Source organism: Notolepis coatsorum (genome assembly GCF_963971535.1).
Source record: "Notolepis coatsorum genome assembly, chromosome: 2".
Classification (NCBI taxonomy): domain Eukaryota; kingdom Metazoa; phylum Chordata; class Actinopteri; order Aulopiformes; family Paralepididae; genus Notolepis; species Notolepis coatsorum.
In genome coordinates, this window is record NC_140166.1 from 20955877 (window position 1) to 21100055 (window position 144179).

General features: G+C 45.8%; 1 protein-coding gene across 1 annotated transcript; it reads left to right on the plus strand.

Annotated features, from left to right (window-relative positions):
* Window positions 1-8933: 8933 nt before the first annotated feature.
* Window positions 8934-118018, plus strand: LOC311222677 (integrin alpha-2-like). The gene is made up of 27 exons (XM_084307276.1): window positions 8934-9026; window positions 9382-9496; window positions 10537-10664; window positions 21010-21158; window positions 31970-32120; window positions 34904-35069; window positions 37102-37178; window positions 37359-37497; window positions 37608-37753; window positions 56861-57004; window positions 59916-60119; window positions 60877-61007; window positions 70811-70974; window positions 72635-72786; window positions 74529-74639; window positions 76008-76093; window positions 81530-81665; window positions 82211-82303; window positions 82399-82475; window positions 83841-83924; window positions 92739-92841; window positions 94088-94198; window positions 94556-94666; window positions 98645-98758; window positions 109743-109832; window positions 111798-111914; window positions 115711-118018. Exons 1-27 carry the CDS (start codon window positions 8976-8978, stop codon window positions 115819-115821), a joined length of 3261 nt encoding a protein of 1086 aa, XP_084163402.1. The 5' UTR covers window positions 8934-8975; the 3' UTR covers window positions 115822-118018.
* Window positions 118019-144179: the final 26161 nt, after the last annotated feature.

The window sequence follows — 144179 nt, forward strand, 5'->3', positions numbered from 1 at the left end:
CAGTACTTGGGGCCCAGACTGTGGCGGAAGAAGTCCTAATGACAGTCCTCACGGAGATTGAGGGAGTATTGAACTCAAAGCCCCTCGGTTATGTCTCCAGTGATGTAGCAGATGTCGACCCAGTCACCCCCAACACCCTCCTGATGGGGCGGCTAGATCCCGCGTTACCCCAGACAATGTACCGGCCTGAAGAAGCGAACGGCCGACGAATGTGGAGGTACAGCCAAGTATTAGCCGACAAGTTTTGGAGCAGTTTCCTACTGCACTACCTACCGTCTCTACAGACCCGCCAGAAGTGGGTAAAAGAGAGAGACAATTTGACGGAAGGAACAGTCGTCATGATTATTGACCAGTCACTACCCAGAGCTATGTGGCCGGCTGGCCGCGTAAGCAAAGTGATCACCGGTGCCGATGGCAAGGTCCGAGCAGCTGAAGTACTCGTCCAGGGGCGCATTTACACCCGTCCTGTGGCGAGGCTCATAGAACTGCCCCGACTCCCAGACACAATCGATGATGACCATGACCCTATGACTTTGTGAGTTGACTGACCCTTACAGCGAACCCTTGAGTGGTAGACAGTGCGGTTAATCTGTCTCTGCTTAACTAATTAGGTTGGGACCAATTAGGGGGCGGCTGTTCTGAAGGATCAGATTAAACCGAATATATATATTTATTTATATATATTTAATTGTATTTGTATATCCCCTGATATCCCCTGTATATTCCTTGTACAATATGCATTGAATATCCCTTCTAGTCTACTGAACATCCCATAATAGTCTCCATTCTACCATTGGACGAGACCTTGGTGCCAGGTCGCCATACCCCTCAGACCAGGTTCAATCGTACCGCTCAACATGTATGGACAAGTCCTAGTTCCGCGTAGGAATATGTCTACCGCACCACTAATGGTACTATTTGTTCATAGTGCGTATATATACTGCGCTATTAAAGTAGAGCTTTCTTTTAGTCCAGGTCATTACCCTCCAACAGAGTGACAGACGCAAAAGTCTCCCCGCGAACCACGTGTGGGCAGTAAGGCCAATTCGGCCCAGTATCGGCATTGAGACATCGTGTATATTAATATTTGAATAGTCATATTTGGCACTATATCGTCGAGTTGGACGTATTCTATTAAGCTAATAATAGTCTATTCATATATAGTGCCTCGTGCGGTAAGAGTTCTATAGTAATCAGCACCCCCATCGTTTCGGGCATCAGCTGGGCGCTTATCCAGGGTGGTTGACCCCACGTGAAGCTGCACCCGAGGAGCTCCAGGCCAAAGAGCGAGTGGACCTGTATATTGGATTATTCTACCGACGACGGCTAGCCTTCCCCGGCTTGGATTATGCTTTGAGTACTTTGATTATTCTATGGATAAAGGCCAACACTGCGGTGTGTTGGAAATACCCCCCCCGGAGAGGACGACAGGTGAGACGGCGCTCTGCACAGTGAGGTCGCCTCACGTCTCTCCGTCGTGGACCGGAGGACGCCGGCCACAGAGGGTCCAACTGCATTCATCTGTGGATCGAGGATCGTTGGGCACCGTGTCGCACAACTGTGGACTCTCCCAAGATACCCTCGGCCAGACGGGATCCAGCCAGTGACTCTCTAACCCCCCCCCCCCCTCCAGCTGTCCTACAAGCAGTCGGAACCTTCCCCTAGTGTATCCAGCTATATAATCATTCAAGTATCATTGCTATTGTTCCCTAAATATTCCAGGTTGTATATTTGCTTCCTGCGCAATCAGAGATTGGACATTCGATATTGATCTACCTACGAATACTCATTTGCCATAAAAGTGCATACTATTTCAAATCATAAATGTAATTAAGTGATCGTTGTACATACCCTTTGCTATGTATTAAAACTCAAACTTTCGATTTGGTACATTTGTGTTGGATCCGTTTATCAGGTGGGAGTGTTCAACATATTCATACCTAGTACTGGGTGGCCAGAGTCTAAAGTACAAGAGGTAGTGGTAGTAAGTATCATATCTAACCATACAGTCAGGGAATTGTACCCCTCAGTTACAACGCCCATAGCCAGAGCCCGACCGCTGCCCGGTGCAGACGGGGGGAGCGCACTCCTCCCTGTCTGACAATATACAACGCTGACGTCGTGTTGTCCGTCCTGACCAAAACATGCTTGCCCGCCACAAGGTGGTCGAGCCGTTTGAGGACCAGAAGGACTGCCTTCAATTCCAACACATTGAATGTAGCGCAGACCGGGCAGCATGGTCTTGCCAGCTGCCCCCTACTGCGTTGGCCCGACACGTCCCCCCCCCATCCCATGAGGGAGGCGTCGGTGAAGACTGTGACGTGTGACAGCCTGCTGCCCACGGGGACCCCGCAGGTGAGGGCACCAGACCCTCCCCAGAAGACGAGGTCCCCCAGTACTGACATGGGAACCTTCAGCCGCTTCCACATGTCTCACACCGGGTCCATTTCCATACTGGAAAAAACACCTCTGTATCCTCCTCATGAAGAGGAGGCCAAGAGGGACCACAGCAGCAGGCGCATCACGGACAGCGCCGTAACCGTCCTAGGACGGAACCTCCCGGGCGCGCCGCCAAACCACTCGCCGCCGCTCCGAGAGGGATGCCCAAATAGACCTTGAGCTTAGAAAAAGCCCAAGTACTCCACCCGTTGACTGGGAAGAGGAGAACTCTACTTCCAGTCTACAGCAAAACCCAGGCTGGTGAGACACCACCTGCCTGGTATGAGACCTGGCGATCTGACCGGCCAAGGACCAGAACGTCGCCCAGGGCAGAATACAATTCGTAACCCCCGACGACGCAGAGGCCCCAGCGCGGTCTCCACGCACTTGGTGAAGATGCGGGGAGCCAGAGAGTAGCCGAACGGCAGCCTCTGATACCCGTACGCTAAGCCCTGCAAAGGAAGCGTAGGTAAGCCCTAGGATGGAAGATCGGGATGCGAATATGGAGGTGAACCAGTTCCCCACCTGACAGCGTCTAACAGGTGGGAGACTGTCAATATTCTGAACCTCCCATGGGACAGGTCCAGTATGGGTCTGACACCCCCCCCCCCCCCCCCCCCCCCCCCCCGATTTCTCGGGCACCAGAGAATACCGGCAGGAAACGCCACGCATCGCGTCCTCCTTTGGGACCACGACGATGGCTTGCTTCGCCAACAGAGATTGGATCTCGTTGGCCAGAGCTGTCACTGCTGTTGACCCTGACAATAGGGTCTGTACCAAACCTGAAAACGGAGGGTGGGGTTGTGCAAACTGCAGCACAAGTCCACGCCTCAGCGTTCTCTCCATCCACCTCGACATATGGTACTGCTGTAGCCATATGTGATGATAATCCCAAGCGCACCCGCCGCCACTTGGCGCTGGTCCGCCAGGAACCGTAGATAGGCGGCCCGGTCCCACCCGCTGTGCATTGCCAACCCTGGACTCGCCAACCGCGCAAGCAGGGCGTCCCGTGGAGCTGGGATATCGCACCCTGACACTACCAACGAGGCAATCGCACCCATGGGGGGTTCCTGACAGAAAGGGCCGGTTTGATACAGGGGAAGCTGACATCACACTGGGTGACAAAAGCTCCCCCACTGAACACCTCCCCGGCATGGATTGCTGAGGAACTGTTCCAACACTGGACATGCAAGGTGTGAGGTCCCCACACTGCACGATAGGGTGGGTTCCTACACACGTAGCCCTGCAGTGATATTACTACCACCCAAATCACACGCGCCTGACTGACCACCGCTAGTCTTCCGGCCGTGGGAGGCACTAACGTGATACCCGGCCTGGCGAAGGCGGGCTGGGGCAACTCGCGCTGTGACCCCCTGGGCCTCGAGTTCCCCCACTGACAACCTTCGTCGTTGACAGACACAACACCAGGCTCACCAAACACAGACGCAGAACGTGTGGCGTGGGAGCCGCTTGACAGCACAGCATTCTCACGGACAGACCCAGGCCTAGCCAGCAACTGGGTGTCAGCCCCTGTCCCCATGAGAAGCGAAACGTGGGGCCGCTCGTGCTTTACTGAAGGCACGCGGCCCGCAGCCAAAGCGAACAAATCAGAGCCCGTATCCCACTGGTGTTGGGGGGGGGGGAGTGACCGGAGAGTGAGCTAGACACAGCTAGACGGCAACAGTTTTTTAGGGCGTGCTCATCTAATGTAGCCGATCCCTCGGCCGCCAAGGCTGTCGGCCTTGTGATCACCTGTTGTCTTTGTGTCCAGGGTACCTCAGGCAGGGGAAACATGGCCGCTGGTTGGAGGCCTCGCCACAGCCGCTGGCGAGGCCGCGCCCTCACCTCTGGCTGCGCGGCGTGAGGTGGTGTGGGGCCTAAGTCAAATACCGCCCGCGCTCCTGCGGAAAGACCAAAGTCCCTCTGCGGAGAGGGGAGCCCTGAGGAGGGAAAAACCTTCTCTCCTCCTCAAGGAGAGACTGATCCAACCAAAGATGCCTGTGAACAAGGGTTGACAGCATCCTAGCCCTCCCTGGGGTTATAGCTTGCGGCTAGGTCAAAGTGAATAACCTCAAAACCTTGCGTGATGTTCTGACGTCGGCTGGCCCACCACCGACACCATTTTTGACAGAAAAAACAGCAATTCGAACAATGTTGCCAGACGCTGCTAATTCTATACCGTGGCAGTATAGGCTTTAACAGCCCACCAGCCACCTGCCGGGCCGACTCGCCTCATGGCGTCAGCCGGGCGGGACACCGTTCCACCATGTCAGAGGCAAAGGACTGATGCCACCTGCTTCACAAGCACGGAGCACCAGTGGTAGCTGCAGACAAAAGACTACTACTAGTGAAGCACTGCCTCACTAGTAGGTATGCAGCAACCTCCACTGTGGTGTGCACCCATGAAGGGGTAAATGAATAAATGAATGAAAACTCCACTAACACACTGCAGAATGGGCTAGCCCATACACACAATTGTTAAGGGGATGCAGACCAGAGAAAAACACCAGTCCCGCACACAATTCATAGATTCACAAAAAGCGCACCAGCCCTGAGCCTCAGTCCATCCACCCCTGAAATGGTAAACAAGCCCCCGTCAAAACCCCCAACATTAGACACAGATTGACCGTCAGCATGAATGGTTAAGAGGAGGGAAGACCTTTTAGTAAAGACAGCCCTCGGCGGGGTACAAAGAACAGAGACCCAGCATTGTAGCATTAGCATTAGCCGCACGCACTAGGATAGTTGGGAAAACACCCAAAACAGAGTCATGACGACCATGTTTCCCCAAATATCCTGCCCCTCGCGCCAATACTTCACACGGCTGTCTCACGGGACAACAAGCAGTATTACTCATGCTAGTATCAATGCCTGATAGCGCAGGCCCTACCTGTGCGCGACGTAGCTCGACTGCTACCGTCGCGCGACGTCCCTCGATCCGCTGTCATGAGATGACGAAACCCCAGGACAGGCCCGATGCGCTGTTAGGATGTGCCAAGAAGATTCCAGGGGCTGGTGAACCTCCGGCGAAAAACCCAACATTGTGTAATTTCTCCCTGCGTTTCATAACAACTAGTTCACGGAGTGCACTGCAACGTCCATGTTGGAAACAAAAAAAGAGGAAGGTAGAGTGTGACCATGTCCGGCGTCTTATAGCAGGACACAGGGGCATGGCCTGGTCACGTGCATGAGTGCAAATTGTTTGTTCATGAGCACAGTAGGTGCTAGGAGATAAGAGTTATCTCATAATGGCAAAGAGCTAGACGCGATGACCAGTATGATAATATAACTGCTCTCTGTGGTTTGTCCATCCGCGGCTTCGGCGCCAGTGTCCTGTGTGCTCTTTGAATCCCTGTCTTGTCGAGTTCTGTCATCTTCAATTCTCTTCGAATTAGGCTGTCTACATATTTGATCATAGAGTCTCCTTCCATCCCTTCTTTCAGTCCCCATATTCGTATGTTGTTTCTCCTCGACCTCCCCTCCAAGTCCATTAACTTTTCTCTCAATATGTTCTGTTGTTCGAGCGTCTCCTTTAGAATATCTTGTATATCTGTAGTCCATTCCTCGGTTTCAGCCGTCTTTATGTCTTTCTCTTGTTCCTGCAGTTTTCCATCCATTGCCTCGAGTCCCTTATTCATTTCCTCTCTGAGCTCGTCCTGTCCTTTCTTCAACTCTTCCCTGAGTCCATCGATGTTCGCCTGGATAGCTTGTATGCTAGTTTGTAGCTCTTGGTTAGCTGTTGCGTTAGCCTGTTGGCTAGTCAACGCGCTATCTTGCATGTCCTCCGTGTTAGCTTGCACGCTAGTTTGTATGCTAGTTTGTATAGCTTGGATATCCTTTGCGTTAGCTTGCATGTTAGCGTGTAGCTCTTGGATAGCCTCTTGGTTACTCACCGCATTAGCTTGCATGCTATCTTGTCTAGCTCCTGTACGCTAGCTCGTAGCTCTTGGTTAGCCGCTTGTGCGCTAGTTTGTATGCTCGCTTGTATGCTCGCTTGTATGTTAGCTTGTAGCTCTTGTTTAGCCTCTTGGTTACTCACCGCGCTAGCTTGTATGGCCGCTTGCATCTTCGCTATCCAGGCAGGTTCCACAGGCTCCACTTCTCTGTCTCCCTGCATCATGCTCGCCTGATCTACCTCCTCCGCCATTTCCTCATGCCGAGATCTTTCCTCCGTTGTTTGTACTTCTTCTGGGGTCCTTTTTTTCTCGCTCTTTCTTGTGTTCATCCTTCCTTTTCTCTTATATCCTTGAATTGTAACTTTTTCTTTTGTTTTTGTTAGTTTTACTTCCTTTTTTCGATGTTTTTTGACCGGGAGCTCTGACACTTGTCAACTACCCTAGGGTGACCAAACATCCTCTTTTGCCCGGACATGTCCTCTTTTCACGCCCTGTCCGGGCCGTCCGGGGGGGGTTTATAAATTCATGATAATGTCCGGCTTTCACGGACCGTTTGCATATACTTAAATTGACTGGCGCATTGCACAGAATACTACGGTAATCTGTTGCGTGTGTGACGTAATCCCTGAGAAGCTTTGTGGGCGGCTCTACAACTACGCTCACAAACAGAGGAAGAGAAAGGATACACGCAGAGGGGACAGAGCGCACCGCAGCTCACGTTCACAATGCCAAAGAATGTACTGGAAAACAGAGGATGCTGTAAAGTAAATGCAGCGGAGGGAGGCGGTGTGTTTGCATTTCATACTCTGAAACATCACAATCTATGGATTGCACAAGTGCCTTGCTAAAAAAGGCATTTCCAGACTCTGACACTGCCAAAAAGTTCAGTAGTGCGCGCACTAAATCCGAAGCCAATTGTTATAGCGCCCCACTCGACTCGATTGATGTCGCACATGAAGCACTCAAATCAAACCACGGAGCAGTGAAAATATTCCCAATCATAATACAGTACTTTGACTGGAAGAGGGGTGGGCATGCAAACAAAATGAATCGAGGTTAAATACATCAAATGAGACAGCAGAAACCATTGCACAATATCTCATTGAAACATGGCAAGAAAAAAACGATTTGTCTGAAAAATATATTTGTTAACTGGATTTTCTATTTTCTATTATTTCATATATTTTGTTATTTATTTTTGTCCAGTAAGACTTGAAAAGAGAGCTATTATTTTGTTACAGGTTGATTTTTAAGTTATTATTGTGCCATTGAGATTTGTCTAGGCATAATCAAGCATGCTGATTGTTGAGTAACTTTGGTTTGGTGTGTCTTTGGTTATAGAGAGATATTGTTGTGTTATATACAGTAAAATAATACTTGTATATCCATAGAGAGGAGGCATACTTTAAATATATTAAAACAATAATGCATCTTTGAGTAAACGTTGAGTATCATCAGGCATGCGTTGCTCATGGGACGGGGGTTGCACACCGTGCAACCAGTCTGTGAGCAGAAGCATGCACATGCACGGATGTGCACACGCGTGCACACAGGAATGTGCTGCACTCGACTGATGAGCCAACTCGCTAAGTACTACTTTGCATAACAATATGGCCGGTCGTCAGGTGTGTTCAAATACGTTCTCAGATACATTCACACAAAACTTGTGAATGAAATGTGTTACATTCCATTCGTAGAGGCAATTAGGCACTGTCTTTAGTCTGTGCTATGCGAGGGAACATCTATGAGCATGCACGGGAGCGTGCGCACGCGGCATCATTAAAACATAGTGCAACCAGTCGTCCCATGAGCAACGCATGCCTGAGTATCATTAAGTATCTCGAGGCTGGGGGGACATGTCCTCTTTTTTGGAAATCAAAATATGGTCACCCTAAACTACCCACACATCTCAAGTCCCGATATTACTGTTCTACTGTGACTTGTTTATACAATCATGATATTACTGTTCTACTGTGACTTGTTTATAAGATCATGATATCACTGTTCTATTGTGACTTGTTTATAATATCATGATATTACTGTTCTATTGTGACTTGTTTATACGATCATGATATTCCTGTTCCAATGTGACTTGTTTATAAGATCTTGATATTACTGTTCCAATGTGACTTGTTTATAAGATCATGATATTACTGTTCTATTGTGACTTGTTTATAAGATCATGCTATTACTGTTCCATTGTGACTTGTTTATAAGATCCTGATAGTACTGTTCCACTGTGACTTGTTTATAATATAATTATATTACTGTTCCACTGTGACTTGTTTATAATATAATTATATTACTGTTCCACTGTGACTTGTTTATATGATCATAGTATAACTGTTCCTCTGTGACTTGTTTATAAGATCATGCTATTACTGTTCTATTGTGACTTGTTTATAATACCATGATATTACTGTTCCTCTGTAATTTGTTTATAAGATCATGGTTTTACTGTTCCACTGTGACTTGTTTATAAGATCATGATATCACTGTTCCACTGTGACTTGTTTATAAGATCATGATATCACTTTTCTACTGTGACTTGTTTGTGAAGCTACCGCTAACTGAACACCTTTTATTAATGTCCTGACAGACTCCATCACAATCCCAAATGTGAATAATATCAACACGTACATGAGTCTAGGTTTGACTCTTGCACGGATACCCTCAACTAGTTCTTTAATGGTAAGTGTGTGTGCGTGTGTGCGTGTGTGCATGTGTGTGTGTGTGTGTGTGTGTGTGTGTGTGTGTGTGTGTGTGTGTGTGCATGTCTGTTTGTGTGTTTGGTTGTGAAAGGCAATTAAAACATTTTCTAAGCTATGGAAAAGAGGTGCTTTCTCTCTGTATGTGTGTGTGTGTCTGTGTGTGTGTGTCTCTGTGTGTGTGTCTGTCTGTCTGTCTGTCTGTCTGTCTGTCTGTCTGTCTGTCTGTCTGTCTGTCTGTCTGTCTGTCTGTCTGTCTGTCTGTCTGTCTGTCTGTCTCTCTCCGTCTCTCAGAACTGAGCATCTTAAAGTCTCTTCACTCTTCTTCTGTGGTGCAGACATGTGGTCCTCTGTGGGGACAGCTGTGTGGCAGTCAGGACTACTACCCCGGGGTGTGTACATCTATCAGCTCCCTCTTCCGACCAGCGCCTGCCTTCTCCCCTGCTCTCCAGAGTATGTTTTTTGGGACGCTCAAGTTAGCGGTAACCATTCTGGCTACAGTTCATTCCCAACATTCTCACACGTAACCCTTTCACTGCCACACTACCGAACGGTTAACCCTTTCACTGTGACAACACAGAAGGTTAACCCTTTCACTGCCACATGACAGCAGATTAACCCTTTCACTACCACACTACAGAAGGTTAACCCTTAACTATCACACTACAGATGGTTAAAGGGTTAACATTCCATCGAGGGGCATTGCTGCCAGCAACAGTACTTGAATTATAAATGTAATAAACGTAGTACTGTCTTCTGAATTTATTTTATGAAAGATGAAGCTACTGAAATTCTAGTTTAACCAATTTTGCCGCTGTGTAGAATCTCACCGCTGGGATTGAGAAGTGTCCACGTTTTACGTCATTATATCTATCATCTCATCAACATTCACCTGTAAGTTTGACCTCATTATATCTATCATCTCGTCAACATTCACCTGTAAGTTTGACCTCATTATATCTATCATCTCGTCAACATTCACCTGTAAGTTTTACCTCATTATATCTATCATCTCATCAACATTCACCTGTAAGTTTGACCTCATTATATCTATCATCTCATCTACATTCACCTCTATGTTTTACCTCATTATATACATAATCTCATCTACATTCACCTGTAAGTTTGACCTCATTATATACATCATCTCATCTACATTCACCTGTAAGTTTGACCTCATTATATCTATCATCTCGTCAACATTCACCTGTAAGTTTTACCTCATTATATCTATCATCTCATCTACATTCACCTCTATGTTTTACCTCATTATATACATCATCTCATCTACATTCACCTGTAAGTTTGACCTCATTATATACATCATCTCATCTACATTCACCTGTAAGTTTTACCTCATTATATCCATCATCTCATCTACATTCACCTGTAGGTTTGACCTCATTATATACATCAGCTCATCTCATCTACATTCACATGTATGTTTTACCTCATGCATCTCACCTGTATGTTTTACCTCATTATATCCATAGCTTGTGGCGGCCCTATGGATATTGCGATTGTTTTGGACGGCTCCAACAGCATTTATCCTTGGACTCCAATGAATGAGTTCCTCAAGAAGCTCATCCCAGCGCTGGACATTGGGCCACAAAACACCCAGGTACGTCCAGAGGCTACAGCCCACACGCTGCCTGGACAGGACCTTTCATTTTCACAGCAATTTGAATAGAGGTGGGGCATAAACTTGAGACTGTTACGATGCAGGTATGCAATTCGAGTTCCAATAGTAGAGGAAGGAAATGAGACGGAGATGTGGTTTGCTCTTTCCTCAGTAGGGTGTCTTTTAATAGCAAGAACACTGAGCAATGCAAGGAAAGCATTTGAAAGACGCCGGGCGTCAACTGAGAGTAAAGACCAAAGGTAAAGATAATTGTTAACAGCAACGAGAAGGTAGAACGTAAGGTTATGTATATAACCAAGTTCTGTGAGTTATGGTGCGCTCAGCACCAGTTGCACTGTACTTCACTTCGTGCACATGCACTGAATAAAAAATTCCACCATGTACCTTTACATCCCAACATTCGTCTGACCACACCCCCATCCACTTACCTTCATAAGCAGGTGTGTGGTCACCTACTCGCCTCCTTCCCAAACTTTCACCACAAGGCGAGATCAAGGGCCGCAGCGGCGTCCTGGTGCTGAGCGCACCATAACTCACAGAACTTGGTTATATACATAACCTTACGTTCTGTTTCGTTATGGCTTCGCTCAGCACCAGTTGCACAACAGGAGCTGAGCGGGAGCCATAGCCGGACAAATGTACCCCGCTGAGGCCCCCCACAACCATCAGACCGGGGAGGACCGAGCCCCCCGACCCTCCCTAATGGAGGATACCCCCCCTATTGGAGGCTTACGGGAGGGAGACGGATCCGACCGGGCGAAGAAGAACTCAAGTAACTCAACGCACAGGGTGAGCAGACCGTGGCTTGACCCCACGACTACACACACGCACAACCCGCATGCCACCAGGGAACGAACGGAAGGAACAAACCTCGTTACTGCCCCCCAAAATCACAGGGTCAAGAGCAACCCCAACCCCATGGCAAGGCCGTAGCAGTGGAGCGCGAAGGAAGACCCAGTCCCACTGAAGGGACTGGATCCCCTGGAAAAAGGGGGCCTGGAGAGGTCAATGACACCAGGCATCAAGACCCCACCAGGTGGTCACTTAGTGACACCGCCCCCCACATCGCCAGTGTATTCGGATAAGGCCCCTCCAAGAGCGGGCCCTTTCCCCCCAATAGCACACCGCCTGGCACACTGACCCTGCAGAACAGGCAGTCAGCATGGCCGTAAGCACTTAAAAGGTTAACCAATGGAAGCAGGCAGCGCACCGGGGAAACCAGGCAGCAGGCTGTAACCTGAGCCTGGAGCACTGCGGACGAGACAGGCGCCAAAGGAGTCAGCTGAAAACAGCCCCTCCGGCGGAAGGGGCGTATGTTGGCGTTGTTGATCACCATGACAAAGCCTCCATTAAAAAAAAAACCACCCAGAGGGGTCGAGGCAGAGAAGGCTGACATGATTGGCAGACGTCATGAACGTGCAGGGGCACACTCAACCGGGTAACCCGGGAGTTGACTCTGCTCCAACACACCAGGGAATCAACCACCCCCTTGGTACCATATGCGGTGGTTGTTCCTATAACCCCTCAAGAAAAAGGGTTATCCCAGGTCTACGGTATCAACGAAACTTTACTTCGGACCGGGCCCGGCGGCTCGCGAAGCACACAGGGTTACCAGAGGAGGTCCAGAAGACCACCCCAACAGCCCTCTCTCCGCCATGCGTGAGAGAGGAGCGAAGAAAAGAGAACCAGCCCCTTATGATTGTGCCAGGTACAAAAGAGTACCCAACAAGGGTCTCCATAACGCCTAACCTTGTGACACCCCGGGCCGACCCGGCATTTTCCCCCCGAAAAAAGCCCAAGTCCCTCAGGGTACCAGAACAGCAGATCTGCATCCCCGGCGGACAAACGGGTTAACTGACCTGGACCAGCGTGACCAGAACCAGTCCCGTGCCCTAACCACGCCGACATGCCTACTCCGGGAGAAGGGGCAGATATGCGTGTCGATCAAAAAACATGAAAAGAGGGCGCCACCCAGACGGGGCGGTGTGAACCGTGCTCGGTGGCCCACCCCAAGGGCGTGAGACCCCTCTACCTATGTTCTGATCTATTCCGTTAACATCCCCCAGATATGAACGAGAATCCATCGAGAACCAGTAACAGGTTCTTGGAAGAGGACAAAACCTCCATCCCAGTTGCTTTATAAAAACGCTGTTTTAACAACAAGCAACCAAGGCGTACTAGCTACCCGCATGATTCTTATCAGAAACACCCCGAGCTAGCACCATGCATGCGTCGGGACACAACCACATCAATGAACAGGCTAATTTAGACCCTTTATTGAATCCTCAAGGCGCCTGGGAGAACGACAAGAAGGGTGTGGTGCTTCCTATACACTCTTTTATTAAAAAGAAAAGAAGCACCGACTGACATGAATCCCATTTGACACAGCTGAGGACAAAAACTGTTCACATTTTTATATCCAGTCACCCCCACCACAGATGATTAGATGGAACTCCCCAGAGAGACTTCCCACGTGAGTCATAGAGTGAAAAAGCCATGGCAATCTTGAGTCATGTGACCAACCGACTCAAGTTACACATATATCGAGCGTAGTGGAACCCACGCTCTATCCCGACACTTTGACAACAACAGACCGCACATACAGGTCTAACTCACGGAAGCCATCGTCAATAGCAACGTGCGTAGTGACGTGTGCTATGACGGGGGGAAACCCAACACTCAACGCCTGTTTAATAGGAGCAGAGTCAGGGAAACCCTTCCCCCCCCTCCCCCCCCTCCCTGCCAAGTCGCCTAACGGCTTGGCCCTGACTGGACTGACAAGAGATGAATAAACCCCCTGACCAATCAGAAGAGGGAAGGAGGGGTTTATCCGGTACCCCCTCACAGGCCCTTCCCTTGCACACAACAACTTTAGCACACGATACCTTTAGTAGCAATGCTAATGAATAGCGCAAGCTAATACAATGCATGCTAACCACAGACAACTGTGAACAGGGTTTACAACAAAACCAAGTTGCGTGTGTGTGTGAATCCTACACCCGCATCCATGTTGAACATAGAAAAACACTGATAGAGAGAGCGAGAACGGCTGAGGCGTGGTACGTGTTCATACGAGCATTACTGCAACCAACACAACAGTGTTGTAGCTCAACATTACTTGTGTAAGCAACAGAACATACAAGTAACCTCTACCTTTATGTGGAGACTCAGGCCGAGGTAGAAAAAACCCTTTTTCAACCGAGTGCAGGCTGCAGACCTTGCTTAAGCTCTTAACATGAACGTAACCCTCCTATCAACCCATACTAGTGAAGATTCACACTTTGCAACCCCATCATATGTTTGGTGAAGAAACACACAGTTTGTTAACAAAAAATACAGTCCCCCTTTAGAGGGGACTTTTTATTTCTGAACAAATCATATGGTAAGGCCGGGAAGGGAAAACAGAGGGGACCACAGGGGAAAAAAGTCACTGGGTCTAGCGGCGCCTGCCGCCTCGAGCCGCTCGGGATTTGCCACCCCGGGGAGCACCGGAGGGACGGTAAGCAATCGGCGGCTGGTCTCGACGGTCCCTACCGTCACCTCCGGGCGTAGATGGGCCGGCTGTAGCGGAGTTGCCAGGGCGCGCACTTTCCCAGCGGCTATGGCCTGCAGCTGAGTCAGATGCAGGATAGCTCCTGCCGCCTGGAAGAGCTGGTCATGTTGTACATCACTCTGCTCCATGCCGCCCGTCAATATCCCGGACATGAATCTTGCCAGCTGCGCGATGTTAGACACGGCAGCTAGAGATTGTGTTCCGGAGATAAATGACTGGTCGCTCCAGTATGCCAACCGCCTAGTCGATTTCCCTTGAGGAACCGGCTTCTGTAACGGCTCCCACACCACCTCCGGACAGAGGAGCGCGGCCATCGGCCTATCAAGCTGTGGCATGCCCTCCCTCATACCGTCGACCAAACCCGCCACCCGCGTAACTTAGGCGGGTACGTAGGCGGGGGCGAGGCCTATGATGTGGGACACCACCTGGCCCTGACAAACATAGGCCCCCATTGAGGGGAAAAATGGGTAGACAATGTCCACCCCTCTCACCGGGCGACGCTGCCATAAATGACCTATAAGATCATCAGGGACAGGAACAGGCAGTGGCTGCGGCAGCGGCACGCCGTTTGCGACTGCCGCCACCGCCATGAGCTCGGGAAACAAAGCCTGCAGTTCCCCCTGCAGACTTTCCTCCACCGAGCCCGCATCCCTCACATACAGCAGGCTTCCACTGGTCAAGGAGCCACACTCCGATGTGGCTGATAGCAGGGCATCCCGCCGACGAGTCAGAGGTTCTTCTCCAACGTCTTCAAACGAGGCGCCCCAAGGAGACATCTCACCCCCCTCCAGTGTTACCTGGACGGGCGGGATACCTGTCTCCACCGGGCCTTCAAATAAGAACTTGTCCGCCTCTACCATGTAATCCTCTGTTTCCATCGGGCATGTAGAGACCGACGCATCCTCACTGGGCTCCAGCAAGTCACCAAACCCGGGCCGTTCGCGTCTGCAAGCCACCATCTTGCGACGGGAGCGAGCCGACGCAAAAAGTTTGCGTCTCAAATCCCCTGGAACCAAAGGAACCGGCCGCCCAACAGCGGACGATTCCTCGGAAACAGAGGAACCAGAGCCAGAACCAGGCCATCGCATAGGCGACGGCACCGGTGCACCAGCTCCTTGGAGAGGCAAACTACCCATCGGACGCCTACCGGGCGTGGCTGTCAACCACGAGAGAGGCAACAGCCCCGCTCCAGGACGTACGACGGAGGCGGAAATGGAGAACCGCTGGTGGAGAGTGGCGCTGCGAACACGACTCTCCGGAGTAGACATTATTCTATCGAATATATGAGAGAAGAAAAAAATAAGCACAATGTAAACACGTCTCAACTTTCTTCAGCTAACAACCTCGTCAAGTGGGGATCTGACCGAAGGCACTTCCTTGTGGTGAAAGTGAAGAAGGAGGCGAGTAGGTGACCACACACCTGCTTATGAAGGTAAGCGGATGGGGGTGTGGTCAGACGAATGTTGGGATGTAAAGGTACATGGTGGAATTTTTTATTCAGTGCATGTGCACAAAGTGAAGTACAGTGCAACTGGTGCTGAGCGAAGCCATAACGAAACAGAACAGGTCCTTTCTCCGTCTGCACGCAGGACAATCTGAAGACTCGACAAGGAGAGAAGGAAACAGTAGGTCAATATAAAGCCACATTCCTGACATTCCAATGAATCAATTAGTGACGGCAAGATGACAGCCAGTGACAGCAACCAGTGGTGACAGTTCAATCAGTGTAATGACAGCGAACCAGAAGTGACCAACAATGAGTGCAAATACCAACCACCAGGTGAAGAACTCCAGAAAGACAGTAGGGTTCCTAAGCCTAGAAACCCAGAACGTTACAGAGACAATTCACCTACACAAGGCAAGATAAGACACGGTAAGATATGATCAAATAAGATAAGATATTCCTGTCTTGATCTCCTTGGGGAAAATTTGGGCATCATAGCAGCATGGGGGAGGGAGGATGGGGGGTATGGGCATGGTAATAGAAGAAAGAAACTAAATATAGGCAATACAATTCAATCTGAATATAAAAATATGAGAAAGTGATGGGGGTCTGTATGCCCAATCGGTAATTCCAGATGGGATATTGGGTCAAACTGCAGTGTGTAAAGAGCTTGATGAGATGAGAAGTCACATAAAGGACAACTTTGGTATTTTTCCATCATGTGGGTCTAAATGAATAACAGGGACAAACATGTTTGTAACTGGTCCAGTATTGAGGGAGATCGCTTCAGCCGGCAGCCGCCAAACAGGCTGCGATGTGATCACACAGGGCAGAGTACGTCCACTAAAAGAGCTTATTATTGCCACTGATATGCTCGGATTGTCATTATATGTATCTGACAACATTATGTAAAAGACCCCTACAAAGATAGACCTTTGTGTTTAGGCTTCTTCCAGGCTCTGTTTATCCATTTCACTATTTTCTGATGTTTACAAAAGAAGTCGCAAAGGGGAAATAAATAAAATAGATATTTCATAATCATTCATGACTCTACTGGCTTATTACAGTAAGTGATTATAGTGATTGTTTTTGCCATTAACCTGTCAAGCTTTTGTGTGTACTGATGCCAGATCAACACAATAACTTTAGCTGACATTACCTCCACTCTGTCTGCAGAAGGTCTCTCCGCTCGAACAGCATCTTTCTTTAGGAAGAGGTGCTTTGGTGTAGGATTTCTCCTCTTGGACTGGCAGTAGTCATCGGGGTAAAGTGTACAGACTGCAGTATACAATCCGTTTGTAGATCTTTATCTTTTCTTTTTTCCCCAACATTTTCTTGGTAGATCTGCGCTCAAACACAAACCATTGTTTTATATCTTTTAGATAACGCAATGCTTTCTGTGCTCCCAACAGTCTCATAATCTTACTCACCAACTCACTGAAGCTTCCACTGTAATGTTACTCTTCCTCACTGAGGCTTCCACTGTAATGTTACTCTTCCTCACCAACTAAAGCTTCCACTGTAATTGTTAACAGAATTCGGCTATAGGGCGACAATAATGTGGTCAAGAGGCATGGTTTCTATCTTGAGCCTGAACTGGCGTGGTTTCTTTTTATTCACATGGAAAGAGCAGCAGTAACATACATGGTCTTCTCTCACTGAGAGACATTGGGGGAGAGAACGAAATGGGAGTATACCTATGCTTTTATACTCGCCACAAGGTGGAGTACCTGGGTGGCTCCGCCTAGAGCACCCTCTAGTGGGAACAGATATATATGCAACTAAACAGTCACTGGTGGAGACAATTATATATGCAGGTAAACAGTTACTAGTGTAAACAGCCATATGTACAGTTAGACAGTTACTAACAATCCTACACAGAGCCTCTGATCTCAACAGTAATGTTACTCTTCTTCACCAACTAAAGCTTCCACTGTAATGTTAATCTTCTTCACCAACTCACTGAAGCTTCCACTGTAATGTTACTCCTCCTCACTGAGGCTTCCACTGTAATGTTACTCTTCTTCACCAACTAAAGCTTCCACTGTAATGTTACTCTTCCTCACCAACTCACTGAGGCTTCCACTGTAATGTTACTCTTCCTCACTGAGGCTTCCACTGTAATGTTACTCTTCCTCACTGAAGCTTCCACTGTAATGTTACTCTTCCTCACTGAAGCTTCCACTGTAATGTTACTCTTCCTCACTGAAGCTTCCACTGTAATGTTACTCTTCCTCACTGAAGCTTCCACTGTAATGTTACTCTTCCTCACTGAAGCTTCCACTGTAATGTTACTCTTCCTCACTGAAGCTTCCACTGTAATGTTACTCTTCTTCACCAACTCACTGAGGCTTCCACTGTAATGTTATTATTCCAGCAACAACTCACGTCTCACAGGATTTCAGAGTCAGTTTGAGCCAGACTGTAGTAAAAGAAGAGTCATCAGTTTACAGTTGCAGTACTGTAAACAAACTACTGTACAGTAAAGTAAAAATAGAAGAAAGGACAAAAAAAAGAAAAGCTTTATGGTGCTTTATGGCCAAATAATTTCATCGATGTCACATCTGTTGTATTTGTTTGCAAGAAAACATCTTTTGGAGTGCCTTATCCACCCCTGACACTGCTGGCCTGAAGGAGTGTTGCCTGCTCCTATGGACGGCAATCATGCACCTTCCGTTCTTTTTTTTTAATCCACTTTTTCTCCTCATTTTTGTAGTATCCAATTCTTCCCTCCCCTGTCTTGAATGTTGCTAGACTATGCCTCCCACTGGTCGGCTGTAGTGAGGACAGAAGCCTTGCATCACGTGTCCCCTCCGGTACACGAGGAGGCAGCCTGTCGCATATTTTCACCGCAGCAGTTCGAACTCTCAGTGGCGAGGAGTAACGCGTCGGAGGCTCACGCTGCCCCCGCTACTTCCTGCTTCCGCCGCACTGGCGTCACCAAACCGACCTGTAGGAGTCGCTGTCCACAACGTCCAATCCCCACCCACCGGCTTTCCCACCCTCTAACACTTGCCAATTGTGTTAGTGTGAATGACCGGCCAGCCGGTAGCAACCCCGAGAGCTGGGCTCGAACCCAGCGTCTCCTGCGTTAGTGGCGAGAGCCTTGCCCACTGCGCCAATCAGCCGCACTGCACCTTCAGTTCTAAAGTAAAAATAACAATTACAAAAATAATTCACAAATACACTTTAGTATTTATGAAATATACCGTAACAGACAGCAATATACATTTTACAATTACTGTAATTTTAATATACAGTTACTGTACAGTAAATTACACATTATTGACTTTCCGATTATCTCTCATAAAAATGATTATAATGGATGCCACCGTTGACCTGTTCAGGTTTGGCTGCACCACCCTGCCAGCTTCAGCCATTGTTAGACCTCATCGGTAGTCAACATTTTTGGCTCTAATTTAATTTGAGACAGATGTTCTTCTGCCTCCATGACCACGACCACAACCCTGTCCTTCGTTGCCAACCTCAGCTGTTGTCAGAAACTGCCATTCAGGTTTCTAAGCAGCCTTATATGTGTAACGGTTGTGACAACGTCACCTCAAACTTCGATGCCCTGAGTGGGAGTCGAACCCCGGTCTCCCACACTGCAGGCAGCAACACAGACCACTATACCAAGAGGTGAATCCACTTCTAAGTAATGGGTTTATGCATCTTTTGAGGATGTGAGAGTGAGTTTAACCCATAGCACCGCTACTCACCCCAGCCCTTCTTGACTGCGCTTCACGATACCATCCGTTACACTCACCCTCCCAAACTCACTCCACTCCACCCAAGGCATCCGGGTCAATCGGCACCATTGTAACGGTTGTGACAACGTCACCTCAAACTTCGATGCCCCGAGTGGGAGTCGAACCCCGGTCTCCCACACCGCAGGCAGCAACACAGACCACTATACCAAGAGGTGAATCCACTTCTAAGTAATGGGTTTATGCGTCTTTTGAGGATGTGAGAGTGAGTTTAACCCATAGCACCGCTACTCACCCCAGCCCTTCTTGACTGCGCTTCACGATACCATCCATTACATATGTAGTGGTGAAGAGATGATCAATTGTGTTGCAATGCTACTCACCTGGGCAAGGTTGTTGAAGGTAATAAGTACAAACACCTGTTGAATTGATTAGTGATCTGCATTTGTAGTAATAAGCAATTTAACATTCTGAGAATTGAGCAATTCTGAGAATTGAGCATATGATTTAGAGTTTGGCACACAACAGTTTTGCACTTTGAATTTCAGCATAGCATTTAGTACCTTAGAGTATGAATTTTGAAAGTCAGTTTGGCAATTTGCATTTTGAGTTTTGTACATTGAAATTCTACTGTGCAAAATGAGTCAAAGAAATCGTATACATTTTTTAACTTCAAATAATCTAAGATTTTGTTTGTCTTTCATAGAAACACAATCACAATACTATCACAGGGGTTAAGAGGAAATTATCATTGCATAGTCTCTTTTGGTAACAAGTATTTTGTGTTTGACCGCATTATTTGATAATGGCCTGTTACGGCAGCGGTAGCTGAACCCCAATAGCAGATACACAGGGAGAGAGAGAGTGGAGTGTTTTAGGGTTGTTTATTCCTTTCGAGCAATAGGTACCATGCGGTAAGATAAACAACACAGAATCTTTGATAGTGCGAGCAGGAGCACTCCTCGTTCTCCACAGGAACGTCCGGGCGGGCGGCATCTCGATAGACAGCGTAGGCCGGCAGCGGGTGGTCCTGGGCACAGGGAGAACAAATGTTAGAGCAAGGTAGGCGATTTAGAACAGAGCAGCAAGGTAGGGTACGTTCTCGTATCTACAGTAGGTAGGTTTAGCAACACTCGGACGATGAGTGGCAGGATCCGTAGAGTGTATATCGGGGCTGCTGATGAGCGGATCACTCTCAGCTGCGCTGATTGATGCCAGTTGACAGTGTGTGAATGCTGAGATAGGAAGCTGCCCATGTAAGGGCACGGAAGGAGGGGGAGAGAGGTAGGCCCGGGCCGTGATTGTGACATGCACCAATAATTAAACTTCAACGATGAACATATCCACTGTTCTGGTGCTGTGATAAACTTTTACATATACCATTCTCTGATTTGACACTGGTATTTTGCATGCTATATTACATTTTGAACCCAGAATTAGCAGTATAGCATTCTGTGTTAAGAGTTTTGTACATTGAAACTCTGATGTGAAAAATTAGTCAAAGCAATCGTAAAAAACTAACACATTTCCAGAGATACCATTTTGGTCTGATGTTTGTCTTTTTGGTCTGTTTGTTTGTGTTTCTGTGTGATTTAATGAGGTCATCTATTCTCATTCCAGGTCAGTGTCATTCAGTATGCAGTTTATTCCCGGTTTGAATTCAAACTGAATGAATATAAGACCAAGAAGGACTTGGTCTCTGCCGCCTCCAGGATCAGACAGATGACTGGAGATCAAACCAACACCTTCAATGCAATCCAATTTGCCAGGTTGGTATCACAGTGATACTGAATATTGGTTTGAATCAGAATCACTTGACGTATGGTGTATTTTGTAGGGAAACACCAGAATATGACTTGGTTATCTGATGAAACACCAGAATATGACTTGGTTATCTGATGAAACACCAGAATATGGGACTTCCGGTTTGCGACGTTCTGGGAACAGCCACATGAAAGAGCTCCCGGTCGCGTGTATGCTTTCTACAACGCAGTTGGGTTTCCGGGTTCCTCTGATTGGCCACTAAGCCCACGTGACCCTACGCTATTACGCCCCCCTTATCGCCGCCAGTTATCGCTTACGCCGCGCATGCGCATGAGCCGCGCCAAGCTCCTCAGCCTCCTCAGCCGCTTAACGCAATTTATACAAATGGAAGTATTGATTACGCCGTAACGAATCATTAAAAAAATATACCGTTAACACTTTCACTGCCACACACGAGATATCTCGGGTTTCCGATAGTTATGTTGAAAGCCACTCACGAGATTTCTCGTATTTAAAAAAAAAAAGAAATTTAGCGATCTGAAATCATATTGCATCACGCGAGCCTACCCGAGTATACCCGAGCGCCGCCGGCGATCATATGTGGAAAAAAGCGCCCCCTATCGTCTCCCAGATGACATAAGGGATTTTGGAATGGACTCAATGAAAATGGATGGGGAAAGAAATCCGGTACTCCACATTTTCCAGTTCACTGATCCAGCCGGGGTTACCACAGTTCATTCTGGAGCCTCTCAGCCCGCGGAATCATGTGTACTACTGTATCACGTTGGATCCATACACTTATCGATTTTTTCGAATGGTGATCAGGAATTGGAATATACCAGTTGGATACCATCTGATGTCAGGTAAGGAATCTATGTTATCAGTGTTAGGATAATCAGACTAATTTTGATGAAGATATAGGCTGTTTTGTGAAATGGGCTCTTTCGGTTTCACTGTAAAAGTCCAAGAGGAAATGAACACGGCGATTATCCGTGCGCGGCTCGAATGTGCTTGCGTGCACATATAATATTGATCATCCTCTAGCGTTTATTTGAAAACGATTCATAAATAGGCAGACGAATATCAACGTTCCGGAATATTCCAGTAAAAGACGATTATCATAGAATGGTCCAGAATGAACTGTTTTTTACCTCAAAACGGGTGCTTTTCTAAATGCTCTCAAACGGTAATGAAGCGATAAAAAACCAATCTGCCTTGACAGCACTGACTGGAAAAGGATTCTTTGATAAGCGACGGGCAGATTAGACACATAGCCATAATTTAAAACATAGATTAGGCGATATTAAGCGTAACATTGGCGCTGATGGTGGCATTGAAGCGCTACTTCTGGCGCCACCTCGTGGCATTCAAAGTGTTAACTGGAATATGTTGTTTCTTTACACATATGTTGGATTATGTAATTGGTTTGTCATGACAAACCAATAAAAAATCGCTACTTTACATCAGGGTGAACGCTGTTGGTGCCACCACCCACTTCAATGACAGAGCTCTCATATTTGCGAATGCATAAACTATATCTTAAATTATGTGTCATTCGCAACAGCGTTCACCCTGATGTAAACAAAACAAGTCATTGATAAGCGACGGCCATATTAGACACATAGCCATAATTTAAGATATAGTTTATGCATTCGCAAATATGAGAGCTCTGTCAATTGATAAGCGACGGCCATATTAGACACATAGCCATAATTTAAGATATAGTTTATGCATTTGCACATATGAGAGCTCTGTCATTAAAGTGGGTGGTGGCACCAACAGCGTTCACCCTGATGTAAAGTAGCGATTTTTTATTGGTTTGTCATGACAAACCTGATGTAAACAAAACAAGTCATTGATAAGCGACGGCCATATTAGACACATAGCCATAATTTAAGATATAGTTTATGCATTCGCAAATATGAGAGCTCTGTCATTCGCAACAGCGTTCACCCTGATGTAAACAAAACAAGTCATTGATAAGCGACGGCCATATTAGACACATAGCCATAATTTAAGATATAGTTTATGCATTCGCAAATATGAGAGCTCTGTCAATTGATAAGCGACGGCCATATTAGACACATAGCCATAATTTAAGATATAGTTTATGCATTCGCAAATATGAGAGCTCTGTCATTCGCAACAGCGGTCACCCTGATGTAAACAAAACAAGTCATTGATAAGCGACGGCCATATTAGACACATAGCCATAATTTAAGATATAGTTTATGCATTCGCAAATATGAGAGCTCTGTCATTTGCAACAGCGGTCACCCTGATGTAAACAAAACAAGTCATTGATAAGCGACGGCCATATTAGACACATAGCCATAATTTAAGATATAGTTTATGCATTCGCAAATATGAGAGCTCTGTCATTCGCAACAGCGTTCACCCTGATGTAAACAAAACAAGTCATTGATAAGCGACGGCCATATTAGACACATAGCCATAATTTAAGATATAGTTTATGCATTCGCAAATATGAGAGCTCTGTCAATTGATAAGCGACGGCCATATTAGACACATAGCCATAATTTAAGATATAGTTTATGCATTCGCAAATATGAGAGCTCTGTCATTCGCAACAGCGGTCACCCCTGATGTAAACAAAACAAGTCATTGATAAGCGACGGCCATATTAGACACATAGCCATAATTTAAGATATAGTTTATGCATTTGCAAATATGAGAGCTCTGTCAATTGATAAGCGATGGCCATATTAGACACATAGCCATAATTTAAGATATAGTTTATGCATTCGCAAATATGAGAGCTCTGTCATTCGCAACAGCGGTCACCCTGATGTAAACAAAACAAGTCATTGATAAGCGACGGCCATATTAGACACATAGCCATAATTTAAGATATAGTTTATGCATTTGCAAATATGAGAGCTCTGTCAATTGATAAGCGATGGCCATATTAGACACATAGCCATAATTTAAGATATAGTTTATGCATTCGCAAATATGAGAGCTTTGTCATTGAAGTGGGTGGTGGCACCAACAGCGTTCACCCTGATGTAAAGTAGCGAGAGGAACCCGGAAACCCAACTGCGTTGTAGAAAGCATACACGCATCCCGGTCATTGAATATCAAAAAAGGAAGTAAAACAATTCAAAGCGAAATAAAAAGTGACAATCCAAGGATATAAGAGAGGAGGAAGAAGGAACACGAGAAAAGGCGAGAGAAAAACGACCCCAGAAGAAGTTCAAAGGAGGGCGCAGGAGATCACTCAGGCTGCCATGACACAGTGGGAAGCTAACATGCAGGCTGGGGAAGCTAGCTTACAGGTTAGCGTGATGAAGTGTGAAGCTAGCTTACAGGCTAGCGTGACGCAGTGGACAGCTAGCATATGGGCCGGCATCCAAGCTGAAATGCAGAGCGTGTTGGCTAACCAACAGGCTAGCGCAGTAGCTAACCAGGAGCTACAAGCTAGCATCGGGAGACAGCTAGCATACAGGCTAACACACGGGCTAGAGCGTTACCTACACAAGCTATCCAAGCTAGCACACAGAACATCCAGGGCGAGATAGCGGAGCTTCAAGCTAGCAACGCAATAGCTAACCAAGAGCTACAAGCTAGCATACAAGCTAACGTAATGGCTAACCAAGCTATACAAGCTGACATACAAGCTAGCATACAAGCTAACAAGCAGAGCATGCAAGCTAGCATACAGGCTAACGCAATGGCTACCCAAGCTAGCATGCGGAACATCCAGGGCAACATCGATGGACTCAGGGAGGAGTTGAAGAAGGGTCGGGGAATACAAGCTAACGTGGCGTTGGACCACAGCGAGGCCTGGCCGGAGAAGGAGCTGCAAGCTAACATGGAAGTCAACACGATGAATGTAGCGCAGCAAGTGATACAAGCTTGTGAGGCGTTGGACCACAGCAAGGCATGGCTGGAGAAGGAGCTGCAAGCTAACATGGAGCAGGGGATACAAGCTGATGAGACGTTGGACCGCAACGAGGCCTGGCTGGAGAAGGAGCTGCAAGCTAACATGGCCAACACGCGGACTGGACTCGATGCAGGGCGGAGTGTTCGGAGAAGTATGGAGGCTGGTTCGGGAAACGGACGGCCCCCGGGGGAGGGACAGGGAGACGCTGGATACAATCGGACCAATTAGGACTCGGACACCGAGGTAGGCCGGACCATCCGCACACGAGATGCAGACGCGGAGGCCGCCCGGGCCGGCCAAGATACGAACACAGAGGCCACACATACCAACCGGGATCCGAACACCGAGATCAACCGGACCAGCCAGAACTCGAATAACGAAGTCTCACACACAAGCAGGACTCGAGCACTGAGGTCATACACACCGACCTGATCGGGAGCTCGGGAAATGTACTATCATATGAAAGATAAAAATTCAAATAAAATGTTGGACAATAATAGGGACATTGGAGAATCCCCACTGGGAATATCTCCGTCGTTATAGGAGGGGCCCACTCCAGGAGAGCCTTACCCTCCAACCTGCCAACAGGGGTCAAACGGGGTTAAAAAGAATTACCTGGGAAGTGCCAATTGTCTTTAGTCTTCTTATATATTATTTCTTCAGAGTTATGTTAGAATAGCAGTTGCTTATGTGACACTGTGAATACTGTGAATATATATTTCATTTAGTTAGATAGTTAAATTATATTGACCAAATTGTTTACACTGCTGTGTTGTTTTTACTACCTGTACCCCCCCTTCCCCCATGCTCAGTATATTTTTACTGTATTTTTACTGTATTTGTTTCTGTATATTTGATTTCATTTTTATTCTATTTTACTCTACTCTTATCCTAGGCAACTTGATTGATTTGTGTTATTATTCTAATTCGTGACCTGTCCTGTCTAAATGTTTAAATGTTGAGCGATTTGCAGTGTCAAATTTCTATTCTATTAAATTCTATTTAAATGTGCACATGGACAAATATGAAGGACAAGAATTCAAAATGTTGGACATGAAGAGAGGCTTGGAGAACCTCCTTTGGGGGATATCTCCGTCTCTGGGGGGGGGGGGCTTCTCCAGTGGGAGGGCTGATCCCCCCCTAAACCGCCAACCGGGGAAAGAGTGCGAACCATATAACCATTTATATTCACATACTTTCTTCTTATTGTGGTGTTAGCTTTATTTTCATAAATGTATGTAGTGACATGGGAGGTACAGAGGTGGGCGGGCTGGGTTCAGTGGGGGGGGGGGTGTAGAGGGGAGGGGCCATCGTTCCGGCGGTTCGACCCGGGGGAGGGGGGGCCTTGCGTGTTGTGGGATTGGTGTGGGGTTCCTGGGGTCCTCGGCGGTCTGGTCACCGGGCCGGGGGGGCACCGGGCTTGGGGTCGTGGGGGGTCGGGGGGGCCATTGAGGTGTGGTGCTTTGGCCTTCTGCGGGCCTGGGCTTGGGGTTCTCATGGGCCGGGGGCCTGGCGGTCGGGCGGGGGCGGATGGGGGCTCTGGTTGCTCGGCTCCGCGCATGGTGGACCAGGATATGGGGGTGATCTGTTTCTCGGGGAGGAGGGCGGGAGGGAGGGGTTTCTCTCGGGGGGATCGGAGCGGCTGGGCTTTGCCCGGCGGGGCCCTGTGTGTTGGGGGGTCGGTGGGCGTGGGGTGGGGCACTCGGTGGCATGGGAAATAGCGGGCTTGGCTCGGTGGGGGGGAGTGCCATCCCTCGAACCTCTGCTGGGCCTGGCCCAATCAAATTCAAGGTACCCATGTCACTGAGTCCTCGACCCCGAGTGGGGACGGCCCTGGGATGTGGGGGAGCCCTGTTTCTGGGGGTAGATGGCGGGAGGGGGGGTCCCTCTCATGGAAGTCTAGTAGGCTGAGCGCGGCCTAATTCAAACGGCCCATGTGGATGTACTGCTGTGTTGTTGAAGTCATTGTAGGTATTGTGTAAGTGCGGTTTGTCTATAAATGTTAATAAAAAAAATTTAAGAAAAAAAATAAAAACAATTTATACAAAAGTATAAAGACAAGGCGTACAAGGATAACATGTGAACGTCTGTCGACTTGTTTCCAACATGGTCCCAAGAAGAATACAATAAATCACAAAGAAAGAGTTAAGAAGATAAGATAGATAAAACAAGTAGATAAAATAGACAACCCAATTTTCTGAAAGAGCCTCATTACATCATATCATGTTCCTGTTCTTCAAGAGTGGTGGCCAAGCACCCACTGCAACCTATTGTTGCAGATGTCGCTTCACACCCCTCTTGAAGACAGCAATAGTGGGGGAGTTTTGGGTGGCCCTGGGCAGAGAGTTCCACAGCCGGCGGGCTGTAGACCGAAAGCCATTCTGTGAATAGGAACCCTTTCTAGGCTCATAAACGGAGAGCTGCCCAGACCGTAACTGTCGTCCGTGGACCTGGCCACGCAGGACGCGTGAACACTTAAGGCAACGCACTTGTGCTTCCGCGTTTCTCTGATTGGCCAGCGGCCTCCTTCGTGAATACCAGCCGCTCTATGCTCGTTCCCTACGCCGGAGGCGTGAGCCTCCAACGAGTGACGCGTCTCTCTTCTCAAACGCCAAGCAAGGCTGCTCGCGGAAATAGGCTGCTCGCGGAAATGTAATGTTATGTTCGAATCCGCAGAATACGCATTTATCAAAACAACATATTTATCAAAACAACTACCAGATTCACTCATAACGTTATTTTGTGTGACAACACAGCCCAGCTGTCAGAAACTGTACATTGTAACGTTATATAACGCAACGTTATATAATGTTATTTCGCGTTTTTATTCATAACGTTATTTTGCGTGACAACACAGCACAGCTGTCAGAAACTGCACATTGAGGGGGTTTGAATCACTGTACATCAGTGGAGGCTGCTGACTGATTAACTACATTACCTGCTGTGCTGTAGGCCAAAGCAGAGGTACAGTAAAAGCACAGGTACAGTAGGTTACATGATTGATTGATTAACTACATTACAACGTGCAAGCCAGCGCAGAGGTACATACAACGTGCAAGCCAGCGCAGAGGTACAGTAGGGTGTTGTTAATGCATTTTATTACCTGCTGTGCTGTAGGCCAGCCAAAGCAGAGGTACAGTAGGTTACATGATTGATTGATTAACTACATTACAACGTTATTTCGCGTGACAACACAGCGTCACGTGGGGTCAGTTGGCCAATCAGAGAAACGCGGAAGCACAAGTGCGTTGCCTTAAGTGTTCACGCATGCAGGACAATGCGAGAGCATAAATAACTGGGGGCAGATCCATTTAACATTCTATACATATGTCCCAGTTTCAGAAAGGAGACCCTCTGCTCCACAGGGAGCCATCCCACCTCATTGAAGTGACATGGCTCAATATGGGTTTGAGGTGGCAGATTTAGGACCAATCGTATGGTCTTATTTTGGCTGGTTTGTAGCATGTGTTTACTTTCCACTGTAACACCACTATACCAGTACGTACATGCAACCATCAACTCCTCACTCAACTCGGGGGTGGTCCCCACCTCCCTAAAACAAGCCAGAGTCACGCCCCTCATAAAAAAATCAACCCAGAACCCCACCGTCATAGCCAACTATCGCCCTGTCTCTCTTCTCTCCTTTCTTTCTAAAACACTTGAACGTGCTGTATCCAACCAACTTACTGCTTATCTCTTACAGAATGACCTCCTAGACCCCAATCAGTCTGGCTTCCGGACTGGCCACTCCACAGAAACGGCCCTCATTGCGGTCACAGAGGCACTTCACTTAGCAAAAGCGAAAGGCCTCTCCTCTGTCCTGATTCTCCTAGATCTATCTGCAGCCTTCGACACAGTCAACCATCAGATCCTCCTCGCGGCCCTCGCAGGAATGGGAGTGGCTGGATCTGCGCTGACATGGCTGACATCATACCTCAATGACCGCTCCTACCAAGTGTCATGGAGAGGGACTCTGTCGGCCACCCGCCCCCTCCGGACGTGTGTCCCCCAGGGCTCGGTCCTAGGACCCCTTCTCTTCTCCCTCTACACTAAATCACTGGGTAACATTATCACGTCTCATGGCTTCTCATATCATTGTTATGCCGATGATACTCAACTCTTCCTCTCCTTCCCTCCCTCAGATATCCACGTCTCTGAGCGGATCTCAGCCTGTCTGTCCGACATCTCCGCCTGGATGACGACCAACCACCTCAAACTGAACCTAAGCAAAACAGAATTGCTCCACCTGCCGGCCAAATCCTCCCCCCTGACCGACCTCTCCATCACAGTCGAGAATGCAGCTGTGACCGCGTCGCCGACCGCCAAGAACCTTGGTGTTGTCCTCGACGACCAGTTGAACTTCTCTGCTCACATCGCAGCGACAACCAGAACCTGCAGATTCCTCCTGAGCAACGTCAGAAGGATACGCCCCTTCCTGACAAAAGAAGCCACCCAACTCCTCGTCCAATCAACAGTCATCTCCCGCCTCGACTACTGCAACGCACTGCTAGCTGGCCTCCCGGCCACTGCCACCAAGCCTCTTCAACTCATTCAAAATGCAGCGGCCCGCCTGATCTCAAACCTACCGAAGTCGGCCCATGTCACCCCACTTCTTAGGGACCTGCACTGGCTCCCCATTGCTGCACGTATCCGCTTCAAGGCCCTCGACCTAGCATACCGTGCGGCAAAGGGAACCGCTCCCGCCTACCTCCGGTCAATGGTCTCTAACTACACACCCTCAAGACCCCTACGCTCTGCATCTTCTGGCCGCCTCAGATCTACTCCTATCCAAGCTCCCGGAGGGTCATCAAAGACAAGCCGCCTATTCTCAGTCCTTGCCCCACAATGGTGGAATGAACTACCCATCCCAGTTAGGACAGCCGAATCCCGTCCAATCTTTCGCCGTCGACTAAAGACTCACTTCTTCAACCATTATCTGAAATGATAAAAAAAAAAAAAAAAAAAAAAAATCTAACCCCGACTAACCTTAATGTCATGCACTTGTCCTAATAAACGAACCTACACTGTAACACGCAACACTTTGATGAACATTGTTACTCAGCTGATAGAGTTATACCCTTCTTGCTGTCTTGTCGCACAGAACTTGTAAGTCGCTTTGGATAAAAGCGTCAGCTAAATGACTAAATGTAAATGTAAATGTAAATAATCATATTGGCTGAGGATCATGCAGTTGGCAAGCAATTTCATAGTTTCCAGTGTTTGGTCGAGGTCTGCACCTAGGTATTTAACACAGTCTCTGGACTCGACACTGAAGCCATTACAGCTGATCTCAAGTCGGGAGCATTCCTTTAATTTATGTTTTGAGCTGAATAGAATTTACTCAGTTTTTCCAAGGTGAATCGATAATCTGTTGTCAACTAACCATTTGTGAAGGCTTTCCAGCTCCCTACTGAGACCGGCTTGAATTTCTACTGTGTCGTCTCCAGACACCAAAAGTGCTGAGTCGTCAGCATACAGTAGGAGTCTGCAGGATACTGCAGACACCATGTCATTGACATATAATGAAAAGAGCAATGGAGCGAGGATGCTGCCTTGCGGCACCCCACATGTTATTTCATTATATGAAGATGCGACACCATTTATGTTCACAACCTGGGTCCTCCCAGTCAGGTACGACCTGAACCATCTCACTGACCCATCGTCCATCCCACAGGCTTTGAGCTTCTCAACCAGGATCTGATGGTCAACAGTATCAAACGCTTTCTGCAGGTCAATCAGAACCATGCCAGTTTGTTTGCCACAGTTCATCTGGGTTCGAATATGGTCAGATAAACACTAGAATATGACTTGGTTATCTGATGTAGATAAACACTAGAATATGACTTGGTTATCTGATGTAGATAAACACCAGAATATGACTTGGTTATCTGATGAAACACCAGAATATGACTGGGTTATCTGATAAAACACCAGAATACGACTTGGTTATCTGATGAAAAACCAGAATATGACTTGGTTATCTGATGAAACACTAGAATATGACTTGGTTCTCTGATGAAACACTAGAATATGACTTGGTTATCTGAGGAAACACCAGAATATGACTTGGTTATCTGATGAAACACCAGAATATGACTTGGTTATCTGATGAAACACCAGAATATGACTTGGTTATCTGATGAAACACCAGAATATGACTTGGTTATCTGATGAAACACTAGAATATGACTTGGTTCTCTGATGAAACACTAGAATATGACTTGGTTATCTGAGGAAACACCAGAATATGACTTGGTTATCTGATGAAACACCAGAATATGACTTGGTTATCTGATGAAACACCAGAATATGACTTGGTTATCTGATGAAACACCAGAATATGACTTGGTTATCTGATGAAACACTAGAATATGACTTGGTTATCTGATGAAACACCAGAATATGACTTGGTTATCTGATGAAACACTAGAATATGACTTGGTTATCTGACAAAACACCAGAATATGACTTGGTTATCTGATGAAACACCAGAATATGACTTGGTTATCTGATGAAACACCAGAATATGCCTTTGTTATCTGATGTAGATAAACACCAGAATATGACTTGGTTATCTGATGTAGATAAACACCAGAATATGACTTGGTATCACCAGAATCTGAAGAGACAGGTGGGCTTTCCTCATTCCCCTCAGGAAGAAGAGACGCTGGTGAACCTTCATGACCAGGGTCGAGGTGTTGAGGGCCCAAGAGAGGTCCTCGAAGATGTGAACACCCAGGAATTTGAAGCTGGAGACACATTCAACCTCCGTCCTGTTAATACGGATGGGGGTGTGCGTGCCTGCTTTGGTCTTCCTGAAGTCCACGATGAGCTCCTTGGTTTTCTAGGTGTTGAATGCTGAGCTGAAGTCGATGAACAGCATTCTCACACGGATGTCTGTTCTTCCAGTCAGAGGGCTTTTGAAGAGAGTAATGGCGGACGTCCAGGTGCTGCCAAGGTGATGGTGGTCATTACCGATGGAGAATCCCATGACGTTGCCTACAAGGACTCAGTTCTTGAGGAGTGTGATGAAGAACAAATCACCCGCTTCGGCATTGCTGTAAGTAGTGTTGGGAATTGAAAAGCTCTTCAGATGTGGAATCAATATTGACCAGTGATAGCAGTGATAACTTTTCTCATTGTCAGCTACTGTAATTTCCCCAATCCCAGAGTTTTGAGTGCATGAACTAGATCAGGGGTTCCCAAACTTTTCAGGCCGGGACCCATAAAATAAGGCGTCAGAGAGCCGCGGCCCAATGCACATCGTCAGGCTTTTTTTTTCTTTTTTTTGCCAGGCGACCGATTTTTTAAGCCAAATATCACTTCAATCCTATTAAGTTAGTTCAAGTTAGTTATTCATTTATATGTGCTATTTATGAGAGGGCTAACTTGTTGCAAAATAATAATGATAATAATAATAGCCTCATTAAAATACTATTGTTGCTTCGGTTGTTTTCAGCGTTTTATGTGCATAATCTGTTATTTAGTTTGAAATGTTCGTTGAAATAAGTAGATTTTTCGTTTTTGTTTATTTATTAAGTTAATATAAAACCATATTAGTCACATTTTAGAATACAATAGAATATAATTTTAGAATACAACTAGAAACACTGTCCTGGCCTGCTTCTAAGTTCAGTGGCCTTTTTTTTTTTTTTTTAAACCATCTCGCGGCCCTCCCGTGGCTGCTCGCGGCCCACCTTTGGGTTGCGACCCCGACTTTGGGAATCACTGAACTAGATCACACGTTCAAAACCGTGTTGTATGGGACAATAGACAATGTTAATAATGATTACAGTCATCACAGCCTTTAAACAGTGTAGTAATAGCGAGTCACGGTTAATTTAAAGGGCAATATTTTATACACATAATGTTGTTCCTGTGCCCCAGGAAAGTTCAGTTAGTATGTTGTTCCTGTGCCGGCCATCAGGACAGTTCAGTCAGTATGTTCTTCCTGTGCCCCAGGACACAGGGAACAAACTTAACTTTTTGACTTACCAGCCAAAAATTATAAATAGCTTTTTAGTATATCGCCATGTGTTATTATTACATATAATACTCTCATATGCTATTTTCAATTAATATCATAAACAACATAAGGAATATTAGCATAATTTTGAGTGGACTGAAGGAATGAGTCAGCGTTAATAGTTTTAAATGCAAATAATTTATTGAAACATAGAAGTGGGGTCGGGACACACACACACACACACACACACACACACACACTGTGTTTCAACTCACCACCCCGCATCATATTGTAGTCTGTCTTCAAACTTCCACTCCTCTCGAAACTTTTTTATATTTGAATATCAACATTATCTGTCCATCCTCAGTAATCCTCAGTTTACTATAATATACTCCTGTCCTGAGTCCTGACTAGTGACTCCGTCGTCTTTCCAAACGCACGCACACCCACACACAGGGAAGGGGAGAGTCCCCCCCCCCCCCATTTTCCTTTCCTCAGTGCTGTTCACTATGGCTCTGCCTCGTCTGATCATCAGGATTAGCTTGTTAGCTTACGTTAACGTTGTAGTGATTGGTACATAAACGTTAATTTCGGGCGATGTGGGCATAAAGGAATGGCGACGGTGCAAAGCATGTAGCTGCATTGGACTCGTTGTGAGAAGAAAAAAAACATCACAGACTTATTTTGAGTCTGTAGGCGCACTGCTGTGTTAACGCTGCTGTGTTGACGCTGCTGCTCTGTTTTCAAGAAAGTGAAACACGGAGTGGGCGGATATCATATGACTCGCGGAGTTGCTAGGTTTTTCAAAATAAGAGTATCATATGAACCTGAACGTTGCTAGCTGCCGGAGCCCAGATATTATGACTGGAGCTGCGCTTGGGGCGGCAATGAGACCCGCACAGGATTTTCAAAATAAGAGTATCGATATGAACTACACGCCAGCTGGCGGGCAGACTATTATTTTTAGTCGCCAGACGGTAAATCTACACGCATTTGGCGAATGGGGTGTAGTTATTTTGTTCCCTGCCAGGACAGTTCAGTCAGTATGTTATTCCTGTGCCCCAGGTAAGCACCACTCTTTTGGGAAAACTGGGATGTACAATACATAGGGCTCTGACTCTGTGAGGCCATAATACTTAATTTTTCTGGTTGTTCTGGTTCAGATCTTGTAGTAACGCTAAACCTCTGGGGCGGCCGGGTAGCGCAGCGGACTAAGCGTCTGTCTACCACCGCCGAGACAGTGGGATCGAATCCAGCTGCGGTACCTCCGGCTTGGTCGACCGTCCATACTGACACAATTGGCAGTGTCAGCGGGTGGGAAAGTCGGTGGGGTGGGTCCTGGTCGTTGTAAACAGTGACTCCTACAGTTTGGTCGGGGCGCCTGCACAGCGAGGGAAGGATCTGGGGGAGGTAGTGTGACCCTTCCACACGTTACACTCTCCCAGTCAGAGTCCGCGCTGCCAGGTGAAAAGAAGCGGTGGGCTGGCTACACATGTATCGGAGGAAGCATGTGATAGTCTCCGCCCTCCCAGACCGACGGTAGGGGGTAGAGTGCGCAATGACCAGGAAGGGGATTGGGGGGGGGGGGGGGGGGAATAATATATATATAAACCTCATTTATATTAAGAGCTCACATTGTATGGCCTCATAACAATCTGATTTAGGTGGCGCTACACTGAAGGTGATTTCCACTTTTCCTTTTATTCTACTTTAATTGTCTGTTAATGTTGATGCACCAAAAGACCAAGACAAATTCTGTGTATGTGCAAGCTGATTCTGATATTTCCACGTTATTTCCAGTTTGATCACTGTGAGTAGCAATATGTTGCAGTGATGAATTAGTGCTGATGTCCTTTTTGTTATGACTTGGTTCATAGGTACTGGGTCACTACACTAGAAACAACCTAAACCTGGACAGACTGGTCGCTGAGATCAAGTCCATCGCCAGTTCCCCCACAGAGAAGTACTTCTTCAACGTGTCTGAGGAGGCGGCTCTCTCCACCATCGCTGGAGCGCTGGGCAGTCGCATCTTCAACATTGAAGGTTCACAAGCATTTCTTTGTCCTTGCTGCTGTTATACCATAACAGTGTAGTGGTGGACGTTTATACTGTAACACTGTAGTGGTGAACATTTATACTGTGACACTGTAGTGGTGAACGTTTATACTGTAACACTGTAGTGGTGAACGTTTATACTGTAACACTGTAGTGGTGAACGTTTATACTGTGACACTGTAGTGGTGAACATTTATACTGTGACACTGTAGTGGTGAACGTTTATACTGTGACACTGTAGTGGTGAACGTTTATACTGTAACACTGTAGTGGTGAACGTTTATACTGTGACACTGTAGTGGTGAACGTTTATACTGTAACAGTGTAGTGGTGAACGTTTATACTGTAACACTGTAGTGGTGAACATTTATACGGTGACACTGTAGTGGTGAACGTTTATACTGTAACAGTGTAGTGGTGAACATTTATACGGTGACACTGTAGTGGTGAACGTTTATACTGTAACACTGTAGTGGTGAACATTTATACGGTGACACTGTAGTGGTGAACGTTTATAGTGTAACACTGTAGTGGTGAACGTTTATACTGTAACACTGTAGTGGTGAACGTTTATACTGTGACACTGTAGTGGTGAACATTTATACTGTAGTGGTGAACGTACACTGTAGTGGTGAACGTTTTGTTATACAGCAACACTGTAGTGGTGAACATTTTGTTATACCATAACACTATAGTGGTGAATGTTTTATTATACAGTAACACTGTAATGATGAGCATTTTGTTATACCATAACACTATAGTGGTGAACATTTTGTTATACAGCAACACTATAGTGGTGAATGTTTTGTTATACTGTAACACTATAGTGGTGAACCTTCTCTCTACTGGAGATGGACAGTTCTAGTGTGCTCATTTTCTAAGCTAGCGTGGTAGGTAGTGATATCACATGAAACCAGATAACCAATGGAATCTATTGGTATCAGACTTGTTATACTGGGAAGGGGGCTAAATCATTCTCTGAAAATAGTTAACATTTTGGCGAGTTTCAAAGGGGTTCTTTGACCTCTTACATCACAGAGAAGAGATGGGTCTTGAGGTGTGATTGGAAAACAGTGAGGGACGCTGAGTCGCTTATGTCTTGTGGGAGAAGGTTCCAGAACTTTGTCCCCAGAACTGTGAAGGGTGGACTTGGAGGTGGAGAAAAGGCTCAGGTGGATCTGAGGGACCAAGAGGGTTGGTAGTAGGAGAGGAGGCAGGCTGAGGTCGATCTGAGGGACCAAGAGGGTTGGTAGGAGGAGAGGAGGCAGGCTGAGGTCGATCTGAGGGACCAAGAGGGTTGGTAGGAGGAGAGGAGGCAGGCTGAGGTCGATCTGAGGGACCAAGAGGGTTGGTAAGAGGAGAGGAGGCAGGCTGAGGTGGATCTGAGGGATGAGAGGGTTGGTATAGTAGGAGGAGAGGAGGCAGGCTGAGGTGGATCTGAGGGATGAGAGGGTTGGTATAGTAGGAGGAGAGGAGGCAGGCTGAGGTCGATCTGAGGGACCAAGAGGGTTGGTAGGAGGAGAGGAGGCAGGCTGAGGTGGATCTGAGGGATGAGAGGGTTGGTATAGTAGGAGGAGAGGAGGCAGACTGAGGTGGATCTGAGTGATGAGAGGGTTGGTAGGAGGAGAGGAGGCCGGCCGAGGTGGATCTGAGGGATGAGAGGGTTGGTATAGTAGGAGGAGAGGAGGCAGATTTTGGTGGATCTGAGTGATGAGAGGGTTGGTAGGAGAGGAGGCAGGCTGAGGTGGATCTGAGGGACAGAGACCTTGAGATTTGTTCCACAAATATAAAGCGCCCCTACAAATTTTATATATTATTATTATTATTATTAGAGATGGTTCGTATGGGGAAAGGAGGTCAGTGAGATATGGGGGTCAGTTAGAGGTCAGAGTGAGTGAGTGAGTGACATTGTCTGTGTTGTTAGTACCTCCAATTTGGAATATTGACTTGAAGTATAATGTCATGAGTTTAAGAAAGAAATACTTTTATACTTGTGTTTATGATGGTTTCTACTCACAAGGCACTGGTAAAGGAGGTGAGAACTTCCATATGGAGATGGCTCAGGTGGGATTCAGTGCTCACTACGCCAGCAAACAGGTACAGGAAACTGCCTAGAAAAACTATTCTAATGCAGAATAGCTAAGAGCACAGTATATGAAAAGATCAGAATGCTCAGTTTGTTTCTATTATACTTCTCATGTCGTGACAGTTCTGAACTGGGCTTACAGTCTTTTATGTAAAGGTCTGCCACGTAACCTTTGACCTTTGCTGTTCCAGAACGTGATGATGCTGGGGGCAGTCGGAGCCTATGGTTGGAGTGGGACTGTCGTTCATCAAACAGGAACCAAAGTGGACATCTTTCCACCCTCAGCCTTCGAGGGAACTCTGCAAGACAGAAACCACAGCTCGTTACTGGGTAGGGAACTGGCTTCTGTTTCTCAACAGTGACACCATGTGGTTGTTTGTTGCATCTGCTCTTTGTATAAAAGGCCCAAACAGCTTCCTTTTCCCTGTGCCCCAATCTAGGTTACTCTGTCAGCACGCTGAACGACGGGCACACAGAGTATTTTGTGGCTGGTGCGCCGCGCTCCAACCACTCTGGACAAGTTGTGGTCTACACGGTCAGTCCCCAGAAGCAGCCTACCATCATAGACTCTGAGAGAGGCAAACAGGTAAGCTTGACTTTCACTCTGTGTTGATCTAGAGACCAGGGTCTGTATTTATCTAGTCTGACTGACTGCCATTGGCTGACTATTTAAGTGGGAATTCTCCTCCCCTTCCACTGTCTGTGACATTGTTTTGCATGGACACCGTTGCTGTATCCTGGAATGATTGTGATTGGTTTAAACTAAAGGAATACAAACAAGCCAGAGCGTTTTACCCCATATACAGTATGTAGTGTTAGATTAACACTAAAGATGCATGGCACGGTGGTGTAGTGGTTAACACTGTCACCTCACAGCTAGAAGGTCCTGGTTTCAATTCCCGCTTGGGGACCAGGTTGCCGGGTTGCCAGGTACCCAGGTGGGGTATCTCCCGGGCCTTTCTGTGTGGAGTTTGCATGTTCTCCTCGTGCTCGCAAGGGTTCCCCTCCCAATAAGATAAACCCAATGGAAAAACATGCAGAACAGATCGCTAATGCTGTCGCATCCCTGACGAAGACGGACAGGAGCACTTGGATTGATCCCTGGGCACGGTCCCACACTGCAGCCCTTGTCTGCTCCCGGCTGCCCTTGGGGGGGGAGGACGACGGGATGGGGAAAGTGCAGAAAGACATTTTATGTGTTAATGCATGTGTGTGTGTGTGTTCCTGTGTGTCGCCCATGTGTGTGTGTTAATCTGCATGACAAATAAAGACCTCTTCTTCTGTAAAATGTTTATCATCCATATTCAACCATATACGACCATATACTGTATAACCATGCATAACCATATCCAGTAGTGGAAGAAGTACACAGAGACAAAAAATGCTCTGAGTTTTGTAAAAGTCAGTCAAAGCTTACCAAAAGCACGAGCAGTGAACTCCAAACCCACGTGACTGAACTCAAACCGGAAAGAAACAGACTAAGAAATGACGTAAACTCCATGATCAAAACAGCAAAAAAAAATGCATCAATGACAAAACCGAGGAAAACAAAAACAAACCACGTGAACCTTGGAAATTACTCAATAACCAACTAGGCTGCAGTAAAAAACTTAAAACCAGATTCTCAAACATAAACATAAAGACGGACAACACGCTCATCACAGACAAGCTGGATGTAGCCAATTACTTAAACAGTTTCTTCACAAACATAGCCACAACACTGGTAAACAAACTACCCTCCCACTCAGGACAGTATGGGGTAGAACACATAGTAGCATACTACAAGAACCTAGGGGTCCACAAAGACGACTTCAAGCTGGAAATGGTAACAACAGATGAGGTACTCAAAAAACTGAGTGCCCTCCAACCTAACAAGGCCACTGGCCATGACAACATCCCCTCCAAATTCCTCAGAGACTCAGCAGCCGCCATCACCCAAGTCATCACACACATAATAAACCTCTCCATAAAACAGGGACACATCCCCAAGGACTTCAAAATTGCGAGAGTAACACCCCTGCACAAAAAAGGCAGTAAATTAGACCCTGGCAACTACCGCCCTGTTTCTATCCTTACCTCCATCTCGAAAGTCATGGAAAAAAATGTATACGAACAGGTCGAAAACTACCTTGCGGAAATAAATCGAATCTACGAATTCCAATCTGGCTTCAGAACATCCCACTCCACTGACACATGCCTTCTCTATTTAAACGACCACATCAAACAAGAGGTGGACACGGGCAAATACTGCGGCATGGTCATGCTGGACCTACAAAAGGCCTTCGACACTGTCAATCACACCATTCTGATTGACAAGCTAAAAGCAATTGGTTTTGATAGTCTATCAGTGAGCTGGATGCAATCCTACCTGGAGGGGAGAGAGCAGATGGTGGAGGTAAACGGTACCCTATCCCCCCCCTCACAGTGAGCTGTGGTGTTCCACAAGGAAGCATACTAGGTCCGCTACTGTTCCTAATTTATGCAAATGACATGTCGTCAGCTTGTGACTGCAACTTGTTCCTGTTTGCGGACGACTCAGCCCTGCTGGTCTCTGACAAGAACAAGTTACAGGTTGAAAAAACCCTCAGCTCAGAACTAGGCAAAATCTGCATATGGCTCGCTGATAACAAACGATAGGTTATGTATATAACCTAGTTATATGAGTACTGGCTGAGCGTCCTGCTCTTCGCCCACGAGATATACCTCATATCCAGTACCTACTGTACTTCATTTTTTTTTTTCACTTTTTTGTTTATTATACTTTTTTGAGGACATAGACATTATAAGTATATGTCTGTATATATACATTGTTGTATTGTCATTGTCCACATAGAACAGATAACAACATTAAACAGAAGAAAATAAAATAAAAAAATAAAAAACAAGAAAAAATAAAACAGAGTTCAAAAGTAAATAATAATACAAACAAACACTGACTTGGTCGCTCGACAGTCGTCTCAAACGTATATACATAGTATATCAAATATATAGCACATGTTTACTACTGTACTTCATTAACGAATAAAACAAATGCACCCAGCACCTGACCAGGCCCCGCTCTAGTGGCGTACTATAAAGCACTAGGCGTGGTCACCACTCGCCCTTCCTCGGAAAACAATTTCAAACAGAAAAGTTTCCCAAGGGACCTCAGGGCACGCTAAGAGCAGGACGCTCAGCCAGTACTCATATAACTAGGTTATATACATAACCTATCGTTATATAGTCGTACTGGCGAATCGCGTCCTGCTCTTCGCCATCGAGATATGGGGACAGAGCAGACGCGAGGACCGACAAATGCACCCCCTGAGGACCCGAAAGCCCACAGTAGGGGGGAGGGGAGTCCCATCACCCCTCCTTCCTAGTGAAGAGGGGGCGGCAGTCAACTCCACCCAAGTGCGAAAAAGAGGGAACTAGAAACCTCCAAACGCACAGCACAGGCGGGACCACGTGTGAAACAACACCTTGTGGTCCACACCCACACATCCCTGCTAACCCACCGAAAGGTGGGAAGCAGGGCAGGTTCCAGACCTCAGAACCGCCTGGGAGACAGAACCCCCGGTCATGTCCACGAGGTAAAACCTTACGAAGGGACCCGGGGAGGACCATGAGGCCGCAGCACAGATGTCCTCCACCGAGGCCCCCCCTAACAGGGTGGCAGAGGCCGCCACCCCATGAGTGGAGTGCGCCCTGACACCCCCAGGGGGGCCAGCCCAGCCAACGTGTAGCAAAGGGCAATGCCCTCCTACAACCAATGGGACAGGCGCTGTGTCGACAGTGCCTTACCAGCGCGAGAGCCACCGCAACAGACAAAAAGTTGATCGGTAGCCCTGAGGCCCTGAGAACGGCTGAGGTAAATCCCCAAGCCCGGACCGGACATGACAGGTGAAGGCTCGCCTCTAACTCACTAGCGTGAGGAGGCGGATGAAAACGCCTGAACCACAATATCCCCAAAGCAAAAGAGCTTCGGATATTGTTTGGCACGAAGACTGGGTTAGGCCTCAGAGTGGCACCGCTATCGAAACGAATAGACAGACACTCAGGCCGCACCGAGAGAGCACAGAGCTCACCCACGTGCATAGCGGAGGTGATGGCCAGCAGGAACGCAGTCTTGAACGACAGCTGTTCCAAAGGCGCTTGCTCAAGAGGCTCAAACAGGGCCTCGGACAACCAACGAGGACCAATTGAAGATCTCAACTCGGAGCCAGAGAATGTTTCACCGGCTTAAGGCGCCGAGCGCCAAGCAGGAAACGCTTCACAAGAGGGTGGCCTTACACCACTCTTGGAAAATACGCCACCTACCTGCGTAACCCGCGATAGTGGAGGGAGCATGCGCGTTCCGGATGGTACCAACCACAGAAGGATCCATCCTCTCCAGACTCACCCTCTCACCAGCCAAACCATCAGCGGCTGGCCCAGCACAGGGAACTAACACAGAGACCCGTGCGCTTGAGAGAGGGCCCGCGATGACCAAGGAACAGGCCACGACGGGGCTACCAAGAGCTGGATCAGGACCGGGAACCACACAGCTGCGCCCTGGTCCGGCGCAATCAGGATCAAGGACCTGCGCTCCTCAACGTACCCGCCCCAACAACTGACCTAACAGATGTATGGGGGGAAAGAACCCCAGGCGGCACGGCATCGGTCCCAGACCTGCCTGACTATGTCCGGACGTAATCCCCACCCGTCAGGGTGAGGACCGCCCGCAACATCACACCTGTACCCACATTCACCCTGCCGGGGATGTGGAGAGCCCTCAGGCTGCGCAGATGGAGAACGCCCATAGCCAGCCGCCCGCCGCCCGGTGCAGATGGGGGGAGCGTACTCCTCCCTGTCTGTCGATATACGACACTGACGTCGTATTGTCCTTCCTGATCAAACACCGTTTGAGGACCAGAAGGACCGCCTTCAATACCAACACATTGAACGTAGCGCAGACCGGGCAGCATGGCTTGCCAGCTGCCCCCTACTGCGTTGGCCCGACGCGTCTCTAGCGAGGGAGGCGTCGGTGAAAAACATGACGTGTGACAGCCTACTGCCCATGGGGACCCCCCTGGTGAGGACCCCAGGCCCTCCCCAGGGGGCGAGGTCCCCCAGTACTGACACGGGAACCTTAGCCGCTTCCACTTGCCTCTCACCGGGTCTATTTCCATACTGGAAAAAAACCACCTCCGTAACCTCCTCCTGGGGTGAAGAGGAGGCCATGAGGGACCACGATGAGCAGATGCCATCATACCGAGCAGGCGTATCACGGACAGCGCCGTAACCGTCCTAGGACGGAACCTCCCGAGCGTGTCGACAACACGCTCTGAGAGGGATGTCCATAGGACTCCACCCGTTGACTGGGAAGAGGAGTACTCTACTTCCAGTCTACAGCAAACCCCAGGCTGGTAGGAAACCTGCCTGGTATGAGACCTGACGATCCACCTTGACCGCCAAGGACCAGAACGTCATCAGGGCAGAATACACTTCGTAACCCCTGACGACGCAGAGGCCCCAGTGCGGCCTCCACGCACTTGGTGAAGATGCGGGGAGCCAGAGAAAAGCCGAACGGCAGCCTCTGGTACTCATACGCTAAACCCTGCAAAGGAAGCGTAGGTAAGCCCTAGGACGGAAGATCGGGGATGCGAATACGCATCCTACAGGTCTATGGAGGAGAACCAGGCCCCCACCTGACAGTGTTCAACAGGTAGGAGACGATCCAAAAAATGCTGAACCTTCCCATGGGACAGGGATCAATGAACTTCCCGCCAAACCGAATGACAGCAGGCTGTTAGTATAGTTTCTCTTCCCTATACTACACCCTCTGTGAGAGAATCATGGCGGCAGGAAAGTTTGGAGCACTTCTGGCTCTCCTTTTTTATGCTTTTATATTAAGTTTTAACAACACAGGCCCAGACTATTTTAACTTTAAACCTTCTAATGAGTTTAACACAAGTAATACGATGACAGGATTGAAGCACTTTGGGCTGGGGAAGTTGACCCTGCTCAACGCTTTCGTTTACCCAAACTGGTACAATCCCTCAAACAAATTGAGCAAAACGGGAAACAAACGCAAAAATCGACCGTGGCTATTTGATTATTACGCTTGGTTTGCTTATGTCTGGTGACATTCACCCATGTCCTGGTCCGATCTCGGACGGTGTAAACACCACGCAGAACCGCGACAGCAACAACAGCTACAGATGCAACGTACCTGTTTCCCAGGTATGTATGGAAATCAGCGGTGCAGCTCCAGATGTTGATATTTGCCTGCAGCCTAACCCCCATCCTTACTTCTGCTTCCCGGGAGCCACGACGGGACCTGAGCCCAAGCCAGACGGCGCTGACGGAGTCAGGAATGGAGAAAACATTCTCCCTGAAGTCGAGAGGGGAGCGTTGCACGAAATTGCGGGCCGAGGTGCCGCAGCCCCGGGATCAACGGCGGTGGAGCAGCGGAGACCTGACGACGGCCTTCCTAGAACCGCAAGATCAGAGCACGTAATTGCGAACTCGGGGGCGAAGAAGCCACGGGGCCGGAACGAACGCCGATAGAGCAGTGGAGACCTGAAGCGAATATCCACGGAGAAGACGAGACACTACCAAACTTGGATAAACTATACGCAAAAAGAGGACTAAATTTTTTCCATCTAAACATCAGAAGCCTCCTCCCCAAAATAGACGAACTTCGGCTACTATTTAATAGTTGCAAGGTAGGAGTAATATGTTTCAGTGAAACTTGGCTTGACAGTTCAATAAGCGACTCCGAAATTGAGATTGAGAACTATATAATTGTAAGGAAAGATCGAAACCGAAACGGAGGAGGTGTGTGTGCTTATATTAGATCGGACATTGGTTTTAATATAAAATCAGATCTTGAACACGACGCGGTAGAAGCGATGTGGCTTGATATTCTGTTACCCAAAAGCAAACCAATTATTTTTGGAGTCTGTTACAGGCCACCAGACCAGGGCAATTTTTATGTTGATCTAGAGGAGATATGCTCCAAGTGCACTGATTTTGAGAAATCTGAAGTTGTTGTCATGGGAGATTTCAACACTGATTTACTTAAAAAGAGCTCTGGATTAAAGTCCCTTCTGAATTATAGTAAATTGTTTGACCTGCACCAGCTCATCACTGAACCTACCAGAGTTACCTCCCTTTCTCAGACCATAATCGACTTAATACTGGTCTCTGATAAACAGAGGATAACAAACAGCGGCGTTGTTGATTTTGCACTCAGTGATCACCTTGCAATTTTCTGTACCAGAAAGGTGCAGAGGGGTCATTTCGAGGGTCACAACAACATAAAAATCAGATCTTTAAAAAATTACAGCAAGGAAATGCTCCTGGATGGTTTAACGGGTGTGGACTGGTCTCATGTAATGCACTGTAAAGAGGTTGATCAAGCATGGGATGGTTTCAAAACAACATTTCTTAAAGTAGTTGACAGATTAGCACCCAGGAAGATGGTCAGGATAAAGCAGAGGACACAGCCCTGGATTAATGATGACATTTTAAAAGCTATTAAAATAAGGAACAATCTTTTTAAACTATTTAAGAAGTCCAGGACAGAACAGGCTTTCCTGGATTTAAAGAAACACAAAAACTATGTAAATAGTTTGATTAAAGGGGCGAAGAAGGGTTTTTTTAATGAAAAAATAACAGAGTATAGGAACAACTCAAGGAAACTCTGGAGGACACTTAAAGAGGTAGGATACAGTAAGAAATTAAAGACTAAATCGGGCAATATCAGTTTAGAAATAGGAGACAAAATTTCAGCAGACAAATCAGAGGTGGCAGACTGTCTGAATAGCTATTTTACATCCATTGCAAAAACTATATCGGAAAGGATCCCAGCTAAACCCGGCAACAACATAGAGAGTGAAGTCCATAAATTCTACCTAGATCAGGGGGTTAAAGCAAATGCTTTCTCCTTTAGGAAAGTGACTGAGATGGAGGTCCAGGAAAAGCTTAAAAAACTTGACACCTCAAGGGCTACTGGATTAGACAACATCCCTGGTAAATTCTTGCAGGATGCTGCAGAAATCATTGCCCCGTATGTAGCTCACATTACCAACCTAGCCATTGACACAGGAACATTTCCAAGCGAAATGAAATCGGCAAGAGTTATTCCTCTCCACAAAAAGGGAAACAAATTGGAACCGGGTAACTACAGACCCATTTCCATCCTGGGCGTTCTATCAAAAACCATTGAGAGGCTAGTATATGAGCAAATAGACGGGTATTTCTCCACTAATAACATCATGTACAAATACCAATCTGGTTTCAGGAGGTCCCACTCCACAGACACCTGCCTGCTGTTCCTCACAGATTACATCAGGAAAGAGGTAGATGAGGGAAAGTTCTGTGGAATGGTAATGTTAGACCTCCAGAAGGCATTTGATTCAGTGGATCACAACATCTTGTTAATGAAGCTTAGGGCCCTAGGCTTTAATGAGGCAGCTCAGAAATTGATTGGTTCCTACCTAACAGGGAGACAACAGGTGGTAGATATAAACGGAGTACTCTCCAGTCCTCGGACAGTAGAGTGCGGGGTCCCACAAGGGAGTGTTTTGGGTCCGCTCCTCTTTCTACTGTATATAAATGACCTGAAAGCAGCTTGCTCATGTGACCTTTTTTTATATGCAGATGACTCCGCCCTACTAGTGTCTCACAAAGACAAAAAAGTGGTTGAGCAGACATTGAGTGCAGAACTAGAGAAGGTTAGCGACTGGCTAGGCCACAACAAGCTGTCCCTCCACGTGGGGAAGACTGAGTCAATTTTATTCGGGTCAAAGGTCAGGCTCAGAAAATCGCCAGGTTTTAACATTAGAATAGGAGATACTGTTCTCACAGACAAAACAACTGTGAAATATCTCGGTTGCGTCCTGGAAAACAGCTTATCAGGGGAAAGCATGGCTCACCAAGCACTTACAAAGATAAATAACAGGACTAGATACCTAGCCAGAATCTCTAATTTTTTAGATCAGTCAGCGATGAAGATTCTTGCTGGAGCTCTCATACAGTGTCACTATGACTATGCGTGTGGCTCCTGGTACAATAGTGCCCCCAAAAGTCAGAAAATAAAACTACAGACATCACAAAACAAGCTAATCAGGGTAATACTAAGGCTACCTGCTCGAACCCACCTTGACCCATCTCACTTTGAGGTCATGAGATGGCTTAAGGTGGAAGACAGAGTAAACCAGATAGGGATGTGCCTAGTTCACAGAATAGTGCATGGGGTAGTGCCAGTGTACTTTAACAATTACTTCAACAGAATCAGAGACACCCATGCTTACCAAACAAGGCGCAGCTCAACTGACTTTGTGCCAGTCAGATTCAGGAGCTGTATGGGGAAGGAGTCATTTTTATATTCAGCAGCTGTCTATTGGAATAGTCTGCCCAGTGAACTGAAAACCATAGACAGTGCCGTTAGATTCAAGTCCAGCCTGAAGACATGGCTCAAAAGGGACTATACCTAGACACTTAGCTTAAGGCACCCTTGCATGTTGTATGAGTCTGTATGTATATAAATGTTAAATGGTATATGTGATGTGTTGTGATGTCACGTTTTGTATGATGCATGTGTTAAGCATCACATTCCCCCACCCCCCTACAAGGACCACAATGGAAATAAGCTCTGAGCTTTTTTGTGTTACATCCTTGGCAGTATATCCCGACTGTGCTCTTCTGTCACATGTTTATTTTTTATATTGTCAAATAAAGTCATTCATTCATTCATTCATTCATTCATTCATTCATTCATTCATTCATTCATTCAGTCCAGCATGGGTCTGACACCCCCCCCTCCCGATTTCTCAGGCACCAGAGAACACCGGGAGGAAAACGCCACGACGATGGCCTGCTTCGTCCACAGAGATTGGATCTCGTTGACCAGAGCTGTCACTGCTGGTGACCCTGACAATAGGGTCTGCGAGACCACTGCCAATATTTCAGGAGTGGGAGGCACCAACATGATACCCGGCCTGGCGAAGGCGAGGTCGGGGAAGCCCGCACTGTGTGCCTCAAAAAGGTTTCGAGCCCCCCTGCTGACAACACTTGTAGTTGACAGACGTAACACCAGGGGCTCAACCTAACACAGCTTATGGTGTGGGAGCCGCTTGACAGCACAACATTCTCACGGACAGACCCAGGCTCAGCCATCAACTGGGTGTCAGCCCCTGTCCCCATGAGAAGCGAAACGTGGGGCTGCATGCGCTTCAACGAAGGCTTGCGGCCCGCAGCCAAAGGAAACATCAGAGCCCCTTTTCCGCTGGTGTTGGGGGAGAGAGTGATCGGAGAGCGGGCTGCTCGCGGCAGGACGCCGACAGCTTGTATATTCCAAGCCGAGCTCATCCAACATGGCCGATCCCTCGGCCGCCAAGGCTGTCGGCCTTGTGGACACGTGTCGACTCAACGCCCAGGATACCTCTTGCGAGGCCGTGCTCTCACCTCTGGCTGCACGGCGTGAGGCGGTGTGGGGCCTAGGACAAATACCGCCCACTCTCCAGCGGAAGACCAAGATCCTCTGCGGAGAGGGGAGCCCTGAAGAGGGAACTCCCCGCGGTTATAGCTTGCGGCTAGGTCAAAGCTAATAACGTCAACAACCTCGCGTGATGTTTCGACGTCGGTTGGCTCTCAAGGCCCCGCCACCAGACAACATTTTTGACAGAAAAAACAGCAATTCGAACACAGTTACTAATCGCTGCCAATTCCATACCGTGGCGGTACAGGCTTTAACAGCCCACCAGCCACTCGCCGGGCCGACCCACCTCATGGCGTCGGCCGGGCGGGGCACTGTTTCAACATGTCAAAAGCAAAGGACTGATGCTAACACGGAGCACCAGTGGTGGTTGAAACCAGCAACCTCCACTGTGGTGTGCACCATGAAGGGGTTAATGAATAAATTAACTAAACACCACCAATATACTGTAGAATGGGCTAGCCCATACACACAACGTTAAAGGGATGCGGACCAGAGAACCAGTCCCGCATTCATTCATAATATTCACAAACAGCACACCAGCCCTAGAGCTCAGCCCATTTACCCATGAAAAGGTAAACAAAGCCCCCCCGCAATACTCCCACAGTAGACACCCATTGACCGTCAGCATGAATTGTTAAGAGGAGGGAAGACTGTAGACAGACATGCCGCAGCAGGGAGACAAAACAGAAACAGTAGCCCAACATAGCATAGCGTTAGCCGCACGCTCCAGGGTAACGGGGAAAACAACAGCGTTTACCCAGACATCCTGCCCCTGGCGCCGATACACAACTCGGTTGTCTCCCGGGACAACTCGAGCAACATCACCAACGCCAGCATTGTCATGCCTAGTGACATCCCACAGCGGGGAACAGTAGAACAGTGACACAGCATTATAGCATTTAGTATTAGCAGCGCGCTCCAGGATAGCCTGGAAAACGTCCAAACATCCTGCCCCTGGCGCCGACACACAACTCGGTTGTCTAACAAAACAACAAGCAGCATTACTAACACCAGCGTTAATGCCGATCCTACCTTGTGTGAGGTAGCTCGATAGCTACACCTCACACGCCGTCCCTCTGTCTGCTGTCAACAAGACGAGGAGACCCCAGTACAGACTCGACGCAGAGATGCATCGAAATGCATCCAGCTGCAGAGTCGCAGAACCCATACGAGCGCCGTCGGAACATGCCGAAGATTCCAGGGGTTGGAAAATCTCCGGTAAACACTCAACATTGCGCAATTTCTCTACACTTTTCATTACACTAGTTCACAGGGTGCAAGCATCCGCCATGATGGAAACGAAATAGAGGAAGGGCGAGTGGTGACCACGCCTAGTGCTTTATAGTACGTCACTAGGGCGGGGCCTGGTCAGGTGCTGGGTGCATTTGTTTTATTCGTTAATGAAGTACAGTAGGTACTGGAGATGAGGTATATCTCGATGGCGAAGAGCAGGACGCGATTCGCCAGTACGACTATATAACTATCATTACACATGGGCAAAACAGAGTCCATTCTCTTCGGTTCAAATAACAAACTCAGCAAGACCGACGGCTTCTCAGTTACAGGAAAGAAGATATTACCTACCTGGGTTTCATCCTAGAGGCAAATCTTTCCTGTGACAAAATGGCATCCAATGTAATAAAAAAAAGTCAACCAACGAACACGATTCTTGTACCGGATCTCTTCACTGGTAAACAAGAATACCCTGAAGACTGGCAGGAGCACTCATTCAAGGGTACTACGAATATGCTTGCACCTCATGGTACCAAAGCACCTCAAAGGCGCTAAAAACAAAATTACAAACATCTCAAAACAAACTGGTCAGACTACTGCTTGACCTTACTCCTAGAACCCACCTCACCCCTGCCCACTTTGACAACCTAGGATGGCTTAGAGTAGACGACAGAGTACAACAACTTGCAATGGGCCTGGTCTACAAGATACACTACACGACCAAGGTACCCATGTACATGTCAAAATACTTCCCAAAGGTCAGTGAATACCACGATCACAACACCAGAGGGAGCTCCACAAATCATGTTAAACCCAGATTCGGCTCAAACAAGGGAATAAACACGTTTCGCAATTATGCCACATCAATGTGGAACGCCCTACCCAAAGCTGTAAAGGAATGTGAATCACTACCCACTTTCAAAAACACTCTCAAAAAACACCTACGGGAGACTGCAATTCGAAACTGGCCCCTGTAAATGTCTTAACACAACCCCCCCCCCCCCATGTACAGTAAATGACCAAGTATGGTCTTGTCAATATTCCAATGTACAGTTTTGCTTGTACAGTTGTACAGTGTCCCCCACGCGTGTATCACTTCCGCAACGGATTTGATTTCCGGGGTTGGCCTGATTGGCCGCGACGGCCACGTGACACGCCGCGGCCCCGCCCCGCAGCGGCGGCCGAGGCGGCAACACCAGAGGCTGCTGTGTTTCACTGCCGCTTTCCCACTTCAACGCCGCAGCAGCATTGTCGCGCCTAGCACAGTCTCTAACAGTAACAATAAGAAGCATTAATGTTGCTGAATTAAAGAATGAATAAGTTAAACGTGTCAATTCAGCAGTCAAAGTGTACTGTATAAATCTAACTTCATTAGACGGCCGACGTACGGCTCTCTTGTCCATTACGGCTCTCTTGTCCATTAATGGATATATAATGCATATTTTATTTATCTGCCACTGTGGTGTAATGGTTAGTCCTCATACCTCTCACGTGGATGACCTGCGTTCGAATCCCCCCTTTTTCTAATTATTATTTAATTTTTGCGGTGTAAATGCTTCAATCTGGTGCACTTTGAGAGCTATATAAAGAATGACATCCTCAATGCATGTAGATTTATAATATTTTACTGACCAGCACCAGTATGGGTCTAGAGCTAACAGGTCCACCTTAAACATAATGTACTGAGGAGCCACCAGTATGGGTCTAGAGCTAACAGGTCCACCTTAAACATAATGTACTGAGGAGGCCGAAAATAATTAGAAAAAGGGGGGATTCGAACGCGGGTCGTCCGCGTGAGAGGTATGAGGACTAACCATTACACCACAGTGGCAGATAAATAAAATATCCATTATATATCCATTAATGGACAAGAGAGCCGTACGTCGGCCGTCTAATGAAGTTAGTGTCACGTGGCCGTCGCGGCCAATCAGGCCAACCCCGGAAATCAAATCCGTTGCGGAAGTGATACACGCGTCCCCCACCTACCCACCCAACCACCTCCAATGTACAGTTGCCCCCACCCCCCCCCCACCACCCCCCCCCCCACCCCCCCACCTACCCAACCTCCTCCAATGTACAGTTTCTACATCAAATGTATATACTCTCTTTTCTGGACTCTTTTCGTATCACAAACAGTACTGTATTTGCAAATCTGGTATGTCATAAATGTATAGATGTAGCAGTACTGTCTATCTGTATGTCATGTATGTCATATATGTTATGATGAATTGAAAATGGGGGGCCCTGATGTAAACAAGACGAAAGTCTTTCTCTGGTCTGCATTGTATGTATTGAGCTGTACTGTACTGTACCCATTCTGCAATCTGTTAAGTTTTCAATCAATCAATCAAACAGTTCCTTTACTTAAGTAAAAGTAGAAATACTCAGATAAATGAGTACTCTGGTAAAAGTAAAAGTCCTCCATTCAGAAAAAGTCTTTGCTATTGAATGTACTTAAGTAAGTAAAAGTGCACATTCTACATGACGTTTGTGTATCCATTGACCTCTATAGGTTATGTTAACACTTTGGGTGCCAGAAGACGTTTTTAGGCGTCCTTCCCCGCCATGCTCAAGGTGCCGAAGACGCCGTAACTCGTCTTTGATATCAATATTTCAAAAATCTGTGATCTGATTCATATTTCCCATCCGCTGGCCTGAGACCCACCAACAAGCCCCACTGAACCCTCTAGCGGTTCAAGAGCGCCATCTGGTGGCCGATCGGCGCAATCGCCTAACAGGATGTTACATGGACGATGTGCTATTCACCTATATTACTTCCGGGCACTCTGTATTTGTCCCGGCATTCTAGCTCGTCACAATACATAGCGATCCGTTGCAAAATAACTCGATAAACAACATGATTTGGACGTATATACTATTATACAAGCTGGAAATGGTTCATCAGGATAAACATCCCATAATCGAAAACGGTCTACACCACGATGATCGTCCAACGGCGCGAGGAAGATACGGTAAGATTCAGCGTTATTTTTGAACGTGTTCCATATAAACTGTTATGATGAACATATGACCCACACTAGATGAATGATATAACGCTGCCCACGGAATTATAAACGATCCCCCGCCCATCCGGTCATCATCAGATCATACGTAGATCATTCTAGAAGTACGTCCAATTGAAATCGCCCCGATTGCCATCAAACTGTATTTCATCATCAATATAATGCATTTGGGGCTATAGATCACGTTCTGGAGAAAGCTGCAGAAAGAGATGAAAACATACTTATACATTAGACCATACTTTACTATGAATATGTGAATGAAAAAGTTTAACGTTGCTACACAATGAACAATACATATAGGACTTTGAATGGGCCCTAATAATGGCAATGTAGCAATAGAATTTAAAAAGTTATAGCCCTGCAAAGAAGGGGAATTTCTCCATAGACAAATAGAGCCGGCAACCTATGGTTGATAATGAATTTAGGCTTAGGCAATCAAAGTGTTAAAGGAGTATGTGGTCCAGTTATGCTGCTCTGATAATATCCTCTTGAAGTTGACAGGCTTCAAATGTGAAAGTATATAATCTTGATACATTTTCTTTTATTATTATTAGGGCTGTCAGTTTATCGCATTAATTAGATTAATTAATTACACAGCAAATAATCGCGTTATGAAAATTAACTCAAAATTAATTACAATATTTATTTTTTCTTTTTTTATAAAATTTATTTTGTATCTCATTCATTCCATAAGCATGTAGAATACACATTTACAGTTTTTTTTTAATATGGCCATTTGCATGTTCTTGGTATCTGATTCTAGGGACATCTATGAATCTCAGGGAATGTATTCCCAGTGTCAGAAATACTGTGGGCTAGATCCACAAAGAATGGATTGCACGGTGCAAGTTGCACCCTTACTTACAATTCATTATGAATTGAAAATGGGGGACCCTGATGTAAACAAGAGGAAAGTCTTTCTCTGGTCTGCATTCCCTTAACAATTGTGTGTATTGAGCCGTACTGTATTGTACCCATTCTGCAATCTGTTAATAACATTTTCATTCAATCAATCAATCTGCGCAGTGATTGATTGAATGAACATTTTATTTTGAGTAAATTGTAATGAACCAAATGAGAATATCAATAAATTTTTTTTTTTATCTTTGACTGAATAACACCATGCTCAAATTGACCAGACCTGAAAAATCTAAGCAAATTAATAGATGGAAGATGATTAAACAGAAGGTTTTGTAGATACAGTACTGAATTCTGCCATCCGGACACATGCTATTTGAAATATGATTATAGAATATGAGGCATAAAATGGTAATGCGATTAAAATGCGATTAATTAGATTAATTAATTACAAATCCTGTAATTAATTAGATTAATTTTTTTAATCGCCTGACAGCACTAATTATTATGTTTTCTATGCGAAATCATGTTCTTCAAAGTAACTATGGGTTCAGATAAATGTAGTGGAGTAAAAAGTACAATATTTCCCTTGAAATGTAGTGGAGTAAAGTACATAGTAGCTTGAGATTGTACAGTACTTGAGTAAAAATAATTTCCACCACTGACCATATCCAATAATAAGCATGTAACTTAAAGGTGGGGTAGGCAGTTTTTTTAAGAATAATTTTGGTGATATTTGGTGAAATACTATTTACATAGCCACAGCTACCAATAAAGCAAATGCTCTGAGAGAAAAAAAAACTCTAGTCTCTATGACGGTCTCAGGCCCTGTAACCAGACACTCCGAAACCTCTGGGGTGGTCTGAATCTCAACAGCCAATCCCGGGTGGTCTGAATCTGAACAGCCAATCCCATTCTTGTGTTGTTACCGGGGTTGCATCGGAAAACTGACCCCGCCGTTGTGTTCCTTATGGGGGTAGATTTCTATCAAAAATAAACAAACGCAAAAGTAGAATCCACAATCGTAAAAACTATCCACACACACACCTCTCAATTTGTGTTTTGTAAATCATAAGGACAGGCTTGATCTGCTTAGATTTACGTACAGAATTCTAAAAACACGCTTGATCTGCTTAGATTTACGTACGGATTTCTAAAAACACGCTTGATCTGCTTAGAGTTACGTACGGAATTCTAAGGACACGCTTGATCTGCTTGGAGTTACGTACGGAATTTTGAGACAAATATTTCGCTGTTTTTCCTCGTGTGGATTCGTGTGTGAAGCTTCTTCTTCTTCGGCGCTACCGAACACGACCCAATGTGTGTTCGGCTCATGAGCACTACAAGTGGCCAAAATCTTTATCATCAACATTCCATTATGAAAATGTATGCTCAAAGTAAATATATATAGTACCATTTTGAAGATAACAACTAGGGCTTTCAAATGATATAAAATATCTGTATGATTATCATGATTATTATTATTCATATCTTTCATATTTGATACAGAAATTATTACAAAAATCTTGTCCGGCCAGCGTGTAGCTTTATGCCAAGCAAGCAGTGCAAAAATTTACCGTAGTGGCATGCAGTAATGCGCCTTTCATTTTCGCGGAAATAGGCTGTCTATTGCCATTCTCTTTGACAAACTCTAACCTTAACCAGCTCCTTAACAGCGCCTAAACTTAACCGTTCTAACCTTAACCAACTCCGAAACAATGCCTAACCTTAACCTTAACCATAGAAATTATATTGCCATTCTCTTTGACAAACTCTAACCTTAACCAGCTCCTTAACAGCGCCTAAACTTAACCGTTCTAACCTTAACCAACTCCGAAACAATGCCTAACCTTAATCGGCGAAAGAATACACGTTAAAAAAAAATCACGTTAAAAAATATTTTCGATGGGATTCGAACTCGCCAGCAAACAAGCCATAGGATCCACAGCCATGTGTCCTTGCCAGTTGAGCTATTTGTTGGATACTGAATAAGGGGCGGTGACTTATATATATTGAGCTCCGCTCGTGTCGCATGCGCGGGCACCTCGCGCGAGCACGCCGGCGCACGCACGCCGCCGGTGCACGCACGGTAGCATTTGTCTGAAAAGAAGGGCGCTTTACCGCACTAGCGTGCGGTGACGAATGCGGAAGCATTTTTGCACTGCTTGCTTGGCATTAACGTACAGGCGTCCGGCCACCACATTTCAACAAACAACTGCATTTTCAACCACTTTACTGACAAGCTAGCAGGATACTTAGAGGGTATGGGATATATGGTGGAGAGCTTTGTGGGTGGAGTGATAGCAACCACCCCAAGAAGAGCCCCCCCCCCCCCCGATTACCATCACTATCCGAGGGAATGAGGTGGAGGTGGTGGAGTCATATAAGTTCCTTGGGGTACACCTGAACAATAAACTGGACTGGTCGGACAACACAGAGGCCCTCTACAGGAAGGGACAGAGCAGGCTGTTCTTCCTGAGGAGACTCATGTCCTTCAATGTTTGCAATAGACTGCTGCAGTCATTCTACCAGTCTGTAGTGGCCAGCGTCAGATATTCAACATAAACCCCTTCAAGTAATTTTCAGACGGAATTGTTTTATTACTATCACTATAATTATCATAACCTTTGAACAATAGATGATATTTCTAATCTGTCAGCTGTTCTATATTGCCCACATAATTGTATATATCCCATATCCTCTAAGTTTCCTGCTAGCTTGTCAGTAAAGTGGTTGAAAATGCAGTTGTTTGTTAAAATGTGGTGGCCGGACTGTAATAATTTCTGTATCAAATATGAAATATATGAATAATAATAATAATAATAATAATAATAATAATAATAATAATAATAATAATAATAATAATAATAATAATAATAATAATAATAATAATAATAATAATAATAATAATAATAATAATAATAATAATGATAATCATACAGATATTTTATATCATTTGAAAGCCCTAATTGTTATCTTCAAAATGGTACTATATATATTTACTTTGAGCATACATTTTCATAATGGAATGTTGATGCTTAGGGCTAAAGATAATGTGCAATTTTGGCCACTTGTAGCACTCATGAGCCGAACACACATCGGGCCATGTTCTGTAGCGCCGAAGAAGAAGAAGCTTCACGACATGAATCCACACGAGGGGGAAAAAAAATATTTGACTCAAAATTCCGTACGTAACTCCAAGCAGATCAAGCGTGTCCTTAGAATTCCGTACGTAAATCCAAGCAGATCAAGCGTGTCCTTAGAATTCCGTACGTAAATCCAAGCAGATCAAGCGTGTCCTTAGAATTCCGTACGTAAATCCAAGCAGATCAAGCGTGTCCTTAGAATTCCGTACGTAAATCTAAGCAGATCAAGGGTGTCCTTATGATTTACGAAACACAAATTGAGAGGTGTGTGTGTGTGGATCGTTTTTACGATTGTGGATTCTACTTTTGCGTTTGTTTATTTTGAATAGAAATCTACCCCCATAGTTCCTCGTCAAAATGAACTGCCTGTCAGAGGCCGGGAAATATTATGTTTATTTTTTATTTTGAAGAGTCCAGCTTGAAACTGCTGGTGACTGTGGGAGTTTGTGTAAATCCTCTGTTGCAAAATACAAATCACACTATAATTGTATGACCTGTATCATGTCTTCTACTATACCTGTACCGCAACTCCCTCCCTCCCCCATGCTGCTATGCTACCTGAATTTCCTCAAGGGGATCAAGAAAGGAATATATTATCTCATCCTATCTTATCAATACTGAGACTCCTTACACACTGCTGCTCACTCACTCACTCACTCACTCACTCACTCACTCACTCACTCACTCACTCACTCACTCACTCACTCACTCACTCACTCACTCACTCACTCACTGCAGTACATGCATAATGTCACTGAAAACCACTTATCTCCAGTTTTGGTCGATCTTTACATGGTTCTCAGTGTCACAACCCAAGTGTCGAGGAAATACAGTAAAAACCCGACATGTGACTTTAACAATAGTGGTCCTCAATGGAAGACAGTTGCCCTGTGTGTCACTGTCCTTAAATATGCATGTAAATCACCAACCGGTCGTGTGTTGGGATCTGTCTTTGTCTGTCATAGATCGGCTCCTACTTCGGCAGCGTCCTGTGCTCCCTGGACCTGGAAATGGACGGCATGACAGACCTCCTGCTGGTTGGAGCGCCCATGTTCATGAATGACCTGAAGAGAGAGCAGGGCAGGGTCTACCTCTTCTCTGTTACTAAGGTAGGACCACTAGCAGGACAGTCTTACTAAGGTAGGACCACTAGCAGGACAGTCATACTAAGGTAGGACCACTAGCAGGACAGTCTTACTAAGGTAGGACCACTAGCAGGACAGTCTTACTAAGGTAGGACCACTAGCAGGACAGTCATACTAAGGTAGGACCACTAGCAGGACAGTCTTACTAAGGTAGGACCACTAGCAGGACAGTCTTACTAAGGTAGGACCACTAGCAGGACAGTCTTACTAAGGTAGGACCACTAGCAGGACAGTCTTACTAAGGTAGGACCACTAGCAGGACAGTCTTACTAAGGTAGGACCACTAGCAGGACAGTCTTACTAAGGTAGGACCACTAGCAGGACAGTCTTACTAAGGTAGGACCACTAGCAGGACAGTCTTACTAAGGTAGGACCACTAGCAGGACAGTCTTACTAAGGTAGGACCACTAGCAGGACAGTCTTACTAAGGTAGGACCCCTAGCAGGACAGTCTTACTAAGGTAGGACCACTAGCAGGACAGTCTTACTAAGGTAGGACCACTAGCAGGACAGTCTTACTAAGGTAGGACCCCTAGCAGGACAGTCTACCTCTTCTCTGTTATTAAGGTAGAGCCACTAGCAGGACAGTCTACCTCTTCTCTGTTACTAAGGTAGGACCACTAGCAGGACAGTCTACCTCTCTGTTACTAAGGTAGGACCACTAGCAGGACAGTCTACTTCTTCTCTGTTACTAAGGTAGGACCACTAGCAGGACAGTCTTACTAAGGTAGGACCACTAGCAGGACAGTCTACCTCTCTGTTACTAAGGTAGGACCACTAGCAGGACAGTCTACCTCTCTGTTACTAAGGTAGGACCACTAGCAGGACAGTCTTACTAAGGTAGGGCCACTAAGACAGCCACCCCTGCTGTAATGTCAGGGTGGATTAGGTTTAGGTTTACTTTATTTGTTCAAGGGGGACAGCGTACATTAATAAACATTTTAAAAACGTAAATGCACCAAATTTTGGCCAAAAGGCTAATTTCCATTGGCAGTCCCCCTGCCAGAAGGTACAGGCTAAAATCCGATGTAAAAAAGGGTTAGCAATACAAACAGAATATAAGCGAGATAAATATCATTAGAATAAAAACACAAACAAAAGCACATATAGTAGAACATAAGATAGGGATACAGGGATACAGGGCACAATACAGTCATGGACACAAGGATGGCCAAGCGATCTACACTGTAATGTCAGGGTGGATGGCCAAGCGATCTACACTGTAATGTCAGGGTGGATGGCCAAGCGATCTACACTGTAATGTCAGGGTGGATGGCCAAGCGATCTACACTGTAATGGGTACCCAGGCAGTGTGATGGTGACAATGTTTTCTGTACTCATGAGAACACAAAAGTATTTCTTTGTGTGTGGGTAGCAGTGGGAGGCTGAGAGAGAACCCTGGTGGTGATGATGATTATGTTACGTAAAACAGGGATGAAGGTTATACATATATACTGTATTAGGGCTGTCCCCGACTAAGGATTTGGATGGTCGACTAGGATTGGCCAAAATTTGCCGTTAGTCGACTATTGGTCGACCTAAAAAAAAAAGTATATATATATATATATATTTTTTTTTTTTTATCATTCGATTTGGGCTGTGGGGGGTGCTTAATGTCTGAAGGAGTCGACTGAAGGCTTCTTGTCCTCTGCAAAAGCATGCAATTGGTCCACTGATGGATACATCTTGATATTTGTCTAGTCTAGTGTATTAGATGGGTGAAATCCTCTTTCAGTGCCTCTGTGCTTGTTTTCGTAGGCAGTTAGCCTCTGGTATGCGTGCCATTAGCGTTAGCCACGCTTCTAGGCCTTTTTTCTTTGGAAAGAATGATAATTTATTTTTTTAAATATTAATATTTTATTTTAATTCTTTTTATTATATTCGACTAAGAGTTTGGCCAGTCGACTACGGCTCCTTTCGACCGATTAGCCCTACTGTATATCTATATATTTAAAGCATGCAAAGCTGCAGAACGAGATCTGCTTAAAGGTCCCCTATCTATAAATGGCCTTTTCCAGTGGTTTGCATTGTTTTCTAGCAATGTGGGGTTGTACCAACACTGACTAGATGTGAAATGTCTACCCAGTCCCTTTCCTCCAGTTCAGCTGAGACAAGAACCTCCCCCACTGAACCAAGCCATTCTGAATTGACTCGCTCTCTGGCGTGTTAAGGCGCTGATCTGCCACCGCCCGCCCACAATCAACTGTGATACGTTGAAATTATGATCAAAACAGAGCGAGTGGAAATAATGCGGAAGTGGTATCCCTGTCAGTCAGCACTTTCTCAAAAGAGAGAGAGAGAAGAGAGAGAGAGAGAGAGAGAGAGAGAGAGAGAGAGAGAGAGAGAGAGAGAGAGAGAGAGAGAGAGAGAGAGAGAGAGAGAGAGAGGAGAGGAGAGAGGCTCATACGGTGCGAGTCTCGGAGCGCACTGCATTGAGAGAGATGGGGTTTATGTCTCTCTCTCTCTCTCTGTCAAGAGAGCACTCTGTATCACTGTCAACTGTTACAAAATATGCGTCAGCACACACACACACAGACACACATGAAAACACACAGAGACAGCACACGCACACACAAATTGGCCAGGCTGCAGACGCCTCTCTCCCTCTCTCTCCCTCTCTCTATCTGTTTCTCCCTCTCTCTACCTGTTTCTCCCTCTCTCTATCTATCTGCCTCTCTCTCTCTCTCTCTCTCTCTCTCTCTCTCTCTCTCTCTCTCTCTCTCTCTCTCTCTCTCTCTCTCTCTCTCTCTCTCTCTCTCTCTCTCTCTCTCAGATGTGTTCCATAGACTCACAGGAATTGTGTAAAATTGCCCAAATAGTGAAAAATAAAGCAGAATATGACCCCTTTAAAGTTCTCCCTCTCTTCCCACTTGCAGGGTATCCTGACCGAGCAGGGCTTCCTCGTCGGTCCGTCCCCGGGAGAGAGTGCTCGTTTTGGGGCAGCCATCTCCGCCATTCCTGACCTGGACCTGGACGGCTACAGCGATGTGGCGGTGGGAGCGCCCCTAGAGGATGGAGAGAGAGGTGTCATCTACGTCTACAACGGGGAGAAGAAGACACTGCGCACACAGTTCTCACAGGTAGGAGGTGGAAAAGATGAAAAACACTTGAACAGTTAAACAGTTAACGTTGCACCAGGGACTGACCAGAATCTGAGCTTCCACACTTAAGTTTCTGTGATGGTAAGCAATATGGTAATCAATATGGTAACTAGGGATGCTCGATATTGGCTTTTTTACCAATACCGATATACCGATATTGTCCAACTCTTAATTTCCGATACCGATATCAACCGATATCAACCGATACCGATATATGCAGGGTTTCCCCCCCAAAAAACGGAATAATTTCAGGTAATTAACATTACATATCTCTTGTCGTGTAATTAACACAACATTATGCATACTTTGACAATAAATAAAATAATAATTTGTTCTTACTTGCTTGCCTGGGTAAATAAAGGTTAAATAAATGTAAAAAAATAAAGCAATTTTTACCGATTTTACCGATACCGATATTTTCCGATATCAAATTTTTATGCCAATATCGGCCGATAATATCGGTAGGCCGATAATATCGGACATCCCTAATGGTAACCAATATGGTAATCAATTCCCAAATCAATATTCAAATGTCAAATGTTTTTGTTACCACTCCAAAAAGGTACCTACACAGCCTATAGAAATAAAAATCCACCATACATTTTGAAAAGCAGTTAATTTAGTCATGAGAACTTTCAGAAAACGACCTACCTATCTAGTCATCTACCTGCTGCGTTGAACCTGGTTGTTTGTTGTTTACCTGTGTTTTACGTGCCAGTGATCTCATGTGTTTCAGAGAATCCCGGGCTCTAAGCTGGACCCTACACTGCAGTATTTTGGACGTTCTCTAGACAGCTATGGAGATCTGAATGATGACACTATTCCCGACATCTCAGTGGGAGCTCGGGATAAAGTGGTCCAGCTCTGGTACGTTCTCTCATCACACACTGGTACTGTACGTTCTCCTCTCACACACTGGTATGTTCTCCTCTCACACACTGGTACTGTATGTTCTCCTCTCACACACTGGTACGTTCTCCTCTCACACACTGGTACGTTCTCCTCTCACACACTGGTATGTTCTCCTCTCACACACTGGTACGTTCTCTCGTCACACACTGGTACGTTCTCCTCTCACACACTGGTACGTTCTCCCGTCACACACTGGTACGTTCTCCCTCCCGTCACACACTGGTACGTTCTCCCGTCACACACTGGTACGTTCTCCTCTCACACACTGGTACGTTCTCCAGTCACACACTGGTACGTTCTCCTCTCACACACTGGTACGTTCTCTCATCACACACTGGTACGTTCTCCCGTCACACACTGGTACATTTTCCCGTCACACACTGGTACGTTCTCTCATCACACACTGGTACGTTCTCCCGTCACACATTGGTACGTTCTCCCGTCACACACTGGTACATTCTCCCGTCACACACTGGTACGTTCTCCCGTCACACATTGGTACGTTCTCCCGTCACACACTGGTACGTTCTCCTCTCACACACTGGTACGTTCTCCTCTCACACACTGGTACATTCTCCTCTCACACACTGGTACGTTCTCCTCTCACACACTGGTACGTTCTCCTCTCACACACTGGTACGTTCTCCTCTCACACACTGGTACGTTCTCTCATCACACACTGGTACGTTCTCCCGTCACACCCATGTACATGTCGAAATACTTCCCAAAGGTCAGTGAATACCACGCCCACAACACCAGAGGGAGTTCCACAAATCATGTGCAACCCAGATTCGGCACAAACAAGGGACTAAACACATTTTGCAATTATGCCACAACAATGTGGAACACCCTACCCACAGCCGTAAAAAGATGTGAATCTCTACCCACATTCAAAACCGCTCTTAAAGAGCACATACAGGAGGCTGCAATTAGAAACTGGCCACCGTAAAGGTCCAAACCCCCCCCCCCCCCCCCAAATAGACAGTCTCCTCCCCACCGTATGTATATATTTTCTCCCCACCGTATGTATATTTTTTCTCCCACCCATCCCCACCTAATGTACAGTCTCCTCCCCATCATAATGTATATAATCATTCTCCTGTCACACACTGGAACATTCTCCCATCACATACTGTTACGTTCTCCTGTCACACACTGGAACATTCTTCCATCACACACTGGTATGTTCTCCTGTCACACACTGGAACATTCTCCCATCACACACTGGTACGTTCTCCTGTCACACACTGGTACGTTCTCCTCTCACACACTGGTACGTTCTCCTCTCACACACTGGTACGTTCTCCCGTCACACACTGGTACGTTCTCCCGTCACACACTGGTACGTTCTCTCATCACACACTGGTACGTTCTCCTCTCACACACTGGTACGTTCTCTCATCACACACTGGTACGTTCTCTCGTCACACACTGGTACGTTCTCCTCTCACACACTGGTACGTTCTCTCGTCACACACTGGTACGTTCTCTCATCACACACTGGTACGTTCTCTCGTCACACACTGGTACATTCTCTCGTCACACACTGGTACGTTCTCTCGTCACACACTGGTACGTTCTCTCGTCACACACTGGTACGTTCTCTCGTCACACACTGGTACGTTCTCTCGTCACACACTGGTACGTTCTCTCGTCACACACTGGTACGTTCTCTCGTCACACACTGGTAGTGGTACGTTCTCCTCTCACACACTGGTACATTCTCTCGTCACACACTGGTACGTTCTCTCGTCACACACTGGTATGTTCTCTCTCACACTGGTACTGTATGTTCTCCTCTCACACACTGGTACATTCTCTCGTCACACACTGGTACGTTCTCTCATCACACACTGGTACGTTCTCCTCTCACACACTGGTACGTTCTCCCGTCACACACTGGTACGTTCTCCTCTCACACACTGGTACGTTCTCCTCTCACACACTGGTACGTTCTCCTCTCACACACTGGTACGTTCTCCCGTCACACACTGGTACGTTCTCCTCTCACACACTGGTACGTTCTCCTCTCACACACTGGTACGTTCTCTCGTCACACACTGGTATGTTCTCCCGTCACACACTGGTACGTTCTCCCGCCACACACTGGTACATTCTCCTCTCACACACTGGTACGTTCTCCCGTCACACACTGGTATGTTCTCTCATCACACACTGGTACGTTCTCTCGTCACACACTGGTACGTTCTCCCGTCACACACTGGTACGTTCTCCCGTCACACACTGGTACGTTCTCCCGTCACACACTGGTATGTTCTCCCGTCACACCCATGTACATGTCGAAATACTTCCCAAAGGTCAGTGAATACCACGCCCACAACACCAGAGGGAGTTCCACAAATCATGTGCAACCCAGATTCGGCACAAACAAGGGACTAAACACATTTTGCAATTATGCCACAACAATGTGGAACACCCTACCCACAGCCGTAAAAAGATGTGAATCTCTACCCACATTCAAAACCGCTCTTAAAGAGCACATACAGGAGGCTGCAATTAGAAACTGGCCACCGTAAAGGTCCAACCCCCCCCCCCCCCCCCCCCAAATAGACAGTCTCCTCCCCACCGTATGTATATATTTTCTCCCCACCGTATGTATATTTTTTCTCCCACCCATCCCCTCCTAATGTACAGTCTCCTCCCCATCATAATGTATATAATCATTCTCCTGTCACACACTGGAACATTCTCCCATCACATACTGTTACGTTCTCCTGTCACACACTGGAACATTCTTCCATCACACACTGGTATGTTCTCCTGTCACACACTGGAACATTCTCCCATCACACACTGGTACGTTCTCCTGTCACACACTGGAACATTCTTCCATCACACACTGGTACAGTACGTTCTGTTTGGTTTGTGGCGAGGGGAGGTGTGTAGAACCCAAATGCTGGACAATGGTTATGAACCAGAGAGAGGAGGCAGAGTCGATGGAGTAAAGTATAATGAAAGGCTTTACTGAGCAGTAGTAAACAAACAAGAAACAATACACAGCATGGCTGGAGAACGGTGCTAGGAAGCGGGAACAGACTCACGAGGAAATACAGGAATACAAGGCTTTCACGAGGGGAACACAAGGTAAAGGGCTATTCCGCGAACGGCAGGAATAGCAGGGATAACAGATCACAGCACGGAAAGGTACTGGCACAGGAAACAAAACAATGGCGCAACACTGGTAGACAGGGGGCGGCATGAATATATAGAGGACTAATTAGACTGACAAGAAACAGCTGGGGCTAGGACACAAGAATAATAATACAACACTGGGAATACAGGACTAGACGAACAAATTAATATGAATACACACACAGGGAACAACAGGGCTAGACTAGGACATAAGAATATACACAATGAATACAACAGGACAAGGACACAAGACTATAGGCAGGGACATTACAGATGACATGAGACCAGGCTGAGGCTATGACGTATGATGTGATAGAACGAAAATGAACGATGACAATAACAAATAGTCCAAAACGGCGTAGTACGGCCGATGAGCACACAACGGTGCCAGAGGATGAATGTTCAAAAAGTCCCGATTATGACAGTACCCCCCCCCGAAGGACCGACCAGGGACAGGCAGGGCGAAGGACCGAGACCCCGGAAAAAACTGGGGACGAGGATACGGAAAATTTAGCCGGGGGGCGGAGAAAATAACCCAGGAGGGGCACAGTAGCAGGGGGGGCGGGGAACAGGACCAGAAGGGAGCCCGGAGAAGGGCGCACGGGGCACGGGATCAGGGGCAGTGGAGAGGGGGACAGAGGCCCGGAGAGGGGGGCTGGAGACAGGGACCGAGGCCCGGAGAGGGGGGCCGTAGACGGGGACAGATGACCGGTGAGGGGGGCTGGAGACGGGGACAGGGGCCCGGTGAGGGGGGCTGGAGACGGGGACAGGGGCCCGGTGAGGGGGCCCGGAACAAAGGGGCGAGGGCGACAACCCCCGGAGCAGGACCCCGGACGGGGGCCACTCCAGGTGCAAACCTCGGGACCGAACCAGGGAGCCCGGAGAAGAGAGGCGAAGGCGACGACCCCGGAGTAGGACCCCGGACGGGGGCCACTCCAGGTGCAGACCCCGGGACCGAACCAGGGGGCCCGGAGAAGAGGGGCCAAGGCGATGACCCCGGAGTAGGACCCCGGACGGGGGACACTCCAGGCGCAGATCCCGGGACCAGGCGCAGGACCACGGCGCAGGGCTGGGCCAGACGAGGAGCCGGGACCCGACGAGGAGCCGGGACCAGACGAGGAGCCGGGACCAGATGAGGAGCCGGGATCAGACGAAGAGCCGGGACCAGACAAAGGGCCGGGACGCCTGAATGCCTTCTACAACAGAACTGCGTTTCCGCGTCTCTGATTGGCCAGGTCATTTCTGGTCATGTGACGCGTACGCCCAATCGTGGGACCGCAAGTTTCTACACTGGTTAAGCTTAGGCGCTCGTTCGAAGTTGGTTAAGGTTAGAGTTTGTCTTAGAGCATGGCAATAGAACGCCTGCCCTGATTCCGACGGTTAAGCTTAGGCACTCTTTCGAAGTTGGTTAAGGTTAGAGTTTGTCTTAGAGCATGGCGATAGAACGCCAGGTAGTTTGCAGGCTGTTAGACCCGGAAATAGGCGCAGAACTTGCTGTCCCACGATTGGCGCACATGTCACATGACCTGGCCAATCAGAGCGCAAAACTCGAACGCGGAAACGCAGTTCTGTTGTAGAAGGCATACGCGCGGCCGGGACCAGACGAGGAGCCGGGACCAGACGAGGAGCCGGGACCAGATGAGGAGCCGGGACCAGACGAGGAGCCGGGACCAGACGAGGAGTCGGGACCAGGCGAGGAGCCGGGACCAGACGAGGGGCCGGGACCAGACGAGGAGGAAGACCCGGGCGTGGAGGCCGGACCGGACGTAGAGACGAGACCCGACGTGGGAGCCAGACCAGACGACGAGGAAGGGCCGGGCACGGAGGCCGGGCCGGACGTTGAGACGGGACCAGGCAAGAAGCCGGAGGCAGGCGACTCCCCGGGGACAGGAGCAGGAGCACGACCCAGACTAGACGTCGGTGTCTCCCTGGGAGCCGGAGGAGGAACAGGGGCCATAGGGAATGAGCTAGCTGACGGGGCAGCTGTGGGAGCCTGGCAAACTGCAGGGGCTGAAATAGCAGACGGGGCTGTACTAGCTGTGGAAGCCTGGTTAGCTGCAGGGGCTAAGCTAGCAGACGGGGCTGTACTAGCTGTTGAGACCATGGGGTTAGCCGATGGGGCGGCTCCAGGTAAACTGACCTTGCTAGCTGAAGGGGCAGTCCTAGCAGTGGGGAAACTGACCTTGCTAGCTGAAGGGGCAGTCCTAGCAGTGGGAGACAAGCTAGCTGAATGAGCTACACACACAGTGGGGCTAGCAGGCAGAGCTGAGGTGTTAGCAGTAGGTACTCTGGCAGGTGAGGCTATGCTAGCCTTCCTAGACTTACTAGCTCTCAGAGACTTGCTAGCAGTACGAACTACGCTAGCAGATGGGGCTAACGTGCTAGCAGTAGCTATGCTAACAACTGGGGCCATGCTGGCAGTAGAGGCTTCACCAGCAGAGGAGGCCATGCTAGCTGTGGAAACTATGCTAGCAGTAGGGACTGGACTAGTTACCTGGGTAGTGCTAGCTGCAGGACCTGTGCTACAGTAGCTGCAAGGGCTACACTAGCGGGGGCTAGGTTAGCTGCCTGGGCAGTACTAGCTGCAGGGCCTGTGCTAGCTGTAGAGGGTACACTAGCCGAGAGGGTTTGGATGCTAGCTGTAGGTGCTACACTAGCGGGGAAAACTGAGGTGCCAGCTGCAGTACCTACACTAGCAGGCAGGGCTACACTAGTAGGTGAAGTCGGGGGGGAAGCTGCAGAAGCTACAGGGGCTGAACCAGCTCTAGGGGCTATGCTAGCAGCAGACGCTAAGCTAGCAGTTGAGTCCTGGTTCGCTGTAGAGGCTAAGCTATCTGCAAAGGGCCTGACAGGGTTAGCAGCTTGGCAGTCGGCTGGGGAGTTGGGGTCCTGGAAAAGCCCCCTAAACATGTTCCCGGCCAGTAACCGGAGTTCGCATGCTCTTCCAGGACTCCACTTCATCATGGAGAACACCAGGCGATAAGCTCTCTTTCGCTCCTCCAGACTGCAGGCCGGAGAATAATTGCCCAGGAATTCTTGAAAAAGGGAATGTGCCTCATGAAACCTGTCCCAGAGGGGGGCTACGGGACCAGTAGGGGACGCTATACTAGCAGAGAGGGCTATGGTGCTAGCTGTAGATGCTACACTAGCAGGAAGGGCTATGCTAGTCTTCTTGGGTTTGCTAGCCTTCTGAGACTTGCTAGCAGTGCGTGCTACGCTAGCCGGCGGGGCTTTAGCGGACTGGACAGTAGCAGGAGGGAGTAAGCCAGTGGTAGAGAACGAGCCTACACTGAGTCTCCTAACAGAAGAAACCATAGTCTTAGCTGTGGGGACAGAGGTTCTGCTAGCTGCACTAGCTACGGGGACTAGGCTAGCGGCCGTGCTAGTAGCCTGGGCTTTATTAGTTGTCATACAGAAGTACAGAATACTTTTATACAAAATGCTTCTTTCTGTTACGCTCCAGAGACTGTGCTAGACAAAAATAGATAAGTATAAAATAAGTATAGCAAGTATAAAATAGAAGTCAAGTACGTAGACAAAAGTGTTCAGTATATACATATATACAATGTACAATGCAGAGTAGAAGTAACTGAGTTACAATACAATATACTATACAGTACAAAGCAGAAATGGGATGAGGTACAATTTAGGTACAATTTACAGTAAGGTGGGTTGTAGTGCAAATTCTTTACCAATAAATATAAAGTGTGTTTAGGTGTTCTAAAGTGGGTAAAGTGGGTGCTGCAGTGAGTTGTTTGTTTAAAGTGAGTGTGTGCGTGTGGATGTGTGTGCTGTGAGTGCATTTGATGGTTGTTACATAGTGTTATTGTCATTTAGCATTCTGATGGCCTGAGGATAGAAGCTTCTTCTGAGTCTCTCTGTGCTTGACATGAGACTCCGGTATCGCTTGCCTGACCGCAGCAGTTCAAAGAGGCAGTTGTTTGGGTGGCTGGAGTCTTTGATAATTCTCTTAGCCTTACCCATGCACCGCTTGTTGTAAATGTCCTGGAGAGTGGGAAGCCCCGCTCCAATTGTGTGTTTGGCTGAACGGGCCACTCTCTGTATTCTGCTACGGTCTTGTGCGGTGCTATTCCCAAACCAGGAGGTGATATTGCCAGTCAGGATGCTCTCTATTGTGCATGAGTAAAAGTTCTTAAGGATCTTCTGACTGACTTGGAACTTCCTGAGGAAGTAGAGGCGTTGCCGTGCCTTCTTCACAACACTGTCAATGTGTGTGGTCCATGTCAAGTCCTCGGATATGTGGACTCCGAGGTACTTGAAACTGTTCACTCTCTCAACCGGTGCCCCGTCGATGCTGAGGGGGCTGTAGTCCCTGACCCCCGACCTCCTGAAGTCCACAATCATCTCTTTTGTTTTGCTGACGTTCAGGGAGAGGCAGTTCTCCTGACACCACTGCAACAGATTCTCTACCTCTTCCAGGTAGGCCCTCTCGTCGTTGGCAGAGATCAGGCCCACCACTACTGTGTCATCAGCAAATTTTATGATTGTGTTGTTGTTCCGCTGTGCCACACAGTCATGTGTGTACAGGGAGTAGAGGCGGGACTCAGAACACAGCCCTGGGGGGCCCCTATGTTGAGCGTGATGGATGAGGAGGTGCAGTTGCCTGCTCTCACCACCTGGGGTCTACCCGTCAGGAAGTCCAAGACCCACTGGCAGAGGTCATAGTTCAAGCCCAGCTCCCATAGGCTAGCTGTACTAGCTACGGGAGCTAGGCTAGCGGCAGTGCTGGTAGCCTGGGCTGTGTTAGCAGAGAGAGCTAAGGGGGTAGCTGTCGAAGCTACAATGGCTACAGGGGCTAAGCTAACCACAGGGGCCTTGCCGGCCGGCGGGGCGGTCCCAGCATTAGAGGCTTTGTTAGCTATAGGGCCTGTGTTGGTTGAGAGAGCTAAGGGGATAGCTGCCGAAGCTACATTGGCTACAGGGGCTAAGCTAACCACAGGGGCCTTGCCGGCCGACGGAGCGGTCCCAGCATTAGAGGCTTTGGTTGCTATAGGGCCTGAGCTGGCTACCTGGACAGTGAGGCCTGCAGAGCCTATGCTAACTGCTATAGGGGCAATACTAGCGGTGGCGGGTATGCTAGTAGGACTAGCTGAGGTGCTAACCACCGATAGTCTAGCAGGTGAGGCTAAGCTAGCCTTTTTAGCATTACTAGCTCTTCGAGACCTACGCGCAGCGCGAGCCACGCTAGCAGACGGAGCTAACATGCTAGCAGACGGAGCTAACATGCTAGCAGACGGAGCTACTGAGGTCTTACTTGCAGGGGAGGGCGTGCTGGAAGCCGTGGCTTTGCTGGGGGCAGAGCGCCAGAGCGCCCGAATCAACAGTCCCAGCTGCCGGTCATGTTCCGTGAGCAGTGGAGCCTGCTCCGCGCTGCACGTCTCACTTGCGCAGGTGAGCAGCACGTGCAGCTGCATCATTTCCCCCGAGGACGAAGAGCGGAAATCTCCCTCGAAGAAACGCTCCACGGTGAGCAGCGCGTCGCTTGCTCAGTCTCTCCCGTTGCCCGCTGGGTTCAGGCTTGGTCGCGCCATTCTGTTAGGGTTTGTGGCAAGGGGAGGTGTGTAGAACCCAAATGCTGGACAATGGTTATGAACCAGAGAGAGGAGGCAGAGTCGACGGAGTAAAGTATAATGAAAGGCTTTACTGAGCAGTAGTAAACAAACGAGAAACAATACACAGCATGGCTGGAAAACGGTGCTAGGAAGCGGGAACGGACTCACAGGGAAATACAGGAATACAAGGCTTTCACGAGGGGAACACAAGGTAAAGGGCTATTCCGCGAACGGCAGGAATAGCAGTGGATAACAGATCACAGCGCGGAAAGGTACTGGCACAGGAAACAAAACAATGGCGCGACACTGGTAGACAGGGGGTGGCATGAATATATAGAGGACTAATTAAACTGACAAGAAACAGCTGGGGCTAGGACACAAGAATAATAATAATACAACACTGAGAATACAGGACTAGACGAACAAATTAATATGAATACACACACAGGGAACAACAGGGCTAGACTAGGACATAAGAATATACACAATGAATACAACAGGACAAGGACACAAGACTAATAGGCAGGGACATTACAGATGACATGAGACCAGGCTGAGGCTATGACATGTGATAGAACGAAAATGAACGATGACAATAACAAATAGTCCAAAACGGCGTAGTACCGCCGATGAGCACATGACGGTGCCAGAGGATGAATGTTCAAAAAGTCCAGATTATGACAGTTCTCCTGTCACACACTGGAACATTCTTCCATCACACGCTGGTACGTTCTCCTGTCATACACTGGAATATTCTTCCATCCCACACTGGTATGTTCTCCTGTCACACACTGGAACAATCTTCCATCACACGCTGGTGTTTTATGATGTCACAATATAGAGAATATTAGGACATAACTCTGACGCAATATATACTATTGTTTTGTTTGTGTTAAATTCAGTCAATACATTGATCATTTAGCCTAATACCATATTATGGTAATCATTTTAAATTATCAGTTATGACTCAAATTCTAGCTTTTTGGAGATGACAGGTTTACCTGACAGTGATGACATGTATGTTGTTTACAGGTCCCGTGGTGTAGCTGCTGTGACAATCAGAGCTTCTTTCACTCCTGATAAAATCATGATTCTCAGCAAGCCTTGTGAGATTAACGGACAGAAGCTTTCCTGTTTCAACGCCAACCTCTGCTTTAGCGCCACCTTCAGGCCCAAGAACCCTGTTGGACCCCTTGGTAAGTCTGGTGCCAGATAATGATAATAAGGCCATGAAGCATGTTTCATACCTCCTGTGGTCTGTACAGTCTACATGACACGATGGTACAGTCTACATACAGTAAGTAGCATGATGGTACCGTCTACATCAGTGGTTCTCAACTGGTCTAGCCTCGGGACCCAACATTTTCCTTAGTCATTAAGTCGCGACCCAACATTTTTAACCACTATGATTTATGTAAAAAAAAAAGTTTGCAGTAATATGCAATCTTTCAAAACATGAAATAAACACACAAAAAAACGCAACAAAAGTGCAACTATTGCTAAAAACCCAATGAAATCAAATAATAATAAATAATTATGCTTAGCAGATTTCTTAGCTTAACATAACAGACATACAGTAAGTTTGGGGGAACTAATGGGATAACTGGGGTTGCAACAAAAGTGCAACTAGGGCTAAAAACCCAATGAAATAAAATAATAATAATAATAATAATAATAATATAATAATAATAATAATAATAATAATAATAATAATAATAATAATAATAATAATAATAATAATAATAATAATAATAATAATAATAATAATAATAATAATAATAATAATAAATAATTATGCTTCTTAGCAGACTTCTTAGCTTAACATAACAGACCTACAGTAAGTTTGGGGGAACTAATGGGATAACTGGGGTTGCAACAAAAGTACAACTAGGGCTAAAAACACAATGAAATAAAATAATAATAATAATAATAATAATAATAATAATAATAATAATAATAATAATAATAATACTAATAATAATAATAATATTATAATAATAATAATAATAATAATAATAATAATAATAATAATAATAATAATAATAATAATAATAATAATAATAATAATAATAATAATAATAATAATAAATAATATATCCTTCTTAGCAGACTTCTTAGCTTAACATCCCAGGGAACTAATGGGATAACTGGGGATGTTGTTTGCTCCTGACAAGTCTTAAAGTCTGGGGTGATGGTAGACAAAGCAACTCTGAGGTCATGCACAATGTCCAATCTGTTTCTCTGCGTTGTCTTCAGCCACTTTCACAAAGATAGGTAGTGCAAAAAAATTATTATAAAAAAATAAATTACCTTATTTTTTTACACACACATCCGCAACCCACTCAAGATGGCCCCGCGACCCACTTTTGGGTCGCAACCCACCAGTTGAGAAACACTGGTCTACATGGCATGATAGTGCTGTTTTCATGTTGTTCTGAACTTGGATGAGTCCAGACATTGATTGAACCAAACAGTGATCTCCTACAGACAGTGTGATAACAGCAGCTTGTTCTTCTAACCGTGATCTACTACAGACAGTGTGATAACAGCAGCTTGTTCTTCTAACAGTGATCTACTACAGACAGTGTGATAACAGCAGCTTGTTCTTCTAACAGTGATCTACTACAGACAGTGTGATAACAGCAGCTTGTTCTTCTAACAGTGATCTCTACTACAGACAGTGTGATAACAGCAGCTTGTTCTTCTAACAGTGATCTCTACTACAGACATTGTGATAACAGCAGCTTGTTCTTCTAACAGTGATCTCTACTACAGACATTGTGATAACAGCAGCTTGTTCTTCTAACAGTGATCTACTACAGACAGTGTGATAACAGCAGCTTGTTCTTCTAACAGTGATCTCCTACAGCCTGACTCTGGACGCTGATCTCCAGTCTCACCATGCCGTCTCCAGAGGACTGTTCAGACAAAACAACCAACGCTCTCTCTCTGGAACTGTACAGATATCATCCAAGCCTGTGTGTGAGGAGTATCAGGTCTACGTCCAGGTAATGAAAGGATAGTGTCAGAAATAGAGCAAGCTCTGCATCACTTTTCACGCACGTGCAGCAAAGCTTTAAAGGTGATATGATGTAGAGTAATGTTTTTTTTTATATATTGTTTTGAAAAATACATCCACAGAGCTTTTGCACATGTGCGGAATATATATATTTTTTATTGATTAACACTTTCAGTGCCGGCCTCCGTTTCCTATTTACCCTGTTGAATGCCACCACCCACTTCAATGATAGCGTTAAAAACGCATAATCTATGTTTTTAATTATGGCTATGTGTCTAATCTGCCCGTCGCTTATTAATGACTTGTTTGCAGTCAACATTGTCGAAACAGATTGTTTTTTAATCGGTTCATATCCTTTTTATAGCACTTCGAAAAGCTATCGTTTTCTGGAAAATTTCTGGAAAATAGAAAGATTCCGTAATAAACGGCATTTATTGGAATATTCTCGAATACACTAGACACGTTATCATTTGTCGGCCTATTTATGAATAGTTTTCAAATAAACACTAGATTATCGATAGTATATGTGTACTTATGCACGCTATAGAAGCGATCTGAGAAATCGATTCTCTTATTTCCTCAACAGCACACACACACACACACACACATATACACATACGGGACACGCTGAGATATAGGTCAAAACAGCTCCGATTACCCCAAGACTGGTAACATAGATTCCTTACCTTAGATCAGATGTTCTCCAAAAAGATTATTCCAATTCCTGATCGCCATTCCAAATATCGATCACGTTTATTGATTGATTATTGGCTGCTGTAAATATATATTCCAGGCTGCTTTCCATCTCGCGATCACTTCCCTCTTCATCAGACGGCTCGCCAGCATAGTGGAGCCAGTAGGCCCCCCCCCCACACATCCACCACACATCCACCAGTGTAATCGAATGGCCTGGAGTTACACAGGGATAGACGATAGGGGGCGGTATTTTCCCATCGGAGCTCCTAGAGGGGCTGCTGTATCAGCGGGAGACTCGGTTGATGAAATATGAATTCAGATCGCTAATAAAAAAAAAAAAGACAATTTGCATCGTCGGCACTCAACGGGGGGCATGAAATAACGACATAACACGTCGCTGGCACTCAAAGTGTTAATGAATTTATCATTATATATTTTTTTGCCTTATACGTTATACATTTCTGTTGCTTTTTTCCTGTTGTACCGAACTCGTACCCAAACTGAAAAGCAAAGCTGGAAGAAGTACATTCCTCTGAAAAACCAACTGAAAAAATGGTTGCTGAGCAATTTAGGGTAGTGTAGCCTGTAGCTTTGAGTCTGATATTAAGATGATGTGTTTTTATGTACTTTTTATATTATTATTGTAATTGTTATGGTTAATTGAGTAGGTGTGTGATTGACTCCGGGTTGTCAAGTAGGAGGAGTAGCATACTGTGCATGTCCCTCTTTTGCTCTGCCTGCCTTATCTTGGGACCGCAATGGAAATAAGTCTAAGGACTTTCTTGCGCTACCCTGATGTATTTTTTATACTGTATGCACCTGTGTATTGTATTTTATTATGTCAAATAAAATCAATCAATCAATCAATATCAAACCGTGACCCCAAAACTGAGGTAGGTACCGAACCGTGGCTCCTGTGTAACAGGGAGAGGATGTTTCTGACCCATCAGATGTGGTGTTCCCGGGGTCAGAAAGTGTGAAAAGCACTGAAACCACCGCTCTGTGTGGTCTGTCTGTCTGTGGCGTCGTCAACAGGAAACTGCAGACTTTGTTAGACCCATCAGTCTGAAGGTGGAGGTCGGTCTCCAGAACACTGATTCCAACCCCATCCTGGATAAATTCTCACCCAACGCCTGGGAGTTCTTTGTAAGTCTGCTGCTGTACAGGATGTTACAGATTTCTTTCTCATAATGTATGTTAAGTAGGGTTTGGTACCGTTCACATTTTAACCGATACCGGTACCGATACCGAAACTTAGACCTAAACTCATGGGCTTTTTCTTCCGGTTAAAGAAGCCAGGAAGAGAATTGTGCAGAGTTCCTTTCTGCCTGTATTAGACTATGGCGATGTAATCTATATGCATGCTCCTTCCTCCCTGCTTAAAAAGCTGGATTCGAGGGGGGGCAGGTGGCGCACGGAGATTACGTTCGTCACCAACACCGGGAGACACTAGGATTCGCCTGTTCGAATCCAGCTCCCGGCGTTGCTATCAGCTTGGCTGGCCTCTCACACTGATACAATTGGCTGTATCAGGGGGTGGGAAAGCTGAAGGGTGGGTCCTGGGCGTTGTGGACAGCGACCCCTACAGTTCGGTCGGGGCGCCTGCTCAGCGAGGGTTGGAACTGAGGAGAGATAGTGTGGCCTCCCACACGCTACACTCTCCCCGGTGAGAACCTGCCCGGCCAGGTTGGCCTGCCCCAGGCTGCACATGCGTCGGAGGAAAGCATGTGACAGTCTCCGGTCTCCCGGACCAACAGTAGGGGAAAGTACGCAACAACCAGGAAGGATGGGATGGGAGAAAAATCGGAAAAAAAGGAGGGGAAGAAAGATAAAAAAATAAAATAAAAATAAAAGCTGGATTCTGCGTACCATACTGCCATACGTTTTGTAACGGGTGCAGGCTCTCGCACCCACCACTGCACTTTGTATCAGTCATTAGGATGGTCCTCTCTGTACCAAAGAAGACAATCACACATGTTGATTTTTATCCTTAAGTCATTGCTAGGTAAGCTGCCCTTATATATCTCCAGACTTCTGTCCTTTTATACTTGCTTTTTTAATACCAGATGAGCAGCAAATGGGATGCTGTTAAATGTTCCTTTGATGCAGTCAGATCTTGGTAAAGCTGCATTCTCCCACTATGCTCCCTTTTTATGGAATACGTTGCAAGTAAAACTTTGTCTACAGGCACTTCCTACTGTGAATGCTTTTAAAGGTATGCTACGATTGGCCCTTTATGAAACATGTAACTGTTTTACCTGATGCTATTGTTGATGTGATTATGCTCCTTGCCACTGCACAAATGACCCTCTGTATTTATATTTGAATTGTATGTTTTTTGTTTAATGCCCTGTTTTATGTTGAAACTTGTTGTGTGCCGTGTTGGTCAGGACTCCCTGGAAGAAGAGATCTTGTATCTCAATGGGACATTCCTGGATAAATAAAGGATAAATAAAAGTAAAAAATAAAATACAATATGCTGAGACACAGTAACCCTCTCCTTCACCATCTCAGGTCCCCTTCTCAAAGGACTGTGGCTCTGATGATATGTGTCTGAGTGATCTGGTGCTGAGTGTGAAGACAGGAGGTGGTGCTGACAGGTGAGCAGCACTGAGTTGTCTGCATACAGTCTGTATCTCTGTTAAAGGTTTAGCCATAACGTTACCTTGGCTAAAGTTGGGGCTATTCATAATCCAGCAATAATGGCTGCAGACCTGCAAGCAAAGTACAGCAAGTTGGCAAAGGAGTATTCCAACGTAAATCACATTTTCACCAGTAAAGTTAGTATTTTCATCTCCCGGTAGCTCATGCTAGCTAACCTAGCTCACGTTAGAGTCGTCACTGAACCACCTCGCGTACACAATTAATGACATGTTGCGGACAGCCATATCGGTGACAATGTTTAGCTTTTAGTGCCAAATGATAAGAGTCTGAGGCGGAGTCTCAAAAGAGAATGTTGTATATTTATTGTGCAAAAATCACAACAGATCCTCTGTGCTACTTCAACGGAGCCTTGTAGACTGAGTAGGGTATATCTGCAGAGCCACTGGGTAGCGAGTGCAACACTGTGTAATGTCCGTGTGGATCATTGGAGTAGGGTATATCTGCAGTGCTGCAGCCCCATACTCATTGTATAGATTTGTATTAGTATCATTAATCAATCACCTGTTGTTGAATAAATACCATTACTTTCTAGTTATTACTAAAAAACAGTATATATAAAACAGTAGCTGTATAAAAGAAATGCAGTGGTGCACTGGTATTTCTGTATAGTAAAGGTTGTTATTCTGTATAGTACAGGTGGTTATTCTGTTAGTAAAGGTTGTTATTCTGTATAGTACAGGTTGTTATTCTGTTAGTAAAGGTTGTTACTCTGTATAGTACAGGTTGTTATTCTGTATAGTACAGGTTATTATAAGGTATAGTACAGATTGTTATTCTGTATAGTACAGATTGTTATTCTGTATAGTACAGGTTGTTACTCTGTATAGTACAGGTTGTTACTCTGTATAGTACAGATTGTTATTCTGTTAGTACAGATTGTTATTCTGTATAGTACAGGTTGTTACTCTGTATAGAACAGGTTGTTACTCTGTATAGTACAGATTGTTATTCTGTTAGTACAGATTGTTATTCTGTTATTTTCCCCAAACAATTCATTATGAGGCTTACCAAGACAGTATTTGAGTTTGCAAGCTAACATTAAAGACAAAATAAAATACCCATGCATTTAGCATTTTTATATTATATATTAGATTTAGATTATTGGATTATTAGATTATATATTGCATATATTTAGCAATGAGATATTATATGATTTAGATATGAAATATGATGAATTGAAAATGGGGGACCCTGATGTAAACAAGACGAAAGTCTTTCTCTGGTCTGCATCCTCCAGTCCACTGTTGACTGTTGTTGTATTGAGCTGTACTGTATTGTACCCATGCTGCAATCTGTTAATAACGTTCTCATTCATTCAGTCGGCAAACAGAATCATTTTGATTGACAGTCGCGTCTGCCAATTACGTCACATCGCTTGCACCCGCCCTGCTGTTCTTAGCACCAATCGGCAAGCGCATATTCATTTTTTACTTCCGCCATTGGAGAGCTCAATGACAATAACAATGGCAGCTCGCCGCGGCCGACGTTTAGCTTTTAGCTCCGCAGAAGGACTAAACGACTGGAGGCATAATGATTTTACTGCAACAGATGTTATAATAAAAGCCTTTCCATACATCTGTCTGATTGAAAACTTTATTAACAGACCGCAGAATGGGCACAACTGAGTCAGCACGGGCTGAGATATGAACGACTAACGCTTGCTATATCTAGGTCGACCTCGGTCGTTGCTATGTAAATACGCTGATGTTATTGAAAGTGTAACTATATAACGTTAATGCCACAAAACGATTGCCTTTGTTATCATAAGTAGCAACTTTTGATGCAGTAGTGTGTGTGTGGGGCGGCGCTGTTCAAAAGTGTCAACGTGTGGACCAGATTGACGCGACACAAGCCTCTTGGTCAAAACATCACGATATCCACGATACGTTTAAAAAGTGTATCGTTAATGAACTGTACCCGATATTTATATAATATCGTCATATCGCCCAGCCCTAGTACAGGTTGTTACTCTGTATAGTACAGGTTGTTACTCTGTATAGTACAGGTTGTTACTCTGTATAGTAAAGGTTGTTACTCTGTATAGTACAGGTTGTTACTCTGTATAGTACAGGTTGTTACTCTGTATAGTACAGGTTGTTACTCTGTATAGTACAGGTTGTTACTCTGTATAGTACAGGGTGTTACTCTGTATAGTACAGGTTATTACTCTGTATAGTACAGGGTGTTACTCTGTATAGTAAAGGTTGTTACTCTGTATAGTAAAGGTTGTTACTCTGTATAGTACAGGTTGTTATTCTGTATAGTACAGGTTATTATAAGGTATAGTACAGATTGTTATTCTGTATAGTACAGGTTGTTACTCTGTATAGTAAATGTGGTTATTCTGTTAGTAAAGGTTGTTACTCTGTATAGTACAGGTTGTTACTCTGTATAGTAAAGGTTGTCTGTTAGTAAAGGTTGTTACTCTGTATAGTACAGGTTGTTATTCTGTTAGTTAAGGTTGTTATTCTGTATAGTAAAGGTTGTTACTCTGTATAGTAAAGGTTGTTACTCTGTATAGTACAGGTTGTTACTCTGTATAGTACAGGTTGTTACTCTGTATAGTACAGGTTGTTACTCTGTATAGTAAAGCGTGTTACTCTGTATAGTACAGGTTGTTACTCTGTATAGTACAGGTTGTTACTCTGTATAGTAAAGCTTGTTACTCTGTATAGTACACGTTGTTACTCTGTATAGTACAGATTGTTACTCTGTATAGTAAAGGTTGTTACTCTGTATAGTAAAGGTTGTTACTCTGTATAGTACAGGTTGTTACTCTGTATGGTAAATGTTGTTACTCTGTATAGTAAAGGTTGTTACTCTGTATAGTAAAGGTTACTCTGTATAGTAAAGGTTGTTACTCTGTATAGTACAGGTGGTTATTCTGTATAGTACAGGTTATTACTCTGTATAGTACAGGTTGTTACTCTGTATAGTACAGGTTGTTACTCTGTATAGTACAGGTTGTTACTCTGTATAGTACAGGTTATTACTCTGTATAGTACAGGTTGTTACTCTGTATAGTACAGGTTATTACTCTGTTAGTACAGGTTGTTACTCTGTATAGTAAAGGTTATTACTCTGTTAGTACAGGTTGTTACTATGTATAGTAAAGGTTATTACTCTGTATAGTAAAGGTTGTTATTCTGTATAGTAAAGGTTGTTATTCTGTTAGTACAGGTTTTTACTCTGTATAGTAAAGGTTGTTACTCTGTATAGTAAAGGTTGTTACTCTGTATAGTACAGGTTGTTACTCTGTATAGTACAGGTTGTTACTCTGTATGGTACAGGTTGTTACTCTGTATAGTAAAGGTTGTTACTCTGTATAGTACAGGTTGTTACTCTGTATAGTAAAGGTTGTTATTCTGTATAGTAAAGGTTGTTACTCTGTATAGTACAGGTTGTTACTCTGTATAGTACAGGTTGTTACTCTGTATAGTACAGGTTGTTACTCTGTATAGTAAAGGTTGTTACTCTGTATAGTAAAGGTTGTTACTCTGTATAGTACAGGTTGTTACTCTGTATAGTAAAGCGTGTTACTCTGTATAGTAAAAGTTGTTACTCTGTATAGTACAGGTTGTTATTCTGTTAGTAAAGGTTGTTATTCTGTATAGTACAGGTTGTTACTCTGTATAGTACAGGTGGTTATTCTGTATAGTAAAGGTTGTTACTCTGTATAGTACAGGTTGTTACTCTGTATAGTAAAGCTTGTTACTCTGTATAGTACAGGTTGTTACTCTGTATAGTACAGGTTGTTACTCTGTATAGTACAGGTTGTTACTCTGTATAGTAAAGGTTGTTATTCTGTATAGTAAAGGTTGTTACTCTGTATAGTACAGGTTGTTACTCTGTATAGTAAAGGTTGTTACTCTGTATAGTACAGGTTATTACTCTGTTAGTACAGGTTGTTACTCTGTATAGTAAAGGTTATTACTCTGTTAGTACAGGTTGTTACTATGTATAGTAAAGGCTATTACTCTGTATAGTAAAGGTTGTTATTCTGTATAGTAAAGGTTGTTATTCTGTTAGTACAGGTTTTTACTCTGTATAGTAAAGGTTGTTACTCTGTATAGTAAAGGTTGTTACTCTGTATAGTACAGGTTGTTACTCTGTATAGTACAGGTTGTTACTCTGTATGGTACAGGTTGTTACTCTGTATAGTAAAGGTTGTTACTCTGTATAGTACAGGTTGTTACTCTGTATAGTAAAGGTTGTTATTCTGTATAGTAAAGGTTGTTACTCTGTATAGTACAGGTTGTTACTCTGTATAGTACAGGTTGTTACTCTGTATAGTACAGGTTGTTACTCTGTATAGTAAAGGTTGTTACTCTGTATAGTAAAGGTTGTTACTCTGTATAGTACAGGTTGTTACTCTGTATAGTAAAGCTTGTTACTCTGTATAGTAAAAGTTGTTACTCTGTATAGTACAGGTTGTTATTCTGTTAGTAAAGGTTGTTACTCTGTATAGTACAGGTTGTTACTCTGTATAGTAAAGCTTGTTACTCTGTATAGTACAGGTTGTTACTCTGTATAGTACAGGTTGTTACTCTGTATAGTACAGGTTGTTACTCTGTATAGTAAAGGTTGTTATTCTGTATAGTAAAGGTTGTTACTCTGTATAGTACAGGTTGTTACTCTGTATAGTAAAGGTTGTTACTCTGTATAGTACAGGTTGTTATTCTGTATAGTAAAGGTTGTTACTCTGTATAGTACAGGTTGTTACTCTGTATAGTAAATGTGGTTATTCTGTTAGTAAAGGTTGTTACTCTGTATAGTACAGGTTGTTACTCTGTATAGTAAAGGTTGTCTGTTAGTAAAGGTTGTTACTCTGTATAGTACAGGTTGTTATTCTGTTAGTTAAGGTTGTTATTCTGTATAGTAAAGGTTGTTACTCTGTATAGTAAAGGTTGTTACTCTGTATAGTACAGGTTGTTACTCTGTATAGTACAGGTTGTTACTCTGTATAGTACAGGTTGTTACTCTGTATAGTAAAGCGTGTTACTCTGTATAGTACAGGTTGTTACTCTGTATAGTACAGGTTGTTACTCTGTATAGTAAAGCTTGTTACTCTGTATAGTACACGTTGTTACTCTGTATAGTACAGATTGTTACTCTGTATAGTAAAGGTTGTTACTCTGTATAGTAAAGGTTGTTACTCTGTATAGTACAGGTTGTTACTCTGTATAGTAAATGTTGTTACTCTGTATAGTAAAGGTTGTTACTCTGTATAGTAAAGGTTACTCTGTATAGTAAAGGTTGTTACTCTGTATAGTACAGATTGTTACTCTGTATAGTAAAGGTTGTTACTCTGTATAGTAAAGGTTGTTACTCTGTATAGAGCTTGTTATAAGGTATAAACTCTTGTCTTCCAGTCCCTTCCTGGTGGGCTCAAGTCACCGCGGCCTGTCATTCGAGGTGAAGGTGAGGAACATCAAGGAGAACGCCTACAACACACAGGTGGAGGCGACGTACTCCACCAGCCTCTTCTACGCCTCCATCACCTCTCCTGTGAGTTCACAACGCTGAAATACAGAGTTTGAATGAATGCTGAGAGACAGTGTTCCTCTACAGTATGTCATTCTAATAGTCTCTATACACAGTGCTAAACGGCTTTCCCCAAGGGGATCAATAAAGGAATACACAAAGACCAAAACCTACAATGCAGTTCCTCTAGTCTGGTCCATCCAGCCAACAACAGATTATAGCTCATATCCATAAGTTGTTTAATGTATAATTCATCATTGCAATGAACACAGACATTGTACTTTCTTATGAACTACTTTATGACGTGACAGCGATTTGTCTCAAGTCTGTCTGAACCGGAACTACTTCCGAGGTGATCATTGCCGCTTCATTAAGTAGTCGCACGGCACTCATGTTCCATCGCTATGATGAATTATTATGACCAAATCTAACACTGTGTGACTGTTTTTGGACCTAGTATCTACAGATATGTAACAAGGATTATATGCAGGTATATACAGACAGATGTGGATAAATATATATATATATAAATATATAAAATCTGATATGGTTGAACCGCACATTCACAGACTGACGGGACGATGGTCAAATGCACCTCTACAAAGCAAACACGAGTCGTATCGTGTCAAGTGGGTTACCCAGCTCTAAAGAAAGACCAAGAGGTAATACTAACACAGTTTTATTTTTTTTATTAATTATCTGTCATACTAATTTCCTCTCAATACTACCAATGCAAGATGTAATGTTTTTTTTGCAGGTGAAATTTTGGATCAATTTTGACTTCAACCTAAAGCAATTGCAAAAGCAAGCCATTGTGAACTTTGAGGCAAAAAGGTACACTGCAATCGTCTGTTCTGCTTCATGTCTTACATACCTTGTAATTTTATTTGGTTGGTGTATGTTTCAATTATCTCCCTTACTGTACCTCCGTGATGTACTGTATGTCTGTCTCTTTTCTATTGTATTTTAGTTTATTTCTTTGTCCCTCTTTGTTACCCTTCGAGAGGCCCTTTTGTCCTCTCACCAAGCCATCATTGTAAATCCGAATTTCTTCTTAATTGACCTGCCTGGTTAACACATTCAGTGCCAGCCATGCGGGGGCGCTAAAGGGCTCCGTATGCCAGCGTCCACTTCAATGATAGAGCTCTCATATTTGCAAACGCATAAACTATGTCTTAAATTATGGCTATGTGTCTAATCTGGCCGTCGCTTATCAATGACTTGTTTGCAGTCAACATTGTTGAAACGGATAGTTTTCAAATAAACGCTAGATTATCGATAGTATTATGTGTACTTATGCACGCTATATAAGCGGGCTGAAAAATCGAATCTCTTATTTCCTGATCGCACACACACACACACACACACACACACACACACACACACACACACACACACACACACACACACACACACACACACACACACATATGGCACACGCTGATATCTCTGTGAAAAAAGTTCTGATTAAAATGGTAAAATAGATTCCTTACCTCAGATCAGTTGTTCTCCAAAAAGATTATTCCAATTCCTGATTGCCATTCCAAATATCGATCGCGTTTATTGATCCAACGCTGGATACTGGAAATATGTATTCCACGCTGTTTTGGGGCTCGGAAATGAATCTGAGCCTCTCGGGTGGCTTGCCCGAGAAGTAAAATGAGGTAGCTGGATTTCCCCCCCCACCATGTGTTTAGTTTCAATCCATTCCAAAGGGGTGCAGTACCACAGGGTGACGATAGGGGGCGGTATTTTCCCAATGGAGTTCAGAGAGAGTTTGCAGCACTAATGTGAGACTAGATTGATGAAATATGAATTCAAATCGCTAATAAAAAAAAAGCAAGATTTATCGTCGCTGGCACTCAACGGTCGGCATGAACTAACGACGATAAATCTTGTCGCTGGCACTCAATGTGTTAAATAAAGATTAAATACAAATTAAATAAATAAATAAAATACAGCAGATTTTGTGGATTGAATGGTACAAAAATGTGACCATGTGTTTTTATCATCCATAGTGATAATAAAGGTGTTTTTATCGTCCATAGTGATAGTAGAAGTGTATCTATCATCCATAGTGATAGTAAAGGTGTTTTCAATCATCCATAGTGATAGTAAATGTGTTTTTATCATCCATAGTGATAGTAAAGGTGTTTCTATCGTCCATAGTGATTGTAAAGGTGTTTTTATCATCCATAGTGATAGTAAAGAGGAGACACCAGCTGATAACAGAGTGGACACATCAACCCCTGTCAAATATAATGCTGAGGTCATTATGTCCAGGTAATAATTCACTTCATTCCTCAGATATAATATCTCATCTTTGAATCCTGTCTGTCTGTCTGTCTGTCTGTCTGTCTGTCTGTCTGTCTGTCTGTCTGTCTGTCTGTCTGTCTGTCTGTCTGTCTGTCTGTCTGTCTGTCTGTCTGTCTGTCTGTCTGTCTGTCTGGTCAAAGGTCAAAGGTCAAAGGTCAAAGGTCAAAGCTTCAGGGGTCACTGTAGGTGAAATGACAAAATCTCCATTTCCACCAATGTGTCTCTCAAAAAAACATTCACATCTTCTTTCAAACGTTTATCAGTCACCTCAATCTTAAAGTGCTCAGCAATTTTTAGCAAGTGTTCCTTTGTACACTGATCCAATAACTCCATTGAAGGAGTGTGTATAAAGTATTTCACAATGGAAGCCATATTTAAAGCACTTACCTTTACGTAGAGCAGGGGTTCCCAACGTTTTCAGGCCGCGACCCCCGAAATAACGGTGTCAGAGAGCCGCGACCCCCACTATTATTAGGGATGCACGATAAGTATCGGGCCGATAATTTTTTGATATAAATCCAATCGCCTCCACCTGTGTACATTTTTTGATCAAAAAAAGATAAAAAAAAATTTATAATAGAATAAATATCGGTTATCGGTATCGGTTATCGGCTTGAGGAGCATACATTTATCGGTATCGGTGTAAAAAAAAATTATAAATGGAAATGTATGGTTCAAACGCACACACACTAATAAGCATTGGAGGCTTTTAACCAGGGCCGGACTGGGGAAATCATTCAGGCCAGGAAATATAGTGCGAAATATAGCCCCAGTCAGGCCACTTTTTAAGCGGGGGGTCTGGGGGTCCCCCACCAGGATTTTTTTTGTTACAAAGACTTCATTTCCTGCATTCTGGTGCAGGAATCTTTTTATTTATACCCTTTAAATGCCAGTGTTTGTGATGGCATCACAAATTATTGTTAAAAAACAGGCTAGCATATGATTAGCAACAACACTGATTTTGATGGATTTCTGTTTTTTTGTAATATCAGATTGAAAATAACACAATCTTTTATTCAACTTCAGCCCTGATCATAACACCACATATTCATTTTATAATTCTAACCCTTTACATGCCAGTGTGTGTGATGGCATATATTTGCAATATATCAAATGCAAAGTAGATTTTTCTGGGGGGGATTATTACAGGCTAGCATGTGTCAATGATTAGCAACAACACTGATTTTGATGGATTTTTAGTTTTTTGTAAGGGTCCCACCTCCACCAATCACATGTGGCTCCCTTTGTGTGTGTGTGTGAGCAAGAGAGAGAGAGAGAGATAGTTATATTATCGTATAGCTTACGCTCTACTCTATTTGAACCCTATCCCTTATCAATCTAATACTGAATACATTTCTTCACATGTACACACCCATCCGCCTGGCCACACCCACATCCGCTCCTCTACATAAGCGGGGACGTGGCCATACTAACAGCTCCTTCCCTATTTTCACCACGACAAGTGTCTGTATACACCACTTGAGTTTAGTGCCGAAATAGTTGTTGGAAAGGAGCTACGTGGACATTGTATCTTATTTTTCTCTCTCTCGCCAATTTACGAGAAAATCTAAGACATAATGTTTGCACCTTCGGAGGGTTTGGACGCTCGCAACGTCACCCTTCACCAGCGCTTCACCATTGCCGCGTCCTCCGTGCCTCGTGGGGCGTCTCTGGCTCCGCGGTCGTGGCAGCCAGATACACCTGGGCGCCGCCCGGTGGTGAGTTTGCCTCTCCGAGGAGCCGTTGAGCCTCCATTGCCCGTGAGATGGCCTGGTTCCGGCCCTGGTTCCCCCGCCAGTGGACAGTCGGCCGATAGGCAGACAGCTCCTCTGGTGGCAGGGGATTTGCGACGCAGACTCTTCGCCTCTGCTCGCTCTCGTCGTAAGGCGGCGAGCAGCAGGGGCGAACGGCCAGGCTTTGATGCTCCATTTCCGATGGAGACTGAGGATTATATGGAGGGGGCGAGAGCTCTCTTGGTCGAAGCCCCAGTAGAGACGTATCACTCTCCCCCTCAGGGAGTGGCAGGGAGTGTTGCGTCTTCTTGGGTTCCCTTTTACTCCGGGGTTGGGATAGAACCTCCGACCCGCAAGGGGAGTTGCTTGCCTTGTTCCCCGAGCTCATGGCGGCCGCCGCAGCCGCTAATGGCGTGGCGTTGCCGCAGCCACTGCCAGCACCTGTTCCTGATGACATGATAGGTCATCTCTGGCAACGTCGTCCTGTGAGAGAGACGGGCGTTGTCTGCCCATTCTTCCCATCAATGGAGGCCTACGTGAAACAGGGACAGGTAATCTCCCGCATTGTTGGCCTTACCCCCGCCTACGTGCCAGTCACGCGGGTGGCGGGTTTGGTCCAGGGGCTAAAGGACGGGGTGCCTCGGCTTGATAGCCCGATGGTGTGGGAGCCATTGCGAAAGCCGGTTCCCCAAGGGAAATTGGGTAGGCAGTTGGCTAATTGGAGTGACCAGGTGTACATCGCCATGACTCAGAGCCTAGCTGCGACGTCCAACATCGCACAGCTAGCACGCTACATGTCGGGGATGATGGCGGGCGTGTCGGTATTGGATGACCATCAACAATATCTTCATGCCCAGGCGGCTGGAGCCATCCTGCACCTAACCCAGCTGCAGGCGATAGCCGCGGGGAAGGAGCGCGCCCTGGCCACTCTATCCCAGCGCCACCTTTGGCTGGAGCAGGTGCGGGTGCCGGAGCAGAAGAGGATTCCGCTGTTCACGGCCCCCCTCTCCGATGCTGGGCTATTCGGGTCGGCCATGCAGCAGATAACGGCAGTCTGCAGATAGATGGAGGAGGAGCGCTCTGTGCTCCAACCCCATTTCCCCCAACCCGATGCCACCGGTGATGTCCGGAAGAAGCAACGCCGGCAGAGGACCATGACCGTTGAAGGCCAGGAGTGGAAGGAGTGCGGTGTGGGTGAATTGGGATGAAGGGCGTTTGTTTTTACTGTAGGCTCCTCCCGTTTTTGCCAGTACTGTGGTACGACTGATAGCGTGTGGTTTAGGAAGAGGGCGTTTTACACAAATCCAGCGCTCCCTTTCTTGGCTGTGACGTAGCCAAGTTTCAGAAGCAGCGCAGATGTAAACAAAGATGGCGTCAGTAGTGCATCAAAACATCAAGCTACAGAAATGCTGCGGGAACAGCTGCACAATATCGAGACAGACACCCCCGGCCCCCAGTCAGACGAGCCACCGGCAAAGAGGACCAGGGAAGACGAGAACAACAACAACTCGCTCTTGGGAATGATTGAAGCAATCATGGAAGAAAACACAGATGCTGCTGCAACTGAACAACAGACCGACAGCAGAGTGGATGCGGACGTAAGTGTATATTTTATTTTAATGTTTTATGAACACTGTATAACTTGTGTTATGGAACCGGTAGAACGTCATCATAATTAGATCCCGTTCTTCTGTGCTTTTGTTTTTACTGTTAGCTGCTCCAGTCCTATCTGTTGGAGCCCACGCTGAGCCGTTGCCCGCTGGAATACTGGAGTAGCAGCCAGTCCCGTTACGAGTGCCTGGCCCAACTTGCTCGTAAATTTCTGTCAGCGCCTTGCACTAGCGTTGACTCTGAGCGTTTGTTTTCTGCTGCTGGACACGTGATGACCGAGCAAAGGAACCGACTTGCATGCGAGAAGGCAGAGATGCTAATCTTCATTAAAAAAAATCTCCCACTGATCCGACCAGAATAAAAAAAAGAGTAGAAGAGTTACCAAAAAAATAACAATACAGGGTCAAACATGAATCTATCTGTCTCGCTCTCCCTCCCCCTCTCTCTCTCTCCCTCTCTCTCTTTGAGAAAAAAATGAAAACAATTGAAAGTTTGAAACCTCAATGCTTTAGTAGTTTAGTGGAAAAAGAAGGGTTCACTCACTGTCATTTATATGGATTATTATTTATAAGTAATATTAATCCTTTGTTCTGTAAAATGACTGTTTGTTACTGTGTGGAACTTGTTTCAGTAGCTTATTTGTTTTTGATACTGTGAGGAGTGCACTTTTTCAGTTTGTTTGTATACTTTACATAGAGACATATCTGACTGTCCGATTTTACCTGCCAGTATTTAATTTGAATCCCAGGCTTATGCAAAGATTTGCAACAGTTCTAGAGGCCTTTATTTCATTTTTACATCACTGAGTGATGAACCTCACTATGGAAATTGGCAAATGTTTACATTTTTCAGTGTTATGTTTACAAGTTATTGACGGATTGTGAATTTTCTGATTCAAATTATATTTATTTGGAAAAATAAATATGGTCACTTTATCAGTCAAAACTGTTGTCTTGGCTTTGTTTTGTTCATTGTAGTAACGCTCATGTCATGATAAATCTGGTTAGGTAAAAACTACAGGAATATACATTTAAATTTTTTTTTATAATACAATAAATATTGGTTATCGGTATCGGTATCGGCCTTGAGGAGCAGAAAGTTATCGGTATCGGGGTAAAAAAATCAATATCGTGCACCCCTACTTTAAACGTCTCTGTTTTCTCTGTACTTGGTGAAGTATATAAACACGGGTGACGTGTTCGCACATGAGCCTAAAGCCTTGTATAAAAACCAGTTTTTCGCAAACGAGTTTATCGTCTGTGGCTGGCGTGGAGATGGTTGAGCTTATCCTAGTGGATATACACTTTTCATGTAGCATGCTAGGTGAACTGGTATCATCGCTGCTCGTTTGTTTTTATCGTATCCGGGGTATGGGGTCATAAGTAACCTCGTTCCCAGCTTTATCTCGAGAGATAAAGCCTGGTAAAGCACTACGGCCGAAAGTGGGAATCAGGTAGGAAGTCCCGCCCCTGAAATCACGACACGGTGCTCATGAAAATGTATTCCCCCCAGAAACAACCTCGTTATCGCCTCCCTCGACAGGCTGACAGACCTGCTTGTTGTTTGTTTCGCTGGGGACTATAAACAGATCAGGGGGTGCCCGGAAACCGGAAAGCCTGTAGCCGGTATTTCTGTATTTCCGATTCACATTTTAGGAGGCATAGCTTTACCAGCCTAGGTCATAAGGGGGTGAACTGATAAACTCCTCCCCCCCCTTTTTTCTGATTGGCCAGGGGGTTGGACCTCCTGTTCTTCGGTCTTCCTGTCACGCTGTTGGGTCAGCACGTCACAGGGTGGGGAGAGGGGGGGGGGGGGGGGGGGGAGTTCCCTGGTCCCACGCCACATTTGGGCAGGTGGGTCACAGAATTTCCCCGGCCATAGAATACGTCACTGGGCGCGTTTCTATTGGTCGTGAGGCTTCCGTGAGTTTTTTTTTCAGGCTCCATGTTGTGGACCGATGTCGTTGTCAAGATTGAGTTATGCGGTGCGTGGAAACTTTGTTTTCTGCTCTGCTCTCTATTGCATATGTGTTGAGCTTTTGGTCACGTAGCTCAATGTTTACATATATCTTTTCAATTATTACTCACGTGGGAGGTCTCTCTGGGGGTTCCCTGTCTCCTCTCTTATACAGAGCAGTGTTGGCAGGGTTTCTTTCCCTCAGATGCGTCATATGGGGCCCATATCTGTGTCTTTTGGCCAGCTTCCTACCGCTCGTCCCAGGCGGCATGGAGGGAACATTATCTGGGTTCTTGATAGAATTACCATTGATGTGTTTTGGGTCTCGACGTGTACATAGCGCTGGCCCTGGGTGCTTCAGTGTGGAACCACGCATGGGCTGGCGCGCCTTGGTTGCTCATTATAGAAACAGCGTTTTTTGTAGAGCAACTGGGATGAAGATTTTATCTCTTCCGAGCGCCAGTGTACTAGGTTAGTCTCTACGAATACTCGCTCATCTCTGGGGGAGATGACGGAGTAGATCGAAACATTGGCGGAGGGGTCTCACGCCCATGGAGTGGGCCACCGGGCACGGTGCGTTCATGTTCTGACCGTCTTGGTGGCGCCCTCTGTGATGTTTTAGATCGACACGCGTACCTACCCCCCTCTTAGGACTGGGGATGGTGGCGTGATTAGGACACGAGACTGGTTCTGGTCGCGCCGGACCAGGTCAGTTAACTTGTCCGGGGCGCAGATCTGCTGTTCTGGTACCCTGAAGGACTTTGTGCTTTTTCGGGGGGGAAATGCCGGGTTAGCCCGGGCATCACAGGGTTTGATGTTATGGCGGTGTGTTCGTGATTACGTCACTACGAGTTATCCTTCGCAGTTGCTTGATCCATATTGTGTTGTACCTTGCGCTGTGCTTTTTCGCCCCTCCCTTCCCCTGCTCGGCAGGGCTGGGAGGGGGCTGTCGAGGTGGTTCTATTGTACCCCTCTGGCATCCCTGTGTACGTCCCAGTCCGCCGGGCCCAGGTCCGGACTCGTTCTCGTCTACCTGTTGGCCTGGGTTAACCCCTTCTTGAAAACTGAAACACTTGTACTGCCTGTATAGCCGGTGTATACACGCAGTTGTGTTTCGGAGTTTTTTCTTGGGGGGGTTAAGGGAACAACCGCCTCCTGTTAAACTAAACATAGGGGGGTGGGTGGTTCCCTGGTGTGTTGGTAGCGGAGTCGACTCTCGGGTTTAGGCCGGGCTTGACCCCGTCTGCCTGCAAGTGTGCCCCCGCACTTTTCATGACGTCTGCCAATCATGTCAGCCTTCTCTGCCTCTGCCTCTCTAGGGGGTCGGGTTTTGTGGAGGCTGCGACATGGTGCACATCATACCGAACGCCCCTTCCGCCGGGGTGCTGTTCACAGTAGACCCCTTAGGCGCCTGTCTAGTCCGCAGTGCTCCGGGCACAGGTCGAGTTACGCTCTTGACCTGTTGCCAGGATTGAGGGATCAACCTCTTTGGGGGTTGTCTCCCCGGTGCGCCGACTGGCCCCACAGTGTTGTGGGGGTGTAGCCTCTGTAGAGTGCTTCAGGGCGGCGTGCTGTAGGGGGGAAGGGCCTGCTCTGGGATTGGGCCCTGTCCGATAGGGTGGTGTCACTAGTGACCGTCTGGTGGGGTCTCAATGCTACGGCATCGTTGGCCTCACCAGGCCCCCTTTTCGGGGGGTCCTGACCCTCAGGCTGTTCCTGGGGCTGGGTCCTCCTCCGCGCTCCGCTGCTATGGCCTTGCCATGGGATTGGGTTCTTGACCTTTGACCCTGTGATGTTAGGGGCTGTAACGTTTTTCTTTTTCTTTTTCGTTCATTCCCTAGTGGCATGTGGGATGCGTGCCTGAGTAGTCGCAGGTCCTTCTGTGTGAAGGTAAGTTTGAGTTGCTAAACCCTCTTCGCACAGTCGGATCCGATTCCCTCCTGTCCTCCTCTAGGAGGGTCCGGGGGCTCGGGTCCTCCCCGGTTCTGATGGTTGTGGGAGGCCTCAGCGGGTACATTTGTCGAGCTTCCGCTCTGCTCAGCTCCTGTGTTCCAATAGAGCAGAGCGTAAGCTATAATGAGTATAGCGAGCGCTCTGCTCTGACTCACTGAGGACCCCGTGGTCTTCGCCTTCGGTGGTGAAAGACTTGGGAAGGAGCTGTTAGTATGGCCACGTCCTCGCTTATATAGAGGAGCGGATGTGGGTGTGGCCAGGCGGATGGGTGTGTACGTGTGAAGAAATTGATTCAGTATTAGATTGATAAGGGATAGGGTTCCAATAGAGCAGAGCGCTCGCTATACTCATATAACTATATAACTTATAGGATAACCGTATGTTCTCCAACTTGTGTGAGTTGCAGTGATCTCCTGGTTGTTCCCCACCTAGGTTATCTAACTATTGCGCCGCTGCAACTAGAAACACTGGCCTGGCCTGCTTCTACGTTCAAGTTTAAAAAATAAATAAAATGGAAATCATCTGGCGACCCCCCCTGTGGCGGCTTTGGGAACCACTGACGTAGAGGATACTCACCAGGTGCAACTGGTTCACATCAAAAAAAAATGGAACAAACTAAAACTGGAGTCAAATCCCCCTAACTACCTCAACCAAATACTACCTAACTCAACCCTAGTCTTCAGGTGGGTACTTGTGGGGGGTATTTATGCACTGGAACTCTCTGGGCAGAAGAAGCAACTGTTATACAGTGACCCCCTCTGTGCCAGAGATGTGCTCCTGAGAGGACACAAGTGCCTGTCTCTACCCTCTTTTTCCACCACGCTATATTTGACACAACGGATTCCCTAACCAGAACCCGCTGTCTAAACCTACCAAGGGAATATAACTCCATTCATCAAGAACCAGCTCAGCACCAACATGAGCACCTAATTACTGACCAAGCTGTTCTCCTCCAAACCAATCAAACAAACAAACCAAACAATTTACATGCCAAAAATGCATGCAATTACTATACTAGTGAATACATTCACAATCAAAATGTGGTATAGAATAAACTTTCCGAAGTGTTACTTACAAAGAAAGTCCAAAATCAGATTCCACCACTACAAACTAAGCCAAAAAACGAATCAATTAAACCAAAGGTCCACCAAATTACACAAGCCCCCATTTTGTCATGAACCAAACTCAAGGTACAGACAAAAACAAGGGAGACCACACAAGTACTTGAAAAGTACTTTAATTAAGCTATGAACTATGTACAAAAAGGAATTAAAGAATGAGTGGATCAGTATATCAGTAATGTAGTGAGAATGAGTCAGTGTGTGGTGTGTGTAAGTGATAAGATGAGAAACAACCATACCAAACCAAACAAAACAAAACAAAATGTCATGACCAGCTTGGAGGAGAGAGACAGCCAAAATGGAGAAGCCAGTCCTTTTTCACAGGTGTGCCTCCTCCTCCTGACACACCTGAATAGGTGTGTCTGATTGCAGTGTTAACCTGTGATGATCTGTCTGCATGCTTCCAGGCAATCAAATATTAATTTCTATGTGGCTGATGGAGCCAGTGCGGTGGTGACAGCGGTGAAAACACTAGATGACATCGGTCCAGAGTTCAATTTCTCCCTGAAGGTAGAGTCATCCAACAGATCATCATAATAGTGATCACCAACATCTGAATTATCTATAATCACTACACACTCTCTGTTGGTTTGTTTGTATGTTTATGTACTGTATGTTTGCTTGTTTGGTTGGTAGGTAGGTAGGTAGTTGGTTGGTAGGTAGCTAGGTAGGTGGTTGGTTGGTATGTAGGTGGTTGGTATGTTGGTGCGTGGGTGGTTGTTTGGTTGGTTGGTAGTTGGTTGGTGGTTGGTTGGTAGGGTGGTTGATTGGTTGGTTGGTAAGTTGGTTGGTAGGTGGCTGGTAGGTAGGTTGGTTGGATGGTTGGTCGGTTAGTTGTTTGGTAGGGTGGTTGGTTGGTTGATAGGTTGATAGGTTGATAGGTTGGTTGGTTGGTTGGTTGGTTGGTTGGTTGGTTGGTTGGTTGGTTGGTTGGCTGGCTGTTAGTTGGTTGGTTGGTTGGTTGATAGGTTGGTTGGTAGGTGGTTGGTTGGTCGGTAGGTAGACGTATGTATGTAAGTAGGTAGGTTGATAGGTTGGTTGGTAGGTGGGTAGGTGGTTGGTTGGTTGGTTGGTTGGTTGGTTGGTTGGTTGGTTGGTTGGTTGGTTGGTTGGTTGGTTGGTAGGTAGGTAGGTATGTAGGTAGGTTGGTTAGTTGGTTGGTTGGTTGGCAGTTATGGTAGGTGATTGATTGATTGAGTGGTTGGTTGGTTGGTTGGTAAGTAGGTAGGTAGGTAGGTAGGTAGGTAGGTAGGTAGGTAGGTATGTATGTATGTATGTATGTATGTATGTATGTATGTATGTATGTATGTATGTATGTATGTAGGTAGGTAGGTAGGTAGGTAGGTAGGTAGGTAGGTAGGTAGGTAGGTAGGTAGGTAGGTAGGTAGGTAGGTAGGTAGGTAGGTAGGTAGGTAGGTAGGTAGGTGATTGATTGAGTGGTAGGTAGGTAGATGGTTGGTTGGTTGGTTGGTTGGTTGGTAGGTAGGTTGGTTGGTTGGTTGGTTGGTTGGTTGGTTGGGAGGTGGGTTGGCTGGATGGTTGGTTGGTTGGTAAGTAGTTAGGTAGGTAGGTTGGTTGGTTGGTAGATAGGTGGTTGGTTGGGAGGTGGGTTGGCTCAAATGGATATATGATCTTTTGAAATAACATCCCTCACCACAACCTGTCTCCAGAAGGTCAAGTCTAATGTTACATTGTAGTCATGTTTATTTACATATATTGTATTTAAATGAATGATGTTTACTACCTATGCTTTTAGATTTCAACCGGCAACTTCCCCATCAATCTCCTGTACCTGACCGTTAGGCTGCCGCTGAGCACCAAGGCTGGCAACCCTCTGCTCTATGTGACAGGGTTTGACACAGCAATGGTGAGTACTCTGCTCTACGTGACAGGGTTTGACACAGCAGTGGTGAGAACTATACGTCCCTTTTGTTTTTCACATTATTCTATTTATACAAATACCCAAAGGCAATATAGCCCCCCCCCCCCCCCTCCCCCCCCACACACACACACAGTCACTTGTCAATGACTTTTAAATGTTGCTGAATCCGTCAAGGGGGACGCCTTGAACAGCGAAAGTCGTGGTGATATAGCTTTTTGGAATTAAACCTTTCAGTTATACACAAACATGCAAACACAGTTATATGTCCATAGACAATATGAATGTGTTACCTGCCTTGTTTGTGATACATTGTACATGCTGTTCTCTGTTCACATGCTGCAGGGCAGTTCATCCAACTGTGACGCCAGCAGCCTGGTTGACCCTCTGAAGATAGGAGTGAAAACACACCTCGCCTCCTTCTCCAGAGAGAGCCTCCGGGGCTTAGAACGACTGGTAACATGTTCAGAATACCTTGTTTATTCAGTGTTCTATTCGTGTTATATTCATTGTTCTATTCATGTTCTATTCATGTTATTTTCACTGTTATATTCATTGTTATATTCATGTTATATTCATTGTTATATCCATGTTATATTCATAGTTATATTCATAATTATATTCATTGTTATATATATTGTTATATTGATTGTTATATCCATGTTATATTCATGTTACAGTATATTCATGTTATATTCATTGTTATATTCATAATTATATTCATTGTTATATTCATGTTATATTCATAATTATATGCATATTATATGCATTTGTAGCAGGGTGGATTATCCCTGCTTCGTGGGAACGGTTGCTGGCAGTCACAAGGTAGCTGGACACAGTAGAGCTCCGTCTGACTGCACCCTCGTCTTTGGGCCTGGAGCGTCAACCTGGGGCCCGGTAGTGGGAGTGAATGGGGCCCGGGATTTAACAACCTGGTTTGGTGCTCTGGTCCTCCTCGCCTCTCTGGGGCGGTCAGCAGTACTCCCCAACTCGCTCTCACTTCCCTGATTATCTCCTTGGGCCCTCCCACACCTAGTGACTGATATACCTAAATAGATTCGTCCCTCCCGCAAGCAGTACCCTCCCTTGATGACCACTAGAAACCTTACAATGAAAAGGGGAGAGTGGGGTAGGAAGGGGTTGATTATGTTAACGTTACCCACACCAAAAGAGTTGTTAAACGGCTCATGGATAGACACGCACACAGAACTCCCATCTAATTCTTTAATGTTAATTCTACTGGTCAGTTACAATGATTTAATAATAGTGACCAAATGGACTGAAGTCCCACTATAGTTCCGTTTGTAACTCCATACCTCATAAACACGTATATTATACACCCACCTCTGGGTTAATATCAGGGATAATATACTTCAATGTGTTTGACTCATCGCCCACGTCTGGGTCTTCACCCTGTATAATACCTCGGACAGGCTTTAATTATACGGCAAGAATAATACCTCTCTAGGCTTTATTTATAATACACCAGGTCTGTAACCTCCCCACAGGGAAAGGGTTAATTAGATGGGAAAATATTACACAAACACGTTATCACACTCAAAGAAAATGAAAAGAAATCACAAGGTGGGCCCACAAATACCTAACCAAGTCCTATGCTAATGCCGGCATGTATTGTTAATGGGGTACCCCTAGAACTGTGGTTAGCAACGTTAGCTTCGCCCGCAGGCTGCACCACACTGTGTACTGTGTAATAGATCCGGAGCATTGATGCTCAATTGTACTCAACCCAAAATGGCGGCCGCGCCGCACCACCCTCGTCCGGGTGGCAAGATGGCGTTGAACGCTCATGTCGCGGGTGCTAGCAGGCGGGGCTGGAGCAGGGGCAGTAGTGAGCTGAGAGCGTGTGCTGGGTGTTGGCGACCTCTGCCGGTCGGGACGATCTCCCGTGTTGGCCTGAAGTCAGCCGGTGCAGAATGGTTGTAAACAGCCGGTGCAGAGTCGACGGCGCGCATATATAAACTCGCCCTCACTCACACTGAAGCTACACTCTGGGTCCCAAACAGCCCACCTGCTACACGATTATACTGTGGCGCAACGTGGTTGACTATACCACCGGTCTTCTTCAGCGCCTCGCGCTAGGGTTGCACTGGAGTCGATATAGCCGTTAGCCGCACGCTAATTATACCGTCACACTGCTACTGTAACCCGACAACTATGGACGTCAGTCCCGTGGCTCAGTCTCTCTTACTCACGCACTATCACGGATACTCCTATGATAACCCGTCGCTCGCTCCGGCGGGGCTCTCTGGGGGTTCTTTAACGGGGCTATTCCAAAGCACCTCCCGTTGCAGCTGCGACCATTCACAGCAACATCCCAAACAGAAGAGGACTCGTCTCCCCTCTTCCGCCTCCATTTATTTCCTTCCCATCTCTCTCGGACACTCTCTGCCTGTCACCGCCCCCTGCTGGTACCGCCTGCTAGTCACACAGGGAAAAGGATGATGAATATGGTCCAGTAACCCTGTTCATAATCCATATTCCAGCGATAGAAGAAGGAGGAGCTCGCGTCATTGTTCGTGAGAATATCAATGGAAACTAGTCAACATGTCTTTGTGCACAAAGGGGAGATAAAAGGCAAGTCAGCACATCTGAATAATAGGCATATTTTCAGGTTGCTACACATTGTTATATACATTTACATTTAGTCATTTAGCTGACGCTTTTATCCAAAGCGACTTACAAGTTCTGTACGACAAGTCATCAGGAAGGGTATAACTCTATCAGCTGAGTAACAATGTTCATCAAAGTGTTGCGTGTTACAGTGTAGGTTAGTTTATTAGGACATGACAGTAAGGTTAGTTGGGGTTAGGTCTTTTTTTTGTAATTTTTTTTTAATTTCAGATAATGGTTGAAGAAGTGCGTCTTTAGTCGACAGCGAAAGATTGGACGGGTTTCGGCTGTCCTAACTGGGGTGGGTAGTTCATTCCACCATTGTGGGGCAAGGACTGAGAATAGGCGACTTCTCTTTGATGACCCTCCCGGAGCTTGGATAGGAGTAGGTCTGAGGCGGCCAGAAGATGCAGAGCGTAGGGGTCTTGAGGGTGTGTAGTTAGAGACCATTGAACGGAGGTAGGCGGGAGCGGTTCCCTTTGCCGCACGGTATGCTAGGTCGAGGGCCTTGAAGCGGATTCGTGCAGCAATGGGGAGCCAGTGCAGGTCCCTAAGAAGTGGGGTGACATGGGCCGATTTCGGTAGGTTTGAGATCAGGCGGGCCGCTGCGTTCTGAATGAGTTGAAGAGGCTTGGTGGCAGTGGCCGGGAGGCCAGCTAGCAATGCGTTGCAGTAGTCGAGGCGGGAGATGACTGTTGATTGGACGAGGAGTTGGGTGGCTTCTTTTGTCAGGAAGGGGCGGATCCTTCTGACGTTGCTCAGGAGGAATCTGCAGGTTCTGGTTGTCGCTGCGATGTGAGCAGAGAAGTTCAACTGGTCGTCGAGGACAACACCAAGGTTCTTGGCGGTCGGGGACGCGGTCACAGCTGCATTCTCGACTGTGATGGAAAGGTCGGTCAGGGGGGAGGATTTGGCCGGCAGGTGGAGCAGTTCTGTTTAGCTTAGGTTCAGTTTGGTGGTTGGTCGTCATCCAGGCGGAGATGTCGGACAGACAAGCCGAGATCCGCTCAGAGACGTGGATATCTGAGGGAGGGAAGGAGAGGAAGAGTTGAGTATCATCGGCATAGCAATGATACGAGAAGCCATGAGACGTGATAATGTTACCCAGTGATTTAGTGTAGAGGGAGAAGAGAAGGGGTCCTAGGACCGAGCCCTGGGGGACACCTGTATATTCATGTTACAGTATATTCATGCTATATTCATTGTTATATTCATTGTTATATTCATGTTACAGTATATTCATGTTATACATGTTACAGTATATTCATTGTTATATTCATGTTATAGTTATTCATAATTATATGAATTGTTCTATGAATTGTTCTATTCATTGTTCTATTCATTGTTCTATGCATTGTTCTATGTATTGTTCTATTAATTGTTCTATTCATGTTATATTCATTGTTATATGCATTGTTATAGTCATGTTATATCCATGTTCTATTCATTGTTCTATTCATTGTTCTATTCATGTTCTATTCATGTTCTATTCATTGTTATAATCATTGTTATATTCATGTTATATCCATGTTAGTTCCTTAGTATATTCATGTTATATATATTGTTATATTCATTTTCATCAAATATGTGAATTCTCATAGAATTCTCATGAGTCAAAAAGTTGAGTTCCACATTTCAACAAATACCCAATTTATACTACATGCTGCATGGCAGACATGCAGCAGTGTAAAAGCTTAAAGTCATGACATGGACTCTGGCTACATCAGGTCATTTAAGTCTAATTATAATTCCACTGAAAATAAAAAATTCTCCTTTTTATTGCATTTTCCCCTCAATTCACAGGATTGTAAAAGTGCAAACTGCAGATCTGTGAGATGCATCCTGAAGGATATCAGAGAGACAAGTGACGTCTATGTGAACATCTCTACAAGAATCTGGAGCGGCACCTTCACCTCTGTAAATATATTCCATAATAATATATACACTCCTTAACACTTTGAGAGCCAGCCGTGTTTTCCTTTTTACCCCCTTGAATGCCCAAGGCCACCATCGCCTAATCTATGTTTTAAATTATGGCTATGTGTCTAATCTGCCCGTCGCATTATCAATGACCTATTTCCAGTCAACATTGTCGAAGCAGATTGTTTTTTTATCGGTTCATTTCCGTTTCATAGCATTTAGAAAACCCCTTGTTTTCACATGAGAAATAAAAAAAGAGGTTTCCATGAGCCTTTTACTGGAATATTCTAGAACGTTGTCATTGTTCTGCCTATTTATGAATCGTTTTAAAATAAACGCTAGATTATCGATAGTATATGTGTACGCATGCACGCTCGTGGCGCGCGCTGAAAATCGCTTCTCCTATTTCCTGACGGCGCGCACAGTCAAACAGCGATATCCGTGAAAACAGGTCTGATTATCCTTAGACTTGTAACATAGATTCCTTACCTGAGATCAGATGGTATCCAAATGGATTATTCCAATTCCTGGTCGCCATTCGAAAAAATCGATCCTTTTAGTGATCCACTGTGTATACAGTAAAACACATATTCCCCGCGGCTCCGAGAGTCCAGCATGAAGCTGGTAGATGCCGGCTGCGTGAGTGAGAAGTAAAATGTGGAGTGCAGGTTTTTTTTCTCATTCATTTTCATTGAGTTCAATCCAAAAGGGTGAATTACCACCTGGGAGACGATAGGGGGCGCTTTTTTCACATCTGAGCGACTGAGGTAGTTGAATTTCCAACGGTAGACTTGGTTGATGAAATATGATTTCAGATAAAAAAAAAAAAAAAAAAAAGAGAAAATACGAGAATTCTCGTGAGTGGGCATTCAACCCGCGGGGGGTAAACCCGAGAAATCTCGGGCGTGGCATGCAAAGTGTTAATAATATGCAAAATAATAATAAGCTCAATAAAGATATACTACATAATAATATACATCATAATAATATACTCAATAATAATATACTCAATAATAATATAGCTAATAATACACTATATGAACATACCTCAACTTCTTTCCCTGTTACATCTGGTGTCCCCCAAGGCTCAGTCCTTGGTCCCATACTCTTTTCCCTCTATATGTTACCCCTCTGCCACATTTTCAGAACACATGGTCTTCAATACCACTGCTACGCCGATGACACACAGTTATACATTCACTCCCCTCCTGACACCACTGCTGCTACTATTGCCCTCTCCTCCTGCCTCTCTGAAATAAAAATCTCGATGAACCACAACGTTCTCCAACTCAATAGCACTAAAACTGAAATCCTTGTAATGGGCCCACCTCACCTTCTCCGTAAAAACCCTGACTGCTCCATATCCATCAACAACCACTCTATCCTCCCTCCCCCACAGTGAAAAACTTGGGTGTTCTTTTTGACCCCAAACTAACATTCGAACCACACATCAACAACATCACCCCAAGACATGCTACTTTCACCTCAGGAACATTTCACACATTAGACCACTACTGTCCCCCTCCAACACTGAAAAGCTGGTTCATGCCCTCATTTTCTCCCGTCTAGATTACTGTAATGCATTACTCATTGGCTCAACATCTAAATCCCTCCATAAACTTCAACTAATTCAGAACACCTCAGCCCGCATCATCACCCGCTGCCCCAAATTCTCCCACATCACACCTGGGCCCTATTCCCCGTACCTGGTTCAACTAAGTCGATCTTAGTCCCATTATCCAGCTTCAGTTAACCCGATGTTTGAAGCCGGGATTTTCATGTTCCTCGAAGGTGGATTCAGTCTCGTTAACTAGAACCAGACTTGAGACCCAGGATAAGTGCGCGCGGCCGCTTCAGTTGAAAAGCCATCACGTATCGATAGCAGAGATCCTGATTTTTTAACGGCATTGATTGATTAATTGATTTAAAACTTTATTAACAGATTGCATTACGGCTCAATCGCCTCGCCGACAAGTTAAATGCGTTATCTATAGGCTAATTTTAAGTCCCTCATTACCCCAATCAATCAGATTATATTTCTTTAAACTTGCCTGCTGGCAGTAGGTTTATGGAATGGATAATCAAATGAGATCTTGCTAGCGAAAATAATTAGTTAAACTGTTATACGGAATAAGGACACGGCTCTCTTACCCATTGATTGATGTATGGTGGATCTTTTACTTATCTACACTGTGGTGTAACGGTGTCTGCTTTTGACTTTCACACAGGCGGCCCGGGTTCGAATCCCACTTCTCCTAGTCTTTTCCTTCTTTTTGCAATGTAGGAATAATTCAATTTGGTGCACGTTGAGAGCTATATAAAGAATGACATCCTCAATGCATGTAGATTTATAATATTTTAACTTAAAACTAGGCTACTTCTGCGTATAATCATTAATATTATATTCCAAAAAATTATATTGGAAACACGGGGTTTCGAACACCGGTCGCCCGGTTGCCAGGATTGTGCACTACCGCTGCGCCACTGTGCCAGATGGGATACATTCATTGTTTATACATTAATGAACGAGAGACCCGTGTTTAGAATATTCTTTATTTTGAATGAAGTTTTATCTCTTTATTCTCATTCATTAATGTGACGTCAACGGCTCATTCAATTTCTCAAATCCGTCAAACAGCGCATCTCATCAGACATTTTAATCCCAGTTACAATATCACACAAAATCCACAATCCACGCATAGACACTTCAATTTTATGCTTGAATGAAACAAAATCCAGGCGCTCCTCTCCTTCCTCGCTCCTCATCCACAGCGGAGAATATGAAAGGAATCAGAGCCAAACGAGCGATAGGTTTCAATCATTAAGGATATCCCCGCGGGATTCACATTTGCAATGCTGCGCGTTGTTAAAATAACCACATAATGTGTACATCGCACCGAGCGAGCGCCACGGTATAATATAACGTGCATTATTTAGGACAAAGTGAATTTAGTATCAGCATTTTGGGTCTATTTTACATTTCAAAAGCCCCCTCTGGAAGAATGGAGCACAAAAACGTAATTCAGAATGGTATAATGCAGATCGTAGACTGTGGGAATAATTTCAGGAAACGGGCTGTCACTTCTTTGCGGGGGCGTGGCTATGGTTCATCCGGCTAACTTGAACTTAAACCCTGCTCTCGACCAGGCTCAAACTTTTTGATCTGTTGTCATGGTGATTTAGACAATCCAGCTTCGGGGAATGGGAAAGTCCGGCTTAAGTCAGACTTGACCGAAAGTTATCCGGCTAACTCAGTTATCCAGGTACGGGGAACGGGGCCCTGTCCTCTCCTCACTTCACTGGCTCCCTGTCAAGTATAGGATTGACTTTAAGATCTGTCTCCGCACTTACAAAGCCCTCCACTCCCTAGCACCTGATTACATCTACAACCTTCTTCAACACTACACTCCTTCCCGCTCACTCCGCTCATCCAACTTAGCCCTTCTGAGCACACCACACTACCGCCTTAAATCCACAGAAAACAAATCATTCTCCTCCGCTGCTCCCCGACTCTGGAATCAACTCCCATTACACATCAAAGAAGCCCCATCTGTAGAAACATTTAAGTCCCACCTCAAAACCCACCTGTTCAAACTTGCATACCCAACCCCTGCATCACTTACATTTTCACATCTGTACAGACCTATACTTTAGCATTATTATTTATTTAAAAATGTTCTATGTCTTGTCTCTAAGTTGTCTCCCTCTCTCTGTATTATCCCCACTATGTCGTCATTGTGAAAGTACATGTACTGTGTTTGTCCCTGTACTGTGTTTGTCTGTATGCTATAATGCCATGTATGTAAAGCGCTTTGAGATTCCTAATGTAAGGCGCTATATAAAATTTATTTATTATTATTATTATTATTATTATTATTATTATTATTATTATTATTATTATTATTATTATTATTATTATTATTATTATTATTATTATTATTATTATTATTATTATTATTATTATTATTATACTAATAATAATAATAATAATATGCTCCATGATAATATACTAAATAATATACTCAATAATTATATACTAAATAATAATACACTCAATAATAATATACTAAATAATGATATACTCAATAATAATATACAAAATTAAAATATAGCTGTTAAGATAATGACTGCAGCTTATCTTTGCGTTGCATTCGGAGGAAAGGAATCGATGAGAGACGATGAACTCTTTAGCCTTTTTGGCTTGGTTTATTTAACATTGGTCATAAACATTGTTGTATAGCGTGCACCTGCTACTTGAAGGTGCAGCTATAGAGAGAGGAAGAGAGAGAGCTGAGCAGGTGGACACACCCCTTTTATAGGCTCAGCACGGTGAAACAGATGTGCGCCTCTACCTTTAGTTAGAGCGCCCCATAGTGTTACAACAACATTACTGCAATCATAATATATACAGAGAACACATTGATATATATAGCACATAATGGCACAACTGAGGACATTTTACCTTTACTCTTAACAATAGCTAATAATAATACACTCTATATTCATATACTCAATAATAATATGCTCCATGATAATATACTCAATAATTATATACTAAATAATAAGCCCTTATTTATACGTCTGGTGAACATAACTTTAAGCCTGTTTTTTCTGTTTGCTTTTATAAGCCAAGACTAACCAAGTTGTTCTCACATCCTGTAATGAGTCACATGAGCTACACAAGGTTCAAGGCACATCACTGGTGAACTTACTACAAACTTGAAAAGATTTTAATCAAAACTATTGGTTATGTCAAGTTAAGTCATCAACACCCAGGCTCTGCGGTGGCGGAGCGGCAGTCAGGGTGAATCCAATAATAATTAGCATTACTGATCATTACCATTACCAATAATTACCATTACCAATAATTGCCAATACTTACCATTGCCATTAATTACCATTACCAATAATTGCTAATAATGACCATTACCAATGATTATCATTACCAATAATTGCCATTACCAATAATTACTAATAATTACCATTACCCATAATTACCATTACCAATCATTATAATTACCATTACCAATAATTATCATTACCAATAATTACCATTACCCATAATTACCATTACTGATAGCCACACTATTCTTCACTTGGCACTGTATTCACTCGAATGACTGGATTATGCTACAAGCATAGTTTGTAGTTTGGAAAAACTGCTTTTAGCTTTTATGCTTCGGACACAAAGCACCCTTTAGATCAGCACAGCAGTTCTCAAACTACGGGTTGTGCATTGCGCATTGGCAAGTAAAACTGGCAACATATTTTGGCTAAATATGCCTCGTTTTATAAATGTGTGTTAAATGTAAGTAATAATATGATTGAATATAACTGCAATTTAACTGTTCCACAAGAGGGCGCTATAGGCATAAGGAGACGCAGCTATAGCAGCTGACGTCAGGTAGCAGGTATAAGGGAATGTTCCCTCCCCCTCTGTCTCTCTCACTCTAGCTCTCACGGAGAGCAGGTCTCGTGGTGGAAATGTACATACGAAATAAACCACGCCAGTTAAGGCTAAAGAGGACCTCGTTGTCATGACCAGTTATTTTGCTCCCCAGGTGACTCTGTCAACAGGTTATGGGCCCAGATCACGGAAGAGCAAAATAACGATAGCTAGTTAGCTGAAAAGTTTAGGCTAGTTTAGCAGCGGGAGAACCGCGTGACGTTAAAGCTAAGCTAACGGGCAGCTAAGCTAAGCTACAATCAAAAGATGGCGACAAGAGGCAGGAGCAAGTGGCCCACGTTTAACGGAAGGGCAGAAGAATACGAGCTCTGGGAAGAGCGGATGTTGTGCTATATGCACGGAGTGGGGCTGAAAAAGAAAAATTTTACGGGCCTCATGGGAGAAATAACGGAGGCCGCGCAAGCCCTGGATACAAAGCTGAATGCTGACGCATACTGCAAGCTAGCACCACTCCTAGACAACACGAGCTTGGGGCTGATATTCCGGGACACAAAGGACAAAGGCAGAGAGAGTCTAAAAGTGTTAAGAGAACACTACATTGGCAGAGGTAGGCCCCGGATTGTATCCCTGTATATAACTTTGACCGCGCTGAAGAAAGCTAACACAGAGACTGTGACTACGTCATCAGGGCGGAACAGATCATCACGGCGCTCAAGAGTGCAGGAGAAGCACAGAGCGATGGACTACTGATGGCGATGGTTATGAGGGGACTACCGGAGAGGTATAAACCATTCACACTGTTGGTGACACACAGTTCAGCGGACATGCCGCTGGGGGAGTTCAAGGCCAAGCTGCGGAACTTCGAGGCCTCAGAAGACTCAGACCCGGTCGCCGAAGAGGCGGGAGAAAGGGTAATGCAGGCCCGGGCAGCGCCAAAGAAAAAGACCGGACCCCTGACGGAGATGGCGTGTTGGCGATGTGGAGAAAAGGGTCACTGAAAAGATAAGTGCATAAAAACCGTTTGGTGTAGTTTCTGTGGAACTTGGGGACACGCGGACAGAGTGTGTAAAAAGAAGCGCGAACAGAGCGCTCGGTACGCGCACGTGCAAGATGGCGGCTGTGTGCAAGATGGCGGCAGCGGTGGACGTGAGGCGAGTCGAGACGACGCCCGGAGAGCGGCGGGAAGAGAGGACTGATATATACATATGCTGGCAGACAGCATATGTCAGCCAGTCAACGCAGCAGCAGCAGGTCCAAAGGAAGGGACTGATCATGGACACAGGTGCGTCGTCCCACATTATCAACGACAGGAACCGATTCAAGAACTTTGACAGCACCTTCGAGCCGGAGAGACACAGCATGGAGCTGGCAGATGGGAAGCGCACATTCGGGTTGGCGCAGGGGAGAGGAGACGCACAGGTATGCCTCATAGACAGTAAGGGGCGCCGGTGTACAGTGACGTTGAAGAACGCCCTCTACATACCCTCGTTCCCACAAGAACTATTCTCTGTAAAATCTGCTACTGCAAACGGTGCCAAAGTGTTCTTCAATGAAGGTAACAATGTTCTTGTGGAGCCTGACGGTATGATGTTTAACATTGAGGTGTACAAGAGAATGTATTATCTACAAACAGAATGTAATGAAAATTATATGTGTAATGTCAGTCATGATATTCAGACATGGCATGAGATCATGGGTCATTGTAATTACGAGGATATACTGAAGCTGCAGGCGGTGACAGTAGGCATGCACATTAACGGTGAAAAGCATAGACCTAACAAAGAATGTGATGTGTGTATAAAGGGAAAGTTCACTCAAACAAGGAACAGAGGTCCCACGGAAAAGGTAAAGACACTTGAGCTAGTTAACACAGATCTAGCCGGTCCAGTAAATAATGAGTCCATAGGTGGCTTTAAATATGTGCAGTCTTTCACAGATGTGTGTACAGGGGCAGTGTTTGTTTACTTTCTCAGAGCAAAGAGTGACACACTCCAGGCCACAGAAAAATTCCTTGCAGATGTAGCTCCGTATGGCAGCATAAAATGCTTAAGGTCCGATAACGGTTCACAAATAGAGAGTTCCAGTCACTGTTGAGAAGGAACAAGATCAGACACGAGATGTCCTGTCCTTACTCCCCGCACCAGAACGGGATAGCAGAGAGGGAAGGACGCACTCTTTTCGAAATGGCTAGGTGTAAGCTAATAGATGGTAACTTATCTAAGAGTCTATGGCATTATGCGGTACAAGAAGCCGCTTACACCAGAAATCTGTGTTTTAACAAGCACACAGGCACCACCCCGTATACAGCACTGACTGAAAAAGGTGTGATCTAGCCAGGATGCACAAGTTTGCGTCAGTGTGTTATGCTTACCAACAGGACAGAGGAAAGCTCGAGTCCAGGTGTGAAAAAGGACTTTTTGTAGGGCATGACAAGGGCAGCCCCGCTTTTCTAGTCTATTATCCCGGTAAAGGGAAAGTGCAAAAGCACAGGTTAGTAAAGTTTGTCACAAAGACAACATGTGAGAACGAGACACAAGAGCCAGAGCTGGACTCCAGAGTAGGGTGTGAGGAAAGAGAGACACCACAGCCTAGTGTACTGAGTACACACATGCAGACAGACGGTCAACAACCCCCAGAGGATGATGACGGGAAGCACCCTAGGGTGACGTCACATGCCTCATGCAGTGGGAGATATCCCTCCCGGGAACATAAACCCCCAAAGTATCTGAACGACTATGGCCAGAGAGAAAGTGACGAGGATGACAGTACACTTACCAGCATAGATTACTGCTACAGAGTAGTGAGTGGTGTACCTCAGACCTTTAAAGAGGCCATGATATCCCCTGAGTCAGGAAAATGGGAGAGAGCAATGGATGAGGAGATGAGGTCCCTAGAGGACAATCATACTTTTACTCTAACAAAGTTACCAGAGGGTAGACAGACAATGGGAGGCAAATGGGTGTACTCAATCAAGGAGGGTATTGAAGGGCACGACAAGTACAAGGCCAGGTTTGTAGCTAAAGGCTACAGTCAGAGGGAAGGAATAGACTACGGTGAGACATTCTCCCCTACAGCCAATCTGACCAGTGTACGGGTAGTGATGCAGAAGGCAGCTGAAGACAACTTGATTTTACACCAGATGGATGTGAAGAAAGCCTACCTGCACGCACCCATTGATAGAGAGATATATATGGAACAACGTGAAGGTTACGAGAAAAAAGGAGAGAAGCTAGTGTGTATGCTAGAAAAACCATTTACGGCCTGAAACAGTCTGGGCGAAATTGGAACGAGATGCTTCATACATGTCTAATTGAAGATCACTTCATACAGAACCCAGTAGACCCCTGTGTTTACACAAAGGAGTCAAAAGAGTCAGGAAAAGTGATAATTGTGATTTGGGTGGATGATTTAATCATCACAGCAGACAACACTAGAAACCTAGAGCAGGTGAAAGGTATGCTCTCCACCAGATTCAAAATGAAAGACCTGGGTAGGTTAAAACATTTTCTAGGCATGGACTTCGAACAGTCTGCCAGTTGTGTAAAAATATCCCAGAAGAGATATGTGGAAAAGATCCTGAATCGTTTTGACGCAAGAATGTAGAACTAGGGAAACACCATGTGATCAAAAGCTAGACTACAAAGAGGATGCTCAGAAATTGACAGATGTAAAAATGTACAGAGAAGCTGTAGGTAGCCTCATTTATTTGACAACATGTACTCGCCCTGACCTATGTTTTGTAGTGAGTAAATTATCACAGCATTTGCTGATCCCACAGAAGAGCACTGGATTACAGCAAAACTTGTTTTTCGTTATCTCAAAGGCACAGCAGATAAACAGCTTTGTTTCAGAAAGAGCAGCGAGGGCTTAGGGCTTCAAGCCTATAGTGATGCAGATTGGGTGGCAGACTCCACAGACAGGAGAAGTACCACAGGGTATTGTGTGAGTATGGGTACAGACAGCTCACTGGTTTCATGGAAAACAAAGAAACAGCCCACAGTGGCACTATCAACTTGTGAAGCCGAATATATGGCTCTAGCTTTGACAATACAGGAATGTATTTATCTAGAACAACTGCTCGAAGGAATGGATACCTATGTATATAAGAAAACTGTTGTTTATGAAGACAACCAGGGAACCATTGCACTTGCTAGAAACCCTGTGTGCCGACAGAGGTGTAAACATGTGGATATAAAATATCACTTCATTAGATCTGTCATCAGAGAAGAAAGGATGACACTTGTTTACTGTCCTACAGACGACATGGTTGCAGACGCTATGACCAAGCCTGTCTCCAAACTGAAATTGAAAAGATTTGCAGGGGTCATGTTTGGTGTGTAAAATATTGCCTGTTATTACATGGCGTTTTCACATTCGCCGAAATGCTTGCTTGTGATTGGTCAATAGCGCTCGTCAGAGGTCCGTTATTACTCAATAACGGACCTCTGCCGAACAATAATGACCGCTGTGCGCAGCTGTTCGCAATCAAGCCCACTGACACACCTGCCGGCTGCACTGACAGCGGAGTGTGTGTGACGATGACAGCGGGAGCGACAGAACAGAACTGCGTCTGCATTTGATCTCGTCTTGTCGATGTAAAATGAATTAGGTATATTGTTAGTAAGTTAGCCATGTAATAAGCGGGATAATGTATAGCTATACTCGATCATTGTCGCAAAATAATTGACCTTCACTGATGTTTAAAAGACCTCGGCGAGGCGCCTCTGTATTTTAAACTCTGTGTCGGTCAATTATTTTGCGACAATGACCTCGTAGCTATACATTATCCCTTACTTATGTAATATTGACTGCCATGTTCTTTTGATGTTTTGAACTGTATTTTTTCTTGGAAAAGTTGTACAGTATACACGTCATTCATAAGTGGGAGTGTCAAATATAAGTAATAATATGATTGAATATAACTGCACTTTAACTGTTCCACAAGAGGGCGCTATAGGCGTAAGGAGACGCAGCTATAGCAGCTGACGTCAGGTAGCAGGTATAAGGGAATGTTCCCTACCCCTCTGTCTCTCTCACTCTAGCTCTCACAGAGAGCAGGTCTTGTGGTGTAAATGTACATATGAAATAAACCACGCCAGTTAAGGCTAAAGAGGACCTCGTTGTCATGACCAGTTATTTTGCTCCCCAGGTGACTGTCAACAATGTGTATTGATAACATAGTGCTGTAATAAAATTTTCTAATAAATATGCATGATCAAGTTCAACAACGTGTGCTTTTATTTTGATATTCCTTAATTCCATGTTGAAATTACACGATTGAAGTGTGGGGTTGCCAAAAAGAATTCCTAAATAAAATGGGGTCATGGTATAACCCGCTTTAGATGAATACCTTAGTAACCCTAGCAACCCTGTAGGACCATTTAACCCCAACAAACCATTCAGTCTCATTTTGAGTGTGTTTTAATTAATTAATTTGCAACTGGTGTGTAGCAGGCCGGGTAACGTAGGCCCTAGCTTGACGATGACAAGAACATACGTCTGGAACCAGGGAGGGTTGATAAAAGAGATTTTTTATTTTCAATATTCTTGTGTGAAATTTGTTTGTGGACACAGGCGACCTACCAGACCATTGAGCTGACGTCTATTGCAGAGATTGAGAGTTCTCAGCCTGACCTGATCCTCATCGGCCTCAAGCAGTTACCAGTAGGATCACATTTCAATATTTTGCTTCATAGTTTTGCAGTTTAGATTAGCGGACTGTGAGCGGGCAGCCCCGGCCTCTTGATAAAGCATGTCCCCTGCTCCCAGGCTCTGGGTCTCTTGATGAAGCGTGTCCCTGTCTCCTGCTCCCAGGCTCTGGGTCTCTTGATGAAGCATGTCCCTGTCTCCTGCTCCCAGGCTCTGGGTCTCTTGATGAAGCGTGTCCCCGTCTCCTGCTCCCAGGCTCTGGGTCTCTTGATGAAGCATGTCCCTGTCTCCTGCTCCCAGGCTCTGGGTCTCTTGATGAAGCGTGTCCCGTCTCCTGCTCCCAGGCTCTGGGTCTCTTGATGAAGCATGTCCCCGTCCCCTGCTCCCAGGCTCTGGGTCTCTTGATGAAGCATGTCCCCGTCTCCTGCTCCCAGGCTCTGGGTCTCTTGATGAAGCGTGTCCCTGTCTCCTGCTCCCAGGCTCTGGGTCTCTTGATGAAGCATGTCCCCGTCTCCTGCTCCCAGGCTCTGGGTCTCTTGATGAAGCGTGTCCCCTGCTCCCAGGCTCTGGGTCTCTTGATGAAGCATGTCCCCGTCTTCTGCTCCCAGGCTCTGGGTCTCTTGATGAAGCGTGTCCCCGTCTCCTGCTCCCAGGCTCTGGGTCTCTTGATGAAGCATGTCCCCGTCCCCTGCTCCCAGGCTCTGGGTCTCTTGATAAAGCGTGTCCCCGTCCCCTGCTTCCAGGCTCTTGGTATCTTGATGAAGCATGTCCCCGTCTCCTGCTCCCAGGCTCTGGGTCTCTTGATGAAGCATGTCCCCGTCTCCTGCTCCCAGGCTCTGGGTCTCTTGATGAAGCATGTCCCTGTCTCCTGCTCCCAGGCTCTGGGTCTCTTGATGAAGCGTATCCCCGTCTCCTGCTCCCAGGCTCTGGGTCTCTTGATGAAACATGTCCCCGTCCCCTGCTCCCAGGCTCTGGGTCTCTTGATGAAGCATGTCTCCTGCTCCCAGGCTCTGGGTCTCTTGATGAAGCGTGTCTCCTGCTCCCAGGCTCTGGGTCTCTTGATGAAGCATGTCTCCTGCTCCCAGGCTCTGGGTCTCTTGATGAAGCGTGTCTCCTGCTCCCAGGCTCTGGGTCTCTTGATGAAGCATGTCCCCGTCTCCTGCTCCCAGGCTCTGGGTCTCTTGATGAAGCGTGTCCCCGTCTCCTGCTCCCAGGCTCTGGGTCTCTTGATGAAGCGTGTCCCCGTTTCCTGCTCCCAGGCTCTGGGTCTCTTGATGAAGCGTGTCCCTGTTTCCTGCTCCCAGGCTCTGGGTCTCTTGATGAAGCGTGTCCCCGTCTCCTGCTCCCAGGCTATGGGTCTCTTGATGAAGCATGTCCCCGTCTCCTGCTCCCAGGCTCTGGGTCTCTTGATGAAGCATGTCCCCGTCTCCTGCTCCCAGGCTCTGGGTCTCTTGATGAAGCGTGTCCCCGTCTCCTGCTCCCAGGCTCTGGGTCTCTTGATGAAGCATGTCCCCGTCTCCTGCTCCCAGGCTCTGGGTCTCTTGATGAAGCATGTCCCTGTCTCCTGCTCCCAGGCTCTGGGTCTCTTGATGAAGCATGTCCCCGTCCCCTGCTCCCAGGCTCTGGGTCTTTTGATGAAGCATGTCCCTGTCTCCTGCTCCCAGGCTCTGGGTCTCTTGATGAAGCATGTCCCCGTCCCCTGCTCCCAGGCTCTGGGTCTCTTGATGAAGCATGTCCCCGTCTCCTGCTCCCAGGCTCTGGGTCTCTTGATGAAGCGTGTCCCTGTCTCCTGCTCCCAGGCTCTGGGTCTCTTGATGAAGCGTGTCCCCGTCCCCTGCTCCCAGGCTCTGGGTCTCTTGATGAAGCATGTCCCTGTCTCCTGCTCCCAGGCTCTGGGTCTCTTGATGAAGCATGTCCCCGTCCCCTGCTCCCAGGCTCTGGGTCTCTTGATGAAGCATGTCCCTGTCCCCTGCTCCCCAGGTGGCGCTGACGGTCAGTAAGCGTGGGGAGACGGCTGATGTCCCGGTGGGGGTCATAGCAGGGAGCGTGATCGGAGGACTCGTCCTGTTGGCTCTGGCTGTCGGTCTGCTGTGGAAGGTGAGCATTTGTTTCCATGTTAAGCCTTTCATATAGACCTGTTTGCTGTCTATGTCAGACACCTCCGGAGCAGAAAGGAACGTAATCCTGGTCAGAACAACGGGGCAGACTACAATATATTTGCATTTGTTAGCCATGCTAGCGATCTAAACAATCAATCCATGCCAAAACTAGATATGTAAATGGTGAAAGACTCACAGCCATGCTTATTTGGCAAAATCCAGCTATTTTCTTTTAAACAACTTTTAGTCAGGGGAGTGCCATGGTTTCTCCATAGAACCCCATCGTATTATTTTAGCGCAGCAGCTCGCGCATGTCCGGGGCAACTTAGTCACATGACTCAGTTGGTATTGCTGATTGGCTCAAACACGGTATGTTTGTATACAGTGAACAGGTCTATACTTGCTTCTAATGACACGTTGACAAGATAGCTACTGGGGTTGGGCACAAGAAATGTTTGAGTAGTGCTTGAGTAAATGTTTAATGAAATCTATTTTTATAACGCATCTTAAAGCACATGGCAGCAGCAATAACAAGATTTTGCATGGAATCACACACAATAATTGTATTATTTATCAATGCACAGCAATATAACCAATGCTTAATACATATTGTCACTCAAAACAGTCAGTTACCATTTGTAATAATTATGATGATTCTACCTGTGATCTGCCTCCTCAGAAGCGCACTATACAGTGGTGGAAGAAGTACACAGTTCCTTTTTAGGTTGAAGTAGAAATACTCAGATAAATGAGTATACTCTGGTAAAAGGAAAAGTCCTCCATTCAAATTCTACTTAAGTAAAAGTAGAGAAGTATTTGCTATTGAATGTACTTACTTACTTGAATGTACTTACTTACTTAAGTATCTAAAGTAAAAGTACACATTCTACATGACGTTTGTGTATCCATTGACCTCTATAGTTTATATTAAAGTGGTATGTGGTCCAGTTATGCTATATATGTTTTCTATGCACAATTATTTTCTTCAAAGTAACTAGTAACTGATGGGTTCAGATAAATGTAGTGGAGTAAAAAGTACAATATTTCCCCTGAAATGTAGTGAAGTAAAAGTACAAAGTTCCCTAAAATATATATATATGTAACGGTTGTGACAACGTCACCTCAAACTTCGATGCCCCGAGTGGGAGTTGAACCCCGGTCTCCCACACCGAGGGCAGCAACACAGACCGCTATACCAAGAGGTGAATTCACTTCTAAGTAATGGGTCTATGCATCTTTTGAGGATGTGAGAGTGAGTTTAACCCATAGCACCGCTACTCACCCCAGCCCTTCTTGACTGCTCTTCATGATACCGTTACACATATATATATGTCACTGGCACCTAGGGCTGACCCCTATTAGTCGATTAGTCCACTTAATCGGTCGAAAGGAGCCGTAGTCGACTGGCCAACCTCTTAGTCGAATATATAAAAAAATATATATATATAAAAAAAAAACAGCTAAACTAACGAGTAGGGTATATCTGCAGAGCCACAGAGCCCAACGTCTGGGCGGGGCTTCGTGGCGTGGACGTGGCTTGAGGCGGGGCTTCGTGGCATGGACGTGGCTTGTGGCATGGACCTGGCTTTGCACTACTGCGCATGCGGATGAGTGGGGGGGGGGGACGCCAAACAGCCTGCAAACTACCTGGCGGCTGGCGTTCTATCGCCATGCTCTAAGACAAACTCTAACCTTAACCAACTTCGAAAGAGTGCCTAAGCTTAACCGTCGAAAGAACTTGCCGTCACGCTCTAAGACAAACTCTAACCTTAACCAACTTCGAAAGAGTGCTTAAGCTTAACCGTCAAAAGAACTTGCCGTCACGCTCTAAGACAAACTCTAACCTTAACCAACTTCGAAAGAGTGCCTAAGCTTAACCGTCGAAAGAACTTGCCGTCACGCTCTAAGACAAACTCTAACCTTAACCAACTTCGAAAGAGTGCTTAAGCTTAACCGTCAAAAGAACTTGCCGTCACGCTCTAAGACAAACTCTAACCGTAACCAACTTCGAAAGAGTGCCTAACCTTAACTGTCGAAAGAACTTGCCGTCACGCTCTAAGACAAACTCTAACCTTAACCAACTTCAAAGAGTGCCTAAGCTTAACCAGTGTAGAAACAGGCGTCGGCCAATCAGAGAGCGTCTCCGAGAAATGCGGCTTGGTTTGGTATTCACGCGAGCGAGAGCGAGTGAGAGAGCCCCCCCCCCCCCCCCCCCTCATCCGCATGCGCAGTAGTGCAAAGCCAGGTCCATGCCACAAGCCACGTCCACGCCACGAAGCCCCGCCCAGACGTTGGGCTCTGTGGCTCTGCAGATATATGCTATTGAAACTAACGGCACATTTTGGCCAATCATACATCTGTCGACCATCCAAATCCTTAGTCGGGGACAGCCCTACCGGCACCTATAGGTGCCGTTTTGCACTCGCGGCACTTTGGCCTCATCTTTAAGGCGATCCAATGCTTTTATGCCAATGAACCAATACATTGCTTGTTCGATTGATACCGTACTCAAGGTATTAGGTGCTCGCATAAAATGTATCTATGTTCCAGTTTCATGTACTGTAGCGCTTCAATACACTCTGTACCGATCACAAATACCACCAACCTGGTTGTGTGGCAATAAATGAATCTTGTATCTTGTATTTGGAGACTCCAAGTGGCCATTTTGGAAAAACGCATAGACATACCATTATAAAAAGTTGTGTAAAACACTCCTTTTCTGTGGTATTGTTATCAACTTTGGACCTGTACTAGATAATGCTTTAGGCTATGGACCCATTGTGATTTCCAGGTCATACCTATCAGCTGGAACCTGTAAGAGGCCTCTGTTTGCAAGATAATTCAAATGGAAGTAAAAAAAATAAAACATACTTAACTTAACTTCAAAATTTAAAAAGCACTCCGAGTGATTCTTCCTGTTGTGGATGAAAATTCAGAATGTTTCCTTTCAAAAGAGACCAGACTCAGGGGCGGCTAAGTGGCGCAGTGGGCAAGGCACTCGCCAATAATGCAGGAGATGCTGGGTTCGAGCCCAGCTCTCGGCATTGCTACCAGCTTGGCTGGTCGTTCATACTAATACAATTGGCAGTATTAGGGGGTGGGAAGCTGGTGGGTGGGGATCGGACGTTGTCGACAGCGACTCCTACAGGTCGGTTGGTGCGCCTGCGCAGCAGAATCAGGAAGCAACGAGGGCGGCGTGTCCCTCCCACGCAGACCCTCGCCGCTGAGAGATTGCGTTGTTCAGGTGAAAAGATGCGACAGCTGCCTCCTCGTGTACCGGAGGGGACACGTGATGCAAGGCTTGGTCCACATTGCAGCCGACCTGTGGGAGGCATGGCCTAACAGTGTTCGAGACAGGGGAGGGTAGAATTGGACAATACGAAATTGGGATAAAAAAAAAAGAGACCAGACTCATGCATGTGCTATAAGTATAAAGTATAATAAATTGCAGATTACTATGCAATTTCTGGGTGTTTTCTGAAAAATGTGCCCATCAGTTAAGTACAAGTAGCTCGAAAATGTACTTAAGTACAGTACTTGAGTAAAAATACTTAGTTACTTTCCACCACTGGTTCTATATTACCTAATGAAATCCAACCCCGAAGTTGTCGTCTTTCTGCACGCGGATATATTAAACCGAACACAGCTTTGAGTGAACATAACAACTTTAATGTTTGAATCAAGACGCCTGTGTATTTCTGTACCGTGTGTAGACACGACAGGAGGTAGACAGGAAGTAGACAGGAAGTGCACGCTCTACACTCCGGTTTTCATGTCTTTTTGATTTTCCCTAGTTTGGCTTCTTCAAGAGGAAGTACAAGGAGCTTCAACAGGAGGGAGGCGGAGGGACAGAGGACGGATGTGCGCCAGAGGACAGTTGTGCGCTTGAGGACAGTGCACTGTGAGCTGGAGAAGAGGAGGGGACATGTAGAGAGGACATCTAGCCATGTCCCTCCGGTGGACAACATCAGAGTGAACGGATATCTCCTCAGGTTTTACTATTGTGATAACTACTTCTGTGTTCTCTGTTCTCTGTTCTCTGTGCCTGACTGCTCCTGTGTGTGTGTGTGTGTGTGTGTGTGTGTGTGTGTGTGTGTGTGTGTGTGTGTGTGTGTGTGTGTGTGTGTGTGTGTGTGTGTGTGTGTGTGTGTGTGTGTGTGTGTGTGTGTGTGTGTGTGTGTGTGTGTGTGTGTGTGTGTGTGTGTGTCTGTGAAATTATCTCTGATTACTCAACCAGATTAGATTTAATTGATTCATCGCCCCCTGCCACTCATAATGAAACTTGAAGCAGTCCGACAGATAGCCCTGGTCAAAGTTCAGCACCTATTCTCAAATGTACATATTCCTCGCAAATTTCTTTGTGAGATGAACAATAAAACCGTACAGATGGTGAGACAATGGACTGGACTGAACACTCACTCAACACGGGACATCATATTCCATACCATGCGGAGGGGCGGCCTGGGTGTTCCCAACTTTGAATGGACGTACATTGCCACAAGTCATCTTCTCAACATGCTGAACAGTGACGACCAGCACGTCAGAGAGCAGGCCAGAGCCTCTCTGTTCTTAGACCTGCAGAGACGCAAGGTCCCCCTGGCGTGTGGGTCGGATCCAAACTTCCTGGGTTACAAGAAGAAAGCAAGTGGAAAGCTGGACAGCCGTGCCCCCGGATTCGGGGTGTGGTCTGACTGGCCAGACCTGAATGACCTATGCGGCTGGTTCAACGTGGCCCTGGAGTGGGTGAGGCCAGACTCAGACGCTGTTAATGTTTCTGAGGAGATCATCTCTGACCCTACCATCTCCGTGAAGGCCACCATTGACATCTGTGGAACGTGGCATAAACTGCCACTTACCAATGCCCGTGGCCATCTCATGGCGGCACAACAACAACGCCAACGTCAACACTGGACAACACTTAAACTGCAAGGGAAGCTTGCCTGTCTCCCTGCCGCTGACCACTCTGTCTCGCATGCAGTTTTAAAAAATTTAGCTATTGATGAGAGCATCATCATTTTCACTTTTTATTTTTATTTATTTTTTATTATCTTTTTCCCCCCTCCTTTTTCCGATTTTTCTCCCATCCCACTGTTAGTCGTTATGCCAATTCCCAACCCCCTTCCTGGTTGTTGCGCACTCCCCCCTACTGTTGGTCCGAGAGGCCGGAGACTGTCACATGCTTGTAACGTGTGGAAGGTCACACTACCTCCCTCCAGATCCTACCCTTGCTGTGCAGGCGCCCCGACCGAACTGTAGGGGTCGCTGTCCACAACGCCCAGGACCCACCCATCAGCTTTCCCACCCCTAACACTGCCAATTGTGTTAGTATGAACGACCAGCCAAGCTGATAGCAACGCCGAGAGCTGGATTCGAACCCAGCATCTCCAGCGTTGATGGCGAGCACCTTGCCCACTACACCACCTAGCCGCCCATCATTTTCACTTTAAAAGCTAGGCTACAGGTTTTACCATCGATGCTCAGCCTTTCCATCTGGTTCCCTGGCAGTCATAGCCCACACTGCATACACCATGGTCACGAACAGGCAACAGAAACCATGTCTCACATACAGTACTCAATGGCTGTCATGCATACAAAGGGCTCTACATTTGTAGGCATGATAGGATCGTGGATCTGATTGCAGACAGTGTCAGTTCCACACTTGGGTCACCTGCAACATATAAGCTGTATAAGCACACCAGTGTGAAGCCATATATGCTCAATCTGTGTAGGGACAATTCACTGTTCTCTGATATTTCAGCAAACACCCCCGATGTTGTTGTTGTTAATGAGAATAACAGAGAGGTTCTCATCCTAGAAGTTGGCTGCACGTTTGACTGCAGTCTAGAGGAAGCCTTTACAACCAAAATGTTAAAATATCAACTGTTAGACCATACCATATCACAACTCGGCTACAACTGTAAACTTTTAGTCTTCATATTTGGAAGCCTGGGTCATGTCCATAAGTTGGGTGTTAGAGGCCTTCAGATGGCCGGTCTTGGGCACGATTGTATCAGAATAACCCACAATGTACAAGTGCACTGATAATATTTGTGTCCTTTAAACATTGTCTTTATGTGGACATAAATAAAGATTCTAAATGTGTGTGTGTGTGTGTGTGTGTGTGTTCAGCATTATGAATGACAGCTAATTAACAGATGGTGAACTCGGAGGTATCAGTCTATAAAGAGGAATCCATCCTCGTCAACTTGTAAAGTCGTAAATTCATCATTTAGGTCAGAAAGTCCTAATAGACTTCTTACACGGACGGTCATGTCATTATGACAAGCCCCGGTATTATCCGGTATTTCCCTTTATCACTTACCACAAATTTTGTCCTTGAAACTACATTTGGGGTTAATGGGTACATTTTTGTTGAAAGATTTAGTTGACGTTCCAATTTCTTTTATTTTTTTATATTTGATATTTTTATTACAGTTTTTTTTAGACATTACAGTAGACACTACGAACGTGACATACATACACCTATACAGTGTCCTTGTTTCAGGAGGTGAGAGATGTAGTCAACCGTTCCACATAAGAGATAAAGGGGTGCCACATCAAATTTTCCACTTGTTCCCTGCAGAGTATATTTGATCTTTTCAACTTTTAGATGGTACATTACATCGCAAATCCATCTGCCAAATGAGGGAGGATGTTAGTTTTTCCAGTTCATAAGAATGAGATGTCTTGCTAAAAGGGAGGAATAAGCGATACAGATCAGTTGTGCTTTTGGTAGATGTAAATCCTCGGAAAGAACACCAAAAAAAAACAGGAAATGACATGGTTCCAGTACCCGACCTGCCAGGTCTGAGTAGAGCTTAAATATGGACGACCAGAAGTCTGCTAGGCTAGGACATGACCAAAATGTGTGATACAGACCGGCCGGGGCTTGTTTTGATTGATTGATTGATTGAAAACTTTATTAACAGATTGCAGAATGGGTACAATACAGTACAGCTCAATACACACAATTGTTAAGGGGATGCAGACCAGAGAAAGACTTTCGTCTTGTTTACATCAGGGTCCCCCATTTTCAATTCATCAGGACATATATGACATACATGACATACAGATAGACAGTACTGCTACATCTATACATTTATGACATACCAGATTTGCAAATACAGTACTGTTTGTGATACAAAAAGAGTCAAGAAAAGGGAGTATATACATTTGCCGTAGAAACTGTACATTGGAGGAGGTTGGGTGGGGTTGTGTGGGGGGGGTTGGGTACATTGGGATATTGACAACCATACTGGGTAATTTACATTAGAGGTGGTTGGGGGGGGGGGGGGGGGGAACACTGTATAAACAAACAAAACTGTACATTGGGGGGGGGGGGGGACGACGACACTGTACAAACAAGCAAAATTGTACATTGGAATATTGACAAAACCATACTAGGTAAATTACTGTACATTGGAGGGGGTTGGGTTAGGACATTTACAGGGCCAGTTTCGAATTGCAGTCTCCCGTAGGTGTCCCTTGAGAGTGGTTTTGAAAGTGGGTAGTGATTCACCTTCCTTTACAGCTTTGGGTAGGGCGTTCCACATTGATGTGGCATAATTGCGAAATGTGTTTAGTCCCTTGTTTGAGCCGAATCTGGGTTTAACATGATTTGTGGAGCTCCCTCTGGTGTTGTGATTGTGGTATTCACTGACCTTTGGGAAGTATTTTGACATGTACATGGGTACCTTGGTCGTGTAGTGTATCTTGTAGACCAGGCCCATTGCAAGTTGCTGTACTCTGTTGTCTACTCTAAGCCATCCTAGGTTGTCAAAGTGGGCAGGGGTGAGGTGGGTTCTAGGAGTAAGGTCAAGCAGTAGTCTGACCAGTTAGTTTTGAGATGTTTGTAATTTTGTTTTTAGCGCCTTTGAGGTGCTTTGGTACCATGAGGTGCAAGCATAGTCGTAGTACCCTTGAATGAGTGCTCCTGCCAGAGTCTTCAGGGTATTCTTGTTTACCAGAGAGGTGATCCGGTACAAGAATCGAGTTCATTGGTTGACTTTTTTTTATTACATTGGATGCCATTTTGTCACAGGAGAGATTAGCCTCTAGGATCCCAGGTAGGTAATTTCATCTTTCCTTGTGACAATATTGTCACCCACTGTAACTGAGAAGCCGTCGGTCTTGCTGAGTTTGTTATTTGAACCGAAGTTTGCATCTGTTACAAGTAGGACTAACCTCAGGGAACATTTTTGACAGTTTGAGTTTGGACATATGTAGCCGATGTACGATCTTAAATTGAATAAGCCTGTGTCTCGCACAGATAGATGAAGCGTGACATTTTTTTTGTATTCTTGACCACACCTCTTCTGATATGTCTGTTTCAAAGTCCTTTTCCCAGTGCCCCTTTATAATTGAGAGTGACGAGTCCTCCATCTCGAATATGTTTGTATAAAGCTTAGACATTGTTCCCTTGAGCTCAGGTTGTCTCCAGGATTGAGTCCAGTGATGTATTTGGAGGTATGGATGGAAATCTAGTGGATTGACTACGTATAAAGTTTCTAACTTGTAAGTAACGAAAGAAGTGGTGTGATGGCAAATCATACTTCTTCTTAATTTGTTCAAATGACATAAATACGTTGCTTTCATAGAGCAGTCTTGTGCAGGCACGTGCATACATAGGGGTGAAGGGGTGCCCGGGCACCTGCCTTTTTCATTTCTCATTAGAAAGTGCCCTTTTTATGCCACCCTCTTTTTTTTTTTTTTTTTTTACTGTTGCACATATATATATACTGCCCTGCCCTTCCAAATGAAAGATGTCACGATAGAATCTAAATATTAGGTAAAGAAAGATAGAGAAATGCCACCCCTCTCGTAAATAATAGGTCCTTCCAGCCTGGAAGGACCTATTACGCATAGGCATAGCACGTGGGTGGGTGATGATCAATGAGACATGTAAACCGCGCAGGGCCAGCAGTGCACTGAACAGGAAATTGATATCCAGCTGTTGTTGACAACTCGTACACCTACTGTGAATTGTACCTAAACTGCACCTCGTCCATTTATGCCTTGCACTATATAGTATTGTATATTAGTACACTGCACAGTATTGTATATTGTATGGTAACTACGTCTACGAACATTGTACATATGTCTAAACTGAACACTGTGACCTCTTTTTTTTTTCTTCTAATTTTTACTATGTTTTTATTTCATACTTATCTTGTCATGCACAGTCTCTGGAGCGCAACAGTAAGAAGCATTTTGTACAAAAGTATTCTGTACTTCTGTATGACAACTATTAAAGAAACTTGAAACTTGAACTTGTTGAGTTCACAGTGCCCTCACACTCGAGTCGAGACCTCTTTTTTTACAGTTACTATTTCAACTAAAACAAAGCAAGAGTACACATCAGGTAAGGTATTTGCCCAACAAAATAAAATGTCGGGTTTGCAGTGCACTGTATATTTTTGTGAAACACGTCGCCAGATCAGCCCTCCCCAGTCCCCAGCCCCTCCCTCCCTGCTGCTAGTGCAGGAAAATCACGCAGCATACTCTCTCTCTCTCTCTCTCTCTCTCTCTCTCTCTCTCTCTCTCTCTCTCTCTCTCTCTCTCTCTCTCTCTCTCTCTCTCTCTCTCTCTCTCTCTCTCCCTCTCCCTCCCGCAGCTGTTGGTCTGGAGCGCATATTGTGTTATTAAAGGGACACTATGTAGTTTTGGTGACATCTAGTGGTGAAAATTACATTTCATACTTGGTGCTAGGGCTGGGCGTTATATTTGTATGTCTCTAAATGTTTTGATGAATTGAAAATGGAGGGCCCTTATGTAAAAAATCCGAAAGTCTTTTTCTGGTCTTCATCCTCCTGTACTGTATTGTACCCATTCTGCAATCTGTTAATAAAGTTCTCATTCATTCATTCTGACGGAAAACAGAATAATTTTGATTGACAGTCGAGTCTGCCAATTACGTCACACGGCTTGCACCCGCCCTGCTGTTCTTAGCACCAATCGGCAAGCTCTATTAGTTTTTGACTTCGTGAATGTCCTGTGTTGTTTGACAACAACAAAGCTACAGTGCTAACAATAAGCTATTTGGCTGGATGCAGTCTGGAGGACAGTGGATATACATCAAGACAACAGTCTGTGACAGTGGACATAATACTTCATCAAGTCCTGACCTGGACCACGTTTCAACTAAACAAGGTAGTTAATTAATGCGGTCTCTCTCTCTCTCTCTCTCTCTCTCTCTCTCTCTCTCTCTCTCTCTCTCTCTCTCTCTCTCCCTCCCGCAGCTGTTGGTCTGGAGCGCATATTGTGTTATTAAAGGGACACTATGTAGTTTTGGTGACATCTATCGGTGAAACTGAATGTACCATGATAGACTTGTATTAACCCCAAAAATCGGGCTCGCGCGCTGCGCGCGCTCGCATTACATTTAATAATTAATGCCCTTTTATGATTTCGGGCACCTGCCTTTCTAAAGTCCTGTGCACGTCCCTGGTCTTGTGTTCAAAACTCCCTTTTTGAACCACTGATCAAATACGTTATCTAGGAGGGAGGCCGGAAACAGATGATTCGCTGCAATTGGAGACCACATTTTCAGGGAATGCAACACTACAGGATTTAGACAGGACTGCAGGGGGATTGAAGAGCACAAAAGAGCAGAAAGTGAAATGCGGGCGGTAGAACTAGCTTCGATGTGTAACCAGGCAGGAACGTCCGGGGCAGATGTGTCATGTAGCCAGAACAATAACCTTCTAATATTCGCGGCCCAGTAATATATTTGGAAGTTTGGTAGGGCCAAACCCCCACACATTTTCAGTCTTTGTAAAAATATTTTCCGGATTCTGAGTGGTTTATTGTTCCAAATAAATGTTGAAATTAGGCTGTTAAGTTTTGTAAAGAAGAATTTGGTGAGAAAGATCGGGACACATTGGAAGAGGTATAAAAACTTTGGAAGAATACTAATTTTAATTATATTAATTCTCAGAACTAGGGATAGGGGCATGGTGGACCAACGTATAAGATCTTGGCGCGTTCGATCCAGGAGCGGTGTAAAGTTGGTCTTTAGTAATTGGGAGTGAGACTTTGTGATAGATATACCCAGATAGGTAAATCTATCATTTGTGATCTTAAAGGGCAAAGAATTAAAACAAACCTGGCTGGCCGCAGTGTTAATGGGTACGAGTTCACTTTTATCAAGATTGAGTTTATACCCTGAGAATTCACCAAATTTCCTGAGTGTGTCAAGGATATGTGGGATAGACGAAAGAGGATCAGATATATAGAGGAGTACATCATCAGCATACAAGGAGATTTTGTGCTCCCGCGTCGCTCTAACTATCCCTTTAATATCTGGGCATTGTCGAACGGACATTGCCAGAGGTTCCATCACCAGAGCAAAAAGCAGTGGGGATAGAGGGCATCCCTGTCTCGTCCCACGCTGTAGGGGGAAATATGTTGAATGTACATTATTTGTTCTAACTGAGGCCACAGGGTCGGTGTATAACAGTCTGACCCAGGAGATAAAAGCGTCACCGAAGCCGAACCGCCGGAGTGCGTAAAAAAGGTAGCCCCATTCCACACGATCGAAGGCTTTCTCAGCGTCCAGGGACATAAGTACCTCTGGACGCTGTGTTGAAGTCTGTGTACAGGATATTAAACGCACGTCTAATATTGAAGAAGGAATGTCTGTTTCTGATAAAGCCTGTTTGCTCCAAATTGATAATAGATGGCAGAACAGATTCTAGGCGGAGAGCTAACACCTTAGCTAAGATCTTAACATCGACGTTGAGCAAACTTATTGGACGATATGAGGAGACTATCTTTACCTTTCTTTAGGAGCACGGAAATTGACTCCTGTCGGAGGGTTGGGGGTAGGCTTGACTGGGTTAAACTATCATCAAAAATGGCTGCAAGTAAGGGATTCAATTTAGGGGAGAACTTTTTGTAGAATTCCGTTGGAAAACCATCTGGTCCTGGGCACTTACCACTTTGCATACACATAACCGCATTATTTATTTCATCTAATGTAATGGAGTTATCTAGGGTCTCTCTAGAGTCCTCATCAATAGTGGGTCCAAATGTCTAGTCCTTCAAAGAAAGTATCCATCAAGCCCGATTCAGGCGGATGTTCGGTATTCGGGTGACAATATTGTCACAAGGAAAGATTAAATTACCTACCTGGGTTCCATCCTAGAGGATAATCTTTCCTGTGACAAAATGGCATCCAATGTAATAAAAAAAAGTCAACCAACTAACTCGATTCTTGTACCGGATCTCCTCTCTGGTAAACAAGAATACCCTGAAGACTCTGGCAGGAGTACTCATTCAAGGGTACTACGACTATGCTTGCACCTCATGGTACCTCAAAGGCACTAAAAACAAAATTACAAACATCTCAAAACAAACTGGTCAGACTACTGCTTGACATGACTCCTAGAACCCACCTCACCCCTGCCCACTTTGACAACCTAGGATGGCTTAGAGTAGACGACAGAGTACAGCAACTTGCAATGGGCCTGGTCTACAAGATACACTACACGACCAAGGTACCCATGTACATGTCAAAATACTTCCCAAAGGTCAGTGAATACCACGATCACAACACCAGAGGGAGCTCCACAAATCATGTTAAACCCAGATTCGGCTCAAACAAGGGACTAAACACGTTTCGCAATTATGCCACATCAATGTGGAACGCCCTACCCAAAGCTGTAAAGCAGGGGTAGGCAACCCTAGGCACGCGTGCCTGCATTTTTGCTTTGAAATATTATAGTGAAATATTTTGCACTGTTGTCGCATTTATCTTGTTGAAATCCTCCCACAGGTTCTTTTTACTACCACATATTTAATTGAGACCCTTTATTTGTTTATTATTTCAATTTAGCTGGAAATACATTGCTACATCATTCAGTAACATTTGCAGAGCCTTATAACAAAAACATTATTACGGTCACCATTGTGACCAGTGGGATTAATCAACACATTTTATTATTTATTTTTCTATTTCATTGAACATTGCACATGTTAAAAGCAATTTTTTTTACTCAATGTGAGTATTACCAAGTCAACTTGTGTTCCTAAAACAATGACAATAAACATAGTTTTATTAGGTTGAAATAATGTGGTTGTGTACTTATTTTTCTGTTAACTTATTATGGGTTGAAAACTGAAAACCTTAATGCACAGTAACTGAACTCAATATTTTTAAGTTCTGGTAACTTATTATTATTATTATTTTTTTACAGTGTAGTCTTGCAATCAATCAAAACTTATTTACACGATATACCTCACATTCACCCTCCATTCACATCCTGGTGTTCTCCTGGTGTTCTCCATTAGGCCTGTAGGTAGAGCTATGACAGCACACGTACAGTACACACACCGATAGTGTGTGATGTGTCCAAAAATGAATGGGCAAATGTGAGTGAAATGGTCGCACTGTATGCAGCTGTTTGTCTGCATTGCATCTCCCCCCCCCCCAACTCAGATTTAGGGTTGATACAACCATCATAATAATATTGTTAATAATAACAATAACAATAATGATGTAATAATGTAAAAATTATCATTAAAAATACCTGATTATGAGAAAAAAATTGCATGGACGATGCATGGAATATTGTTGAGGCACACTAGTTACAACTATATTTCAAACAGGCACTCCATGTCAAAAAGGTTGCTGACCCCTGCTGTAAAGGAATGTGAATCACTACCCACTTTCAAAAACACTCTCAAAGAACACCTACGGGAGACTGCAATTTGAAACTGGCCCCTGCTGAATGTTATCTATATCACCTTTAATTGTTAATTGATATGTAGATGTATATTGATGAGGCCATTGATTTAGTGTACTTCTTGAGCTACAGTTTAACACAATCTCATGTGTATCTTGATACAGTAGATATCATATTGGCTTTCTATGACCATGCCTATGGGTGGGACCTGTGCACTTTGTATAAATGAGAAACACCTGAACCTGCTGTCATTCAAAGTTAACTCACCTGATGAAGAACCCATGAGGCTGGAAACGTAGACTTTTAATGAAATAAAATGAGAAAAACATTGGGAGCTGATACTGTGTTGAGTCTTTTTTAAATGAATTAACTTCTTCAACTCATTATGTACTCTGCCTACTTATAATTCAAACCTTCATTCATTCTTGAAAAGGACGATTTGACGTCACCATCCTCTTCAATGTCGTCGAGATTTAGGATTAGGGGTGCTGTGAGGGTGAGAACGCAATTTGCAGACAGGGAAGAGAGGAGGCAGAGACGGCAGGATACGTGGAAATATAAATAGGTTTACTAGGACGACAAAATAATACAAAACAACACTGAAGGGGAAGGGAAAACAAAGATGAACGAAAACGGGATATATAAACTACTTACAGCACAGACGAACATGAAAAGGCAAGGAGAGGCACGAAGGGCAAGGGAACACGGAGTAAGTGAGGGTACAATGAGGGTACAGGAGACAATGACGCCACGAGGAAGTGATGACAAACAGACACCTAGATACCAACACTAATTAACAACGATCAACACCTGGCAGGGCCAGGCCAAAACACAGAATCAATAATAACCTACACAAAAAGCAATGACACCATAAACACAACTAGACACAAAAGCAATGCCACACACAACAACAACCAGACAGGGAGAAGGCATCAAACACAGACAGGGATGGCCCAAGATAACAGATAATTAGAAATTAATTCTATTACTTTGAACCAACATAAGATGGCCGCCTGCACCATCAGGCTTTGGTCACTAGAGGGAGGTAGGGGACCAATGTCAGGAGGAGGGAAATGTCCACTGTCATTCTCATGCCCGGCCGCGTCTATACTTTCCACAACAAATTTGTGTTTCCGCGTTCGAGTTTTGCGCTCTGATTGGCCAGGTCATGTGACATGTGCGCCAATCGCGGGACGGCAAGTTATGCGCCTATTTCCGGGTCGAACAGCCTGCAAACTACCTAACGCCTAGTTTATCACTGGTTAAGCTTAGGTGACTCTTTCGCAGTTGGTTAACACTTTGAATGCCAGCCACGACATTACACGTGTTAGCAGCCCGCCCCCTGAATGCCCAGCACGATAATTAGCGTGAATTTCTTTTTATTAGCGATCTGAATTCATATTTCATCAACCATGTCTACCGTTGGGAAACCAGCCCCACCAAGTGCTCAGATGTGAAAAAAGCGCCCCCTATCGTCTCCCAGATGTTAATGCACCCTTTTGGAATGGACTCAATGAAAATGGATGAGAAAAAAAAACTCCGGAATCCACATTTTACTTCTCACGCATGTACCCCGAGCCGCTCTGAGTCATTGTGGACCATCAGAACATGCTTTACAGTACGTAGCATTGGATCAATAAAAGGATAGATTTTTGGAATGGCGATCAGGAATTGGAATAATCTTTTTGGATACCATCTGATCTCAGGTAAGGAATCTATTTTACCAGTCTTAGGATAATCAGACCTGTTTTCACGGAGATATAAGCTTTTCCCCTATATGTGATATGGCTGTTTGGCTGTGCGAGCGATCAGGAAATAAGAGAATCGATTTTCAGCTTGCGGCACCAGCGTGCATACGTACACATATACTATCGATAATCTAGTGTTTATTTGAAAACTATTCATAAATAGGCCGAAAAATGACAACGTTCTAGAATATTCCAATACAGCGCGTTTATCACGGAATCTTTTTATTTTCCGTGAAAACGAGGGCTTTTCAAAATGCTATAAAACGGAAATGAATCGATAAAAAAACAATCCGCTTCGACAATGTTGACTGGAAAATGAGTCATTGATAAGCGACGGGCAGATTAGACACATATATAGCCATAATTTAAAACATAGATTAGGCGATATTAACGCTAACATTGAAGTGGTTGATGGGCATTCAAGGGGGTAAAAAGGAAAACACGGCCGGCTCTGAAAGTGTTAAGGTTAGAGTTTGGAATCAGGGCAGGCGTTCTATCGCCATTTTTTTTTATAAATGGAAATGTATGGTTGAAACATGCAAACGTTCAAATGCACACACACTAATAAGCATTGGAGGCTTTTAACACTATGGCGACCGCAGTCTTGCAGCGATTTAGGCCTCAGAGGACAGAGGATTGTAAACAAACCGATGTACTTTCTAAGAAATATATATATCATTTATAGTATTGCTATCTGTCCATTCTCATTGTCACTTGAGTGCATAAACCGTGCCTTCATAATGGCTTAAAGAAAATAAAAATTCATCGGTTGGTTGTCATTTTATAGCGTTGTGAATATAAGGTATATCACGCTTTTCGTCTAGGCTTTTCATTAGGAGGCTGCAAAAAAGGCTAAACGTTGGCGCCGTTATATCAAACGCCATTTCTGCTGTATATATACAAATGAAATAAAACAAACTGCGTAGCATCCGGACTATTACAGAGCATCTATGGATGAAATGGGGGAGGCGGGGAACGCCGATCAGTATTATTGATTAGCAATAGAGTGTGCGTTCAGGTAGCCAATGTCAGTAGTCTATCACGTTAGGTTATAAAACAAAGTCCAATCCAGCTGTAATTTGGGGTAATATTATCCTACAGTCAGGCCATGTGACAGGCCATTTCCTCACCAGTCATCGGATTCTGGTAGATCGATATGTACATTGGCTAATCATAAATCCCATTATTCCACGCTGAAAAATACGTTCGGCAAGCTGATCAAAGATGGAGGGTCTTCGTTTGGAATCAAGGCTCTATGATCCGCCCACAGGACTGTAAAAAATCACCTCAATGATACTGCAGTGGAGCGATGGCGCCCCTAAGCGGATCTGGCCGGTACTGCATGTTTCGAAAATCAAATATGTGGAAAGATCCTGCAAGTGAATCGGGGACCTAATAAGCGTTATAAATATGGAATAAAACAATAACAACTTGCCACGAGTATATACGTGGCTCTGGTCCACAATGCATGGAATCGAAACACGTATATACTCGTGAACGGACGCCATAGTGTTAACCAGGGCCGGACTGGGGAAATCATTCAGGCCAGGAAATATAGTGCAAAATATAGCCCCAGTCAGGCCACCAGGATTTTTTTTGTTACAAAGACTTCATTTCCTGCATTCTGGTGCAGGAATTTTTTTATTTGTACCCTTTAAATGCCAGTGTTTGTGATGGCATCACAAATTATTGTTAAAAAACAGGCTAACATATGTATGATTAGCAACAACACAGATTTTTATGGATTTTCAGTTTTTTTGTAATTGATAAATACAATATTTTATTCAACTTCAGCCCTGATCATAACACCACATATACATTTTATAATTCTAACCCTTTAAATGCCAGTGTGTGTGATGGCATATATTTGCAATATATCAAATGCAAAGTAGATTTTTCTGGGGGGGGATTATTACAGGCTAGTATGTGTCAATGATTAGCAGTTCTTTGTAAGGGTCCCGCCCAGGGGCGTATCTAGACCCAGCACTTTAGTAGGGCACAGAAGGGCACCAAAACCTATGAAGCTGGAGCGCGTAGCGCGACCGCGAAAAAAATTTGGCCGGTTTTGGCCGGTTTGTGGGCGAAAATGGGTGGATTTTGTAACTATTTTTTTTTAACTTTATTTCGGTTTTAGGGTTAGGTTAGGGTTATGTTATTTAATTATTTTGGGAAGCCAGCCCCCCAAACTCCTGAAATGCATAGAAATCTATGAAATAAATAAAACAATCTGACATTTATATTAAAAAGAGCTAGCCACCCAAACCCCTAAAATACATAGAAATCTATGCATTTTGGAACAGTTACTATATATATAGTCAAGAAAGCATTTAGTCATACTTAAAGTTTAAAGTGCTTTACTTGCATTGAACATTGCATTGAACATTGAACATTGAGGAGACATCATTAGAAAGCACAATGTATGTTTCCATAGTTACGCAGATGACACACAATTGTACATCTCTGCTGAACCAAATGATCACACAGCTATAAACTCCATTTCCGCCTGTCTCTTAGCAATAAACAAATGGATGACGAACAACTTCCTAAAATTAAATGAGGGCAAAACTGAAATCCTACTAGTCGGTCCTATAACAAAAAGAGAAATGTTACAGAGCAATATGGGGCAACTTACTCCTTGGATCAAACCCGAAGTTACAAGTAAGTAACCTACACTGGCTTCTGGTAACATTTAGAATTGATTTCAAGGTCCTCCTCCTTATATACAAAGTATAAACATTGCGATCATCTACTACTGGTATATTGAAGGTTCCAAGCCACAGTCTAAAGAAAATCAGGGATGCAGCCTTTGCTAACTATGCACCAAAGTTATGGAACACACTACCTATGGACATTAGGGAAGCTAGATCTCTTAATATTTTCAGAAATAAGCTAAAAACGTACCTCTTCACCATAGCCTTCTAATACACCCCGCTGTTGATTGTACTGTAGCACTATTTTACTCTGGCCATTCTATTGCATAATTTTACTATCTATTCTACTATTCTATTATTGCACTGTATTATTGGTGTGCAAACCAGTCAACTTACAAAAAAGAGCCTGTTGGAGGATTTCAACAAGATAAATGCAGTGCAAAATATTTCACTATAATATTTCAAAGCGAAGTAAAAAATATTATAATAATTATTTGATCATGTTAAATGATCATTTGATCATGTTAAAAAAGGGAAAATAAAAAACATTTGTTAAAAAAAAAGATTTTTTTTTTTTTTTTTTTTTTAATCGGTGGGGCACAGATGATCATCAGTAGGGCACGTGCCCTACTGATAGTGGTCTAAATACGCCGATGGTCCCGCCTCCACCAATCACATGCGGCTCCCTTTGTGTGTGTGTGAGCGCAAGAGAGAGAGAGATAGTTCTCCAACTTGTGTGAGTTGCAGTGATCTCCTGGTTGTTCCCCACCTAGGTTATCTAACTATTGCGCTGGTGCAACTAGAAACACTGTCCTGGCCTGCTTCTAAGTTCAGTGGCCTGACTGCATAAAAAAAATGGGAACCGACTTTGGGAACCCCTGCTTTAAGACAAACTCTAACCTTAACCAACTTCGAAAGAGCGCCTAAGCTTAACCATCCAAAAACTAGCGGCCCCACGATTGGGCGTACATGTCACATGACCTGGCCAATCAGAGATGCGGAAACACAACCTTGTTGTGAAAAATATTCAGGCTGCCCGGCCCAGCAAGGACCGGGCCTGTGGACGTAACACTTAGACATTTCAATGCATACATTATTTACAATTAGGGATGCTCAATATTGGCTTTTTTACCGATACCGATATACCGATATTGACCAACTCTTAATTTCCGATACCGATATCAACCGATACCGATATATGCAGGGTTTCCCCCCCCCCAAAAAAACTGAATCATTTCAGGTAATTAACATTACATGTCTTGTTGTGGAATTAACATAACATTATGCATACTTTTGACAATAAATAAAATCTGAATTCGTTCTTACTTGCTTGCCTGGGTTAATAAAGGCTATAGAAATGTAAAAAAATAGAATAATTTTTTTTTGTGAAAACCGATACCGATATTTTCCGATATCACATTTTAATGCCAATATCGGTAGGCCGATAATATCGGACATCCCTATTTACAATATAATAATAATAAATAATAATAACTATCTATATACAGTAGCACCTTTCACACATGGACTGCAGCCCAAAGTGCCCCCAGCAAATAGCATAAAATGAACATAGGCATACAATTTGCATACAGTTGACAGAATAAAAGCAATGCATGAAGTGCAGACATAAGTATAGGCATAACATAAGTACAATAAGTACAGTTTTGCTCGAAGGATGTGAACCCCCAGTCCCCCAAACACCCCACACATCAATCCCCACCACATCCCCATCCGAGACACACCCCCTGATAAAGCATGTCATGAACGAAGGAAAGACGAGCCATATGGTTATTATATCACAGCTAAGGGACGTAGCATATTATGCCACAGTCTGAAGTGAGCTATTGCTTTTATAAAATGGTTACCAAGTAGGTTATGACAATATGAAAGTAAGACACACTTTAATTCATACGGTTTTATTAGTCAATTATAATTTTCTACTATTTAATAGGCTCTCCTGGCTGCCTGCACTGCAAGGCGGTTGCTATACAACATCCACACTAACAACTAACTGACATTCTTTTCTTCATAGTCGGGCAGATATGCAGACTATTTACCAAGACTGAACGCTGTTTTAACGTACGACCTAGGACCATTATTTTACAGATTTAATATTCTTTCAGGTGAGAATATACCCATTTAGATTAGGAATATGTGGTCAGTTCGTCCAAATAACGCCTATATTCCTTTATCTGTAATTGATCAGTCTCCCCAGTTAGTAGCTAGATTAATACATTTAGTGGAAGTGGCAATAATCAAATAATCTGGATAAAATCCTCGCTTTATCCGCCTGATTCAGATGCAGCTAACGTATATTTCCAGATAAACTGACCAGAAGCTGGTAGGTGGTCCAGTTCTTCTGCTCTGATTAACGGTTATGTTAAAGTGGTATGTGGTCCAGTTCTGCTGCTCTGATTAAATGTTATGTTAAAGTGGTATGTGGTCCAGTTATGCTAATACCACTGTATAATTTATACCTACCTACTGCTTTGACTGTCTACAACTGCCCTACACTGTAATCATAGTAATCTTAATACCCACCTCATTCTATAGTTTACCCATAAACAGTGCTGTATATAGCATATTTACATTTATATTTTTACATTTACTGCATATATATTAGGGGTGTAACGGTACACAAAATCCACGGTACGGTACGTACCTCGGTTTTGAAGTCACGGTTCGGTATTATTTTCGGTACAGTTCGGGGGGGGGGGGGGGATATACAAAAAAAAATCTTTTCATTTATCTATATATTTAACTGTATTAAACAATATAAAACGAATTGGCCATAATTGACTGAGCAAACTAATGCTTACTGCTGTAACCTACTAATAACACTTAAGTAAATCTGAAGATTATTATATAGCAGATGCCTTGGAGGATAAGTCGTGGACAACTGTAGCGTGTCACTGTGCTTGTTTATACATAACCCCTTTCATGACTGTGATGCTTGAATACAGGGGCAGGGCTTGCATCACAGTCATGAAAGGGACGAGTTTATACAGAGCTGGTGGTATGACTTGCTGGCTGAAATACGGACGAGAGGGAACTAGGTAGCGGGGCTATATTACTTTTAACATGTGCTTAAACCCAGTGTTCTCGACAACGGAGTATGGTCGCAGATCTGCTGCTATAAAAACACATATGGCGTTTGTTATTGCTTTGGCCCGGTGTGAATTAATAGCGAGATGCTGCTTGAATGCAACAGGGAGCTGGGTTTGCACTAGGATGTTTCTTCCGTGTACCAGTGATATTCACATTCGGGTGATGCCGTTTCAAATGCGTGATAACGTTTGCAATAAAGTTGAACAATGACATGGCTCTGGCTTGTCAGTTAGTATTGACTCGCCATACTAAGGCTAATATGCTATGCTGAATTACAGCTATCGTTCAGTGTAGCTGCGCGGCGTCTCTACAATTCGTAGCCGCATTTCTGCAGACCCCTCTCTGATTGGTTGAACTCCATTTTTGCAGACCCCTCCCATTTCTGCAGACCCCTCTCTGATTGGTTGAGCGAAGCCCCTCTCTGATTGGCCCCCCGCATGAGCCGAGACAAGCTCCTCTAGCCAGGAGTCGAAACTCCGTTAACTCCAGAGAGAGAGGCTGAACGCAATTTATACGCATGGAAGTATTGATTACGCCATAACGAATCATTAAAAAAATATACCGTTAACTGGAATATGTTGTGTGTGCCTTTACACATGTTGGATAGGATTATGTAATTGGTTTGTATAGCGTCGCGTATAACGTTATTTCGCGTGATTTCACGGTTTATTCACATTTCACAGCACAGCCAGCGTTCAACTTGTTTACACTCCCCACTTACTGTACAATGTAACATTTAGATTAACCCAGTTGTCTATCTGTATGTCATATGTTACGATGAATTGAAAATGGGGGACCCTGATGTAAACAAGACGAAAGTCTTTCTCTGGGGTCCGTGTTCCTGATGGCCAAAAGGAACACGGTCTTAAAAGACAGTCGATCCAACGGCGCCTGCTCAAGAGGCTCAAACGGGGCTTCCAACAACCGTCCTAGGACCAGTCGGAGGTCCCAACTGGAAGACAGAGAACGTTCCACAGGCTTGAGATGCCGTGCGCCAAGCAGGAAACGTCTCACGAGAGGGTGGCTGAACAGCGTCCTGCCCTCAAAGCCCAGATGACAAGAAGATATAGCTGCGGCGACGGCGTACACCTTCACTGTCGAGGCCGACAGCCTATTCAGGATAGACTGGAGGAAGGAAAGAACCGAGTCCAGGGGGCATGACACCGGGTCCAGGCCCCAACCTCACACCACTCTTGAAACATACGCCACTTCCCTGCGTAAACCGCGGTAGTGGACGGAGCGCGTGCTATCTGGATGGTGTTAACCACAGTAGGGTTAAGACGCATCCCCTCCAGATTCACCCTTTCAGAGCTATCAGGTGTATGGGGGGAACGCGTATAGAATCCCGGGCGGCCACGGACCGAATCAGCCGCCGCCCGGTGGAGACGGGGGGGGCGTACTCCTCCCTGTCTGTTGACATATGACGCCGATGTTGTGCTGTCCATCCTGATCAGAACATGCTCGCCCATCACATGATGGCCGAGCTGTCCGAGGCTTGAAACACTGCCTTCAATACCAACACATTGATATGTAGTGCAGACCGGGCAGCATGGTCCTTACCAGCTGCCCCCTACTGCGTCGGTCCGACACGTCCCCCCCCATCCCGTGAGGGAGGCGTAGATGAAGACTGTGACGTGTGACAGCCTGCTGCCCATGGGGACCCCGCTGGTGAGGGCCCCAGGCCCCCCCCAAAGGGCAAGGTCCCCCCAAAGGGCGAGGTCCCCCAGTACCGACATGGGAACCTTCAGCTGTTTCCACTTGACTCTCACAGGGTCTAATTTCACACTGAAAAACCCACCTCTGTATCCTCCTCATGAAGAGGAGGCCAAGAGGGACCACAGCTTGAGCAGATGCCATAATACCGCGCAGGCGCATCACGGACAGCGCCGTAACCGCCCTGCCAGGACGGAACCTCCCGAGCGCGCCGAGAATATCCTCTCGCCGCCGCTCTGAGAGGGATGCCCACATAGACCTTGAGCTTAGAAATAAGCCCAAGTACTCGTTGACTGGGAAGAGGAGTACTCTTCTTCCAGTTTACAGCAAAACCCAGGCTGGTGAGGAATTCCACCACCTGCCTGGTATGAGACATGGCGATCTTCTCTGACCGGCTGAGGACCAGAACGTCGTCCAGGGTAGAATAAAATTCGTATCCCCTGACGACGTAGAGGCCCCAGCACGGTCTCCACGCACTTGGTGAAGATGCGAGGAGCCAGAGAGTAGCTGAACGGCAGCCTCTGGTACTCGTACGCTAAGCCCTGAAACAGGAAGCGTAGGTATGTCCTAGGAGGGAAGATCGGGATGTGAATACGCATCCTTCAGGTCTATGGAGGTGAACCAGTCTCCCACCTGACAGCGCTTAACAGGTGGGTGATGGTCAACATTCTGAACCTTCCATGGGACAGGTCCAGTATGGGTCTGACACCCCCCCCCCCCGATTTCTCGGGCACCAGAGAATATCGGGAGTAAACGCCGCTCATCGCGTCCTCCCATGGGACCAGGCCGATGGCCTACTTCGCCGCCAGAGAACGAATCTCCTTGGCCAGGGCTGTCACTGCCACGGACTCCGACAATAGAGTCTGTACCAAACCCAAAAACTGAGGGCGGAGGTGTGCAAACTGTAACACAAGCGCCGCCCTCAGCGTTCTCTCCATCCACACCGACATATGGCAGTACTGTAGCCATACGTGGTAAAAATTCCAAAGCGCCCCCGCCGCCAACTGCCACTGGTCCGCTAGGAATCGTAGATAGGTGGCCCGGTCCCTCCCGCTGTGTGTTGTCAACCCTGGTCTTGCCAACCAATGCGAGCAGGGTGTCTCGCGGAGCTGGGATATCGCACCCTGACTCTACCAACGAGGCAATCGTACCCAAGGGGGGGACCCTGACAGAAAGGGCGGTCTGATACGGGGGGAGCGGCCATCACCCCTGGTGACATAGGCTCCCCCGCTGAGCATCTTCCCAGCTTAGCTTGCTGAGGACAGCCTGCTCTGCAGCTGGACAAGCATGGTGTGTGGTCCCCACGCTGCCCGATAGGGTTAGTCCCTACACACCGTAGCCCTGTAGTGATATTACTACCACCCAAATTACACGTAATACCCGGCCTGGCGAGGGCGGGGCTGGGGGAACCCACGCTGCGACCTAGGATTCCCCCTCTGACAAAACTTTTTAGATACAGGGAACCCTGCTCCGTCGACAGATACAACACCAGGCTCACCAAACACAGACGCAGGACGTGTGGCGTGGGAGCCTCCTGACAGCACAGCATTCTCATAGACAGACCCAGGCCTAGCTAGCAACTGGGTGTCAGCCCCTGTCTCCATGAGAAGCGATATGTGGGGCCGATTACGCTTCACTGGAAGAACGCGGCCCGCAGCCAAAGGGGACAAATCAGAGTCCCGTAGTGTAGCGGGGGGGAGTAACCGGAGAGCATGCTAGACACAGCTAGATGGCAACGGTTTTTCAGGGCGTGCCCATCTAATATAGCCGATCCCTCGGCCGCCGAGGCGGTCGGCACCATGACCATCTGTTCTCTTTGTGTCCAGGTCATCTCAGGCGGGGGACACATGGCCACTGGCCGGGGGCCTCGCCGCAGCCGCTGGCGAGGCCGTGCTCTCACCTCTGACTGCGCGGTGTGGGGCGGCGTGGAGCCCAGGTCAAATACCGCCCGCACCTCCGTGGACAGACCAAAGGTCCATCCGTGGAGAGGGGAGCCCTGAGGAGGAGACCCCTCCCCTCCTCAAGGGGAGATTGCTCCAACCAAAGATGCCTGTGAACGTACGGTTATGTATATAACCATAGTTATATGAGTATAGTGACGCTCTGCGTCATACTGTAATACTCTTCCATATCAGTATTAGCACTGAATAAATGTTCACATGCACCTTTACACACCTCATCTGTCTGGCCACACCCCCATCCGCTCCTCTACATAAGCAGGGGTGTGGCCATACTAACAGCTCCTTCCCAAGTCTTTCACCACAAAGGCAAGACCACAGGGTCCTCAGTGAGTCCGACGCAGAGCGTCACTATACTCATATAACTATGGTTATATACATAACCATACGTTATACATCGTATAGCTCCGCTCTGCGTCATACTGTAATACAGGAGCTAAGCAGAGCGACCAGAACCGGGGAGGACCCGAGCCCCCGGACCCCCTAGCGGAGGACGGGAGGGTATCGGATCCGACTGTGCGAAGAGGAGTTTAGCAACTCAACGCACAGGGTGAGTAGACCGTGGGACTTACCCACGACTACACAAACGCACAACCCACACGCCACTAGGGAACAAACGGAAAGGAACAAACCCCTGTTACAACCCCTAATATCACGGGGTCAAGAGCAAAAGCCCAACCCCGTGGCAAGGCCGTAGCAGCGGAGCGCGAAGGAGGACCCAGACCCAGGAAGGGACTGGACCCCCCCGGAAAAGGGGGCCTGGAGAGGCCAACGATGCCACAGCATCGAGACCCCACCAGGCGGTCACTAGTGACACCACCCCCCACATCGCCAGCATATTCGGACAGGGCCCATCCAAGAGCAGGCCCTTCCCCCCTACAGCACGCCGCCCGAAGCACTCAAGAGGCTACACCCACAGCGGGACCAGGCAGCGCACCGGGGAGACGACCCCCAAAAGAGGTCGATCCCTCAATCCAGGCAACAGGCCACTCGACCTGAGCCTGGAGCACTGCGGACTAGACAGGCGCCAAAGGGGTCTGCTGAAACAGCACCCCGGCGGAAGGGGCGTATGCTGGCATGTTGTGCACCATGTCGCAGCCTCCACAAAAAAAAATCGACTCTCTAGAGGGGCCGAGGCAGAGAAGGCTGACATGATTGGCAGACGTCATGAAAGGTGCGGGGGCACACTCACAGGTAGACGGGGCCAAACCCGGCCTACCCCGAGAGTTGACTCCGCTACCAACACACCAGGGAACCAACCACCCCCTTAGTTCTAACATGAGGCGGTTGTTCCTATAACCCCCCAAGAAAAAACTCCAAAACACAACTGCGGGTATACACTGGCTATACCGCAGTACAAGTGTTTCAGTTTTCAAAAAGGGGTTAACCCAGGCCAACGGGTAGACGAAAACAATTTCGAACCCGGGCCCGGCGGACCGGGACGTACACAGGGATGCCAGAGGAGTTCTACAAGAACCACCTCAACAGCCCCCTCCCAGCCCTGCCTAAGCAGGAGAAGAGAGGGGCGAAAAAAAATGGAGAAGGACCAGGCTCCCTCAGCACAGCGCAAGGTACAACACAACATGGACCAAGCAACAGTGAGGGGTAACACGTAGTAACACAACCATGAACATCTCCATAACGTCAAACCCTGCAACGCCCGGGCCGACCTGGCATTTTTCCCCCTGAAAAAAGCACAAGTCCCTCAGGGACCAGAAAAGCAGATCTGCGCCCCGGCGGACAATGGGTTAACTGACCTGGTCCGGCGCGATCAGAATCAGTCTCGTGCCCTAATCACGCCGCCATCCCCAGTCCCAGGAGGGGGGTAGGTACGCGCGTCGATCCAAAACATTATAGAGGGCGCCACCCAGACGGTCCCCTTCGTACCGCGCCCGGTGGCCCACCCCAAGGGCGTGAGACCCCTCTACCAATGCTTTGATCTATTCTGTTAACATCCCCCAGATATGAACGAGAATTAGTCGAGACAAGCCTAGTACACTGGCGCTCGGAAGAGACAAACTTCATCCCAGTTGCGCCATAAAAACGCTGTTTCAATGATGAGCAACCAAGGCGCGCAAGCCCATGCGTGGTTCCTATCAGAAGCACACAGGGTCAGCACTATGTACACGTCGAGACCCAAAACATATCAATGGACATTCTAACAAGAACCCAGATACCGTTCCTCCAAGCCGCCTGGGAGAACGACAAGAAGCCGCTTTTTTCACAGAAAAAAATACAGACATGGGTCCCATACGACGCGGCTGAGGGAAAACAACACCCCGTCAACCATGCTCCATAAAAGAGGGGATGGGGAGCGACGTACCCTATGACGGGGGGAATCCCATGACTCAACAGACCATTATAGGCGAGGAGTCAGGGAACTCCCTAAACAATACCCCGTCAACCTGCTCCATAAAGGAGGGGACGGGGAACCCCCAGAGAGACTTCCCACGTGAGCAATAAATTGAAAAGCTTATGTAACATTGAGCCACGTGACCAAAGGCTCAAGATACATATATACCGAGCGTAGCAGAACTCTCGAGTTCCTATGCACCGCAACACCAACTTGACAATAACAGAGAACCACACATGGGGCCTGTAAAGAACTCACGGAAGTCGGCAACCAATAGAAATGCACCCAGTGACGTATTCTATGGCGGGGGGAATCCCATGACTCAACCGACCATGACAGGCGAGGAGTCAGGGAATAGCTACCCCCCCCCCCCTCCCTACCCCGTGCCGCACTGACCAATCAGCACGGTAGGGCTGAATGATAGAGGGCCCAACCCCCTGACCAATCAGAAAAGAGGGAAGGAGGGGTTTATCCGGTTACCCCCTCATGATCCCAAACCCTGTATACAATAGTAAACAAGCCACGATGATACCTATGTAGCCAGCATGCTAATGGAACAGCGTATATCCTAACAGGATAAGCTAACCCAACGCACGCTAGCCACAGACGACAACACGTCTGCGAACATGGTTTATAACAAGGCAGAGGTTTATGTGTGAACACGACACCTGTGTTTCATGTTTCAAGAAAAAAACACAGAAGATCGAGAGAGAGGGTCTATAAGACCGTGGTACAAGCTACACACACGAGTAGCTTCTGCAGGCCAACAGCTTCTGCAGGCCAACACTCCAGTGTTGTGGCTCAATGCCACTGTTTCAAATGTAACAGAACACACAACCCCCTCAGACAACGGTAAATCTTTACCACTATAGGAAGAAACATATTTCTTCAGGACGAGGAAAGAAAAAGCCTTTCGACCGAGTGTTAGCTACAGGCCTTGCTAAGCACCTATATATATAGCAACCAGCTAAAGACTAACAAGTCCTGCTCTCCTATCAACCCCACAACTAGGCGAGGGTTCTACACATCGTATCCCCAACATATGCAGTGAATAAACACACAGTTTGTAACAAAAAATAGTCCCTCCTAGGAGGGACCTTTTATTATTGTATCAAAAAATCATATTTGGGGCGGGGAAGGGAACAGGGGTAATCAGGGGGGGGAAAGTCACTTAGCGGCGCCTGCCGCGAACAGCTTGGTGTTTGCCCCCATGGGGAGCAGGCCCGGAGGGACGGTACTGGGGTGCCTGATCACGACGATCCCTACCGTCACCTCCGGGCGTGGGTCGGCTGGCTGCGGCGATCGAGGCACCCTCTCTCCTCCTGGCCTTCTTGGCCGAAGGTCCAGCAGTGGCGGCGGTGGTGACGGTCGCGGGTCCCCGGCGACGTGGCCTCCGTCGAAACTCACCTGCAACATTGGGTGGGGGAAAATGGGGCTGGAGCACTGCACGCTCCTCCTCCATGTCCCTGCAAGCAGCCGTCATCAGCTGCATTGACGACCCGAAGAGCCCAGCATCGGAGAGGGGAGCCGTGAGCAAGGGAAGTCTTTTCCTGCGCCTGCTCCAGCCAAAGGTGGCGCTGGGTTAGAGTGGCCAGGGCGCGTACCTTCCCGGCGGCAATTGCCTGCAGCTGTATCAGGTGCAGGATGGCTCCAGCCGCCTGGGCGTGCAGGAACTGATGGTGTTCGTCCAGCACCGCACCGCCCGCCATCATCCCTGACATGAAGCGCGCCAGCTGCGCGATGTTGGACGTCGCAGCTAGGCTCTGAGTCGAGGCCAACTGCCTAGCCGATTTCCCTTGGGGAACCGGCTTCCGCAACGGCTCCCACACCACCTCAGGACAAAGGAGAGATGCCATCGGGCTATCAAGCCAAGGCACCCCTTCCTTCAGTCCCTCGATCAAACCCACCACCCGCGTGACTTGCACGTAGGCGGGGGTAAGGCCGGTGATGCGGGAGATTACCTGTCCCTGATGCACGTAGGCCTCCATTGAGGGGAAGAATAGGCAGACAACGCCTGTCTCCCTCACAGGACGACGTTGCCATAGATGACCTATCAAGTCATCGGGGACAGGTGCAGGCAGTGGCTGCGGTAGCGGCACGCCATTAGCGGCTGCGGCTGCCGCCATGAGCTCCGGGAACAAGGCACGCAATTCCCCATGTGCATCTTCCTCCATGCAGCCCGCCTCCCTCATGTACGGGAGGCTGCCACTCATTGTGGTGCCACCATCCGATGCGGTTGATAGCAGGGCATCCCGTCGCCGAGTCGGAGGTTCTAACCCAACACCGGAGGACGAGGGACCCCAAGGAGACATACCACCCCCTGCCACACCCTGAGGGGGAGAGTGATGCGTCCCCACCGGGGCGTCAAACAAGAGCGCCTCCGCTCCCACCATAAAATCCTCTGTTTCCATCGGACAAGGAGAAGCAGAAGCACCCTCGTCTGGCTCCAGCAGCTCACCAAAGCCAGGCTGTTCGCCCCTGCAGGCCACCCTCTTACGACGGGAACGAGCAGAGGCGAAGAGCTTGCGTCTCAGATCCTCCGCTACCAGAGGAGCCATCAGCCTATCGGCCGACCGCCCCCCGGCGGGGGAACCAGAGCTGGAACTAGGCCATCTCACAGGAGACGGCCTTGGCTCAACAGCTCCTCGTAGAGGCAAACTCTCCACCGGACGGCGATCGGGTACGTCTGACTGCCACGACCGCGGAGTCAGCGCAGCCCCACGACGTACGGCGGAGGCGGCAATGGAGAACATTTGGTGAAGGGTGACGTTGCGAGCGCTCGAATCCCCCGAAGAAGACATTATAACTTGGCTTTTTTTCTCTTAAATTGGTGAGAGAGAGAAAAAAACAAGAAACAATGTCAACGCAGCTCCAATTCCTTTCTTCAATATTTCAGCAGTCTCAAAGTGGTGTATACAGGCACTTGCCATGGTGAAAACTAAAGAAGGAGCTGTTAGTATGGCCACACCCCTGCTTATGTAGAGGAGCGGATGGGGGTGTGGCCAGACAGATGAGGTGTGTAAAGGTGCATGTGAAAATTTATTCAGTGCTAATACTGATATGGAAGAGTATTACAGTATGACGCAGAGCGGAGCTATACGATGTATAACAAGCGTTGACAGCATCCTAGCCCTCCCTGCGGTTATAGCTTGCAGCTGGGTCAAAAGCTGGGTCAAAAGCTGACCAGACGCTTCCAGATAACTGAACAGAAGCTTCCAGATAACTGACCAGACGCTTCCAGATAAACTGACCTGAAGCTTCCAGATAACTGAACAGAAGATTCCAGATAACTGACCTGAAGCTTCCAGATAACTGACCTGAAGCTTCCAGATAAACGGTGGTAGGTGGTCCAGTTCTGCTGCTCTGATTAATGGTTACTGTATGTTAAAGTGGTATGTGGTCCAGTTCTGCTGCTCTGATTAACGGTTATGTTAAAGTGGTATGTGGTCCAGTTCTGCTGCTCCGATTAAATGGTATGTTTAAGTGGTATGTGGTCCAGTTATGCTGCTCTGATTAAAGATTATGTTAAAGTGGTATGTAATCCTGTTCTGCTGCTCTGGTTAAAGGTTATGTTAAAGTGGTATGTGGTCCAGTTCTGCTGTTCTGATTAAAGGTTATGTTAAAGCGGTATGTGGTCCAGTTCTGCTGATGTGATTGCATCCTCTTGAAGTTGACGCTGGCTTCAAATTTGAAAGTACTTTACCATTATCGATTTTGTTATGTTTTCTATATAAAAATATTTTTCTTATAATTGTTTCTATAAAAACAATTGTACTTAAGTACAGAACTTGAATTACTGTCCACCGCTGGACCCTTTGCAATGCCTTCCTTCAGTACAGCGCTGTGTTCTCTGTGGTCAGCTGAGCCTGTGTGTGTTTGTGCAATTTAACCACCAGATGGGAGCAGATGACAGGGCGGTGGTTCCATGCAGATGGGTTTCCTCCTTCAGTCGACATGATACAGCTTGTACCGCCGACCCCCCATGAAGGAGGGCAGCAGGTGGCATCTTTCAAGCAGACCTTTCACGTCTTAAATTAAATGATAATTGACTTTCTCGGGTTTTCTCAGATGTTTTATTTATTTAAATTATTGGTGGATGTGTTTTATGTTGGGGAAGAAAATATGGTAAGTAAAAATTGAAATCTGTTTAAAAATAAATGACAATCGAGAGCAGGTAACCCTTCGGGGTGTGCAATCACACCGGTGTGATTCGAATTCTTAACACTAAATATTCAGATGATTTAACAATGAGTTCTAGAATTCTATTTGTAATTCAAGTGTAATAGGTATACAAATGTGTCAGGCCAATAAATATTAAATTAAAAACCTCACATTATTAATAATAAATGTACTTGACTTTTATGTTGGATATATGAATGCATGAAACAAAGCAGGGCTTGCAACTCACTTTTGATGCTCCAAGGTCTTTAAATTGTAACAAAAAATAGCAGATACAACGTTTCGACCCTTCCTGTATTTTTCAAGTTTATACTTGAAAAAGACTGGAAGGGTCGAAACGTTGTGTCTGCTATTTTTTGTCACAATTAAAACACCTTGGAGCATCAAAAGTGAGTTGCGGGCCCGCTTTGTTTCATGTACTACTGTTTTTACAGTTTGGCTCAGCACCAAGGAACGGAGGATGTGCGTTATTTATTTTTCTGGATATATGAATGCAGCAATGACCTATACACATGACCTATACATAACCATACGTTATACATCGTATAGCTCCGCTCTGCGCCATACTGTAATACAGGAGCTAAGCAGAGCGACCAGAACCGGGGAGGACCCGAGCCCCCGGACCCCCTAGCGGAGGACGGGAGGGTATCGGATCCGACTGTGCGAAGAGGAGTTTAGCAACTCAACGCACAGGGTGAGTAGACCGTGGGACTTACCCACAACTACACAAACGCACAACCCACACGCCACTAGGGAACAAACGGAAATGAACAAACCCCTGTTACAACCCCTAATATCACGGGGTCAAGAGCAAAAGCCCAACCCCGTGGCAAGGCCGTAGCAGCGGAGCGCGAAGGAGGACCCAGAC

Coding starts and splice junctions, on each gene's coding strand:
- LOC311222677 (XM_084307276.1), top strand. CDS start 8,976: ATGAGTCTAGGTTTGACTCTTGCACGGATACCCTCAACTAGTTCTTTA. Junction 32,121..34,903: donor TCACCCGCTTCGGCATTGCT/GTAAGTAGTGTT, acceptor CTTGGTTCATAG/GTACTGGGTCACTACACTAG. Junction 109,833..111,797: donor TCGGCCTCAAGCAGTTACCA/GTAGGATCACAT, acceptor CCTGCTCCCCAG/GTGGCGCTGACGGTCAGTAA.